Source organism: Salmo salar, chromosome 17 (genome assembly GCF_965601325.2).
Source record: "Salmo salar chromosome 17, fSalSal1, whole genome shotgun sequence".
Taxonomy (NCBI): domain Eukaryota; kingdom Metazoa; phylum Chordata; class Actinopteri; order Salmoniformes; family Salmonidae; genus Salmo; species Salmo salar.
Genome location: NC_138307.1, coordinates 2,056,419 through 2,200,597, shown reverse-complemented (window position 1 = coordinate 2,200,597; position 144,179 = coordinate 2,056,419). Strand labels below are relative to the sequence as shown.

Sequence of the window (144,179 nt, the reverse complement as noted above, 5' to 3'; positions counted from 1 at the left end):
TAAAAAGAGCCAAGATGAGCAACAACTTGTCAGACAGGCCACTTCCTGCATGGAATCTTCTCAGGTTTTGGCCTGCCATATGAGTTCTGTTATACTCACAGACACCATTCAAACCGTTTTAGAAACTTTAGGGTGTTTTCTATCCAAAGCCAGTAATTATATGCATATTCTAGTTACTGGGCAGGAGTAGTAACCAGATTAAATCGGGTACGTTTTTTATCCGGCTGTGTCAATACTGCCCCCTAGCCCTAACAGGTTAACCTGTTGGGTCTAGGGGGCAGCATTTGCACGTCTGGATAAAAAAAATGTACCCGATTTAATCTGGTTACTAATCCTACCCAGTAACTAGAATATGCATATACTTATTATATATGGATAGAAAACACTCTAAAGTTTCCAAAACTGTTTGAATGGTGTCTGTGAGTATAACAGAACTCATTTGGCAGGCAAAACCCTGAGACATTTTCTGACAGGAAGTGGATACCTGATGTGTTGTATTGACTTTAAACCTATCCCATTGAAAAACACAGGGGTTTAGGAATATTTTGGCACTTCCTATTGCTTCCACTAGATGTCACCAGCCTTTACAAAGTGTTTTGAGTCTTCTGGAGGGAGATCTGACCGAACAAGAGCCATGGAACGATGATGGCCCATTAGACACCTTGCGCGCGAGTTGATGTTGGGTACCCTCGTTCCAATACGTTATAAAAGAGTATGCATTCGTCCACCTTGAATATTATTCATGTTCTGGTTAAAAAAGGCCCTAATGATTTATGCTATACAACGTTTGACATGTTTGAACGAACGGAAATATATTTTTTCCCCTCGTTCATGACGAGAAGTCCGGCTGGCTTACATCATGTGCTAACGAGACGGAGATTTTTGGACATAAATGATGAGCTTTTTTGAACAAAACTACATTCGTTATGGACCTGTGATACCTGGAAGTGACATCTGATGAAGAGAATCAAAGGTAATGGATTATTTACATAGTATTTTCGATTTTAGATCTCCCCAACATGACGTCTAGTCTGTATCGCAACGCGTATTTTTCTGGGCGCAGTGCTCAGATTATTGCAAAGTGTGATTTCCCAGTAAGGTTATTTTTAAATCTGGCATATTGATTGCGTTCAAGAGATGTAAATCTATAATTCTTTAAATGACAATATAATATTTTACCAATGTTTTCTAATTTTAATTATTTAATTTGTGACACTGTCTTGACTGCCGGTTATTGGAGGGAAACGATTTCCTCAACATCAATGCCATAGTAAAACGCTGTTTTTGGATATAAATATGAACTTGATAGAACTAAAAATGCATGCATTGTCTAACATAATGTCCTAGGAGTGTCATCTGATGGAGATTGTAAAAGGTTAGTGCATCATTTTAGCTGGTTTTATGGTTTTGGTGACCCTGTCTTTGACTTGACAAAACATTACACACAACTCTTGTAAATGTACTGTCCTAACATACTCTAAATTTATGCTTTCGCCGTAAAACCTTTTTGAAATCGTAAAACGTGGTTAGATTAACCTCTTGGGGCTAGGTGGGACGCTAGCGTGCCACCCGTGGTGCACTCCATCAACAGCAGGTGCATTTCAAGAGCGGCAAATTTGAATCCAAATAAATGTCAAAATTCAAATTTTTCAAAAATACAACTATGTTACACCATTTGAAAGATAAACATCTCCTTAATCTAACCACGTTTTACGATTTCAAAAAGGTTTTACGGCGAAAGCATAAATTTAGAGTATGTTAGGACAGTACATTTACAAGAGTTGTGTGTAATGTTTTGTCAAGTCAAAGACAGGGTCACCAAAACCATAAAACCAGCTAAAATGATGCACTAACCTTTTACAATCTCCATCAGATGACACTCCTAGGACATTATGTTAGACAATGCATGCATTTTTAGTTCTATCAAGTTGATATTTATATCCAAAAACAGCGTTTTACTATGGCATTGATGTTGAGGAAATCGTTTCCCTCCAATAACCGGCAGTCAAGTCAGCGTCACAAATTAAATAATTAAAATTAGAAAACATTGGTAAAATATTATATTGTCATTTAAAGAATTATAGATTTACATCTTTTGAACGCAATCAACTTGCCAGATTTAAAAATAACCTTACTGGGAAATCACACTTTGCAATAATCTGAGCACTGCGCCCAGAAAAATACGCGTTGCGATACAGACTAGACGTCATGTTGGGGAGATCTAAAATCGAAAATACTATGTAAATAATCCATTACCTTTGATTCTCTTCATCAGATGTCACTTCCAGGTATCACAGGTCCATAACGAATGTAGTTTTGTTCAAAAAAGCTTATCATTTATGTCCAAAAATCTCCGTCTCGTTAGCACATGATGTAAGCCAGCCGGACTTCTCGTCATGAACGAGGGGAAAAAATATATTTCCGTTCGTTCAAACATGTCAAACGTTGTATAGCATAAATCATTAGGGCCTTTTTTAACCAGAACATGAATAATATTCAAGGTGGACGAATGCATACTCTTTTATAACGTATTGGAACGAGGGTACCCAACATCAACTCGCGCGCAAGGTGTCTAATGGGCCATCATCGTTCCATGGCTCTTGTTCGGTCAGATCTCCCTCCAGAAGACTCAAAACACTTTGTAAAGGCTGGTGACATCTAGTGGAAGCAATAGGAAGTGCCAAAATATTCCTAAACCCCTGTGTTTTTCAATGGGATAGGTTTAAAGTCAATACAACACATCAGGTATCCACTTCCTGTCAGAAAATGTCTCAGGGTTTTGCCTGCCAAATGAGTTCTGTTATACTCACAGACACCATTCAAACAGTTTTGGAAACTTTAGAGTGTTTTCTATCCATATATAATAAGTATATGCATATTCTAGTTACTGGGTAGGATTAGTAACCAGATTAAATCGGGTACATTTTTTTTATCCAGACGTGCAAATGCTGCCCCCTAGACCCAACAGGTTAAGGAGATGTTTATCTTTCAAATGGTGTAACATAGTTGTATTTTTGAAAAATTTGAATTTTGACATTTATTTGGATTCAAATTTGCCGCTCTTGAAATGCACCTGCTGTTGATGGAGTGCACCACGGGTGGCACGCTAGCGTCCCACCTAGCCCCAAGAGGTTAACAAAATGTTCTTTAAAATGACCCACATAAAGGTTATGTGGGTTATAGCTTGGAGCGAACGTGGAGCCCATCGATGTTCCATTCATTTGGAGGTAGTATTCATCATCAAACCTGGAATAATTATATGTCAAAACATACTCAGCCAACTCTAGAATAAAGTTTGTTGGTGGTTTTTCGTTATTATCTCTGTCTCTCAAATAGTCAGCTAGGGCTGCCACATATCCTTATAACGAAGGCAAGCACCCCACACTAAATACACAAAATGTTCAGTTGTGTACCTGTACCAAAACCTTTCCTGCGTACCCCTTTACAAAAATATCTGCTAAGCCCTTCGCTATTATTCATAGATTTTGAGGGTACTAAGTTGGACTAAATTGTACATCAATTGTATTAAATAAAACCCCAATAAACTTGGGTTTTTATTGATACCATACAGATTTGCACACTGTGAGAAAAACAGGTGTGTTACAAGGCATTTTTTTTATACTAAAAAACTTCCTAAAAAAAGATTACTGTCTTTATAAGTACGCCCTGGAGCACCTCCAGTAGTAAATCATGAGAACAGGGACATTTAAAATGTTTGATGCCAAATAGGACACTAAAATGAAGAAATTACAAATAAATACATAATAAATAATTGAAGTTATTGTTGAGTGTTGCCTAATCAAAACATGGAAACAAAAGTGATTATAGTAGCAATTACCAATGAGTGTACATGTCCACACACATGAATATCTCAGTTAAAAGTAGTCTTTATAATATAGCTGATGTCCAAACTGAGTCCAATTCTTTCTGTCATTGCCTTTTGATTGTTTTTATATGAGCAAGAATAGGGAGCCAGTGACACAGTGTAACGCCCTGGCCATAGAGAGTTTTTTTTTGTTATCTATTTTGGTTAGGCCAGGGTGTTACATGGGTGGGCGTTCTATGTTCATTTTTCTATGTTGGTTTGTTTCTTTGGTTGGCCATGTGTGGCTCCCAATCAGGAACAGCTGTAGTTCGTTGTTGCTGATTGGGAGTCATACATAGGCAGCTTGTTTTTCCTTTGGGGTTTGTGGGTGATTGTTTTCTGTTGAGAGTTTTTCCTGACAGGACTGTTTTGCTGTCGTCTTTGGTTTATTTTTGTATAGTGTTCTCCTTTTTTCATTAAATATCTAAGATGAACATACATCCTCCACTGCACCTTGGTCTCATTACAACGACACCCGTTACAGAATCACCCACCAAGAAACGGACCAAGCAGCAGAGGAAGGAGAAGCACCAGGAGAGGGGCAGTATGGACTCGTGGAGATAGGAGGAATTATTGGACGGTAAAGGACCATGGGCTCAAGCTGGGGAGTATCGCCGCCCGCAGTAGAAGATCGAGGCGGCGATAGCTGAGAGGCGCTGGTATGAGGCAATGGAGCGCAACAGGCACGAGAGGCAGCCCCAAAAAATGTTTTGGGGGGGCACACGGGGAGTGTGGCAGAGTCAGGTTGGAGACCTGAGCCAACTCCCCGTGCTTACAGGAGGCAGCGCAGTACTGGTCAGGCACCGTGTTATGCGGTAAAGTGCACAGTGTCCCCAGTATGCGTTGATAGCCCAGAGTGCTTTTTTTTTCATTAAATATCTAAGATGAACACACATCCTCCGCTGCACCTTGGTCTCATTACGACGACACCCGTTACACACAGTGCAAGTTCTAGAATAAAGACCACTGTGTTCAGACTACTTTAATTTCAGTTCATTCTCATATTTGTTTCCAGGACAAGATTAAGACTGTTATCCAGAGGTTAAACTGAAACAGAACACTGTGTGGAAGGCTTCACCGGGATCACCTGAAGATATATTGTGTTGTTTCCACCCGCATAGTTAAAGTAGATTATCCGAGATTCTGAAAACTTTTAAGAGTCAGCATTAAAGGGACATTTCACTTTTAGATAACATTTGAATGTTTCTTGACCTCAAAAGTAGACAAGTAGACTAGTGTTGAGATACAGTATTTCCACATCCCATCAGTTGTGCAGATCTGATGATACAGTTCCTAGTGAAAGTCTACACACCCCTTGCACAGTCTTCATATTTTGTTACCTTAAAAATGTAATCTAAAAAGAATAACATGTAATTTTTACCTATCCATCTACACAACCTTGTCAACATTTTCAAAGTGAAAGAAAATTAGAAAATGTCTTGAATGAATATGCCTTGATTGCTTATGTTTTTATGCAGTAAAGACCTGGTGGATGCACCTTTGGCAGCCATTATAGCTGTGAATCATTTTGATTAAGGTTTGATTAAGCTGTATCCCATCCCATTGGATGTTGTGATAACAATATAGTAGCTATATCTAGAAGGGCCCAAGCTCCAAAATCTGGGTCTAAAAGAGATCATGCAAAAGATTTTCTGTGACTCTTAAATGAATGATGTTAAAAATATTTGATGGTCTGATGTCATTAATAAAGAGCAACCAGACCCTGCACTTGATGAATTTATGAAATTGCTTCTTCCAATTATTGATACACATGCATCTGTTAAGAAACTGACTGTTAGGGCTCTATGGATTGATGAGGAATTGAAAAACTGTATGATTGAAAGAGATGGGGCAAAAAGAGTGGCTAATAAGTCTGGCTTCACATCTGACTGACTGACTTACTGCAAATTGAGAAATGATGAGACGAAACAACAAAAAGACAAATAAACTGTATTATTAAGCCAAGATCAATGATATAAAGGATGATGTAAAAAATACTTTGGAGTTTTTTAAATTAAACTATGGGCAGAAAGACAATTCAACTCCATCTTTCATCAAATCAGATTGTTTATTAATCACAAAACCATTTAATCTTGTCAATTATTTGAATGGCAAAGTGGGCAAATTTAGGCAGGAAATGTCAACAATGAGCAGTGAGCCATCGTATTCATGCAAAAAAATTATTATTATACTTCTCCAGCAATGTGAGCATGACAAAGGAGCTGATCGTGGACTACAGGAAAAGGCGGGCCGAACACGCACCCATTCACATCGACGGGGCTGTAGTGGAGCGTGTCGAGAGCTTCAAGTTCCATGGTGTCCACATCACCAACAAACTATCACGGTCCAAACACATCAAGACAAGTGGTGAAGAGGGCACAACAATGTCTATTCCCCCCCAGGAGACTGAGAAGATTTGGCATGGGTTCTCAGATCCTCAAAAAGTTTTACAGCTGCACCATTGAGAGCATCCTGACTGGTTCCATCACTGCCTGGTATGGGCCAAAAAATTGTGAAAGACTCCAGCCACCCAAGTTATAGACTGTTCTCTCTGCTACCGCACGGCAAGCGGTACCGGAGCACCAAGTCTAGGTCCAAAGGTTCCTTAACAGCTTCTACCCCAAAGCCATAACACTGCTGAACAATTAATAAAATGTCTACCCAGACTATTTGCGTTGAGCCCCCGCTGTTTATTATCTATGAAAAGTCACTTTACCCCTCCCTACATGTACACTAGCGTTCAAAAGTTTGAGGTCAGTTAGAAATGTCCATGTTTTTGGAACAAAATAACATTTTTTTTCCATTAAAATAACATTAAATTGATCAGAAATACAGTGTAGACATTGTTAATGTTGTAAATGACTACTGTAGCTGGAAATTGTGATTTTTATTGGAATATCTACATAGGCGTACAGAGGCCCATTATCAGCAACCATCACTCCTGTGTTCCGAAGTCCATTTTTGGTTCCAACCGCTGTGTCTTTGTGAGACGTAGTGTGGGTGAACGGATGATCTCCACATGTGTATTTCCTACCATAAAGCATGGAGGAGGAGGTGTTATGGTGTGGGGGTGCTTTGCCGGTGACACTGTCTAATTTATTTAGAATTCAAGGCACACAACTAGCATGGCAACAACAGCATTCTGCAGCAATACGCCATCCCATCTGGTGTGACTATCATTTGTTTTTCAACAGGACACTGACCCAACACACCTGTTTAACCTCTCTGGGGTAGGGGGCAGTATTTTGAAGTTTGGATGAAAAACTTGCCCAAAGTAAACTGCCTGTTATTCAGGCCCAGAAGGTAGGATATGCATATGCATGTTAGTATTGGATAGCAAACACTCTAAAGTTTCCAAAACTGTTAAAATAATGTCTGTGAGTATAACAGAACTGATATGGCAGGTGAAAACCTGAGGAAAATCCATCCAGGAAGTGGGATTCTTTTGATGTGGGTGGTTTTCAATTGAAAACCTATAGAGATTCTAATGTGTTAGGACCCAGATTGCAGTTCCTATGGCTTCCACTAGATGTCAACAGTCTTTAGACATTGTTTCAGGCTTGTTTTCTGAAAAATGAAGAAGAATGAGACCTTTCTGTATCTGGACTGTAGAATCAAACAGAGCTGGTTTGAGCGGGTGACCGAGTGCGCATCCTTTGTTGTTTTTCCTTTCTATTGAAGACGCTATTGTCCGTTTGAAAGATTATCGATTATTTAGACAATTGACAACCTGAGGATTAATTATAAACATCGTTTGACATGTTTCGACGAACTTTACCGGTACTATTAGGATGTAATCGTCTGCATGTTTTGACCGCCATTGAGCCAGTGGATTACTGATCAAAACCTGCCAACAAAACAGAGTTTTTGGGATATAAAGAGGGACTTTATTGAACAAAACGAACGTTTATTTTGTAGCTGGGACTCTTGTGACTGCAACCAGAAGATGATCTTCAAAGGTAAGTGATTCATTTTATCGCTATTTCTGACTTTCGTGACTCCTCTACTTGGTTGGAAAATGTTTGTATTCTTTTTCTGTCCTCAGATAATCACATGGTATGCTTTCGCCGCAAAGCCTTTTTAAAATCTGACAAAGCGGCTGGATTAACAAGAAGTTAATCTTTAAACCGATGTATAACACTTGTATTTTTATGAATGTTTACTATTACTATTTCTGTATTTTGAATTTGGCGCTCTGCAATTTCACCGGATGTTGGCCAGGTGGGACGCTAGCGTACCACCTACCCCAAAGGTTTAAGGGCTATTTTACCAAGAAGGAGAGTGATGGAGTGCTGCATCAGATGACCTGGCCTCCACAATCCCCCAACCGCAACCAAACTGAGATGGTTTGGGATGAGTTGGACCGCAGAGTGAAGGAAAAGCAGCCAACAACTGCTCAGCATATGTGGGAACTCATATGCTGGTTGAGAGAATGCCAAGAGTGTGCTAAGCTGTCATCAAGGCAAAGGGTGTCTATTTGAAGAACATCAAATATAAATATATTTTGATTTGTTTAAACACTTTTTTGGGTACTACATGATTCCATATTATTTAATAGTTTTGATGTCTTCACTATTATTCTACAATGTAAAAAATAGTACAAATAAAGAAAAACCCGTAGGTGTTCTAAAAGTTTTGACCGGTACTGTATGGGACCAATAAACATTTGATTTGACACACTGATCCAATAAAAATGTCATTCTGCAACATGTTTTGCTTTAAATGTGACTTGCCCAATCAGATAATACAGATCTTCTTCTGACAGCTAGCTTGATTGACAGCTAACTATGCAGATGTGTTCTGCAGGCAAGTCAGTAAAGAACAAATTCTTATTTACAATGACAGCCCACACCAGCCAAACCCGTACGACACTGGGCCTATTGTGCACCGCCCTATGGGACTCCCAATCACAGCCAATTGTGATACAGCCTGAATTCGAACCAAGGTGTCTGTAGTGACATATCTAGCACTGAGACGCAGTGCCTTAGACCACTGCGCCACTAGGGAGCCCATGTAGGCTAGCTGTCAGAGTAAAATCATGGACAAGTTTTTAAAAAGTGCAGGTCCCTCTTCATCTACTGCTGCTTCCAATGTCAACACCAAGGCAGACAACCCGGTCCCTTTCAAGAAGATAAAATATGACCCGAACTTCATCAAATATGGTTTCACATATACTATAGAAGACAGTCAGGGTGAGTGTAAACTGCAGTGGGTCCTATGCAACGAGCTGTTATCTAATGAGAGCATGAAACCCTCCAAAATGAAAAGGCTTCTGGGCTCCAAGCATCCAAGCCACAAAGATACGACAGCTGACTAAAAATAAAATATGGCAGGGGGGTGGAGCATCACAAGATTAATGCCATGTTTAGCCATTGTTCTCTCTCTTACGTCTGGTCTTCATAAGACATGGCCACGGTTGTTTTGTACGGGTATCCTTCATTTATTTGTCTTGGGCTATAGCCAAACAGTAGCCTGTGTGGAGTTGGGTTAATAAATCGTGAATTTGTAAACTCCCTCCTCTGTCTGGACAATTGTCCCTTTATGATCTAGTCAGGTCATTACATTGGTGTCAGAAGTAGCGGCCCCTGGATAGCCCTCCTGTTCCCTCGGAGCCGGAGTATGCCTGGAGACACCAGGACCACCTGGAGACAGTCCACAACTTCGCCAGAGAGCAGCTGGTGAATGCAGATGTGAGGCCGAAGAGGAACTATGACGTGCACACCCGGGGAAGGCACTTGTGGCTGGTGAGCTGGACTGGGTCTACAGCCCCCTGAGAAAGAAAGTTCCTTTTTAGTGCTGATATGCCAACCACCACCACCACCACTGCAGAGGCTGTCTTTAACACAATGGATATGTACCTAGTGGAACTGGCATAAGATGGGTGCATCGGTGTGACCACTGATGGGTTAGCACTCTGGGGTAATAAAGCAGATCCTGGAGAGAGCACCGAGTGTGACGTGTGAACCATTGCTTTCTACATAGGGAGGCTTTGGCAGCATAGGACATCGTGCCTGAGCTCAACGCCCCTCTCCAGAATGTGATCAAGCATGTCAACTATATCAAAAAGAGTTCCACGAAAAGCAGGTGTTTTGCTCAGTTTGTCAATGCAAGGCGAGGGGACACAATCGATTTGACCCGAGGGACAAAGCGGATGCCTTCAAGATCAACCTTACCGTTTGGGCAAATCATGTTTCTAACAGGAGGATTTACATGTTTCCCAATACTGATTTTGAGATTCAGAATCTGATCAACATAGCGCAACTGTTACATCTGCCCCTGCCACGCCCTCTAGTTCTCATGTGTCTCCCTAACCTGCTGCCACTCCCCCAGGGCTCTTTCCCGCTCTCTGTGTGGGTGTATCTGATTGTGTGAGTGAAGACAGGTGTGCTGGAGTCAGAGCAGATCCCCACCAGCTGCAAACTGTTCCATAATCAAGACCTCTACAAATACTCAACCCTGCCTCTTCCACGCTGCCAGATCATAGCCTCTGCTCAGTCTGTCTGCATTTCAAGCCGTTTGTTCCTGCATAGACCTTGTTATCCTGTGGTGCCTGTTTTCCCTAGCCTGACGCTGCTTTCTCTCCACTACAGTTACGTCCTCTCCGACTCTGGTCCCTGTTTCCAGTCCATCGTCTCATCAGTCCTGCTTCCCAGCCCTGGACCCCCGCTCTACTGCTTCCTTGGATTCTGCTTACCATGCCCCTACTCCCCTTGCTCCGGCCACAGCCTCAGTTCCCAGCTACCCGTCCGAGCTACCCCTGGCCTGCACCACATCTCCCCCTGCTTTGGTTACCTTATCCCTGTCTCCTCGTCTGAGTCTGCACTTGGGTTCACCTGCTCTCCACCCCACGTAACAGCAACATAGCGCACACACTGAAAAAAAAAGTTCAACAGCATCTTGTCAAGCTGCAGGGAAAGTTTTGTGACTACTTCCCGGAGGAGAATAGGAGACTAGACAACTGGACATGGGACCCTTTTGAGTAGAGATGGGAAGCATCGTGTTCCAAGCAATGAAAAGGATCTGCTGGTGGAGCTGTCATTTGATCGCGGACTGAGCATGCACTTCCCGGAAATGGCACCGCCACAGTTCTGGTGCAGTGTAATGGGATAGTATCATGCTCTCACCTGTCATGAATCATGCTACCTTTCAGCACTTCCTATCTGTGTGAAAGTGGCTTCTCTGCTATGGCATGCTGAAAACTAAAAGCAGAAACAAACTGGACAGCCAGCATGACCTCCGAGATGCCCTATCAACCATCACCCCAGACTTCAGTGAACTTATCAAACTAAAGAAACCCCCCCCACCCAGCTTTCCTACTGATAGGCCACACACGCGCATGTGCACACACAATAAATAAACAGGTTAATGAGTTATTGTTTACTATGCTAATTGTTATTGTTATGAAGCTATTCACATGGTAATTCATGCTTAAGAATTCCTAATGATAGAAAAACAACTATTTTAAACACTGGTATGTGTTACTGTTCATTAACATTATTGGGCTGGTTTTGATGTCATGTTCTGAGTCTGATAATTTATTGCACCCCACTCCTGAACTGGTCACCTAACTTAATGGCTTATTCTCTTGAATTGATAAATGTTTTCGCAATTAATATGACTACGTAATGACTCTTTAATACCATAATTGATACCACAAGTGAAGCCTGCCCAAGAAGGCAGCTGCAATACGACATTGTAAAATGTAATCAACAGTCCATAATATTGGGTCGCGACGTAATTGTCATTGTCAAATTTGGGTGCCCAGGCAAAACCAGTTGAGAACCACTGTTGTAGACGATTCTGTGCTTCCAACAGTTTGGGGAAGTCCCATACCTGTTTCAGCATGATAATGCCCCTGTGCACAAAACGAGGTCAATACAGAAATGGTTTGTCGAGATCGGGGTGGAAGAACTTGACTGGACTGCACGAGCCCTAACCTCAACCCCATTGAAAACCTTTGGGATGAATTGGAACGCAGATTGCGAGCCAGGCCTAATCACCAAACATCAGTGCCTGACATCACAAATTCTCTTGTGGCTGAATGGAAGCAAGTCCCCGCAGCAATGTTCCAGCATCTAGTGGAAAGCCTTCCCAGAAGAGTGTAGGCTGTTATAGCAGCAAAGCGGGGACCAACTTCGACCAATGTTCGAAGATCAGTTGTCCACATCAAACAAGCACAGTCATTTTTTATTTGTTGTTTATAATCTTCTCCACAAGCTTTTTCCGCATGTCAGCGGACATGTGCTGAATTATTTCCCCACACACGGTCTTCTGTATAGCAGCCGCCCTATATCTTTGCTGCAGGAGGGACTGGTGCACTTCACAAAATAGATGCCATCATGAGAAAGGAAAATTATGTGGATATATTGAAGCAACATCTCAAGACATCAGTGAGGAAGTTGAAGCTTGGTTGCAAATGGGTCTTCCAAATGGACATTGACCCCAAGCATACTTCCAAAGTTGTGGCAAAATGGCTTAAGGACAACAAAGTCAAGGTATTGGAGTGGCCATCACAAAGCCCTGACCTCAATCCTATAGAAAATATGTGGGCAGAACTGAAAAAGCTTGTGCAAGCAAAGAGGCCTACAAACCTGACTCGGTTACACCAGCTCTGTCAGAAGAAATGGGCCAAGATTCACCCAACTTATTGTGAGAAGCTTGTGGGAAGCTACACGAAACGTTTGACCCAAGTTAAACAATTTAAAGGCAACAATGCTACCAATACTAATTGAGTGTATGTAAACTTCTGACCCACTGGGAATGTGATGAAAGAAATAAAAGCTGAAATAAATCATTCTCTCTACTATTATTCTGACATTTCACATTCATAAAAAAAGTGGTGATTCTTATTGATCTGAAACAGGGATTTTTTTACTAGGATTAAATGTCAGGATTTACATTTACATTTTAGTCATTTAGCAGACACTCTTATCCTGAGCAACTTACAGTATTGAATGCATACATTTCATACATTATTATTATTTATTTTTTCTTCTGTGCTGGCCCTCCGTGGGAAACGAACCCACAACCCTGGCGTTGCAAACACCATGCTCTACCAACTGAGCTACAGGGAAGGCTTGTATGCACATTTACAGTAGTGAATGCATACATTTCATGTGTTGTTTTTTTTTGTACTGGCCCCCCGTGGGAATCGAACCCACAACCCTGGCGTTGCACACACCATGCTCTACCAACTGAGCCACAGGGAAGACTGAGATTTGAGATTTGTGAGAGACTGAGTTTAAATATATTTGGCTAAGGTGTATGTAAACTTCCGACCACAACGGTGTGTGTGTGTGTGTGTGTGTGTATGGGAGGCAGGCATATACCTTTCACTGAGCTGGGTAATGACAAACTGACAGGGGAGAGACAATTGTAATTGCACTATCCTGCACTATCCTTCTGACCCTATGCAGCCAGTTCCCATCAGTTTGAGAAGATCAGGGAGTTTTGCGACAGAGGCTATGGACATTTCACTGTAAGGTCTACACCTGTTGTATTTGGAGCATGTGACTAATAATTTAATTTGATCACATGCTCTGCACCAAAGTCAAGGGCAGGACAGAAACAGGCTCCCCGAATGTAGATTCCTTTGTTCATGCGTGGTTCTGACGGACCAGTCATCAGCACTATTTGCAGTGCATCTATTCAAATGACTCTCTCCTAACACTCACGCCATACGTTGCTGCTACTATTTATTTTTTTATCCTGCTGCTCAGCCACTTTACCCCGGATTGTATGCATAACTACCTCATCTATCACTGACATTGCTATTGTTCTTGTACATACTGTGTATTTTATTTACATTGACACTATTTCTGATATTGTAAGTAACCATTTGGCTGTACCATTTACACGACCCATCCACTTAGCAACATTTTGAAATGTAAAATGAATATTGATATGTGTGGTCGTAACATGATTTTGTGACATACCGCAACAATATCATGTGACCGTATCAAGTGACTACTATTATATATATATATATATATATACACATACACTGCTCAAAAAATAAAGGGAACACTTAAACAACACAATGTAACTCCAAGTCAATCCCACTTCTGTGAAATCAAACTGTCTACTTAGGAAGCAACACTGATTGACAATAAATTTCACATGCTGTTGTGCAAATGGAATAGACAACAGGTGGAAATTATAGGCAATTAGCAAGACACCCCCAATAAAGGAGTGGTTCTGCAGGTGGGGACCACAGACCACTTCTCAGTTCCTATGCTTCCTGGCTGATGTTTTGGTCACTTTTACATTTACATTTAAGTCATTTAGCAGACGCTCTTATCCAGAGCGACTTACAAAATGGTGCATTCACCTTATCATATCCAGTGGAACAACCACTTTACAATAGTGCATCTAAATCTTTTAAGGGGGGGGGGGGGGGGGGGGTTAGAAGGATTACTTTATCCTATCCTAGGTATTCCTTAAAGAGGTGGTGTTTCAGGTGTCTCCGGAAGGTGGTGATTGACTCCGCTGTCCTGGCGTCGTGAGGGAGCTTGTTCCACCATTGGGGTGCCAGAGCAGCGAACAGTTTTGACTGGGCTGAGCGGGAACTGTGCTTCCTCAGAGGTAGGGGGGCCAGCAGGCCAGTGGTGGATGAACGCAGTGCCCTTGTTTGGGTGTAGGGCCTGATCAGAGCCTGAAGGTATGGAGGTGCCGTTCCCTTCACAGCTCCGTAGGCAATCACCATGGTCTTGTAGCGGATGCGAGCTTCAACTGGAAGCCAGTGGAGAGAGCGGAGGAGCGAGGTGACGTGAGAGAACTTGGGAAGGTTGAACACCAGACGGGCTGCGGCGTTCTTTTGAATGCTGGCGGTGCTTTCACTCTAGTGGTAGCATGAGACGGAGTCTACAACCCACACAAGTGGCTCAGGTAGTGCAGCTCATCCAGGATGGCACATCAATGCGAGCTGTGGCAAGAAGGTTTGCTGTGTCTGTCAGCGTAGTGTCCAGAGCATGGAGGCGCTACCAGGAGACAGGGCAGTACATCAGGAGACGTGGAGGAGGCCGTAGGAGGGCAACAACCCAGCAGCAGGACCGCTACCTCCGCCTTTGTGCAAGGAGGAGCAGGAGAAGCACTGCCAGAGCCCTGCAAAATGACCTCCAGCAGGCCACAAATGTGCATGTGTCTGCTCAAATGGTCAGAAACAGACTCCATGAGGGTGGTATGAGGGCCCGACGTCCACAGGTGGGGGTTGTGCTTACAGCCCAACACCGTGCAGGACGTTTGACATTTGCCAGAGAACACCAAGATTGGCAAATTCGCCACTGGCGCCCTGTGCTCTTCACAGATGAAAGCAGGTTCACACTGAGCACGTGACAGACGTGACAGAGTCTAGAGACGCCGTGGAGAACGTTCTGCTGCCTGCAACATCCTCCAGCATGACCGGTTTGGCGGTGGGTCAGTCATGGTGTGGGGTGGCATTTCTTTGGGGTGCCGCACAGCCCTCCATGTGCTCGCAAGAGGTAGCCTGACTGCCATTAGGTACCGAGATGAGATCCTCAGACCCCTTGTGAGACCATATGCTGGTGCGGTTGGCCCTGGGTTCCTCCTAATGCAAGACAATGCTAGACATCATGTGGCTGGAGTGTGTCAGCAGTTCCTGCAAGAGGAAGGCATTGATGCTATGGACTGGCCCGCCCGTTCCCCAGACCTGAATCCAATTGAGCACATCTGGGACATCATGTCTTGCTCCATCCACCAACGCCACGTTGCACCACAGACTGTCCAGGAGTTGCCGGATGCTTTAGTCCAGGTCTGGGAGGAGATCCCTCAGGAGACCATCCGCCACCTCATCAGGAGCATGCCCAGGCATTGTAGGGAGGTCATACAGGCACGTGGAGGCCACACTCACTACTGAGCCTCACTTTGACTTGTTTTAAGGAGATTACATCAAAGTTGGATCAGCCTGTAGTGTGGTTTTGCACTTTAATTTTGAGTGTGACTCCAAATCCAGACCTCCATGGGTTGATAAATTGGATTTCCATTGATTATTTTTTTGTGATTTTGTTGTCAGCACATTCAACTATGTAAAGAAAAAAGTATTTAATAAGATTATTTCTTTCATTCAGATCTAGGATGTGTTGTTTAAGTGTTCCCTTTATTTTTTGAGCAGTATATATAATATATATATATTTGTGAGCGCATGCATCTGTTTATGTACTGTACATGTACACCTCACTCAGGTTGCATGGCAATAACTTATGTATGGAATACTATGTACTATCAGTGCATGTGTGTAATAGTATAAAGTATGGTGTGAAGGCATTTGGGCAGTGGTGTAAAGTACTGTAAAATACTAAGCAAAAAATACTTTGTATTTTAAAGTATCTGTAGATTACTTTAATATTTATATTTTTGGCATCTTTTAATTCACTACACTCCAAAAGAAAATAATGTACTTTTTACTCCATTTTCCTGACACCAAAAGTACTTGTTACATTTTGACAGCAATTGTCTAATTCACACACTTATCAATGGAACATATCTGGTCATCCCTACTGCATTTGATCTGGCAGACTAAGTAAACACAAATGCTTTGTTTGTAAATTATGTTGGAGTGTGCCCCTGGCTATCCATCAATAAAAAAATTACAATTGTGCCGTCTGGTTTAATATAAGGAATTTTTAAATTATTTATACTTAAGTACATTTTAGCAAATTCCATTTACATTTGATACTTAAGTATTTTTAATACCAAATACTTTTACTCAATGTAACGGCCGTCGTTTAAATGAGACCAAGGTGCAGTGGAGGATGTGTTCATCTTACAAGATTTTAATAACCGAATGAACACTATACAAAAAGAACCAAAAAACGACCAGCAACAGTTCTGTCAGGAACAAACTAAACAGAAAACATTCACCCACAAACCCCAAAGGAAAAACAGGCTGCCTATGTATGACTCTCAATCTGCAACAACGATCTACAGCTGTTCCTGATTGAGAGCCATACACGGCCGAAAAAACTTAACACACCAACATAGAAAAAGAAACCTAGAACGCCCACCCATGTCACACCCTGGCCGAACCAAAAATAGAGAACAAAAAACCCTCTCTATGGCCAGGGCGTTACACTCAAGTAATATTTTACTGGGTGACTTTTACTTCAGTCATTTTCTATTAAGGTATCTTTACCTTTACTAAAGTATAACAATGTAGTACTTTTTCCACCACTGGAAGTGGCTGGGGGTTCTAGCATTTTGACCCATCAATTTAGACAAGTGTGTCTGGGTAAACGTCATCTAATATTTATTTTAAAAAAATATCTGGACACTTTCTGTTTACCTGGAATTGTTCCTTATTGTAGGCTACTACCACTTTTAGTCTTAATCTTTACTACACTACTCACTGTTTAGCAGATGACCTCACATGTGAATCCTTAAACCCTGAGACTATCGATCCCTACAGAATAAGAGCAAATTTTAGATACGAATTACTAGTCTGCAGCTAGAAATGATCTTAACCTGAGATGTGCAGACCGACATGGTATCCATTCTAACCACGAAAGACTGATCTTCAGGGAAGCGGAGACGCTGATGAACTGACTCTCCGCAGATGGACCGGATTCCAACAGAAATTATGACTACATACTGGGCGTAAATGTATATTAATTGCAATTATTCTCAAATGAGTGAGCATTCATATGCAAAGGATTAGCATTTAAATTAATATAATTATTGTAGTACTGTGTGTAGTGATCCCTCTGGTCTTTTCCACCTGTTCTGCAAAGGATTAGCATTTAAATTAATATAATTATTGTAGTACTGTGTGTAGTGATCCCTCTGGTCTTTTCCACCTGTTCTCAGTCCACACCCACTTGGAATTGGATAAGTATCAGCCCATCTGAATCCTTAAAGAGATGGGTGGGGCTAAGGCTTAAGAGGGTGTGAACAATGCTCAATGGGTGTAGACAAAGGAGAGCTCTCCAGTAGGTACCAAAACATTCAAATGCACTTTTCTCAAAAGTAAGTTTACCAACTTTCAAAGCAGAATTACTTTCCCATTGTTCCTCAAATGCAGTATATTATATTACATTTTGTAGCTCTGAGTCTCTACTTTTTATCAACGTAATTTTTTTTCTCTCAAATTTTGCGACATAAGACCAAATCCAGGTGACGAGCCACATTTGATTAATTGTTCAGAAGTCATATGGCTTGGGGGTAAAAGCTGTTAAGGAGCCTTTTGGTCCTGGACAAGACGCTCCGGTACCACTTGGACTTGGATGACTGGAGTCTTTGACCATTTTTTGTGGGGGTCTTTTGCTGATACCGCCTAGTATATAAGTCCTGGATGGCAGGAAGCTTGGCCAAAGTGATGTACTGGGCCATACCCATTACCCTCTGTAGCAACTTATGGTCGGATGCCGAGAAGTTACCATACCAGGCGGTGATGAAACCGATCAGGATGCTCTCTGGTGCAACTGTAAAACTTTTTAAGGATCTGGGGACCCATGCCAAATCTTTTCAGTCTCCTGAGGGGGAAAGGCATTGTCGTTTGCTGTTGATGTGTATGCCAAGGAACTTGAAACTCCCGACCCGCTCCACTACAGCCCTGTCGATTTGCACGGGGCATGTTCAGCCCTCCTTTTCCTGTAGTCAGTTATCATCTCCTTTGTCTTGCTCACCTTGAGGGAGAGGTTGTTGTCCTGGCACCATACTGTCCTGACCTCCTCTCTATAGACTGTCTCATCGTTGTCGGTGATCAGGCCTACCACCGTTGTGTCATCAGCAACCTTTATGATGGTGTTGGAGTCGTGCTTGGCCACGCAGTCATGGATGAGCAGGGAATACAGGAGGGGACTAAGCAAGCACCAAGGAGGGGCCCCCGTGTTGTAGATCAGCATGGCAGATGTGTTGTTGACTACCCTTACCACCTGGGGGTGGCCCATCAGGAAGTCCAGCATACAGTTGCAGAGGGAGATGTTTAGTCCCAGGGTTCTTAGCTTAGAGATGAGCTTTGAGGGCACTATGGTGTTGAACGCTGAGCTTTAGTCAATGAAATGCATTCTAAGATAGGTGTTCCTTTTTGTCCAGGTGGGTTTAAGATTTCCGGGATGATGGTGTTGATGTGAGCCATGACCAGCCTTTCAAAACACTTCATGGCTACCGACATGTGCTACTGGGCTGTAGTCATTTCGGCAGGTTACCTTCGCATTCTTGGGTACAGGGACTATGGTGGTCTGCTTGAAACATGTAGGTATTACAGACTCGTTCAGGGAGAGGTTGAAAATGTCACTGAAGACACGTACCAGTTGACCCACACATACTCTTGAGTCCACGTCTAGGTAATCCATCTGGCCCCGCAACCTTGTGAATGTTGCCCTGTTTAAAGGTCTTGCTCACATTGGCTACAGAGAGCGTCATCCGGAACAGCTGGTGCTCTCATTGCATGCTTCAGTGTTGCTTGCCTCGAAGCGAGTATAAAAGGAATTTAGCCCATCTGTAACGGGTGTCGCTGGGTAGAGAGGACCAAGGCGCAGCGGGTTGCATGTTCATCGTTATATTTTATTAACTAAATGTGAACACAGAAAAACAAGAAAACAAAGAACGACAGACCGACAGTTTCACAGGCTAATACTCACAGCAGTGCGAAATACAACTACCCACAAACTACAAACAAAACACATACCTATATATAGGACTCTCAATCAGAAGCAACTAAAAACACCTGCCTCCAATTGAGAGTCCAACACCCATTACCTAGACATAGAAATACAAAGAACTAGAATGAACCTAGAAATACAAAACATAGAACATCAACCAAAACCCGGAAAACATAAATAAAACACCCCTCTACAATACACATAACCCCCGAACCACATGAAACAAATACCCTCTGCCACGTCCTGACCAACCTACAAATACAAATAACCCCTATACTGGTCAGGACGTGACACCATCTGCTGGGCTCGCGTCACTGGGCAGCTCGCAGCTAGGTTTCCTTTGTTGTCCATAATAGTTTGCAAGCCATGCCACATCCAACGAGCATCGGAGCAGGTGTAGTAGGATTCAATATTCGTGCTGTATTGACACTTTGCTTGTTTGATGGTTCGTCTGCGGGCATAGCGGGGTTCTTATGAGCGTCCTGATTAGTGTCCTGCTCCTTGAAAGCGGCAGCACGTTGGGGTATGTGCGTACGGTCACTGTAGTGACGTTGTCAATGCACTTATTGATGAAGTCGGTGACTGATGTGGAGTACTCCTCAGTGCCATTGGATGAATATTCCAGTCTGTGCTAGCAAACAGTCCTGTAGTATACGCTTCATCTGACCACACATTGAGCAAGTCACCGGTACTTCCTGCTTTAGTTTTTGCTTCTAAGAAAGAATCAGGAGGATAGAACTATGGTCAGATTTGACAAATGGAGAGCTTTGTGTAACTCTCTGTATGTGGAGAAAAGGTGGTCTAGAAATGTGGTAAAATGTATTGAAGTTTGCCTGCATTAAAGTCCCCGGCCACTAGGAGTGGCGCTTCTGGATGAGCATTTTTCTTGTTTGCTTAAGGCCTTATACAGCTCGTTGAGTGCGGTCTTAGTGCCAGCATCGGTTTATGTTAGTAAATATACGGCTATGAAAAATATAGATAAACTCTCTTGGTAGATATTGTGGTCTACAGCTTATTATGAGGTACTCTAAATCAGGCAAGCAATACCTCAAGACTTCTTTAATATTAGACGTTGTGCACCAGCTGTTATTGACAAATAGACACACCCCCACCCCTCGTCTTACCGAATTTAGCTGTTCTGTCCTGCCTATGCATGGAAAACCCAGCCAACTGTGTATCATCTGCCGTTGTTTAGCCACAACTCGATGAAACGTAAGATATTACAGTTTTTAATATCCTGTTGTTAGGATAGTATCGAACGGAGCTCATCCAGTTTATCCTCCAGTGATTGCACATTGGCCGAAAGAGCGGATAGTAGAGGTAGGTTACCCACTCGCAGACAAATTCTCACAAGGTACCCTTATCAGCGGCCCTTGTCTTTTCTTCATGTGAATGACAGGGATTTGGACATTGTCCGGGAGCAACATTATATCCTTCGAGTCAGACTCATAAAAATAAAATCTTTGTCCAGTTCGAGGTGAGTAATCGCTGTTCTGATATCCAGAAGCTATTTCGGTCATAAGAGACGGTAGTAGCAACATTATGTACAAAATAAGTTACGAACACATAAAATAGCACAGTTGGTTAGGAGCCTGCCATCCCCTCTGGCACAATTATAATCCCTGTCACTGAACACCACACATTGGCTGCTACTGTCGGCTGAATGATAGAACAGCTATTTCCATGTCAAAATGTTAAGGGATGCAATTTCTCCATTGTTTTTGATGATAGGCCACTGTGGTAGGCCTAGATTACGATCAAGTAGCCACAGTAGCCTACTTGGCCGCTGTTAAAATCTGTAACTTAAAGCAGGTACAGCCTCAGTGTTCACAGTAAATGCACGCTGGAAGTTGCACCGAATTTTCACAATGTTCAAGTTTGAGCTCAGCAGTCCTGACATTTGCTCAGTGCCGAAAAAGATTAGAAGGAACATTGAGCATGTCTCAATACCAACTACTGAGAAGTGCGTAGGAAAGCCGTAATATAGGAAAAGTGTGCATTTCCTAAATTGGAATTAGCACCCAAGACACTTAATAGTCATATTTTGTCACATTTAACAAGAACTTGTTCTTGTGCCTCTGTAATAACACTGTAATTACTTTTGGTGCAACATTTTATTAGCATGTTACATAGTACTTTGGTAATTGCTTTTTAGTTGTATAGAAATTAGTTTCGTAACTACTGTACACAAGGAATAGTGACTGTTCCTTATCCCACTTGTGTAATAACTCCATTATTATGCAATAATAAAGGCATTTCTATACTCCTGTGTTTGAACACTGCTATTGTACTAATCAGTGACTACATATGTTTAAGAACTTGATGTCAAGTGTTACTGTATTATCTTACGTCTCACTCATTATGAAAATGTATTTCTATATAATTTTAAAACTGCATAAGTGTTCTATTCTAATGTTGAGATGAGTCCGTGTCCCTAACGAACTGTTGCCTAGATCTAGCTAAATGCCTGAAAGTGACAGTTCACTCAAATGATGTAACGCATAATGTAAAGAATTTTGAAAAATAAATGTACAACAGTAAAACAAAATCTATGGGCTCTATTCAATCCGTATCGCAGAAGTTCAGCGTTACTGTCACGTCCTGACCATAGAGAGCTCTTATTTTCTATGGTAGTGTAGGTCAGGGCGAAATTGGGGGGTTTATCTAGTTTATTTATTTCTATGTTGTGTTCTAGTTGCTTTTTTCTATGTTGGGGTTTTTGTATGATTCCCAAATTGTTGTTTCTAATTGGGGATCATATTTCAGTAGTTGTTTTTCCCACCTGTGTTTGTGGGATCTTATTTTGAGTTAGTGCATGTTGCACCTCTGTCGTCACGGTTTGTTGTTTTGTTTATAGTTTATTGTATGTCTTGCATAGTTTCACATATTAATAAAGATGTGGAACGATACTCACGCTGCGCCTTGGTCTCTTTCTACAAACGAACGTGACAGTTACAGAGTGATTGAAGTTTAAATGCAATATTTCCGCGTTAGCAGATACTGCATTCACGGTAAATTCAGCCGGCTCAATGTCGGCTCAAATGGAAATTACCTTTACATTTATATCGTGCAATCTGTAGCGCGTCAGCGATACAGATTGAATAGTTCCCTAAATTGATTTACATTTCCAGTTTTACTTTCCATTAATTTAATATAAAATATTTGGCCAAACTGGTGTGCGTGGCCAAAGAGCTCTATTTTCATGTCATCCTACAAATGTAAATGTCACGAGTTTGCTAAATAGCATTGGCACTTGGTTTGGAATTGGTGCTATGGACAGATTACATTAAAATGGAGCTCTTTGGCCAAGCACACCAGTGGTTGGTTTGGCGTAGAATGAAGGTTGCATACGCATAAAAGAAACCCCATACAGTACATACTGTACAATGTGGTGGGGGATCTTTGCTGTTATTATGCTTCCACTGGTCCTGGGGCCCTTGTTAAGGTCAACATTATCGTGAACTTTACACAGTAGCAAGGCATTTTAGCCTAAAACCTGGTTTCCCCTGCCAGGAGGCTGAAACTTCAGGAAGATATGCCCAATCACTAATCAAAATCCACAAAGAATCGGTTAATTGACAAGAAAATCAACATTTTGCAATGGCCATCTGTCTTCAGACTCAAACCCCAATACAACCTGTGTTTTGATTTAAAGAGTGCAGTGCATGAGCACAGACGAAGGATATACAGGATCTGGAAAGATTTTGTATGGAGATGGTCGACAATTCCTCCCAATCTCATAAAACATTTTAGATAAAGGATCAGTGTCATTATCCTCACAAGAGGAGGGTGCTAGTGTATTGAAAACAGCGGTGCAAATGTTGACCCCTATATTTTGTATTTATTTTATTACTTGTGCAACAAAATCTCTCTCTGAGGAATTTTATCAAGGGTGCCAATAATTATGGACCAGTCTATATACACTGAGTTTACAAACCATTAGTAACACCTTCCTAATATTGAGTTGCACCCACTTTTGCCATCAGAACAGCCTCAATGAATCTGGGCATGGACTCCACAAGGTGTCGGAAGTGCACCACAGGGATGCTGGCCCATGTTGACTACAATGGTTCGCTCAGTTGTATCAAGTTGTCTGGATGTCCTTTGGGTGGTGGACCATTCTTGATACACACAGGAAACCCATCAGCGTTGCAGTTCTTGACACACTCAAACCGGTGCCTACTACCATACCCCGTTCTTGCCCATTCACTCTCTGAATGACACACATACAAAATCCATGTCTCAAGGCTTAAAAATCATTTTTTGACTTGTCTCTGCACCTTCATCTACACTGACTGAAGTGGATTTAGCAAGTGACATCAATAGGGAATCATAGCTTTCACTGGACTGACCTGGTCAGTCTTTGTCATGGAAAGAGCATTTGTTTCTAAAGTTATGTGCAGTCACTGTATACAGTACCAGTCAAAAGTTTGGACACCTACTCATTCAAGGGTTTTTCTGTATTTTTACTATTTTCTATATTGTAGAATAATATTGAAGACATCAACTATGGAATCATGTAGTAACCAAAAAAAAGTGTTAACCTGTTATGGCTAGGGGGCAGTATTGTCACAGCCGGATAAAAAAACGTACCCGATTTAATCTGATTATTACTCCTGCCCAGAAACTAGAATATGCATATAATTATTAGCTTTGGATAGAAAACACTCCAAAGTTTCTAAAACTGTTTGAATGGTGTCTGTGAGTATAACAGAACTCATTTGGCAGGCCAAAACCTGAGAAGATTCTTTACAGGAAGTACCCTGTCTGACCATTTCTTGGCCTTGTTGATTATCTCTATCCATTACAGGGGATCTCTGCTGTTACGTGACTCTTCCTACGGCTCCCATGGGCTCTCATAAGGCGACAAAAAGCTGAATCATGGCTTAAAAGGCTCTGGCTGAAAAAAAGTAGCGCGTTTGGATAGTGGCTGGTCACAGTACTATGAAACTCAGTCTCGTGCACGAGGGGATCCCATGCTTTTATTTTCCCTATCTTTGTACGTATACACGCTTTCCCGGTCGGAATATTGTCGCTTTCTTACGAGAAAAATTGCATAAAAATGGATTTTAAACAGCGATTGACATGCTTCGAAGTACGGTAATGGAATATTTAGAATTGTTTTGTCACGAAATGCGTCGTGCGCGTGACCCTTATTTGCACTTCGGATAGTGTCTTGAACGCACGAACAAAACGCAGTTATTTGGATATAACTATGGATTATTTTGAACCAAACCAACATTTGTTATTGAAGTAGCAGTCCTGGGAGTGCATTCTGACGAAGAACACCAAAGGTAATCAAACTTTTCTAATAGTAAATCGGAGTTTGGTCAGGGCTAAACTTGGTGGGTGTCTAAATAGCTAGCCGTGATGGCTGGGCTATCTACTCAGAATATTGCAAAATGTGCTTTCACCGAAAAGCTATTTTAAAATCGGACACCTCGATTGCACAAAGGAGTTCTGTATCTATAATTCTTAAAATAATTGTTATGTTTTTTGTGAACGTTTATCGTGAGTAATTTAGTAAATTCACCGGAAGTGTTCGGTGGGAATGCTAGTTCTGAACGTCACATGCTAATGTAAAAAAGCTGGTTTTTGATATAAATATGAACTTGATTGAACAAAACATGCATGTATTGTATAACTTAACCTGTTATGGCTAGGGGGCAGTATTTTCACGGCTGGATAAAAAACGTACCCGATTTAATCTGATTATTACTCCTGCCCAGAAACTAGAATATGCATATAATTATTAGCTTTGGATAGAAAACACTCCAAAGTTTCTAAAACTGTTTGAATGGTGTCTGTGAGTATAACAGAACGCAAATGGCAGGTCAAAACCTGAGAAGATTCTGTACAGGAAGTACCCTGTCTGACCATTTCTTGGCCTTCTTTGCCATCTCTATCCATTACAAAGGATCTCTGCTGTTACGTGACACTTCCTACGGCTGCCATAGGCTCTCAAAAGGCGGCAAAAAGCTGAATCGTGGCTTTGCAGGCTCTGGCTGAAAAAAAGTAGCGCGTTTGGGTAGTGGCTGGTTACAGTACTGTGAGACTCAGGCTCATGCCCGCGTCGACCGAAAGCTTTGTTTTCTTTCCTCTGTTTACCTAAACGGAGATTCCCGGTCGTAATATTATCGCTTTTTTACGAGAAAAATGGCATAAAAATGGATTTTAAACAGCGGTTGACATGCTTCGAAGTACGGTAATGGAATATTTAGAATTTTTTTGTCACGATTTGCGCCATGCTCGTAACCCTGATTGTACCATTTCGGATAGTGTCTGGAACGCACAAACAAAACGCCGCTATTTGGATATAACGATGGATTATTTTGGACCAAACCAACATTTGTTATTGAAGTAGCAGTCCTGGGAGTGCATTCTGACGAATACAACAAAGGTAATCAAACTTTTGTAATAGTAAATCTGACTTTGGTCAGGGCTAAACTTGGTCGGTGTCTAAATGGCTAGCCGTGATGGCTGGGCTATCTACTGAGAATATTGCAAAATGTGCTTTCACCGAAAAGCTATTTTAAAATCGGAAACCTCGATTGCATAATTCTTAAAATAATTGTTATATTTTTTGTGAACGTTTATCGTGAGTAATTTAGTAAATTGTTAGTAAATTCCCCGGAAGTTTGCGGGGGGTATGCTAGTTCTGAACGTCACATGCTAATGTAAAAAGCTGTTTTTTGATATAAATATGAACTTGATTGAACAAAACATGCATGTATTGTATAACATAATGTCCTAGGTGTGTCATCTGATGAAGATCATCAAAGGTTAGTGCTGCATTTAGCTGTCTTCTGGGTTTATGTGACATTATATGCTAGCTTGAAAAATGGGTGTCTGATTATTTCTGGCTGGGTAGTCTGCTGACATAATCTAATGTTTTGCTTTCGTTGTAAAGCCTTTTTGAAATCGGACAGTGTGGTTAGATTAACCTGTTAGGGCTAGGGGGCAGCATTGACACGGCTGGATAAAAAACATACCCGATTTAATCTGGTTACCACTCCTACTCAGTAACTAGAATATGCATATACTTATTACATATGGATAGAAAACACCCTAAATTTTCTAAAACTGTTTGAATGGTGTCTGTGAGTATAACAGAACTCAAATGGCAGGTCAAAACCTGAGAGATTCCTTTACAGGAAGTGGCCTGTCTGACCATTTGTTGAACTTCTTTTCCATCTCTATCATTTACTAAGGATCTCTGCTCTAACGTGACACTTCCCACGTCTTCCATAGGCTCTCAGAGCCCGGGAAAAAACAGAATGTCGTCATTCCAGCCCCAGGCTGAAACACATTATCGCCTTTCTCAAGTGGCCCATCAAGAGACACTAGCTTATGCGCATGACCCCGACCGCCCCCGCCTTTGGGATTTTTTCCTCTGTTTGCCGAAAAGGAGATTCCCTGTCGGAATATTATCGCTTTTCTACGAGAAAAATGTCGTAAAAATTGATTTTAAACAGCGGTTGACATGCTTCGACGTACGGTAATGGAATACTTAGAATTTTATTGTCACGAATTGCGCCAAGCGCGTGACACTTCTTTACTATTTCGGATAGTGTCTGGAACGCACGAACAAAACGCCGCTATTCGGATATAACGATGGATTATTTTGGACCAAACCAACATTTGTTATTGAAGTAGCTGTCCTGGGTGTGTATTCTGACGAAGACAACAAAAGGTAATGACATTTTTATAATAGTAAATATGATTATGGTGAGTGCTAAACTTGCCGGGTGTCTAAATAGCGAGCCCGTGATGCCTGGGCTATGTACTTAGAATATTGCAAAATGTGCTTTCACCAAAAAGCTATTTTAAAATCGGACATATCGAGTGCATAGAGGAGGTCTGTATCTATAATTCTTAAAATAATTGTTATGCTTTTTGTGAACGTTTATCGTGAGTAATTTAGTCAAATGTTAGCGAATTCCCCGGAAGTTTGCGGGGGGTATGCTAGTTCTGAACGTCACATGCTAATGTAAAAAGCTGGTTTTTGATATAAATATGAACATGATTGAACAAAACATGCATGTATTGTATAACATAATGTCCTAGGGTTGTCATCTGATGAAGATCATCAAAGGTGAGTGCTGCATTTAGCTGTCTTCTGGGTTTTGGTGACATTATATGCTGGCTTGAAAAATGGGTGTCTGATAATTTCTGGCTTGGTACTCTGCTGACATAATCTAATGTTTTGCTTTCGTTGTAAAGCCTTTTTGAAATCGGACAGTGTGGTTAGATTAACGAGAGTCTTATCTTTAAATGGCTGTAAAATAGTCATATGTTTGAGAAATTGAAGTAATAGGATTTTTAAGGTTTTGAAAATCGCGCCACAAGATAGCCGTGGCTGTTACGTAGGTGGGACGAATTCGTCCCGCCTAGCCCAGAGAGGTTAAGAATTATAGATACAGACCTCCCTCCTAGCCCATAGAGGTTAAATGTAAATCTGATAACTGGGACGCACACATTTGTAGAGTTACCGTTATTTGGTTATACAGTCCTTAATTATATCACAAAACACCAACTGATTTGACATGATTATTGTTTAGTGCCCCACCAACCATTTCCCACATTATTTGTGTTAGGAATACTGTGTCATTATCCATTTTGGGATGTTGTAGTTTTGGCAGGAAGAATCTCCTTTTAACCTGTTGGGTCTAGGGGGCAGCATTTGCACGTCTGGATAAAAAAAATGTACCCGATTTAATCTGGTTACTAATCCTACCCAGTAACTAGAATATGCATATACTTATTATATATGGATAGAAAACACTCTAAAGTTTCCAAAACTGTTTGAATGGTGTCTGTGAGTATAACAGAACTCATTTGGCAGGCAAAACCCTGAGACATTTTCTGACAGGAAGTGGATACCTGATGTGTTGTATTGACTTTAAACCTATCCCATTGAAAAACACAGGGGTTTAGGAATATTTTGGCACTTCCTATTGCTTCCACTAGATGTCACCAGCCTTTACAAAGTGTTTTGAGTCTTCTGGAGGGAGATCTGACCGAACAAGAGCCATGGAACGGTGATGTCCCATTAGACACCTGGCGCGCTAGTTCATGTTGGGTACCCTCGTTCCAATACGTTATAAAAGAGTATGCATTCGTCCACCTTGAATATTATTCATGTTCTGGTTAAAAAAGGCCCTAATGATTTATGCTATACAACGTTTGACATGTTTGAACGAACGGAAATATATTTTTTCCCCTCGTTCATGACGAGAAGTCCGGCTGGCTTACATCATGTGCTAACGAGACGGAGATTTTTGGACATAAATGATGAGCTTTTTTGAACAAAACTACATTCGTTATGGACCTGTGATACCTGGAAGTGACATCTGATGAAGAGAATCAAAGGTAATGGATTATTTACATAGTATTTTCGATTTTAGATCTCCCCAACATGACGTCTAGTCTGTATCGCAACGCGTATTTTTCTGGGCGCAGTGCTCAGATTATTGCAAAGTGTGATTTCCCAGTAAGGTTATTTTTAAATCTGGCAAGTTGATTGCGTTCAAGAGATGTAAATCTATAATTCTTTAAATGACAATATAATATTTTACCAATGTTTTCTAATTTTAATTATTTAATTTCTGACGCTGACTTGACTGCCGGTTATTGGAGGGAAACGATTTCCTCAACATCAATGCCATAGTAAAACGCTGTTTTTGTATATAAATATGAACTTGATAGAACTAAAAATGCATGCATTGTCTAACATAATGTCCTAGGAGTGTCATCTGATGGAGATTGTAAAAGGTTAGTGCATCATTTTAGCTGGTTTTATGGTTTTGGTGACCCTGTCTTTGACTTGACAAAACATTACACACAACTCTTGTAAATGTACTGTCCTAACATACTCTAAATTTATGCTTTCGCCGTAAAACCTTTTTGAAATCGTAAAACGTGGTTAGATTAAGGAGATGTTTATCTTTCAAATGGTGTAACATAGTTGTATTTTTGAAAAATTTGAATTTTGACATTTATTTGGATTCAAATTTGCCGCTCTTGAAATGCACCTGCTGTTGATGGAGTGCACCACGGGTGGCACGCTAGCGTCCCACCTAGCCCCAAGAGGTTAACGAAAGGGTTCTTTACCCTCAAGCCTGCATGCCAAATGAGAGACAGTTCCTGCAAGGTATTTATGACCATCATAAAACTGGCCAACTTCTTCCCTCTCCCCCTCTGTGGGAGAGAGAGGGTGCTGTAGAGCTGACCCACTGTAACCTGATCCTTCGGATCCTCACAGGAGAGTCATGACATTTCAGTATGAACAAATCACCTTTACGTACAGTTATTCATCAAAAAAATTCTGCGCTTTTTCAATCTCACTCACACACTGCTGGGGAGATGTTTTAACCTATTATCATCACATTTACATTTCTGTTTATATTGTAATTATTTTAGAAATGCATAACAATGTAGACATCCAACAGATTACCTAACACTTTTTTTGTATTTTTTGCCTTTTCTAAAGACAAGCTCAGTGTCATCGGGAACATCATGCGCATCGTCTTGTTCGTGTCTCTCACTTTGGTTGTCATGGGGTTGTGTGGGCGTTGGGTTATGAAAGATAAAGGTATGGTACCAATCTTCCTACTCCAGCCAAAATAATCTAAACAAACAGAGGACAATATCCATGTTTTACATTTCCTTTTATGTTTTGTTATGAAATCGTTGTTGGGAGACTTTGGACCAATCCCAAATGGATAGCTAAACCTTTTGGGATTATTTGATCGCTATAAGCAAAATGAAAAAACGTCCACCTAGCCTTTCCGAGGGCAAGGTGGAGTTGTTATCATATTGATTGCACCTGTCAAATCCTCTCAGATCTCCACAAGTGTATAGCGTGTAGGGTCTAGTGGTCCACTTGGGCCCCTTATGTTACTGAATGTCACCGAATGTCACCCCTGTGACCTGCAGGAAAATGCTGTCCTGTGTGGATCCCAGCACCAGAGGGCAGTATAATGCAGTGTTCCAATGAAGAATCCCCACAGGCTGGCTCGTCTAATGTGGAGATGACCACTATGGCTGCAGCAGCAGGGGCTGACTCCCCAGAAGACTCCTGTGAAGAAGATTATGATGACTGTGTGTGATGCTGATCTGAGAAATACTATACAATAATACTATAAGGCTAATATTGTGTCGCTTCCACCAGTATAGTTTAACTGTAGATTAAGCACTCCTTGGGCATTTCACTTTTAGATGAAAGTTTCATTTTTCCAGACCACAAAAGGAGACTGGTAGACTATTTTTGAGATATGTCAACAAACCCATCAATTGTGTAGATCCAGCTATAGGCCTCAATCACCAATGAATTGGAAAGATAAGCAACATCTAAATACCTAGGTTAATTTGGTGCTTATCTTTTCCATTTTTTGGGGGGGGGGGGGGGTTGAGGAATATAGCTGGATCTACACAACCAACGGTCTGGGAATAGGATACACTGTCCCTTAACACTAGTTACCCTCTTGCAATCTATTGACTTTGATAAATATCTTCATTCTACATGGAGCTGTATTTCCATATTAATACTGTCAACAGGACATCAGTTCGCTCATTCAGGTCTAAGGTCAAGTGTATGAAACTGACCAGGGGGTCCCTGCTTATATGTGCCTGCTTTACTCATGTGCTTTTATTAATTTTAAAGAAGTTTATCTAGATACATTGCCAGTTAAAATCATATTGTTAAAGTGATGCAGCAGAGTTTTTGTATAATTTCAGCTAGTAGTTTTGAAAGTAGTGCTCACGAGCCAAAACGGGTTGACGGAAATTATACACAATTGTGTACAACGTCAACCATTTCGTATGATGTGTTACATCCCAGATTTTTTGTTGTTGTTGTAAATCCTGCAATTTGTATATATTATGAATTTGTAAGTGCTTAACCTCTTGACGTTACCCTAGGATAGGGGGCGCCACAGCGCATTTTGGAAAAAATTCGTGCCCATTTCAACGGCCTACTAATCAGACTCAGAAGCTAGGATATGCATATAATTAATACCTGTGGATAGAAAACACCCTAAAGTTTCTAAAACTGTTTGAATGGTGTCTGTGAGTATAACAGAACTCATATGGCAGTCAAAACCCCGAGACCGATTGAAACAGGAAGTGGAATTCTGAATTGTGGACTCAACTTCACGTCGTTGCCTATTATTCACACCGTGAACTATCGTTATTTGAGCACTTCCTATTGCTTCCACAAGATGTCGCCAGTCTTTACAAAGTGTTTTGAGCCTTCTACTGTCGAAACTCAGTCAATGAGACGCGTTGGAAATTGGTCACAGCGGGAGGGCCATCACCATTATGACGCCGGCGGCCCTGTCTACCCCCACCTTTGGAAACGTTTTGAAACACATTGAAATCGTCCCCCTCGAATCTTATTGGCTCTCTTGTTGAAACAGGCCCTGAAGATTTATGTTATACAACGTTTGACATGTTTGAACGAACCTAAATGGGAAAAAATAGCTTTTTTCCGACACGGCTGTCCCGCAGCCGGCAGAGCTTTTGGATACTACCTTGAGACGCGCTAACAACAGCATGCTAATGGAACATAAAGGATGGACTTTTTCGACCGAAAATACATCTGTTGTGGACCTGGGATTCCTGGAAGTGCTTTCTGATGAAGACAACTAAAGGTAAGGGATTATTGACAATATTATACAACATTAGATGTGATCTGCGATTGTTCCAAGATGGCGCCGAGCTGTATTTACTAGGTCATTTTCTGAGTATCGCATCCCCTTTTATCGCTAAGTGTGATTACCCAGTAAAGTTATTTTTAAATCTGGTATGACAGGTGCTTTCAAGAGATATTCATCTATAAATCTTAGAATGACAATATTACATTTTAAACATGTTTTTGAATATTAATTCAGTAAAATGTAGCACTGTTTCATCGGATGCTTTTGACGGGAAAATAGTTAGTCAACGTCAGACGCCGATGTAAAATGCTGTTTTCATATATAAATATGAACTTTATTGAACAAAAGAATGCATGCATTGTGTAACATGATGTCCTAGGTGTGTCATCTGATGAAGTTTGTAAAAGGTTAGTGCTGCATTTAGCTGTTTTTTGGTTATTTGTGATGCAAGTGGTTGGTCGGAAAATGGCCATGTTGCTGCTTTTTACGATGGACTCCTCTAACATAATCTAATGATTTGCTTTTCCTGTAAAACTTTTTTGAAATCGGACGACGTGGGTCGATTCAGGAGAGGTGTATCTATAAAACGAAAATATTTTTATTTATTTTTATTTTTCAAATTATTAAATTTTGTTATGCTAATGGCGATATGATTTTTCGCTGGATTTTGATCCCGCTGACGGGATGAGACGCTGAAGAGGTTGATCCCGTTCAATCACTTTAATGAATAACAAGGCAACAGTAAAGATGTCATCCCCAACGAATGATGCAGCGCCTCCCCTTTCGTCAATTAGTGACAACAATTCAAGCTCAAATGGGACAGGAGATATGCTTGTTCAAATTTTGGAATTACTAACGTACGAACGGACTAAGACAGAGCCATGGTCTCCCCTCCGATTTCTTTGTGGGGGAGAATAAAGTGCCAATTACACGCAAGCGAAGAGCAAGACCAATGTGTGAGTTAAATCTACTCCCTTTTAACTTTTAGTATTTGTCCAAATTTGAACCTACTAGGTAAGACAGAACCTACTAGAGAAGATACCAACTAGGGAAGAAAGAGAATAAGCAAATAGCCTAATACACAAACTCTGAACCTCTATCTATTGAAGGGGAAATCTGGGATTGGTACATCAATTTGGGAATTTGACCAGGGTGAACGCTTTGTTGTTGTTTGAATCGCAGACTGCCCCTTTAATTCTGTGCTAATTTTCAAACATTAATAGGTAGCTCTTTATTCATAAAATTATGATTATTCAATTACATCAGAGGGATTCAATCACTTTTGCTCAGACATCAGGCTGCTTTTGCCTCCAGCAGAGAATACGTACTCAGATAGAAAGGATCAAAGAAGATGACATATCCCTTCATCCAAATAATAGATGGATGAAAGACCTAATGATGAAGGTAAATTCTTAGCATAAGGGTGCACTCTCCTGTGCTCATGCATCACACACATGCAGGCGCACACACACACAGATGCATGTCTGTGCACACACACTGCTGTGATTTTACAAGGCTTCTCCGTCAGACTCCCACTCAGATTGGTCCTAAAAATGATCCAATTAAATGGCTTTCTCCTTTCATCACTGTCACTCCCCATCATTACCCATGATGCTTAGCTCCCTCTCTGATTGGTCACTGACTCAACACAAAGTAGTACACAATAGGACAGGCAGCGGAGTCTGTACATTCCAAATGGCACCCTATTCCCTAGTCTAGTGCACTACTTTTGACCAGAGCCGTATAGGCCCTGGTCACAAGTAGTGCAATAAATATCCATAAATCAATCAAATGTATTTATAAAGCCTTTTTTACATCAGCAAATGTCAAAGTGCTTATACAGAAACACAGTCTAAAACACCAAACAGCAAGCAATGCAGATGTAGAAGCATAGTGGCTAGGAAAAACTCCCTAGAAATGCAGGAACATAGAGAGGAACAAGGCTTTAATGGCTGGCCAGTCCTCTTCTGTCTGTGCTGGGTGGAGATTACAAGAGTACATGGCCATTAAGGTCTGATTGTTCTTCAAGATGTTCAAACATTCATAGATGACCAGCAGGTCAAACAATAATCACAGTGGTTGTAGAGGGTGCAGTAGGTCAGCACCTCAGGAGTAAATGTCAGTTGGCTTTTCATAGCCGAGCATTCAGAGGTCGAGACAGCAGGTGCGGTAGAGAGAGAGAGAGGGAGAGAGAGAGATGGTCGAAAACAGCAGGGCCAGGGCAAGGTAGTATGTCCTGTGAACTGGTCAGGGTTCTTAGCCCCCCGGCACATAGACTATTGCAGCACAGATACTGGAGGCTGAGACAGGGGGGGTCAGGGATAGTGTGGCCCTGTCCGAGACAGCAAGGGTGCTTCGTCAGTCAAGTGCCTTGCTGTTCACCTTCACACCCCTGGGCCAGACTACACTCAATCATAGGACCCACTGAAGAGATGAGTCTTCAGGAAAGACTTAAAAGTCGAGACTGAGTCTACGTCTCTCACATGGATAGGCAGACCATTCCATAAAAATAGAGATAAATAGGAGAAAGCCATGCCTCCAGCTGTTTGCCTACAAAGTCTAGGGAGAATAGGGAGGCCTACGTCTTCTGACCATAGCGTATGTGTAGGTACAGTATGTACGGCAGGACCAAATCAGAGAACAAAGTTGGAGCAAGTCCATGTGTGTCACAATTGTCGTAGTGATGAGACCAAAATGCAGCAGGGAAGTGTATACTCATCTTCTTTATTGACAGGAAAAGAAGGAAAAACCAAACAAACACGTATACAAAAATAACAACACGATGAACGACGAACAACAGTCTTGAAGGCAACACAGCAATCCAAGAACAATCTCCCACAAACACTAAACCAAACACATACCCATATATAGGACTCTCAATCAGAGGCAACTAGAAAACACCTGCCTCCAATTGAGAGTCCAACCCCAATAAACTAGACATAGAAATACAAAAGACTAGAGCCCACATAGAAATACAAACATAGAACATAACCCCAAAAACCCAGAACTAACTAAACAAACACCCTACTAAATAAATCACCACCCCGAACCACATAAACAAAATACCCTCTGCCACATCCTGACCAAAATACAATAACAAATAACCCTTATACTGGTCAGGACGTGACAATGTGATGCTTTATAGGTTAGCAAAAAAACATTGAAATCAGCCCTTGCCTCAACTGGAAGCCAGTGTAGAGAGGCTAGCACTGGAGTAATATGCTAGATTTTTGAGGTTCTAGTCAATATTCTAGCAGCCAAATTTAGTGTATTTATTGCTTTATCCGGGTAGCCGGAGAGTAGAGCATTGCGGTAGACTAATCTTAAAGTGAAAAGGCATGGATTAGTTTTTCTACATAATTTTTGGACAAAACATTTTAGATTTTTTGCATTGTTATGAAAATGGAAAAAAGCTGCCCTAGAAATATTCTTGATACTGTATGTTCATCTAAAGAGAGATCAGGGTCCAGAAAAATGCCGAGGTCCTTCCCTGTGTAATTTGCGATGACTGTACAACCATCAAGATTAATTGTCAGATTGTTTCTTGTGACCTAGAACTAGCATCTCTGTTTTGTTGAAATTTAAAAGTGAAAAATGTGCCTCCATCCACATCCTTATGTCTGAAACACAGGCTTCCAGGGTAGGTAATTTTGGGGCATCACCATGTTTCATCTAAATGTACATCTGTTTGTTGTCCACATAGCAGTGAAAGTTGACATTGTGTTTCCTCTTTACCAAGAGGTAAAATATATAGTGAAAACAATAGTGGTCCTAAAACGGAACATTGAGGAACACGAACTTACCATTAATTTGTCAGAGAACAAACCATCCCCAAATGGTGTCAAAATCGGAATTGATGGTGTCAGAAATGGTGCTAAAGTCTAAGAGCACAAGGACAGACGCAGAGCCTTGGTCTGACACCATTAACCTGTTTGGGATAGGGGGCAGTATTTTCACAGCCGGATAAAAAACGTATCCGATATAATCTGGTTACTACTCCTGCCCAGAAACTAGAATATGCATAAAATTAGTAGATTTGGATAGAAAACACACAGTTTCTATAACTGTTTGAATGGTGTCTGTGAGTATAACAGAACTCATATGGCAGGCCAAAATCTGAGAAGATTCCATACAGGAAGCGCCCTGTCTGACAATATTTTGTCCTTCTATTGCATCTCTATCAAAAATACAGCATCTGTCCTGTAACGTGACATTTTCTAAGGCTTCCATTGGCTCTCAGAAGGCGCCAGAAAGTGTCATGGGGTGTCTGCAGTCTCTGGGCGAAGAACAGCAGGAGAATTTGTGAGTGGTCAGGCTGGGAACAGTGACACTGGAGATGCGCATCCACGAGACTACTCCATTTTTTTCTTTCAGCCTTTGAATGAATACAACGTCGCCCAGTTGGAATATTATTGCTATTTTACACGAAAAATAGCATAACATTTGATTTTAAACAGCGTTTGACATGCTTTGAAGTACGGTAATGGAATATTTAGAATTTTTTTGTCACGAAATGCGCTCGCGCATCACCCTTCGGATAGTGACCAAACGGAGCAATTTCAATATAACTATGGATTATTTGGAACCAAAACAACATTTGTTGTTGAAGTAGAAGTCCTGGGAGTGCATTCTGACGAAGAACAGCAAAGGTAATCCCATTTTTTATAGTAATTCTGAGTTTGGTGAGGGCCAAACTTGGTGGGTGTCAAATTAGCTAGCCATGATGGCCGGGCTATGTACTCAGAATATTGCAAAATGTGCTTTTGCCGAAAATCTATTTTAAAATCTGACACCACGATTGCATAAAGGAGATCTGTATCTATAATTCTTCAAATAATTGTTATGTTTTTTGTGAACGTTTATCATGAGTAATTTAGTAAATTCACCAGAAGTTTGCAGTGGTTATGCTAGTTCTGAACATCACATGCTAATGTAAAAAGCTGGTTTTTGAGATAAATATGAACTTGATTGAACAAAATGCATGTATTGTATAACATAATGTCCTAGGAGTGTCATCTGATGAAGATCATCAAAGGTTAGTGCTGCATTTAGCTGTGGTTTTGGTTTTTGTGACATATATGCTTGCTTTGAAAATGGCTGTGTGATTATTTTTGGCAGAGTACTCTCCTGACATAATCTAATGTTTTGCTTTCGCTGTAAAGCCTTTTTGAAATCGGACAATGTGGTTAGATTAACGAGAGTCTTGTCTTTAAAATGGTGTAAAATAGTCATATGTTTGAGAAATTGAAGTTATAGCATTTCTGAGGTATTTGTATTTCGCGCCACGCTCTACCATTGGATATTGGTGAGGCGTTCCGCTAGCGGAACATCTAGAACGTCTGTCCCTAAAAAGTTAAAAGGTAATTTAGCACCTTCACGGATGTAGTCTCAGTATTTTGATGGTGTCTAACACCGACTGGAGTGTTTGTATAGATTATTTGTCTTCAGGAAGACAGTGAGTTGCTACACAACAGCTTTTTTTTTAATTGAGAGGAATGGGAGATTCGATATAGGCCGGTAGTTTTTTTACATTTCAGGAGAGGCTTTATTACTGCCAATTTTAGTGAGCACAGGAAATAGCTCTTTCAGTAGTTTTGTTGGAATATGGTTGTCACGTCCTGACCAGTAAAGGGGTCATTTGTCATTGTAGTATGGTCAGGGCGTGGCAGGGGATGTTGTTTCTGTGTGTTTTGGGGTTTGTTTGTTTCCAGGGGATATATTCTAGTTTTCTTTTTCTATGTTCATTTTCTATGTGTGGCCGAGTATGGTTTCCAATCAGAGGCAGGTGTCTTTCGTTGCCTCTGATTGGAAGCCTTACTTAGGCAGCCTGTTTTTTCCTTTGGGTTTGTGAGTGGTTGCTTTCTGTATAGTCTGTGAACCTTACAGAACTGTTGATTGTCGGTTTGTTATTTTTGTTTAAGTGTTCACTCTCTTTAATAAATATACGAGGATGAGCACTATGCCCGCTGCGTTTTGGTCCCCTTTCATCGACGCTTGTGACAATGGTCTAGTATGCAGTTGGGCAGTTTAGAGGTACAGGGTTAAAAAACTTGAGTGTCTCTATTGATCCTAGGTCCTGGTAGTTCTGTGCAGACTCAGGACAACTGAGTTTTGGAGAAATACAAATATTCAAAGAGTCCATCATTTTATTTCTAATGATCATTATCTTTTTGTCAAAGTAGTTCATGAATTCATCACTGCTGAAGCGAAAGCCATCCTCACTAGGAGAATGTCGTTTTTTTTTATTTCTTTTTTTTGCTTTGCAACAGTATAAAATCAACATTTTTGATTGTTTTTAATTCTCCTCAATCAGGTTGGAAAAGTAGGCTGATTCAGCAGCAGTAAGGGCTCTTCGATATTGTACGGTACTGTCTTTCCAAACTAGTCAGAAGACTTCCAGTATGCTGGAACACCATTTTTGTTCCAATTTTCTGGAAGCTTGCTTCAGGGTTCTGGTATTTTCTGTATACCAGGGAGCTAAAGTTTTTGTTTTGTTTTTTGCAGTTCGACTGCATCAAGGTTATTATGCAAGGTTAAGTTTAGATCCTCGGTTAGGTAGTACATATTTTTGTACTCCAATGTCCTTGGATAGGTGGAGTGAGTCTGGAAGGGCATCTAGGAAACTTTGGGTTGTCTGAGATCCAGGGTATGATTGTGGCAATAAGTAGGTCCGGAGACAGGTTGGACAAAACCCAGTCGATAATGGCTCCAAAAGCCTTTTGGAGTGGGTCTATGGACTTTTCCATGTGAATATTGAAGTCACCAAAAAGTTGGATATTATCTGCCATGACTACGAGGTCCAATAGGAATTCAAGGAACTCAGTAAGGAACGCTGTATATGGCCTAGGAGGCCTGTAAACAGAAGCAATAAAAAGTGATTGAGCAGGCTGTATAGACGTTATGACTAGATGCTCAAAAGACAAAAACGCAGTCATTTGCTGTCATAAATGTTAGCAACACCTCCATCTTTGCGGGATGCGAGGGAGATATGGTCACTAGTAAACCAGGAAAAGAGGCTTCATTTAACCTTTCTAGGCAAAAACGCTCAAAAGACAAAAACGCAGTCATTTGCTGTCATAAATGTTAGCAACACCTCCATCTTTGCGGGATGCGAGGGAGATATGGTCACTAGTAAACCAGGAAAAGAGGCTTCATTTAACCTTTCTAGGGTCGGCGGGACGAAATCGTCCCACCTACGTAACAGCCAGTGGAATCCTGTGGCGCGTTATTCAAATACCTTAGAAATGCTATTACTTCAATTTCTCAAACATATGACTATTTTACACCATTTTAAAGACAAGACTCTCGTTAATCTAACCACACTGTCCGATTTCAAAAAGGCTTTACAACGAAAGCAAAACATTAGATTATGTCAGCAGAGTACCCAGACAGAAATAATCAGACACCCATTTTTCAAGCTAGCATATAATGTCACATAAACCCAGAAGACAGCTAAATGCAGCACTAACCTTTGATGATCTTCATCAGATGACAACCCTAGGACATTATGTTATACAATACATGCATGTTTTGTTCAATCAAGTTCATATTTATATCAAAAACCAGCTTTTTACATTAGCATGTGACGTTCAGAACTAGCAAACTTCAGGTGAATTTACAAAAAAATTTACTAAATTACTCACGATAAACGTTCACAAAAAGCATAACAATTATTTTAAGAATTATAGATACAGAACTCCTCTATGCACTCGATATGTCCGATTTTAAAATAGCTTTTCGGTGAAAGCACATTTTGCAATATTCTCAGTAGATAGCCCGGCACACAGGGTAGCTATTTAGACACCCAGCAAGTTTAGCACTCACCAAAGTCCGATTTACTATAAGAAAAATATTATTACCTTTGGTTTTCTTCGTCAGAATGCACTCCCAGGACTTCTACTTCAATAAGAAATGTTGGTTTGGTTCAAAATAATCCATAGTTATATCCAAATAGCGGCGTTTTGTTCGTGCGTTCAAGACACTATCCGAATGGTAAAGAAGGGTCACGAGCACGACGCATTTCGTGACAAAAAAATTCTAAATATTCCATTATCGTACTTCGAAGCATGTCAACCGCTGTTTAAAATAAATTTTTATGCCATTTTTCTTGTAAAAAAGCGATAATATTCTGACCGGGAATCTGCGTTTAGGTAAAAAGACGAAAGAAAATAAAGCATGGGGTCGACTCGTGCACGCGCCTAAGCCCATTATCCACTGATCGGCCACTTGCCAAAAGCGCAAATGTGTTTCAGCCTGGGGCTGCCTCGATATCATTCAGCTTTTTCCCGGGCTCTGAGAGCCTATGGGAGCCGTAGGAAGTGTCACGTTACAGCAAAGATCCTCAGTCTTCAATAAACAGAGACAAGAAGCTCAAGGAATGGTCAGAGATGGCACTTCCTGTAAGGAATCTTCTCAGGTTTTTGCCTGCCATATGAGTTCTGTTATACTCACAGACACCATTCAAACAGTTTTAGAAACTTTAGGGTGTTTTCTATCCAAAGCCAATAATTATATGCATATTCTAGTTTCTGGGCAGATTAAATCGGGTACGTTTTTTATCCGGCCGTGTAAATACTGCCCCCTACCCCCAACAGGTTAACACAGTAAATTGATCAGGCTATGATCAGTGATTAGTTCATTGACTCTGACTGTCTTGGAAGTGAGGGATCTAACATTAAGTGGTCCTCTTTTGAGATGTGAGATATTATCAAAATCTCTTTCAATAATGACAGGAAGGGAGGTCTTTATTCCAGTGACGAGTAGAGAAGAGAACCGAGAAGATCAGGTTCTGACTCCAACTCATTGCTTAGAGGGGACAACTGGTTGAACGTTTTTATTGGCTGAATGAACGTCACCAGTTAAGCATGCCTACAGCATTTCTTTCCAGAAGCCATGAGAAAATTGTTCATCTGTGGGGACTGTGGAGGGGTTTTAACACCAATACCTGTATTTACTTGTGACACAGAAACTTTACCATCCTTTCCTAGACTTAAATTGCACTTGCCTAATGATTTCGTCTTAAACCAAGCTTGCAACTCGGCTCTCCTCTCCATAAGGCAATAGTTCTCCTGTATATTAAGAGTACAGCGACTGCAATGAGAAGGCATAATGTTACTTAGCTTTTTTTTTCGGCCAGGGAGATCCCACAGATCTATGTCCAAAAGCGTCCGGGGTGAAAAAGTTTCATGAAAAATGCTGTGTGAGGACAAAACTAAGAACTTGGTAGACTTGTTAAATACAGAGTTTTATCAAATAGTTATTAAGAGTAAAAAGTGAAAAAGTTTGGCAGGTTGCGAAGTAGCAATAAACAGTGTAGCGGTACGGAGACAACGCAGAAGTGTGTTGCATCACCAGCCACCAGTCAATAGGGAATAAGGTGGCATTTGGGATACATCCACTGACACATTAGGCTTTCTTCTTTGGATACATGCAGAAGGAAATTAGGAATCCTCTTGATGTCAAGGAGAAGATAATAGGATGAAAGTATGTTTGAGTCATTGCCTTTCTTCTAGGGGATTGTGGATTGTATGCTTTCACACTGTAGTCTGTCAGTGATCTCCAAGGCATTTGTAGTCAATCACCAAACACTTCTGTAAAAGCAACAATGATAAAGCCTTGCTTTTCTTTTTTTCTTTGTTTAGCACTTTTGGCGGTAGGTGCACTTGATTCAGCAGCCCATCGCCAGGAAAGCAATGTGTTCCCATTTTGAATCATTTCATGTGTCTGAAGGTAGAACTCTGCATACCCAGCAGGCCCAGAGAGCAAATGAAGTGCACCGATAGGCCTACCGCTGGCCAATCACCGTGTCTGCACAGCTTAGAAAGAAGCCTCGATACTGTAAGATTTCAAAACGTTTAAAATCATGACTAGAGAGATAATCAATGAATACAGCAAATAGCTTCTGTTTATATAAGTAAGTTAATGTTTAGGTTGTTATTCAGCACTGTCAACACTTTTATAAGCCATAAAATGCGCGTTCTCCCTCACGCTAGAACCAGCACTGCAGCTGCAATGAATGAGTATAGAAAAGTGCTTTGATTATTTGTGGCTTGTGTCTTTTTAATATCAAGGAATATTTCCCTGTCTCTGTTTATAGGAGGAACAATATGAATTGGTGCATGAGGCAGAATTAACGCAGTGCAACTTCAATTTCACCTTTTCTCAGCGGAGGGAGGGAGAGCAGAGGGACGGGGAGGTGGATGAGAGGCAGCCTCACTGCTGTCCCTCCCTCCCTCCCTCCCTCTATTGCTCACTCAGTGTGATCATATACCGACAATTTTGAAAGATCATTTTGCAGGGCAATTTAATCATAGACAATATGCTTTAAAAAAAATCGTAATGGTAGAATCTCGACTTGCTTTTGGACTCAAAAAGTGATCTTGACTCAGAAAAGGTTGGTGACCACTGGGCTAAAGTGTTGTAACTTCCACTGGGAGGCAGTATCAAGCTACATTATATAAGTAACTGCATGGCCCCTCATCCCAAACACCCCTCTCCAACGCGTGTTTATATGGTGACACAGAGAGAGAGGGGAGAGAGAGCGAGAGAGAGAGATATCCCTCAGTATAAAAACACACACCCTCTCTCTATATGCCAGAAAATCTCTCAGGTCTCCACGCAACAGTAATGCCAGTGTGCTCTCGGTGACTCTACTCACGGATCTGCATCTTTCTGCAGACTGTCAGTGGATTGACATATATGACAGCTCGCCTACAGAACACAGGAGTAAATTGGAAATAATCCTGTGGACCAGATTTGCTACCATGGGCATTTTTGTGATGCACTTCGCAACTTTATAATTCTTTCATAGAGATAAAACTGATAAGGATGAAAAGTTATTTATTTGATTAATTTTAATAGTTTGAAGAACAGAGAAAAAAAACATGGCTTTACAAACTTCGAATGACACTTCTTTGTCAACATTCCTTGACTGTCTGCCACGCCTGCAGAGCAAATCATCCATGAATGCATCTGGAAATATGAGCAAGGAAGTTACCAATACCACCTGTACCAATGCGTCTGTCATCACAAAACCTCCATCCACACGACAAAAAGGTAATACTGGAAGATTCCTAAAGATTCTCTATAACTATCTCTGTTGTTTTGAGGTTCTTGAATAATTTCCTATCATTAAATTAATTACATGAGATTAATTCCTCCATTAAATGATATGATGGGTTGCGAAGAAAATTATTTTCTATATTTGGCATTGTTTGTCACAGCAGCAGGTTGTTCCCACCACATTGAACAATAGGGTAACTTGGGGGAAAATGTCCACCTTATTAAGGGAAATGTATATTTTCTGACAGAAAAAAAGTAAAGTTTGGTAAGATTTAGATATGTGCATGCTGGCTATCCTTAGGCAAACACATTTTGAAGGGAAATAAGTGGGCAGATTTTTTTTGTTGTAAAATGACCCCTGAAGCTTTGTGTGTTAAAATTCATTTTAGTTTGTCATTTTTGAGTAATTGTTTCTTAAAAACCAATAAATAAATCACATTTTGGAACAAAATGACATTGCACATGTAAAGGACATCACATGCTGCTTGCTTAGAGAATACTACTTCCTCCCGATTTGGCCCATACCTGGTGCAAACTCTGCCTTGCTGGCACAGGTGACACCTTCCTGAAGGGTCTTACCAGTCAATGCCACACAAAAGCTAGTTATTCGGTGATGCAAGTGGGGACACTTTAGATAAAACAGATTAAATCTTTAGTTGAACAAGACTAGTGGCATCCAGGGAAAGTGTTGAAAATAAAATTGGTGACCACTCATTCAGTGTGCACGTAAGGTAATGGTTCTTTATCAAGGCACAAAAAAAGTTAATATACAGTACCAGCTAAAAGGTTTGGACACACCTACACATTCAAGTGTTTTTCTTTATTTTTACTATTTTCTACATTGTAGAATGATAATGAATACATCAAAACTATTAAATAACACATATGGAATCATGTAGTAACCAAAAGTGTTATATAAAAATATATTTACATTTTGGAGATTATTCAAAGTAGCCACCCTTTGCCTTGATGACAGCTTTGCACACTCTTGGCATTCTCTCAACCAGCTTCCCCTGGAATGCTTTTCCAACAGTCTTGAAGTTCCCACATATTCTGAGCTCTTGGTGGCTGCTTTTCCTTCACTCTGCCGTCCAACTCATCCCAAACCATCCCAGTAGGGTTGAGGTTGGTTGATTGTGGAGGCCAGGTCATCTGATGTAGCACTCCATCACTCTTGGTCAAAGAGCCTTACACAGCCTGGAGGTGTGTTGGGTAATTGTCCTGTTGAAAATCAAATTATAGTCCCTCTAAGCGCAAACCAGATGGGATGACGTATCGCTACAGAATGCTGTGGTAGCCATGCTGGTTAAGTGTGCCTTGAATTCTAAATAAATCGTAGACAGTGTCACCAGCAAAGCACCACTACACCATCACACCTCCTCCTCCATGCTTCAAGGTGGGAATCACACATGCAGAGATCATTCGTTCACCTACTCTGCGTCTCACAAAAACACACGGTCGGAACCAAAAATCTCAAATTTGGACTTTCCGCTGGTCTAACGCCCATTGGTCGTGTTTCTTGGCCCAAGCAAGTCTCTTCATCTTATTGGTGTCCTATAGTAGTTGTTTCTTTGCAGTAATTCAACCATGAAGGTCTGATTCACGGACTCTCTGAACAATTGATGTTGAGATGTGTCTATTACTTGAAGTCTGTGAAGCGTTTGGGCTGCAATTTCTGAGGCTGGTAACTCTAATGAACTTATCCTCTTCAGCGGTGGTAACTCTGGGTCTTCCTTTCCTGTGGCGGTCCTCATGAGAGCCAGTTTCATCATAGCGCTTGATGGTTTTTGCAACCGCAATTGAAATTCTTGGAAATTTTCCGCATTGACTGACCTTCATGTCTTAAAGTAATGATGGACTGTCGTTTCTTTTTGCTTATTTGAGCTGTTCTTACCATAATATGGACTTGGTCTTTTACCAAATAGGACTATCTTCTGTATACAAATAGGGCTATCGTCTGCCTGTCACAACTGGCTTAAACGCATTAAGAAGGAAAGAAATTCCACAAATTAACTTTTAACAAGGCACACCTGTTTATTTGAAATGCATTTCAGATGACTACCTCATGAATTTGGTTGAGAGAATGCAAAGAGTGTGCAAAGCTGTCATCAAGGCAAAGGGTGGCTACTTTGGAGAATCTCAAACTGTTTTCGCGTCACCTGGCTGGAGTGATTTCTATTGATACCCCAACCGCATCGATCTCAACACATTCAAATTATATTATTCAATTAAATGTGATATCCTTCAATTTTATATTTGGTAATATTTCATTTAAATTAGGCATCTTTAATTCATATTCAAGCTTATTATGATCTACAAGAATAAAAAACAAGCAGTTGTTATATGCTCGACTCTCTTTGAGTGACAATAAGAACAAATCCGTTTTTGCCGCTGCTTGTCACGCACCACTGAACATTACAATAGTTGAGAAACACCTCACGGCTGGCTGTGTCTGGTGCATACCTAGTAGACTAGGGGTCTATTATCAGACTGAAACAGACCTTGTGGTTTCAGGCTATTCGCTGTTCTCTCATAATTTCTTACTATAGTAGAGGAGGAAATTAAATCAAAGTCCTCTAAATAATTCTATATATTTCACACTCCACTGGTGCATCACTTTTATGGCCCAAAATGCTGAAATTGCATTTTCCACAGAGCATCACTATTAAAGTTAATATATTTTGAACTTAACTATCACCAGACAAAGTTGTGTAATTAATTAAATATGGAAAAAATGTAAAACTTGTGGAGATACCTTTCCTCAAACTAGGAGAGGTATGGACCAAAATTATGGGGAAAAGGTATAGAACTGCACCCATAGATATGACATAAGCCCCCCTTACATACAAGCATATGCACACATGCACACACATGCACGCAGACAAGCACACACACACACACATACAGCCCTGACATACCTTTCTTATAATGTAGACTTCATCTGCAGACTCCATGGCTAAAAGGTTTTTAGCTGACTCGGCTGTCTCGTAGACAGAACAATTTATGGCCTGACAGTAGCTGTGTCACAGCTGTCTGAAGAATGGGACCAAGGCGCAGCGTGTGTATCGTTCCACATTTTATTATAACTGTGAAACTATGCAAGACATACAAATAAACTAATAAACAAAACAACAAACCGTGACGAAGAGGTGCAACATACACTTACTCAAAATAATCTCCCACAAAACCTTGTGGGAAAAACAACAACTTAAATATGATCTCCAATTAGAGACAATGATGACCAGCTGCCTCTAATTGGAGATCATCCCCCTCAAAAAACATAGAAATACATAAAGTAGACAAAACCCCCAACATAGAAAAAAGAAACTAGAACCAACATAGACATAAATAAACTAGACAAAACCCCCTGTCATGCCCTGACCTACTCTACCATAGTACCCCCCCCAAAGGTGCGGACTCCGAACGCACAACCTAAACAACAACAAAAAAACAGGGAGTGTTAGGGTGGGTGTCTAATGTCGGTGGGGACTCTGGTGCAGGACAAAGAACCTTCACATCCCGCGGATCCTCCTGCATCGGAGGCGGTTCTGGTGCAGGACGAAGAAGCTGGCACCACCCTTCCTGGCTGAACGCTCACTCTAGCCTGCCTCGTGATGCCATCTATTTTGTGAACTGCACCAGTCCCTCCTGCAGCAAAGCACCCCCACAACATGATGCTGCCACCCCCGTGCTTCACGGTTGGGATGGTGTTCTTCGGCTTGCAAGCTTCCCTCTTTTTCCTCCAAACATAACAATGGTCATTATGGCCAAATAGTTATATTTTTGTTTCATCAGAAGAGAGGACATTTCTCCAAAAAGTACAATCTTTGTCCCCATGTGCAGTTGCAAACTGTAGTCTGGCTTTTTTATGGTGGTTTTGGAGCAGTGGCTTCTTCCTTGATGAGCAGCCTTTCAGATTATGTCATTATGTCACGTTTGTCGTAAGAAGGAGCGGACCAAGTGCATTGTGATTATCGTTCCACATTTTTATTGAACTGTGAAACTATGAAGTACATACACAATAAACTGAATGAACAAAAACAACAAACCGTGATGCAGAGTTGAAATATACACTACTCAAAAACAATCTCCCACAAACCAAGATGGAAAAAACAACTACTTAAGTATGATCTCCAGTTAGAGACAACGAGGACCAGCTGCCTCTAATTGGAGATCATCCCAAACAAAACCCAACATAGAAATACAAAACTAGAACATAACAACATAGAAAAACTCAACTAGAAAACCCCCCTGTCTTGCCCTGACCTCCTCTACCATAGAAAACAACAGATTTCTATGGTCAGGACGTGACAGTACCCCCCACCCCAAAGGTGCGTACTCCTAACGCACCAACACAAAAAAAAACAAAGGGAGGGTTAGGGAGGGTGACAAATGTCTATGGCGGCTCTGGTGCAGTACACAGAACCTTCTCATCGCGCGGATCCTTCAGCAGAGGAGGCGGCTCCGGTTCAGGGCGTAACCCCCGCTCCGGCCGCTGATCCGCCGCTTTTGTGTCACCGGAACGTGGATGATCATCACCGGAGGTTCTGGACTGCCGACCGCCGCTGGAGGTTCTGGGCTGGAGGCTCTGGACTGCAGACCGCCGCTGGAGGTTCTGGACTGCCGACCGCCGCTGGAGGTTCTGGACTGCCGACCGCCGCTGGAGGCTCTAGACTGCAGACCGCCCCTGGAGGCTCTGGACTGCAGATCGCCGCTGGAGACTCTGGACTGCAAACCGCCGCTGGAGACTCTGGACTGCAAACCGCCGCTGGAGACTCTGGACTGCAAACCGCCGCTGGAGACTCTGGACTGCAAACCGCCGCTGGAGACTCTGGACTGCAGACCACCGCTGAAAGCTCTGGACTTGGAACTGTCGCCGGAAGCTCTGGACTGGGAAGTGTTGCCGGAAGTTCTGGACTGGGAATGCGCACTGGAGGCACAGTGCGCAGAGCTGGCGCAGGATATCCTGGACCGAGAAGGCAAACTGGAGACCAGGAGCGCTGAGCTGGCACCACCCTTCCTGGCTGAATGCTCAACCTAGCTCGACAAATGTGCGGGCACAGATCGCACCGGGCTGTGAATGCGCACTGGCGACACAGCTTTCTATGGTCAGGACATAACACATTATAAGACTCGTTTTACTGTGGATATAGATACTTTTGTACCTGTTTTCTCCAGCATCTTGGTCCTTTGCTGTTGTTCTGGGATTAATATGCACTTTTCGCACCACAGTACGTTCATCTCTAGGAGACAGAACACGTCTCCTTCCAGAGCGGTATGATGGCTGCGTGGTCCCATGGTGTTTATACTTGCGTACTATTGTTTGTACAGATGAACGTGGTACCTTCAGGCGTTTGGAAATTGCTCCCAAGGATGAACCAGACTTGTGGAGGTCTACAATTTTTTTCTGAGGTCTTCACTGATTTCTTTTGATTTTCTCATTATGTCAAGCAAAGAGGCACTGAGTTTGAAGGTAGGTCTTGAAATACATCCACAGGTACACCTCCAATTGACTAAAATGATCAATTAGTCTATCAGAAGCTTCTCAAGCCATGACATAATTTTCTGGAATTTTCCAAGCTATCAACTTAGTGTATGTAAACTTTTGACCCACTGGAATTGTGATACAGTGACTTATAAGTGAAGTAATCTGTCTGTAAACAATTGTTGGAAAAATTACTTGTGTCATGCACAAAGTAGATGTCCTAACCGACTTTCCAAAACGGTAGTTTGTTAGCAATACATTTGTGGAGTGGTTGAAAAACAAGTTGTATTGACTCCAACATAAGTCTATGTAAACGTCCAACTTTAACTGTAATACTGATGTTTTAATATGTGATCATTATCATCTGTCTCTCTCTCTCTCTCTCTCAGAGATGGACTCGGTGCGCATCCTGCTCTACTCTCTCATCTTCCTGCTCAGTGTCTTTGGCAACCTTCTGATCATTGTGGTCCTGACGGTCAACAAGCGCATGCGCACGGTCACCAACTCTTTCTTGCTGTCGCTGGCAGTCAGTGACCTGATGATGGCTGTCTTCTGCATGCCCTTCACGCTCATCCCCAACATGCTGGAGGACTTCATCTTCGGAGCCGCCATGTGTAAAACGGTCACCTACTTCATGGGTAAGATTGTGGCCACATTCCAGACCGTCTGCAAAGCAGTCGAACTGCACAAATTCACCAATTATCTAATACCATGTTGTCGTGTCTGGACTATCATTAAGTGTGAAGACGTGTTTATATCAAATCCGTACTATAGGTTTATTACGTGATTGAACTAATCATATAAACATTAATTAACTAGGAAGTCGGGGCACAACGGAAAATGTTGAGAATTACAGAGTTATAATTTCCCGAATAGAAATCTTCAGATATTTTAATATCTGATCAATTACAGTCTTCTACTAATGAAATATTATTACCTCATCAGTTCCCATTACTGAATGTCGCAAACCCTTGGATATCTGCACGAACCCTAGCCTAAATGATAAATCTGCAAAAAAAATGCTTAATTATTTATTTACTAATTAACTAATAATCACAAAAATACATCCGTAACAAACGAAGAGTAGATATTGGTTACTACACAATATATTGATACGTCCCTAGTGGGCTAAACCGGTATGGCGGCTTGGTAGACAATAGAAAGGGGTGGGGACAGATAAAAGAGCGGGAAAGACTAAATGGATTCACTACACACAGTTGTTAATTATATTCATTGAAATGCTAATCCTTTGCACATGAACGGCCGCTCATTCTGAAAGAAATTGCAATGTACATATTTACGCTTGTATGTCTTGTTGTCACTCTCTGATGAAATCGCTGGTCCGTCTGCTGAAGAGTCAATCGACAGAAAGTCTTGGGTTGTGTTCATAATGGATACGTCAGGCATACCATGTTCTTAGAATAGATGTTTCGGCAGATGTCAGTATTCTCGTCCTAGGTTTATATAATTTCTAGCTACAGACTAGTAATTCTACGTTTAGGATTTGCTCTTATTTTGTAGTGATTGATAGTCTCAGAGTTTAACCATTTCTAGCCGTGTAGCCAACACCGCACACGGTCTGGTTTTCTGGACTTGTAGTTTTAACCTGTTAGGGCTAGGGGGCAGCATTTGCACGTCTGGATAAAAAAAATGTACCCGATTTAATCTGGTTACTAATCCTACCCAGTAACTAGAATATGCATATACTTATTATATATGGATAGAAAACACTCTAAAGTTTCTAAAACTGTTTGAATGGTGTCTGTGAGTATAACAGAACTCATTTGGCAGGCAAAACCCTGAGACATTTTCTGACAGGAAGTGGATACCTGATGTGTTGTATTGACTTTAAACCTATCCCATTGAAAAACACAGGGGCTGAGGAATATTTTGGCACTTCCTATTGCTTCCACTAGATGTCACCAGCCTTTACAAAGTGTTTTGAGTCTTCTGGAGGGAGATCTGACCGAACAAGAGCCATGGAACGATGATGTCCCATTAGACACCTGGCGCGCGAGTTCATGTTGGGTACCCTCGTTCCAATACGTTATAAAAGAGTATGCATTCGTCCACCTTGAATATTATTCATGTTCTGGTTAAAAAAGGCCCTAATGATTTATGCTATACAACGTTTGACATGTTTGAACGAACGGAAATATATTTCTTCCCCTCGTTCATGACGAGAAGTCCGGCTGGCTTAGATCATGTGCTAACAAGACGGAGATTTTTGGACATAAATGATGAGCTTTTTTGAAGAAAACTACATTCGTTATTGACCTGTGATACCTGGAAGTGACATCTGATGAAGAGAATCAAAGGTAATGGATTATTTACATAGTATTTTCGATTTTAGATCTCCCCAACATGACGTCTAGTCTGTATCGCAACGCGTATTTTTCTGGGCGCAGTGCTCAGATTATTGCAAAGTGTGATTTCCCAGTAAGGTTATTTTTAAATCTGGCAAGTTGATTGCGTTCAAGAGATGTAAATCTATAATTCTTTAAATGACAATATAATATTTTACCAATGTTTTCTAATTTTAATTATTTAATTTGTGACGCTGACTTGACTGCCGGTTATTGGAGGGAAACGATTTCCTCAACATCAATGCCATAGTAAAACGCTGTTTTTGGATATAAATATGAACTTGATAGAACTAAAAATGCATGCATTGTCTAACATAATGTCCTAGGAGTGTCATCTGATGGAGATTGTAAAAGGTTAGTGCATCATTTTAGCTGGTTTTATGGTTTTGGTGACCCTGTCTTTGACTTGACAAAACATTACACACAACTCTTGTAAATGTACTGTCCTAACATACTCTAAATTTATGCTTTCGCCGTAAAACCTTTTTGAAATCGTAAAACGTGGTTAGATTAAGGAGATGTTTATCTTTCAAAGGGTGTAAAATAGTTGTATGTTTGAAAAATTTGAATTTTGACATTTATTTGGATTCAAATTTGCCGCTCTTGAAATGCACCTGCTGTTGATGGAGTGCACCACGGGTGGCACGCTAGCGTCCCACCTAGCCCATAGAGGTTAAACCATTTGTCAGCCATGTAGCCACCGCTGCACGCGGACTGGTCTAATGTAAGTTTCGTCAGGAGTGGGTTTTATACACTTCTGAGAAAAGGGCGGTCCATGACGCCGATGTAATGTCTGGGCTCACGGGGGTGTGGCCACTGACTAGTTAAAACTTTATAGCTAAACAAGTATCTCATTTTGAAGGCCAACATGACATTACATCTTCTCACAAAAGGTTTAATATTCAATGATATATTTTAAACATTCAAGGTAGGTAACTAATAACTGAGAAATGTTCACTTCCAAATCTACCGTTATTCTGTGCTACTGTCCTTCCTGATGTCACAAAATAAACAACTTCAACAGGATTGTTCTTTAAATACCCACGGACCATTCCCACATTCTCAAAAAGATAAATATTGTTTAATCCTCCAATTGTGTGGATTAGGAGTTTATTTCCCATCTCTTTCTACATGACCAGGGGGAGAGAGTCTCTGCCAGAAATGTATGATCTGTCATAAAGTCATAAAACTTGTGGTGGGAGAGAGAGAGTGAGAGGGGAGGGGCACGATATGCTGAGGTCAGGGTGGACACAACCCATCATGCCAGAGCCAGTTGGACTGTCATACGTCTGCAGGAGTGTGATTTACTGATGAGCTGGCCATTCATCAGGCTGGGCCCAATGGACCTCAATACATCCCTGAGTCAGAGAGAGAGAGAGAAAAAGAGGAGAGAGGGGGTAAGAGAGAGAGTGAGAGGGAGAGAGAGTGAGAGAGAAGGGGAGAGGGGCAGACAGAGAATGAAGGAGCGAGAGAGAGAGAGAGAGAATGCGAGAGAGAGACTTTTGACTTTTTGTCTTTCTTTAATGAAACGTTCTCATTTCATTAAAACCTGACCACCCCCCTTAAAATAAAACACCAAAATATATCCTGTACTGAAGTACTGCATACATGTACCATACTCACCTTGCCCAATGATGAAGACAGCCCGTTTCCTGCTTGGTGGTTGGTGACGCAACAGTGACTGTAACTGTAACTCATTTCCATTTCTATTTTCTGCATTTTTGGGGGGTATTGTTTCCACTTATGGTCTCATAATTGGTCAATGAATAGACGTTTTTAGAGCTGGGATGCTTGGAGGAAAACATACACAGTGGCATGTTACATCAGCATAGCATCTAGCAGTCGCTAGGCCCCGCAGTTGTGGCTGAACAATTTGTTTGTGTGTTTACCTCTGCCTGTATACACGCTGGATGATTCAGAATCCATTGAAGAGCTTGAATTATTCATTGACGAGAGATACTTACGAACTCTTAGAAACATGTCGCTGGCTTCGGAGGATTCAAGCATTGTTAACCTCTTAGGGCTAGGGGGCAGTATTTACACCGCCGGATAAAAAACGTACCCGATTTAATCTGGTTACTACTCCTACCCAGTAACTAGAATATGCATATACTTATTAGATATGGATAGAAAACACCCTAAAGTTTTTAAAACTGTTTGAATGGTGTCTGTGAGTATAACATAACTCATATGGCAGGCAAAAACCTGAGAGATTCCTTTACAGGAAGTGGCCTGTCTGACCATTTATTGGCTTTCTTTGACATCTCTTTCCAAAACAAAGGATCTCTGCGGTAACGTGACACTTCCCACGGCTCCAATAGGCTCTCAGAGCCCGGGAAAAATCTGAATGTCGTCATTCCAGCCCCAGGCTGAAACACATTATCGCCTTTCTCAAGTGGCCGATCAGGGGACAGTGGGCTTAGGCGCGTGCACTGGTCACCCCCGTCTTTGTGTTTTTTCCTCTGTTTACCGAAACGCAGATTCCCGGTTGGAATATTATCGCTTTTTTACGAGATAAATTGCATAAAAATTGATTTTAAACAGCGGTTGACATGCTTCGAAGTACGGTAATGGAATATTTAGAATTTTTTTGTCACGAATTGCGCCATGCTCGTAACCCTGATTTATCATTTCGGATAGTGTCTAGAATGCACGAACAAAACGCCGCTATTTGGATATAACGATGGATTATTTGGGACCAAACCAACATTTGTTATTGAAGTAGAAGTCCTGGGAGTGCATTCTGACGAAGAACACCAAAGGTAATAACATTTTTGTTATAGTAAATCTGATTTTGGTGAAGGCTAAACTTGCTGGGTGTCTAAATAGCCATCCCTTGATGGCTGGGCTATGTACTTAGAATATTGCAAAATGTGCTTTCACCAAAAAGCTATTTTAAAATCGGACATATCGAGTGCATAGAGGAGTTCTGTATCTATAATTCTTAAAATAATTGTTATGCTTTTTGTGAACGTTTATCGTGAGTAATTTAGTAAATTGTTAGTAAATTCCCCGGAAGTTTGTTCTGCTAGTTCTGAACGTCACATGCTAATGTAAAAAGCTGTTTTTTGATATAAATATGAACTTGATTGAACAAAACATGCATGTATTGTATAACCTAATGTCCTAGGGTTGTCATCTGATGAAGATCATCAAAGGTTAGTGCTACATTTAGCTGTGGTTTGGGTTTATGTGACATTATATGCTAGCTTGAAAAATGGGTGTCTGATTATTTCTGGCTGGGTACTCTGCTGACATAATCTAATGTTTTGCTTTCGTTGTAAAGCCTTTTTGAAATCGGACAGTGTGGTTAGATTAACGAGAGTCTTATCTTTAAAATGGTGTAAAATAGTCATATTTTTTGAAAAATTGAAGTAATATTTCAACCAGACAATAGTGTCTTCAATAGAAAGGAAAAACAACAAATGGCGCACAATCGGTCACACACTAAAAACAGCACTGGTTCATGCTAGAGTCCACTGAAAGAATGGTCTCATTCTTCCTCATTTTTCAGAATACAAGCTTGAAACAATGTCTAAAGACTGTTGACATCTAGTGGAAGCCATAGGATCTGCAATTTGGGTCCTATCCAAATACATACTGTATAGGCATTCAATATAAAAGTACACACATCAAAAATATCCCACTTCCTGGATGGATTTTCCTCAGGTCTTTGGCCATATCAGTTCTGTTATACTCACAGACATTATTTTAACAGTTTTGGAAACTTTAGAGTGCTTTCTATCCAATACTACCATGCATATGCATATCCTAGCTTCTGGGCCTGAGTAACAGGCAGTTTACATTGGTCACCTCATTCATCCAAAATTCAAAATACTGCCCCCTACCCAAGAGAGGTTTACATCTGGCACATAATAACGACACAAATTATAATCAAAACTAACATAATAACTTCTCATCACAGGGAGGCCACTTTAATTACTATGTTATCTCCTGTTTCGCTGGTTGTACTTTGCCATATGATGCCTTGTGACCCTGCTCTACCAAACATGTTACTAACGTGGCGATGTTTGGCATATGAGTTTCTTCCATCTTTTTACGCCAATAACAAATTCACTACATATTGTATCAACACAGAACACTCACATTTACACCATTTAGTGATCGTTTCAAATGTGGCATGATACAAAGTGAGACTATTCGTAAACATCATTCTTGCTCTCGTTCATACATACTGCCAATTTGAATATGTTACCTAATCCACTGATGATTCCCATAAGGAATATTCAACCCCAAAATCTGCCAAGGAGCAGGGTTGATCCAAGCTCTCTGACCTCACAAAGGCAGTCAAGCACCCAAGCTAACTGGCTAAAGTTGGCTAGCTTGCTAGCTACTTCCAGACATAAACAAGAAAACACATCCTCACTCTGACCATTCTACTCACCCTAGCAGAGCTGGTTAGGCTTTTTCCATGTTATTCAAAGCGTTGGTGACTAACTGCGCTGCGCTGCTGGCAAGAATTGAATTGCGTTATTTTCCCTAACGTTTACTGTCACCGGCCATATGAGAAGTGGAAGGCTCTGGTAAAGGAAGCAAAACTGTCACTGACAGGCTGTTGCTCTGAAGACCTACTAGAAGACCTCTTAAACAAGATCAGCCATACCTCTACAGAGCTAAACCTTGTTTATGTAAATTTGCGTCAAATTGACATTCCCGACAACAATATACGCCGCAGAGTTGATACGTGTGAAGAAGTTACAATGTCTATTATCAAGACTGTAAGGTGTCATCTAAAGGCCAGGGAAGAAGGTCAAAGTAACCAGATAGAGCTGCACTGGAAGGAAAGCAATTCCTTGTGCATGTCTGAACTCTCACATAAGTCAAGTCTCAACTATCAGCCATCAAGCATTTCCTCCCAGTCTCAAAGCAACTCGAAGGTCAACTCCAGACACTCAAGCGTGTCATCTGTCAAGAGACAAGAGGCTGCGGCGGAAGTTGCTGCTAACCAAGCAGCTTTAGAAGTAATGGTTGAGCAAGAACGCCAACTAGAAGAGCTTCAGAGACTCGAAGATGAAGATAAGAAGAGGACAGCGGAGCAAGAAGCTGAGGCTGTGAAACGCAGCTTAGAAGAAGCTAGGCTGCGAGTCAAGTTAGAGGTAGAAAATGCTGCCAGACGAAGGACGCTAGAAGACAAGTGTAGAGAGTTAGAGCGCCTAGAAGTGCTCAAGAAACTAAATACTGCCAAGGCGAGGATGCAAGTGTATGAGCAAGATGAAAACTCAGAGAGTAGTTCTCTCTTCTCATCCTCTAACTGCAAATCTGTGAAAGAAGTCATGCACAGAAGTGGCTCATCTCACAGTCTCTCACCACAACATGTTGTGACAAGCACACAACATGAAGATAGCACCAAGACCATGTTCAGGTTACTAGCGGAATCAATCAGTGAAAGCCGCCTCCCCATACCAGAACCAGTAACATTCAATGGAGAACCACTCTCGTTCACTGACTGGAAGGTCTCTTTTCAGACTCTGATAGACAGGAAGAACATACCAGCAACTGAGAAGATATATTACTTAAGAAAATATGTCGGTGGGCCTGCCAAGAAAGCCATCGAAAGTTACTTTATGTTAGGAACAGAGTCAGCCTACCATGCTGCGTGGACCATTCTTGAAGAAAGGTACGGAAACAAATTCCTTATCGCCAAGTCCTTCAGAGATAAGCTCAATGCATGGCCTAAGATAGGATCCAAGGACAGTCTTGAACTTAGAGACCTTGTAGATTTTCTTCGCAGCTGTGAGGCTGCTATGTCTCAGAATAAGGGCCTGGAGGTGCTTAATGACTGTAATGAAAAAGATCCTCGCTAAACTTCCAGATTGGCTAACTTCAAAATGGAATAGAAAGGTCATAGACATCTTAGAAGAAACTGAGACCTTTCCCAGCTTCAGTCAGTTTGTGAAGTTTCTCACTAGAGAAGCCAAGATCGCTTGCAATCCTGTAACATCCCTTCACGCTTTGAAACCAAGCGAAGATGGAAAACCTAAGACGCCAAGGATTCAAAGCCCTGGAGCAAGGGTATTGGCAACTAACTCTGATGAGAAAGATACTGTCACTAGTTGTGTCTTCTGTGAGAAGTCAGGTCATAGTCTCCACAAATGTTGGAAGTTCATGGATAAGCCCACCGCAGAGCGACAGAAGTTTGTTCAAGAGAATAAATTGTGCTTCGGCTGTTTAAGGCCTGGGCATCGTTCAAAAGATTGTGATAACAGGAACACCTGTGACACGTGTCAGAGGAGGCATCCATCCTGCCTGCACGAAGATCGTACTAAAGAAAGGTCAAGGGATAGGAAGACAGAGCCCCCACAAGATAAGGGGACAAGTGCGTCAAGTGAGGCCATATCTAACAGAGTCGTAAGGGACATTAACAACACTCACACCTCCACAATCATTCCAGTATGGGTGTCAACCACAAGCGAGCCCAATCGTGAAGTTCTCGTGTATGCACTTCTTGACACCCAGAGCGACACCACCTTTATCCTTGAAGAGACAACAAAAGCTCTCAATACAAGGAAGGAGCCAGTACACCTGAAACTCTCTACAATGGCTTCAAGGAATACCATCGTGCCCAGCCAGAAGCTGTCTGGTTTGCAGGTTAGAGGGTTTTACTTAGAGAAGAAAATCCCTCTGCCAACGACCTACTCGAGAGAGTTTATTCCTGCAAACAGAGATCATATTCCTACTCCAGAGACGGCAAGAGCATGGTCTCATCTTGAACACATTGCAGAGGAGATTGCTCCTCAACCGAGCTGTGATGTCGGTCTCTAAATTGGCTACAACTGCTCCCAGGCTCTCCTTCCAAGAGAAATTGTGTCTGGTAAGGGAAATCAGCCTTTTGCTCAGAGAACAGACCTTGGCTGGAGCATAGTCGGCTATGGAAACCCATGTATTGACTATGGCGACGCTATTGGAGTGAGTCATCAGGTGATCGTTAGACAGGTGATGCCAAGTCTTCAATCTTCTTCCAACCTCACAAATCAAGTACACTATGTTTGTAGAACACGCGTAAGAGAGGTAATCACAGCACTGGACGTTATCAAGACGCTTGAATCCGACTTCAATGAGAGAGCTACAGAAGAGGACCTCATATCTCAAGAGGATATCCGGTTCCTGACAAAAATGAAAGCGGGCATCAAACGCAAGGACAATGGACATTACGAGATGCCGCTGCCATTTAAGGAAGAAAGACCCAACCTGCCGAACAATAAAACATGTGCAGTTCACCGCCTCAAGTGCCTGGAAAGGAGGCTAAGGAGAGACAAGCAGTACTACAAGGACTACACAGCATTTATGGAAGAGACCATAGCTTGTGGAGATGCTGAGAAGGTCTCCAAGGAAGAAATTAACAAACATCCAGCATGGTACATCCCACATCATGGGGTTTATCACCCACAAAAGCCTGGGAAGATACGAGTCGTCTTTGACTGCTCAGCTAAGTTTCGAGAGACGTCCTTGAATGACCATCTCCTCACCGGTCCAGAGTTGACAAACACATTGCTGGGTGTCCTTTGTCGTTTTCGTAAGGGTCCAGTTGCAATCATGTGTGATGTAGAGCGCATGTTCCACCAGTTTCATGTGAAAGCAGAAGACCAAGATTATCTGCGGTTCCTTTGGTGGGAGAACGGAAATCTAGAGTCTCAACCCTCAGTGTATCGTATGAAGGTCCACTTGTTCGGCGCAGCTTCATCTTCTGGTTGTGCCAACTATGGTCTCAAACATCTCGCTGCCGAAGGACGAGGAAGCTTCAGCGAGAAGTCTATCCAGTTCATAGAAAGGAACTTTTATGTTGATGATGGGTTGACGAGCGTATCGTCTGAAGCTGAAGCGGCCCAGCTGGTGAAAGAAGCAAGAGAGCTTTGCAGCATCGGCAAACTTCGGTTGCACAAGTTTATCTCTAACAGCAAGGAAGTTATAGCCACAATTCCCAAGGAAGAATGTGCTGAGGGTGCCAAAGACATGGATATGGCTCTGGGTGAACCACACATGGAGCGGGCGCTTGGTGTACTGTGGTGTGTCGCATCAGACGAGTTCCAGTTTAGGGTAGTTGTCAAGGAACGCCCACTCACAAGAAGAGGAGTGTTGTCTACAGTAGCCTCTGTATATGATCCGCTTGGGTTTGTGGCACCCTTTGTCCTGGCAGGGAAGCAGATCTTACAGCAGATGTGTCGTGACAAGATCGACTGGGATGACCCCATTCCAGATGACCTACGTTTCCAGTGGGAATTCTGGCTCCAAGGTCTACAAAACTTGTCGGAAGTAAGGATCCAACGAGGCTACTTGCCATCAAGTTTCAAGGAAGTGCAGAGTTATGAGCTCCATCACTTATCCGACGCTAGTACCTCAGGTTATGGAGAGTGCTCATATCTCAGAACAATCAGCACAGCAGGAGAAGTTCATTGCTCCCTAGTTATGGGAAAGTCAAGAGTCGCCCCTTCCAAGATTACGACCATACCACGACTGGAACTTTCAGCAGCGGTGGTAGCTGTTCGAACAAGTGACATGCTCAAAAGGAACCTAGAGATACAAGGTCTACAGGAATACTTCTGGACAGACTCGAAGGTAGTTCTTGGCTACATCAACAATGAAGCCAGAAGATTCCATGTCTTTGTAGCTAACCGTATCCAACGCATTAAGCAAAGCACAGATCCCGAACAATGGAGATATGTGACCTCTGAAGAGAATCCTGCGGATCATGCTTCCAGAGGTCTCACATCAGAACAGCTCATGGCTTCCAACTGGTTCACAGGTCCAGACTTTCTTTGGCAAGAAGAACGTCCCAAAGGACAAGTCAAGGGGGGAGAGTTCTCAGACAATGACCCAGAGCTGCAGAAATCCCTGGTCCATGATACCCAGGCAAAGGAAGAAAGACCGTTACTAGATCACCTTCACAAGTTCTCAGACTGGGCAAGAGTGGTAAAAGCTATGCCAGGCTCAAACGACATGTCAAGGAAGCCATAGGCTTAAAATTGAGGTCCAGTGAAGCTACAAGCATAGAACAAAGGAGAGAGACAGAGCTCACCATTATAAGGATGGTTCAAGAAGCAGCCTTCTCCCATGAGATACACAACCTTAGGCACCAGAAAGACATCAAGACCAAAGATAAAGCAAGCAAGTTGCATAAATTGAGTCCATTCCTGGATGAGAGAGGTAAACGCATCACCAAACCCACCTATCTGGAGAGGCCCATCCATAAGACAGTCACCCTCCTGGAAGCCGATCAAAAAACCCTGCAGACCCCTTTCACAGAAATCACAGGTGATTGGTGGGAGTGTAACTGACAGTTAATCTGTAAGTCTATGTCGTTGTTTTTTTGTTTGAATTGTTTACGTGTTCGCTATGCGGAGGAAATGATAAGACAGGTGGAACTACGTGGCTAATAACTGTTGTAACGGGGATCATTATCGTAGCAACACATCTTTGGGGGTGAAGGCTTTCCCGCGCGATGTTAGCTAAGTTTTCATGTTACCGGGTCTAGTTCGTAAAGGTTGATATGTGTATGTTAGGATGAAGTGTGAATTCATGCCAGGAATAATAAGTGTGAAGTTTGATTTCCTCCCTTCTGTAATAAGCAGCCAATGAGGTATTTTTTCCTTTATTTGTGTGTTCAATCTGATACTGTTATAGCTCCGGCTAAACTGTTTATGTATGTAATTACTTCAGAGTTATACCAAGCTAATAAGTCACTCATAAGACAAGAAGGTGTAAGAGTGTGCTTAAACTGTATTTTCATTTACTTTATAGTTCTCATGGAAGGTGATAATTCTGACTAAACTACAGAATAAAGCCGCCAGTTAAAATCAAGGAACGGTTGTGCTCGTGGTTACTGGAGGGAGTTACAGTCTTAACATTCTGTATACTCCCCTTGTCCTAAGGGTAAAAGATGACCCGCCTTCACTAAACCCCTAAAATAAAGCAGCTTAATTCAATTTTAAACCCCAAATCTATTTTGCATGAAGAAAGAACATGTCATTCATCACAAACTTTGTGAATATCTGGGTTTTCCCTCCTCACAATGCAGAAAGACAGCATTCAATCAGTGGACACCACTAGTTTTTATTACAACACACCTGTCATAATTGTTCATTATTATTATTATTATTGCTAAAGGTACTACATAGGTGTAAACGTTATTTTTTGCAAGAGATAGCACTTGTATAGCATAGGAAAGTAGCAGAAATGTGCAAAGTAGTTTTGAATGCATTTTATTGAAGGGAAACAATAAGTCTTGAACTTTTTTGGCAAGATAGTGATATATTCTTATACTGTACAATGAGGAATTCAACTACAAAATACTAGTCTTCTCCCACTTTTAACCATTGCCCCCACCTTCAAGGTGTACAAACAACAACAATAAATAAGAATAAAATAAGATAAATGTTACAAAACAAAAACGTGAAGAATTCAAATCAATCAACTCTAATTAGCACATGTAGGACAGTATTCAAGCGTGTGTGCATGGACTTTGCAGATGTATTTCTCACATGTGCAAAACATAGTATTTGTTTTACAGTCCTTCTTTGGGGAGCAGAATTGGCATCTCCTCCTCTTGCCCGCCCCAGCTGCAGCCTAGGGTGGATCAAGACAAGTTTAATTGAGCCCCTGAAAAGCTTTCACTAGCGCTGCAGAGGCTGCAGGCACTCCTTTCTTTGAATGTGTGGGGTTACAAGTGCCTTTCCCAGCTGCCCCAGGAACACCCTCCTCTTGTTCCGCTTATCAGGCATCCAGGTAGGGTTGATCTTGTTCCATATCACGAAGGCATTGTATGAGGACACATCAATGATGTTATGGAAGATGACCAGGGGTTAGCAGGCAGTCATCCTCCTGCAGCTGTAAGTTCCAATCACCTTGTCCAGGTTGTCCACGCCTCCTTTGTCGTGGTTGTAGTCCAGGATGATGGCTGGGTTCCTGTCCTCACGATCACTGATCTCAGCCGTTTTGTGCAATGTGCTCAGGAGGACCACATTCTTGTTCCTCTTTGGGAGGTAAGAAACTAAAGTGGTGGTGGAGGTGAATGCAAACTTTGATGAGAAGGCCTCTCTCCCCCTTGTTGCGAGGAGTGGAGGGGTAAGCACAGGCTTGTTCTTTCTAACTGTGACAAATATGGTGATCTTCCTCTTCAGGAGCTGCTGGCTGAGTTCAATCAGTAGCACACAATCTCAATTTCTCATTGTGTGTGTGTGTGTGTGTGTCTTTGTGGTTTTTGTGGTGTATAAATGATTTTATAACTGCAGGGTCAAAAATGACTCTAAGACAATCTTTGTACCCTGGTGATGTACAGCTTTCATGGTAATATGAAAAAAGGCGATGTTTCACTTTTTCTAATGTTGGGTCACTCTAGGAAAAGTCATCAAATTTCAAGTTGAAAATATATGATTTAGGGGGCTTTCTCTGCTGTTAAACATAGTGGCGTACAGTTGAAGTCGGAAGTTTACATACACTTAGGTTGGACTCATTAAACCTCATTTTTAAACCACTCCACAAATTTCTTGTTAACAAACTATTGTTTTGGCAAGTCGGTTAGGACATCTACTTTGTGAATGACATAAGTAATTTTTCCAACAATTGTTTACAGACAGATTATTTCACTTATAATTCACTGTATCACTATTCCAGTGGGTCAGACATTTACATACACTAAGATGACTGTGCCTTTAAACAGCTTGGAAAATTCCATAAAATGATGTCATGCTTTAGAAGCTTCTGATGGATGGATTTCAAAGCCTACCTTCAAACTCAGTGCCTCTTTGCTTGACATCATGGGAAAATCAAAAGAAATCCACCAAGACCTCAGAAAAACTAATTGTAGACCTCCACAAGTGTGGTTCATCCAGGTTCATCCAAATTGTAGACCTCCACAAGTGTGGTTCATGTCTGACGGTAGCACGCAAGTATAAACACCATGGGACCACGCAGCCGTCATACCGCTCAGGAAAGAGACGCATTCTGTCTCCTAGAGATGAACATACTTTGGTGCGAAAAGTTCAAATCAGTCCCAGAACAACAGCAAAGGACCTTGTGAAGATGCTGGAGGAAACAGGTACAAAGTATCTATATCCACAGTAAAACGAGTCCTATATCGACATAATCTGAAAGGCCGCTCAGCAATGAAGAAGCACCTGCTCCAAAACCGCCATAAAAAAGCCAGACTACGGTTTGCAACTGCACATGGGGACAAAGACCATACTTTTTGGAGAAATGTTATCTGGTCTGATGAAAACAAATTGAACTGTTTGGCCATAATGACCATCATTATGTTTGGAGGAAAAACGGGGACGCTTGCAAGCTGAAGAACACCATCCCAACCGTGAAGCACGGGGGTGGCAGCATCGTGTTGTGGGGTGCTTTGCTGCAGGAGGGACTGGTGCACTTCACAAAATAGATGGCATCATGAGAAAGGAAAATTATGTGGATATTTGAAGCAACATCTCAAGACATCAGTCAGGAAGTTAAAGCTTGGTCGTAAATGGGTCTTCCAAATGAACAATGACCCCAAGCACACTTCCAAAGTTGTGGCAAAATGGCTTAAGGACAACAAAGTCAGGATATTGGAGTGGCCATCACAAAGCCCTGACCTCAATCCTATAAGAAAATTTGTGGGCAGAACTTAAAAAGTGTGTGTGCGAGCAGTTACAACATCTTTGTCAGTTACAACAGCTCTGTCAGGAGGAATGGGCCAAATTCACCCAACCTATTGTGGGAAGCTTGTTGAAGGCTACGTGAAACGTTTGACCCAAGTTAAACAATTTAAAGGTAATGCTACCAAATACTAATTGAGTGTATGTAAACTTCTGACCCACTGGGAATGTGATGAAAGAAATAAAAGCTGAAATAAAACATTCTCTCTACTATAATTCTGACATTTCACATTCTTAACCTGTTGGGTCTAGGGGGCAGCATTTGCACGTCTGGATAAAAAAAATTTACCCGATTTAATCTGGTTACTAATCCTACCCAGTAACTAGAATATGCATATACTTATTATATATGGATAGAAAACACTCTAAAGTTTCCAAAACTGTTTGAATGGTGTCTGTGAGTATAACAGAACTCATTTGGCAGGCAAAACCCTGAGACATTTTCTGACAGGAAGTGGATACCTGATGTGTTGTATTGACTTTAAACCTATCCCATTGAAAAACACAGGGGTTTAGGAATATTTTGGCACTTCCTATTGCTTCCACTAGATGTCACCAGCCTTTACAAAGTGTTTTGAGTCTTCTGGAGGGAGATCTGACCGAACAAGAGTCATGGAACGATAATGTCCCATTAGACACCTGGCGCGCGAGTTCATGTTGGGTACCCTCGTTCCAATACGTTATAAAAGAGTATGCATTCGTCCACCTTGAATATTATTCATGTTCTGGTTAAAAAAGGCCCTAATGATTTATGCTATACAACGTTTGACATGTTTGAACGAACGTAAATATATTTTTTCCCCTCGTTCATGACGAGAAGTCCGGCTGGCTTACATCATGTGCTAACGAGACGGAGATTTTTGGACATAAATGATGAGCTTTTTTGAACAAAACTACATTCGTTATGGACCTGTGATACCTGGAAGTGACATCTGATGAAGAGAATCAAAGGTAATGGATTATTTACATAGTATTTTCGATTTTAGATCTCCCCAACATGACGTCTAGTCTGTATCGCAACGCGTATTTTTCTGGGCGCAGTGCTCAGATTATTGCAAAGTGTGATTTCCCAGTAAGGTTATTTTTAAATCTGGCAAGTTGATTGCGTTCAAGAGATGTAAATCTATAATTATTTAAATGACAATATAATATTTTACCAATGTTTTCTAATTTTAATTATTTAATTTGTTACGCTGACTTGACTGCCGGTTATTGGAGGGAAACGATTTCCTCAACATCAATGCCATAGTAAAACGCTGTTTTTGGATATAAATATGAACTTGATAGAACTAAAAATGCATGCATTGTCTAACATAATGTCCTAGGAGTGTCATCTGATGGAGATTGTAAAAGGTTAGTGCATCATTTTAGCTGGTTTTATGGTTTTGGTGACCCTGTCTTTGACTTGACAAAACATTACACACAACTCTTGTAAATGTACTGTCCTAACATACTCTAAATGTATGCTTTCGCCGTAAAACCTTTTTGAAATCGTAAAACGTGGTTAGATTAAGGAGATGTTTATCTTTCAAATGGTGTAAAATAGTTGTATTTTTGAAAAATTTGAATTTTGACATTTATTTGGATTCAAATTTGCCGCTCTTGAAATGCACCTGCTGTTGATGGAGTGCACCACGGGTGGCACGCTAGCGTCCCACCTAGCCCCAAGAGGTTAAAATAGGTGGTGATCCTAACTTACCCAAGATAAGGAATTTTTACTTGGATAAAATGTCAGGAACTGTGACAAACTGAGTTTAAATGTATTTAGCTAAGGTGTATGTAAACATCCACCTTCAACTGTATGTTAATTTCTCTACCGTAAGCCGCCTCCAATGTCATTTTAGAGAATTTGTGACTAGTTTCATGAAACTAGCCGTATGTCGCACGTCACTACTTCACAGGAGAGCCATTTGAACGTAAACCTTTTTGAGCAAGATGCATTTTCTTGCAGAAATATCTTCTGGAACATGTGAACTTTTATGTGCCGTAATAACAAACTTGAATGCCATCTGTAATACGAATACAATTGTTAAATTACGTGCCTAGTTGGTTAAGCCACAGAAAGAGACAGCAACTTTCCCACTAGCCATGATTGGCTGAGATAATGAGTGGGCTGGACATGTCAAGAGATGAGTTCAGATTGGTCTGCCACACTTCTGTCTATTTGAGCTGGTCAGTATGTGTAGCCAATCCTGTCTAACTCGGCTTTTAAAAAATATATATCACATAGTAGAACTGCATAAGTGTTGCTCTACACTTTCTGGAGGACCGAGTTTTGAAATCAGTGGAATTAGAGTACTGTATGATAGCTAAGGAGTTGGATAAAACACCTGTCCCCGGATTACATCTTCAAACTAAGGGCAACCATGGTATCCGTGACAGACAGGGAGTAGCATCCAGCCATGTATATGGGTAAGATAGTCTAGCTAGCTAAATGTTCATATATTACACGTTTCTAATTTTGTCAGAAAGTTGTTTTCATTTCAAGTTAATGTATACGTTAGCTCGCTAGCTAAAGTTATGTGTATGAGGTGTGTAGTAATATTATTCGTATCTCAGAGCATTTGCTTGGCTAGGTATAGCCTAATGTTAGCAAGCAAACGTTGAACCTGGTTGGTTAGCTACCTGCAGATTCATGCAGGGTTGTAAAGTCAGAGTTGGGATTATGGTTCATTTTTTAGCTAGCTAGCTACATGTCGTAACAAAAGACTACACTATGCATGATGTCACTGTGACAGCTGTCGATAGACGTAGCTGGTAAATTCGCTCTGGCCATGTATTCCTATTTCCGAGCACTCTCATCTGAGTGTGCCAGAGCACAGAATAACAGACACATTTATGAACACTCAACACCCGTTGAATATGGCGTCGGTAAACATTGGCAAAAAAGTGTAAATTGTTGCCAGCAGCACAGTGTCAGTAAACGTTCACAAAAAAGCATCCACTGTTGCCAGCAGGACAATTGCAGTCACCAACGCTCTGGATAACATAAAAACTGCCTAACCAGCTCTGCTAGGGTGAGTAAAATAGTCAGAGTGAGCTGTTCTCTCATTTGTGTCTGGAAGTAGCTAGCCAACGTTAGCCAGTTAGATTTGGTGCTTGACTGTTGTTGTTAGGACAGAACGCTCGGATCAACCCTTAAAGAGATGGGTGTGGCTAAAGCTTAAGAGGGTGTGGACAATGCGGAATGGGTGTAGACAAAGAAGTGCTTTCCAGTAGGTACCAAAACATTCAAAGGCTATTTTCTCAAAAGTGAGGTTACAAGTTTATCAACTTCCAAAGCAGAATACCTTTCCCATTGTTCCTCAACTGTAGAGTATTATATACAATTTTGTATATATTTTGTGTGGGCAAGCGGTTTGCTGATTGTGAACAGAGTGCCCAATGGTGGTGGTGGGGTTATGTCATGGGCAGGCATAAACTACGGACAGCGAACATGATTGCATTTTATCAATTGGCAATTTGAATGCACAAAAATACCGCAACGATATTCTGAGGCCCATTGTGAGGCATTGTTTTTTAACCTCTATGGGCTAGGTGGGACGCTAGCGTGCCACCCGTGGTGCACTCCATCAACAGCAGGTGCATTTCAAGAGCGGCAAATTTGAATCCAAATAAATGTCAAAATTCAAATTTTTCAAACATACAACTATTTTACACCCTTTGAAAGATAAACATCTCCTTAATCTAACCACGTTTTACGATTTCAAAAAGGTTTTACGGCGAAAGCATAAATTTAGAGTATGTTAGGACAGTACATTTACAAGAGTTGTGTGTAATGTTTTGTCAAGTCAAAGACAGGGTCACCAAAACCATAAAACCAGCTAAAATGATGCACTAACCTTTTACAATCTCCATCAGATGACACTCCTAGGACATTATGTTAGACAATGCATGCATTTTTAGTTCTATCAAGTTCATATTTATATCCAAAAACAGCGTTTTACTATGGCATTGATGTTGAGGAAATCGTTTCCCTCCAATAACCGGCAGTCAAGTCAGCGTCACAAATTAAATAATTAAAATTAGAAAACATTGGTAAAATATTATATTGTCATTTAAAGAATTATAGATTTACATCTCTTGAACGCAATCAACTTGCCAGATTTAAAAATAACCTTACTGGGAAATCACACTTTGCAATAATCTGAGCACTGCGCCCAGAAAAATACGCGTTGCGATACAGACTAGACGTCATGTTGGGGAGATCTAAAATCGAAAATACTATGTAAATAATCCATTACCTTTGATTCTCTTCATCAGATGTCACTTCCAGGTATCACAGGTCCATAACGAATGTAGTTTTGTTCAAAAAAGCTCATCATTTATGTCCAAAAATCTCCGTCTTGTTAGCACATGATCTAAGCCAGCCGTACTTCTCGTCATGAACGAGGGGAAAAAATATATTTACGTTCGTTCAAACATGTCAAACGTTGTATAGCATAAATAATTAGGGCCTTTTTTAACCAGAACATGAATAATATTCAAGGTGGACGAATGCATACTCTTTTATAACGTATTGGAACGAGGGTACCCAACATGAACTCGCGCGCCAGGTGTCTAATGGGACATCATCGTTCCATGGCTCTTGTTCGGTCAGATCTCCCTCCAGAAGACTCAAAACACTTTGTAAAGGCTGGTGACATCTAGTGGAAGCAATAGGAAGTGCCAAAATATTCCTCAGCCCCTGTGTTTTTCAATGGGATAGGTTTAAAGGTAATACAACACATCAGGTATCCACTTCCTGTCAGAAAATGTCTCAGGGTTTTGCCTGCCAAATGAGTTCTGTTATACTCACAGACACCATTCAAACAGTTTTAGAAACTTTAGAGTGTTTTCTATCCATATATAATAAGTATATGCATATTCTAGTTACTGGGTAGGATTAGTAACCAGATTAAATCGGGTACATTTTTTTATCCAGACGTGCAAATGCTGCCCCCTAGCCCTATTAAGGTATCTGTAACCAACAGATGCCTATCTGTATTCCCAGTCATGTGAAATCTATAGATTTGGGCCTAATGAATTTATTTAAACTGACTGATTTCCACATATGAACTGTAATTGAGTAAAATTGTTGAAATTGTTGCATGTTCCATTTATATTTTTATTCAGTATATATTTATCCTATATATCCCTGCCTTGTTTCGGTCTGAAATGATCAAGAATAACTGTTTGTTTGATTGTAGACCGTCTAATCCCCATTCCCTCTGACTCTGATTCTGTAGCCTATCATATTAGTTCAGAATTTAGCAAAAATCTCCATTAATCTTTCATCCTGTAAACTCATTGCTTTACCCTGGTTATTTCTAAATAAATCTTCTTTGTTTTATAAAATATCTACAGTCCCGAAGAATGCATTGCCTTGTCATTTTAAGAACTTAATTGCTTTCAGAATAATCCATTAACCGTAGTTATAATTGTAACTATTTTATAGTTTCTTGCTGACTTAGAGCAAGTGGTGCCCCGTTAATGATTTCATAGTAATAAGTGTACACCCTTGCTTAGATTCTGGTGGCTCGCCTCCTAAATTGCTGCTGTGATCTCCTGCCGTCTAAAAAGCTGCTGTGTGCATGAAAGTACTCTCATTTACATTCACATTTATGTCATTTAGCAGACGCTCTTATCCAGAGCGACTTACAAATTGGTGCATTCACCTTATGATATCCAGTGGAACAACCACTTTACAATAGTACATCTATATCTTTTTTGGGGGGGAGGGTAGGGGGGAGGGTTAGAAGGATTACTTAATCCTATCCCAGGTATTCCTTAAAGAGGTGGGGTTTCAGGTGTCTCCGGAAGGTGGTGATTGACTCCGCTATCCTGGCGTCGTGAGGGAGCTTGTTCCACCATTGGGGTGCAAGAGCAGCGAATAGTTTTGACTGGGCTGAGCGGGAACTGTGCTTCCGCAGAGGTAGGGAGGCGAGCAGGCCAGAGGTGGATGAACGCAGTGCCCTTCTTTGGGTGTAGGGACTGATCAGAGCCTGAAGGTAAGGAGGTGTTGTTCCCCTCATAGCTCCGTAGGCAAGCACCGTGGTCTTGTAGCAGATGCGAGCTTCAACTGGAAGCCAGTGGAGTGTGCGGAGGAGCGGGGTGACGTGAGAGAACTTGGGAAGGTTGAACACCAGACGGGCTGCGGCGTTCTGCATGAGTTGAAGGGGTTTAATGGCACAGGCAGGGAGCCCCGCCAACAGCGAGTTGCAGTAATCCAGACAGGAGATGACAAGTGCCTGGATTAGGACCTGTGCCGCTTCCTGTGTGAGGCAGCGTCGTACTCTGCGAATGTTGTAGAGCATGAACCTACAGGATCGGGTCACCGCCTTGATGTTAGCGGAGAACGACAGGGTGTTGTCCAGGGTCACGCCAAGGCTCTTAGCACTCTGGGAGGAGGACACAATGGAGTTGTCAACCGTGATGGCGAGATCATGGAACGGGCAGTCCATCCCCGGGAGGAAGAGCAGCTCCATCTTGCCGAGGTTCAGCTTGAGGTGGTGATCCGTCATCCACACTGATATGTCTGCCAGACATGCAGAGATGCGATTCGCCACCTGGTTATCAGAAGGGTGAAAGGAGAAGATTAATTGTGTGTCGTCTGCATAGCAGTGATAGGAGAGCCCATGTGAGGATATGACAGAGCCAAGTGAGTTGGTGTATAGCGAGAATAGGAGAGGGCCTAGAACTGAGCCCTGGGGGACACCAGTGGTGAGAGCACGTGGTGCGGAGACGGATTCTCGAAACGCCACCAGGTAGGAGTGACCTGTCAGGTAAGACGCGATCCAAGAGTGAGCCGCGCCGGAGATGCCCAACTCGGCGAGGGTGGAGAGGAGGATCTGATGGTTCACAGTATAAAAGGCAGGAGATAGGTCTAGAAGAATGAGAGCAGAGGAGAGAGAGTTAGCTTTTGCAGTGCGGAGAGCCTCCGTGACACAGAGAAGAGCAGTCTCAGTTGAATGACCAGTCTTGAAACCTGACTGATTTGGATCAAGAATGTCATTCTGAGAGAGATAGCAAGAGAGCTGGCCAAGGGCGGCACGCTCAAGAGTTTTGGAGAGAAAAGAAAGAAGGGATACTGGTCTGTAGTTGTTGACATCGGAGGGATCGAGTGTAGGTTTTTTGAGAAGGGGTGCAACTCACGCTCTCTTGAAGACCCGAAGGGATGTAGCCAGCGGTCAAGGATGAGTTGATGAGCGAGGTGAGGTAAGGGAGAAGATCTTCGGAAATGGTCTGGAGAAGAGAGGAGGGGATAGGGTCAAGCGGGCAGGTTGTTGGGCGGCCGGCCGTCACAAGTCGCAAGATTTCATCTGGAGAGAGGGGAGAAAGAGGTCAAAGCATAGGGTAGGGCAATGTGAGCAGGACCAGCGGTGTCGTTTGACTTAACAAACGAGGATCGGATGTCGTCAACCTTCTTTTCAAAATGGTTGACAAAGTAATCTGCAGAGAGGGAGGAGGGGGGTGAGGGGGAGGAGGATTCAGGAGGGAGGAGAAGGTGGCAAAGAGCTTCCTAGGGTTAGAGGCAGATGCTTGGAATTTAGAGTGGTAGAAAGTGGCTTTAGCAGCAGAAACAGAGGAAGAAAATGTGGAGGGGGGAAGTGAAAAGATTCCAGGTCCGCAGGGAGGCTAGTTTTCCTCCATTTCCGCTCGGCTGCCCGGAGCCCTGTTCTGTGAGCTCACAATGAGTCGTCAAGCCACGGAGCAGGAGGGGAGAACCGAGCCGGCCGGCCCGGGAGGATAGGGGACATAGAGAGTCAAAGGATGCAGAAAGGGAGGAGAGGAGGGTTGAGGAGGCAGAATCAGGAGATTGGTTGGAGAAGGATTGAGCAGAGGGAAGAGATGATGAGATGGAAGAGGAGAGAGTAGCAGGAGAGAGAGAGTGAAGATTGTGATGGCGCAATACCATCTGAGTACGGAGAAAAAAAATAAAAAAAATAATGAAATGTATGCATTCACTACTCTAAGTCGCTCTGGATAAGAGTGTCTGCTAAATGACTTAACCTCTCTGGGCTAGGCGGGACGAATTCGTCCCACCTACGTAACAGCCAGTTGAATCCTGTGGCGCGATTTTCAAAACCTTTGAAATGCTTTTACTTCAATTTCTCAAACATATGACTATTTTACAGCTATTTAAAGACAAGACTCTCGTTAATCTAACCACACTGTCCGATTTCAAAAAGGCTTTACAACGAAAGCAAAACATTAGATTATGTCAGCAGAGTACCAAGCCAGAAATAATCAGACACCCATTTTTCAAGTTGGCATATAATGTCACAAAAACCCAGAAGACAGCTAAATGCAGCACTAACCTTTGATGATCTTCATCAGATGACAACCCTAGGACATTATGTTATACAATACATGCATGTTTTGTTCAATCAAGTTCATATTTATATCAAAAACCAGCTTTTTACATTAGCATGTGACGTTCAGAACTAGCATACCCCCCCGCAAACTTCCGGGGAATTCGCTAACAATTTACTAAATTACTCACGATAAACATTCACAAAAAGCATAACAATTATTTTAAGAATTATAGATACAGAACTCCTCTATGCACTCGATATGTCCGATTTTAAAATAACTTTTCGGATGAAGCACATTTTGCAATATTCTAAGTACATAGCCCGGCATCACAGGGCTAGCTATTTAGACACCCAGCAAGTTTAGCATTCACCATAATCAGATTTACTATAAGAAAAATGGTCTTACCTTTCCTGTTCTTCGTCAGAATGCACTCTACTTCAATAACAAATGTTGGTTTGGTCCCAAATAATCCATCGTTATATCCGAATAGCGGCGTTTTGTTCGTGCGTTCTAGAAACTATCCGAAATGGTAAATAACGGTCGCTCGCATGGCGCATTTCGTGACAAAAAAATTCTAAATATTCCTTTACCGTACTTCGAAGCATGTCAACCGCTGTTTAAAATCAATTTTTATGCCATTTTTCTCGTAGAAAAGTGATAATATTCCGACCGGGAATCTCCTTTTCGGCAAACAGAGGAAAAAATCACAAAGACGGGGGCGGCTAGGTCACGCGCCTAAGCCCACAGTCCCTTGATCGGCCACTTGAGAAAGGCGATAATGTGTTTCAGCCTGGGGCTGGGATGACGACATTCTGTTTTTTCCCGGGCTCTGAGCGCCCATGGACGACGTAGGAAGTGTCACGTTAGAGCAGAAATCCTTTGTAAAAGATAGAGTTGGCAAAGAAGTTCCAGAAATGGTCAGACAGGCCACTTCCTGTAAAGGAATCTCTCAGGTTTTGACCTGCCATTTGAGTTCTGTTATACTCACAGACACCATTCAAAACAGTTTTAGAAACTTTAGGGTGTTTTCTATCCATATATAATAAGTATATGCATATTCTAGTTAGTGGGTAGGATTAGTAACCAGATTAAATCGGGTACGTTTTTTATCCAGCCGTGAAAATACTGCCCCCTAGCCCCAACAGGTTAACCTCTTGACGGTCGCCTAGGATAGGGGGTGCCACAGCGCATTTTGAAAAAAATGTGTGCACATTTTAAACGGCCTACTACTCAAACTCGGAAGCTAGGATATGCATATAATTAATACTTGTGGATAGAAAACACCCTAACGTTTCTAAAACTGTTTGAATGGTGTCTGTGAGTATAACAGAACTCATATGGCAGTCAAAACTATTGCACTATTGTAAAGTGGTTGTTCCACTGGATATCATAAGGTGAATGCAGCATTTTGTAAGTCGCTCTGGATAAGAGCGTCTGCTAAATGACTTAAATGTAAATGTAAATGTAAAACCCAGAGACAGATCGAAACAGGAAGTGGAATTTTGAATTGCGGACTCAACTTCATCACGTTGCCTATTAATCACACTGTGAGCTATGGTTCATTGAGCACTTCCTATTGCTTCCACTAGATGTCCCCAGTCTTTACAAAGTGATTTGAGTCTCCTACTGTGAAAACTGACAGAATGACACGCTGTGGAACGTGGTCACACGGAGAGGGCCATCACCATTATGACGCCGGCGCCCCTGGCTACCCTCCCCTTTCGAAACATTTATAAAGACAATGCAATCGTCCCCCTTGAATCTTATTGGAGCTCTGGTTGAAAAGGGCCCTAAAGATTTATGTTAAACAACGTTTGACATGTTTGAACAAACCTAAATAAGAAAAAAATGCATTTTGTTGAAAAAGTAGCCCCGCGCACGTCGGAACTTTTGGTGCAGCCTTCAGAATGCGCTAACAACAACAAGCTAATGGAACATAAAGGATTAACTTTTTCGATCGAAAATACATTTGTTGTGGACCTGGGATTCCTGGAAGTGCCTAAGGATGAAGATAATCAAAGGTAAGGGATTATTGACAATAGTATACAAGACTAGATTTGATATGCGATTGTTCCAAGATGGCGCTGACCTGTATTGCTAGCCTATTGTTCTGAGTATCGCAAAGTGTGATTACCCAGTAAAGTTATTTTTAAATCTGGCATTACAGGTGCTTTCAAGAGATATTCATCTATAAATCTTAGAATGACAATATTACATTTAAAAAATGTTTTCGAATAGTAATTTAGTAAATTGTAGCGCTGTTTCATCGGATGCATTTGAGGGAAAATAGTTAGTCAACGTTAGGCACCGACGTAAAATGCTGTTTTTATATATAAATATGAACTTTATCGAACAAAAGAATGCATGTATTGTGTAACATGATGTCCTAGGTGTTTCATCTGATGAAGATTGTCAAAGGTTAGTGCTGCATTTAGCTGTTTTTTGGTTATTTGTGATGCATGTGGTTGGTCGGAAAATGGCTATGTGGCTACTTTTACGATATACTCCTCTAACATAATCTAATGTTTTGCTTTTGCTGTAAAGCCTTTTTGAAATCGGACAACGTGGTTCGATTCAGGAGAGGTGTATCTATAAAACGATATAATTTGGAGAAAAAAATTGAAGAAAAAAAAAATTATTACATTTTATTATGCTAATGGCGATAGGATTTTTCGCTGGATGTCCGTCCCGAGGCCGCACAGGGGTTAAAATGTAAAATTGGTAGGGGTAGAGTGAGTAGTGTTGGAGGAGAGCGAGAGGGAAAAGGATACAAGGTAGTGGTCGGAGACTTGGAGGGGAGTTGCAGTGAGATTAGTAGAAGAACAGCATCTAGTAAAGATGAGGTCAAGCATATTGCCTGCCTTGTGAGTAGGGGAGGACGGTGAGAGGGTGAGATCAAAAGAGGAGAGGAGTGGTGTTGATGATTAGTTATTTGAGAAGGAGACCAAGTCAAGACGTTGGACCGGGTGGATTCAGTTTATAGTAAGGCAGTTTATTATGAGACAAAGATATTTGGCAAAGCGTGCACGGACTCCTTCGTTTAGCTCATAGGGAACTAGCAGAAGAGAGCCCCGAAACATAGTGTACATCCAATTTATACAATGAAATAACAGTGTGTTGACGTTGAGTCTAGTAGGTCCGCTCTCCTGACTGGTCGATGAGTGGAGGGACGGTCCACTCTCCAGGTGGTGTCGACTTCCCATTGGCCCTTGGCAGTGTCCTTTGTCCTCGGAGTCCAACACACCTAAGTGTGTGTGTGTGTGTGTGTGTGTGTATTTCTGGTAATTCGTGTCTGGGTGCTTGCGATATTCATGGAATGTTGTTCTTTACACCAGTGGTCAGTTCGTGTGGCTAGGGTGCTTTCATGTCTTGACATTTTTGTGTGAGTGCTTAGTCCGCCATCAGTCTCTGGGTGTGGTCGTGATTGGTATCAGTTGGTTGCTCAATATGTCTCTGGAGTTTTGTTGTGTGCTGTTGTGAAACATGTTGTGCAAATGCCCTCCTTATATATCATTAGATAAAACGTTAGATTATCTTTATTACAGTGGAAAGAAGGAGGCAGAGAGAAATGAGTCAAAGGTAGACGTAGGGAGGTTAAAGTCACCCAGAACTGTGAGGGGTGAGCCATCCTCAGGAAAGGAACTTATCAAGGTGTCAAGCTCATTGATGAACTCTCCAAGGGAACCTGGAGGGCAATAAATGATAAGGATGTTAAGTTGAATGGGCTAGTGACTGTGACAGCATGGAATTCAAAGGAGGAGATAGACAGATGGGTCAGGGGAGAAAGAGAGAATGTCCACTTGGGAGAGATGAGGATTCCAGTGCCACCACCCTGCTGACCAGATGCTCTCGGGGTATGCGAGAACACGTGGTCAGACGAGGAGAGAGCAGTAGGAGTAGCAGTGTTTTCTGTGGTAATCCATGTTTCCGTCAGCGCCAAGAAGTCGCGGGACTGGAGGGTAGCATTGGCTGAGATGAACTCTGCCTTGTTGGCCGCAGACCGGCAGTTCCAGAGGCTGCCGGAGACCTGGAACTCCACGTGGGTCGTGTGCGCTGGGACCACCAGGTTAGAGTGGCAGCGGCTATGCGGTGTGAAGCGTTTGTGTGGCCTGTGCAGAGAGGAGAGAACAGGGATAGACAGACACATAGTTGTCAGGCTACAGGAGAGGCTACGCTAATGCAAAGGAGATTGGAATGAAAATTAACTAAACAACTGGGGAAGCGAGAGAGCAGGGCATCCCTCACTAACCATTCACTGAAACACTCAGATATAACTTTTCCAACTTCCACTTAGAAATTATAATTGATGTAAACAACAGTGGTTCAATGTTTCCAGGAAAAGGCTCAAACTTAGTTTATTCAGCTAGATAACTTGGTACAGTATTCTTCCGTGAAACCCACCCAGTACACCGTGTCCTATGACGCCGTAGCTAACTAGCATGCTAGCTTCCAATAACACACAGTTAGCACCAATACTTGGTTACAACAAACTACCAATGGATCATTCGTGTCCGTGTCTAGTTCCTTTCATAACGCAGAAGTAATTAAACGTTGGCTAGCTAACACAAAGTCAGTCCTACTAGCTACACAAGTGGACTACACAACTCGAAAGTTCAGAAAGTTAAGCAAAAATCTTATTGACTAAAGATGATACAGTACTGCTAGCTGGTAGAGTTGGCTAGCTAGCAGTGGCTGCATTTACCTTTATCTTTTATCTTTGATACAAAGACAACTATGTAGCTAGCTAACATTACACTAATCAAATCGTTCCGTTGTAATGTATTTAGTTTCTACAGTACTGCTAGTTGGTAAAGTTGGCTAGCTAGCAGTGGCTGTGGTGTTGTGGTGTTGACGCTGTTTGGAAAACGGCGCAAACGAACGAATACAGCTGGCTTGCTAACCTTGTTAGTTTCTCAAAGCTACACCTACACCTTTAGCTACACCTTTATCCTTGATGCAAAGACAACTATGTAGCTAGCTAGCTAACATTACACTAATCAAATCGTTCCGTTGTAATGTAATGTAATGAAATGTAATATTACCCGTGGAGCGAAGTACAGCACGACTACTCACTCCAGCATCTGGTCCAGGATACTCTCCTCCCTATCCCCTGTAATTCATAGGCCATTGCAATTCTATTGTATTGGAATGGCAACCTCTGTATTTGGGCATAATATACACTGCTCAAAAAAATAAAGGGAACACTTAAACAACACAATGTAACTCCAAGTCAATCACACTTCTGTGAAATCAAACTGTCCACTTAGGAAGCAACACTGATTGACAATACATTTCACATGCTGTTGTGCAAATGGAATAGACAACAGGTGGAAATTATAGGCAATTAGCAAGACACCCCCAATAAAGGAGTGGTTCTGCAGGTGGTGACCACAGACCACTTCTCAGTTCCTATGCTTCCTGGCTGATGTTTTGGTCACTTTTGAATGCTGGCGGTGCTTTTACTCTAGTGGTAGCATGAGACGGAGTCTACAACCCACACAAGTGGTTCAGGTAGTGCAGCTCATCCAGGATGGCACATCAATGCGAGCTGTGGCAAGAAGGTTTGCTGTGTCTGTCAGCGTAGTGTCCAGAGCATGGAGGCGCTACCAGCAGACAGGCCAGTACATCAGGAGACGTGTAGGAGGAGGCCGTAGGCTGGCAACAACTCAGCAGCAGGACCGCTACCTCTGCCTTTGTGCAAGGAGGAGCAGGAGGAGCACTGCCAGAGCCCTGCAAAATGACCTCCAGCAGGCCACAAATGTGCATGTGTCTGCTCAAATGGTCAGAAACAGACTTCATGAGGGTGGTATGAGGGCCCAACGTCCACAGGTGGGGGTTGTGCTTACAGCCCAACACCGTGCAGGACGTTTGGCATTTGCCAGAGAACACCAAGATTGGCAAATTCGCCACTGGCGCCCTGTGCTCTTCACAGATGAAAGCAGGTTCACACTGAGCACATGTGACAGACGTGACAGAGTCTGGAGACGCCGTGGAGAACGTTCTGCTGCCTGCAACATCCTCCAGCATGACCGGTTTGGCAGTGGGTCAGTCATGGTGTGGGGTGGCATTTCTTTGGGGGGGCCGCACAGCCCTCCATGTGCTTGCCAGAGGTAGCCTGACTGCCATTAGGTACCGAGATGAGATCCTCAGACCCCTTGTGAGACCATATGCTGGTGCGGTTGGCCCTGGGTTCCTCCTAATGCAAGACAATGCTAGACTTCATGTGGCTGGAGTGGGTCAGCAGTTCCTGCAAGAGGAAGGCATTGATGCTATGAACTGGCCCACCCGTTCCCCAGACCTGAATCCAATTGAGCACATCTGGGACATCATGTCTCGCTCCATCCACCAACGCCACGTTGCACCACAGACTGTCCAGGAGTTGGCGGATGCTTTAGTCCAGGTCTGGGAGGAGATCCCTCAGGAGACCATCCGACACCTCATCAGGAGCATGCCCAGGCATTGTAGGGAGGTCATACAGGCACGTGGAGACCACACACACTACTGAGCCTCATTTTTACTTGTTTTAAGGACATTACATCAAAGTTGGATCAGCCTGTAGTGTGGTTTTCCACTTTAATTTTGAGTGTGACTCCAAATCCAGACCTCCATGGGTTGATAAATTGGATTTCCATTGATTATTTTTGTGTCATTTTGTTGTCAGCACATTCAACTATGTAAAGAAAAAAGTATTTAATAAGATTATTTCTTTCATTCAGATCTAGGATGTGTTGTTTAAGTGTTCCCTTTATTTTTTTGAGCAGTATATAATTGTCACATTACGAGCCTTGTTGGTAAACCACCGAAAAAACTAGCAACCTTCCCACCAGCCATGATTGGCTGAGATAATGAGTGGGCTGGACATGCCGAGAAAGGAGTTTGGATCGGTCTGCAAATAGAAGGCTTCTGTCTATTTGAGGTCAGTCTGTGTTGGTAATCCTGTCGATTACCAACACAGTTGGTTAATGTAGCTGCATAGGTGTTGCATAAGTGTTGCTCTCCACTTTCTGGAAGATCGAGTTTTGAAATCAGTGGAATTAGAGTATGATGGCTAAAGAGATGGCAAACCACCTATTTCCGGATTATGTCTTCAAACTAAGGCCATTTCTGACATGGATCCGTGACAGGGAGATGTGTCCAGCATGCATGATGATGTATACAGGTAAAACAGTCTAGCGTCAGCTAGCTACATGCTACATTTTCAGACATTACATGTTTCTAATTTTGACAGAAAGTAGTTTCATTTCAAGCTAAAGTGTACTGTTAGCTAGCTAACATTAGCTGGTTGGCTCATTAGCTAACACTACGTGTATTATGTTATTATTAATTTTTGTTTAACTAGCTAACGTTAGCTGGCTGGCTCGTGATGTGTAAATATTGCACGTTGTTTACCTAGCTAGGTTCATTGTTTACCTAGCTAGCTCGCTACATGTCTTAAGCTAATGTGTACTGTTAGCTAGCGTCAGCTGGCGTGCTCCCTAGCTAATGTTAGGTGGCTAGCTCGTTAGCTAACGTGACGTGATGTGTGTGATCTTACATGTTATGTATCTAGCTAGGTTCATTGTTTACCTAGGTACCTAGCTACATGTTTTAAGCTAAAGTGTACAACACTCGTTGAATATGGCCGGCGTCAGTAAACGTTGGCAAAAAAACATAATGAAATTGTTGACAGCAGGGCTGGTTAGGCTGTTTTCATGTTATCCAGAGATAAGCAAATCATCGGCCAGATTGTCACGTGTGCGCTCTGAACGCTCCGAGAATGAAACGAGATGGGTGGGGCTAAAGCTTAAGAGGGTGTGAACAATGCTGAATGGGTTTAGACAAAGAAGAGCTCTCTCACTGAAATACTAAAATGCCATTTTCTCAAAAGTGAGTTTACAGGTTTTAAACTTTCAAAGCAGAATTACTTTTCCATTGTTCCTCAAATCCATGTATGATATACCGTTTTGTAGCTCTTTACCTTTATCAAATGTAAAAAGAAATTCAAATTTTGCTACATAAGACTGAATCCAGGTGGTGAGTCACATTTACATAAGTATTCAGACCCTTCACTCAGTACTTTATTGAAGCACCTTTGGCAGCGATTACATCCTTGAGTCTTCTTGGGTTTGAAGCTACAAGCTTGGCACACCTGTATTTGGAGAGTTTTCCCCATTCTTCTCTGCAGATCCTCTCACACTCTGTCAGGTTGGATGGGGAATGTCGCTAAACATTTTCAGGTCTCTCCAGAGATGTTAGATCGGGTTCATGTCCGGGCTCTGGTTGGGCCACTCAAGGACATTCAGAGATTTGTCCCGAAGCCACTCCTCCATTGTCCTGTTGGAAGGTGAACCTTCGTCCCAGTCTGAGGTCCTAAGTACTTTGGAGCAGGTTTTTATCAAGGATCTCTCTGTACTTTTCTCCGTTCATCTTTCCCTCAATCCTGACTAGAGTCTCCCAGAGTGACCATCGGTTCTTGGTCACCTGCCTGACCAAGGCCCTTCTCCCCCTATTGCTCAGTAGTTTTTTTTTACCCCGTTTTCTCCCCAATTTCATAGTATCTAATTGGTAGTTACAGCCTTGTCTCATCACTGCAACACCCGTATGGACTAGGGTGAGGCGAAGGTCGAGAGCTGTGCGTCCTCTGAAACACAACCCAACCAAGCCACACTGCTTCTCGACACAATGCCCACTTAACCCGGAAGCCAGCCACACCAATGTGTCGAAGGAAACACTGTACACCTGGTGACCGTGTCAGCGTGCACTGCGCCCGGTCAGCCACAGGAGTCGCTAGTGCGCGATGGGACAAAGACATCCCTGCCGCCCAAACCTTCCCGTAACCAGGACAACTCTGGGCCAATTGTGCACCGCCCCATGGGTCTCCCGGTCATGGCCAACTGCGACAGAGCCTGCACTCGAACCCAGAATCTCTAGTGGCACAAATAGCACTGTGATGCAGCCCACTGCGCCACTCAGGAGGCCCACCAATTGCTCAGTCTTGGTGGTATAGTGGTGTCCTCATTCATCTGTGTAGCCAATATCAGGTTGACAGTCACAGTAAGCACACACGTACAACACATAAAAGCAACAGTTCACCCATCATCAATACTTGAATTGAAAATAAACAATCGGCAATGTTATTAACTAAAAATGTACAATTATTTTGTTTAAAACTAACAGTGAAATACAACTTAGTGTCAAGGATATCCTTGGTAGCAGGAAAGGGGCAGAGTCAAGTGCAGGAGACTTGAGGTCCACAGATGTTTATTAAACACCGTATAAATAAGGTAGCCACAAGGCAGGGTGCGCAAAACATACGACAGGAGAACAGCTCCAAAATTCAAATTGCACGGGGCGCAGCCCGGCAATCTCAGTGTCTGATCCAAAAGTATGCTGCGTAGTAAAAGCAGCGCAAAATACCAACTGCCACTCATACATGACATGAAATAATCCCGCACGAATTCCCAAACAAAAAAGACAAACTAAATACCCCCCCACTAATGACTAACAAGGAACAGGTGCTGACCTAGACAGACAAAACCAAAAGACACAGAAACATAGATCGGTGGCAGCTAGTAGGCCGGCGACGACGACCACCGAGCACCGCCCGACCGGGGAGGGGTGCCACCTTCTGTGGACTCTGTGACACTTAGACTCATCATCTGGCTTCAAAACGTCCAACACTCGTGGTAGTTCAATTGTAAATGTTGTCTGGAGCTGTATTCCATCTAGTCACAAAGGCGATTTCTGTCTATTAAAACTTCTTATGGATCAAATCCCGTTAGCGGGATGGATTTGACAACATCTTGTGAAATGGCAGAGCGCCAAATTCAAATTAAATTATTACAAATATTTAACTTTCATACAATCACAAGTGCAATACACCAAAATAAAGCTTAACTTCTTGTTAATCCAGCCACTGTGTCAGATTTCAAAAAGGCTTTACGGCGAAAGCAAACCATGCTATTGTCTGAGGACAGCACCCCATCAAACAAACACATGACAATCATATTTCAACCCACCAGGCGCGACACAAAACTCAGAAATAACGATATAATTCATGCCTTACCTTTGAAGATCTTCTTCTGTTGGCACTCCAATATGTCCCATAAACATCACAATGGTCCTTTTGTTCGATTAATTCCGTCATTATATCCCCAAAATGTCTATTTATTTGACACGTTTGATTCAGAAAAACACTGGTTCCAACTCGCCCAACATGACTACAAATGATCTAATAAGTTACCTGTAATCTTGGTCCAAACATTTCAAACAACTTTCCTAATCCAACTTTAGGTATTTTAAAACGTAAATAATCGATAAAATTTAAGACGGGATAAACTGTGTTCAATAGCAGATAAAATCAAATTGGAGCGAGCTTCAGGTCGTGCGCCCCAAACAAAAAAGTACACTTGGCTCTACTCTCAGAAAGGAAAGGGCTACTTTTTCATTACTCAAAGGAAAAACATCAACCAATATCTAAAGACTGTTGACATCTAGTGGAAGCCATAGGAACTGCAAGCATATTTCTATTAAAACGGGCTTGCCATAGAAACCTAATGGAAAACAGATTGACCTCAAAAAATAATTTCCCTGGATGGATTGTGCTCGGGGTTTCACCTGCCAAAACAGTTCTGTTATACTCACCGACATTATTCAAACAGTTTTAGAAACTTCAGAGTGTTTTCTACCCACATCTACTAATAATGTGCATATCCTAGCTTCTGGACCTGAGTAGCAGGCAGTTTACTTTGGGCACGCTTTTCATCCAGACGTGAAAATACTGCCGCCTATCCCAGAGAGGTTAATCTTTCGTGTTTATAAAGTTTGTAATGTGCAAAAGTGCAATGAAATTCTACTACTATTGTTAACTAAATGTTTCATATATTTGATGAAGATTTTGTAATGTTTATTGACCGAGTTGGAAAACGTGCTGAGATTGTGCCAGTGCTTTGCTACCTAGCTACATTAGTGAATGATGGGGAAATGCTAGCTTGCTTTACCACCACCCTGTGTTAGTACATTTTAACATACTTATTGCTTTGAGTCTGAAATGGGGAATTGAATTTGAATGGTTTGAATATGAATCTTTGTCAAATCCATTAAATAAAAGTTAAACTGAAAAATGTTCTCCTGTCTCCTTATTTCTGTTGGTCAGCCTATTGTCTGCAAAGGTTGTTACATTGTAAATGCAAAGTAATTTAAATTTCACTTAAATTGCTTGCTCCTGTGTAAGTACATTTTAAATACATGTATATCATTGTAACAACATTGTAATTACAGAATTGGTGGTTAAAGATTATTACATTGTAAGAACATTTTACTAGAAGGGTTAAGCCTAATGTTCTTCTGTCTCCTAATTTCTGCTAGTTAGCCTATTGTCTCTAAAGGTTGTTACTTTGTAACTACATTTTACATATAAAGGTTATACCCTACCCTGATTGAGAACCAAAACATAGAAAATAAAGAACATAGAAAAAGGAACATAGAATGCTCACCCTAGTCACACCCTGGCCTACCCAAAATAGAGAATAAAAAACCTCTCTATGGCCAGGGCGTGACAGTACCCCCCCCCCCCCAAAGGTGCGGACTCCGGCCTCAAAATCTGAACCTATAGGGGAGGTTCTGGGTGGGCTTTTCTCTGTGGTGGTGGCTCCGGTGAGGGACGCAGACCCCGCTCCACCTCTGGCACGGCCCACTTAGGTGGCGCCTCTGGAGCGGGGACCCTCGCCGCCGACCCAGGACTGGGCACCGACTCTGGTGGCTCCGGACTGGAGGGCGACTCTGGCAGCTCCGGACTGGAGGGCGACTCTGGCGGCTCCGGACTGGAGGGTGACTCTGGCGGCTCCGGACTGGAGGGCGACTCTGGCGGCTCCGGACTGGAGGGCGACTCTGGCAGCTCCGGACTGTAGGCCGTCTCTGTCGGCTCCGGACTGTAGGCCGTCTCTGTCGGCTCCGGACTGTAGGCCGTCTCTGTCGGCTCCGGACTGTAAACTGTCGCCGGAAGCTCTGGACGGGGAACTGTCGCCAGAAGCTCTGGACGGGGGACTGTTGCCGGAAGCTCTGGATGGGGGACTGTCGCCGGAACCTCTGGACGGGGGACTGTCGCCAGAACCTCTGGACGGGGGACTGTCGCCGGAAGCTCTGGATGGGGGACTGTCGCCGGAAGCTCTGGACGGGGAATGCGCACTGGAGGCCTGATGCGTGGGGCTGGCTTTGGAGGCGCCAGACTAGTGACACGCACCACAGGGCTAGTGCGAGGAGCAGGAACAGGACGTACTGGACTGGGCAGGCGCACTGGAGGCCTGATGCGTGGGACTGGCTTTGGAGGCGCCAGACTAGTAACACGCACCACAGCCTTCCCTGTAGCTCAGTTGGTAGAGCATGGTGTTTGCAACGCCAGGGTTGTGGGTTCGATTCCCACGGGGGGCCAGCACAGAAAAAAATGTATGAAATTGTATGAAATGTATGCATTCACTACTGTAAGTCACTCTGGATAAGAGCGTCTGCTAAATGACTAAAATGTAAAAATGTAAATGTAGTGCGAGGAGCAGGAACAGGACTCACCAGGCTGGGGAGACATGCAGGAGGCCTGGCTCTGGGAGCAGGCACAGGACTCCCCAGGCTGGGGAGACCTACTGGAGGCCTGGTCTGTGGAGGAGCCACAGGATAGACCGGGCTGTGGGGGAGCACTGGTGATCTGGTGCGTAGGCTTGACACTACTCTTCCAGGCTCAATGCCCACTTTCGCCCGGCACGGGCGCAGCGCAGCCATAGGACGAACTGAGCCTTCCCAGCACCCCGGAGACACAGTACGCAGAGCCGGCGCAGGATACCCTGGGCCGAAACGTCACACTGGAGACCAGACGCGCTGCGCTGGCACAATCCGCCCTGGCTGGATGCCCACTCTCGCCTGGCACTTGCGGGGGAATGGCATATAGCGCTCCGGGCTATGAGCATGTACTGGAGACACCTTGCCCTTCCCCGCATAACACGGTGCCTGACCAGTACCACGCTGCTTCCGGTAAGCACGGGGAGTTGGCTCAGGTCTATCGTCTGACTCCGCCAATCTCCCCGTGTGCCCCCCCCAATTGGGGGCTGCCTCCTCACCTCCTGAAATGGAGGATATAATGCCTCATACCTTCGTCGTTCCCTCTTAGCTTCCTCCAGCTCCTCCTTCGGGAGCTGGTACTCCCCAGCCTGGCTCCATGGACCCTTACAATCAAGGATCTCCTCCCATGTCCATGACTCCAAATAGCTCTCCTTCTGCTCCTTCCTCTGCTGCTTGGTCCTTCTTTGGTGGGAGATTCTGTCACGTCGGTTGAAAGGAGAGGACCAAGGTGCAGTGTGGTGAGCGTACATATTATTTTTATTAGAAAAGACGCCCCCGAACAAAACAATAAACACTACCCAACAAACCGTGAAGCTAAAGGCTAATTGCCATAAACAAAGTCAACCTCCCACAACACAAGGAGGGAAAAGGGCTACCTAAGTATGGTTCCCAATCAGAGACAACGATAGACAGCTGTCCCTGATTGAGAACCATACCCGGCCAAAACATAGAAAATAAACAACATAGAAAAAGGAACATAGAATGCCCACACTAGTCACACCCTGGCCTACCCAAAATAGAGAATAAAAAAACATCTCTATGGCCAGGGTGTGACATCCTGTCCCCGCAGGAGGCCTTTTGCCTTTTAGTAGGCCATCATTGTAAATAAAAATGTGTTCCTCTATGGGCTAGGTGGGACGTCCCACCTACTCAACAGCCAGTTGAATCCTGTGGCGCGTTATTCAAATCCTTAGATATTACTATTACTTCAATTTTTCAAAAATATGACTATTTTACACCATTTTAAAGATAAGACTCACTTTAATCTAACCACACTGTCCAATTTCAAAAAGGCTTTACAACGAAAGCAAAACATTAGATTATGTCAGCAGAGTACCGAGCCAGAAATAATCAGACACCCATTTTTCAAGCTAGCATATAATGTCACATAAACCCAAACCACAGCTAAATGTAGCACTAACCTTTGATGATCTTCATCAGATGACAACCCTAGGACATTATGTTATACAATACATGCATGTTTTGTTCAATCAAGTTCATATTTATAACTAAAACCAGCTTTTACATTAGCATGTGACTAGCATTCCCACCGAACACTGCCGGTGAATTTATTAAATTACTCACGATAAACGTTCACAAAAAGCATAGCAATTATTTTAAGAATTATAGATACAGAACTCCTCTATGCACTCGATATGTCCGATTTTAAAATAGCTTTTCGGTGAAAGCACATTTTGCAATATTCTGAGTAGATAGCCCGGCATCACAGGGCTAGCTATTTAGACACCCAGCAGGTTTAGCACTCATCAAAGTCAGATTTACTATAAGAAAAATGTTATTACCTTTGTCGTCTTCGTCAGAATGCACTCCCAGGACTTCTACTTCAATAACAAATGTTGGTTTGGTCCAAAATAATCCATCGTTATATCCAAACAGCGGCGTTTTGTTCGTGCGTTCTAGACACTATCCTAAAGGCTAAATAAGGGTGACGAGCATGGCGCAATTCGTGACAAAAGAATTCTAAATATTCCATTACCGTACTTCGAAGCATGTCAACCGCTGTTTAAAATCAATTTTTATGCCATTTTTCTCATAAAAAAGCGATAATATTCCGACCGGGAATCTGCGTTTAGATAAACAGACAAAGGAAAACAAAGCATTCAGTCGAAGCGGGCACGCGCCTAAGCCCATAGTACTCTGAGTGGCCACTTGCCAAAAGCGATAAAGTGTTTCAGCCAGAGCCTGCCTCGATATCGTTCAACGTTTTCCCGGGCTCTGAGACCCTATGGAAGACGTAGGAAGTGTCACGTTATTGCACAGATCCTGAGTCTTCAATAAAAAGAGCCAAGATGAAACACTACTTCTCAGACAGGCCACTTCCCTTAAACTTTAGGGTGTTTTCTATCCAAAGCCAATAATTATATGCATATTCTAGTTACTGGGCAGGAGTAGTAACCAGATTAAATCGGGTACGTTTTTTATCCAGCCGTGTCAATACTGCCCCCTAGCCCTAACAGGTTAATAACTGACTTACCTAGTTTAATAAAGGTTAATAAATAAAAAATAAAAACATTCAGACGTGTAAATGAATTCCCTGTAAGAGATTAAAGCGATACTATTGTACTGTATGCTGACTTAAAATGTAATTTGAGCACAGAGCACATAGCTTTACAATCTTCACTTCAGAGGGATAGAGTAGAATTCTATAATCTTAGCATGGAGCCCACGTTGCATATAGTGCTTAGGAAAATATACTGCCGAGTGCTCACTATAAAGCTGGGGTTTCCAAATCTCAAGAGGGTCAAATTGTCTTTCTGTGTGTGTTATTGTCTGTCTGTCTGTCTGTCTGTCTGTCTGTCTGTCTGTCTGTCTGTCTGTCTGTCTGTCTGTCTGTCTGTCTGTCTGTCTGTCTGTCTGTCTGTCTGTCTGTCTGTCTGTCTGTCTGTCTGTCTGTCTGTCTGTCTGTCCATGCCAAAAAAAACAATAAACAGGTAGTCTATGAAACGAATGCCTCTGTGGATGCAGCCTTCTGCTGATCAGAGAAATGTAGTGCGAAAACAAAGCATTTCTGTGATTGTGAAATAGAGTATGAGTTGTCATTACTCTCGCTCCTGGGTGAGAATCAAAGATAGCCCCCCCCTCTCCCACCAGAGAGGAAGAGGGGTAGTGAAGCCGGTTGTATGACTTTAACGACCGGTTGTAAACTTTCTCTCTCTGGACCTGCAGTATGGAGAAGTCAAAAATTGAGAAAGACTCTTGTTAAAAACTTTAGCATCAAAAGATTGGACATTGGAACATTAGTTTTGAAATCCAAACTTTTGGGAAGGTTGGTGGAGATCCAAACAATAATCATGTCAGATAATGTATTATTTAGTGATATCATTAAAGACGTTATAATGGAAACATTGTAACTTTATGTCACGACTTCCGCCGAAGTCGTCTCCTCTCCTTGTTCGGGCGGCATTCGGCGGTCGACGTCACCGGCTTTCTAGCCATCGCTGCTCCATTTTTCCATTGTTCCATTTGTTTTGTCTTGTTCCCTGCACACCTGGTTTTCATTCCCTAATCACACTGCATGTATTTATTCCTCTGTTCCCCTCCATGTCTTTGTGTGAAATTATACTTGTTTCGTGTGTACGCGCCAGGCTGGGTTTTTCCCGTTATTTCCGTGGTAGTTTCACAAAGTTTGTTTATTGTAACATTTACTAATTTTTTGAGACTGTTTCGCGCCTTGCACTTTTCCTTTGGCTGGAGGTTTTGACGCAGTGGTGTCCGTCTGTTTTATTGCCTCTGCCCAAGTAAAGTGTGCACTTGTTCACAACTCTCTGCTCTCCTGCACCTGACTTCTGCACCAGTAGCGCTCACCGTGACACTTTAAGAGCTTTCACAATGTATATGTCAGAGTTACATCTAAATGTTGTAAAACATATATGATTCAATAAAAAACTATTTGTGAGAAGATTACGTTTGATTTTAGCCTTCTAAATTAGATCATTGTTTTTCATGTAAAGTTTTACCCAGTCAGTAATCACGCTGACGTGAGCACAGACATTATGCCAAAAAGATCGCATGCCCCTTTTGCCAGAGTACTTTCGAAGGACTTCTAACAAAATTTACATCAGACCAGTACATTGCCGGGTTGCCTGTGGCGTGTAAAATGGTCGGGAGCTGAACCCTGAATAATCAACCATTGAAACAAAGCAAGCGGACGGTGTTCAGTTGAACGTCACGAATGGCTAGACTCTACCAGACCAGTATACGTGCAGTGCGAGCTGAATACGTGGAAATGGTTTAAAACTACAAAACTAGAAAATGGTTAGAAACCCTTAAACTTTCAACAGAGAAGAAAAGGACATGCACCGCTTGCAGCTCTAATTTAAAGTAGTCTAGAACTCTGACCAAAAACATGAGGAAGATCTCAGCAAACGACCATTGGAATGTCTGATGTATCCATTCTAACGAACACTCAGAGACAAAGAAGCCTACAACTAAGGACATTGTGACCTCTGGTGGACAACCAGAGACTTACACAACCAGAGACTTCAGTCGAACTACTCCCCATATAGACAGACCGGGTGATATCAACAGAGAGACGACCAAGACATACAATCGTAAATATATACATTGCAATTGTTTTGAATGAGCGGCCGTTCATGTGCAAAGTATTCATTCTCATGAGCATAGCGTCCACATGTATGCACCAGCCCACTCACTTAGTCTCTCCCGCTCTCTTTATCTTGCCCTTCCCTTTCATTATGTAACAAGCCCTCATACCGGGTTAGTCCACTAGGGCCTTTTCATTGCATTATGTTACTAATCAACCTATAATCTATCCTGTGTGTGTGTGTTTATGTAATTCTGTATGATTATTTAGTTAGTAAGTAAATAAATAATTAAGCCAATTTGTGTATCGCTGAATGATCATTTAGACTAGAGTTCACGCAGATTTGAAGTCAACAACGTTTAGAATGAGACTGATATAAGGTAATAATTCATGGATGACTGGTATGACAATGGTATATTCTGATATATTCTTGAGTTAATTCGGGAAACGATAACTCATTAACCCCTGTGCGGCCTCGGGACGGACATCCAGCGAAAAATCATATCGCCATTAGCATAAGAAAATTTAATAATTCAAAAAATATATATATATCAAATTGTATCGTTTTATAGATACACCTCTCCCGAATCGAACCACGTTGTCCGATTTCAAAAAGGCTTTACAGCAAAAGCAAAATATTAGATTATGTTAGAGGAGTATATCGTAAAAGTAGCCACATAGCCATTTTCCGACCAACCACATGCATCACAAATAACTAAAAAACAGCTAAATGCAGCACTAACCTTTGACAATCTTCATCAGATGACACACCTAGGACATCATGTTACACAATACATGCATTCTTTTGTTCGATAAAGTTCATATTTATATATAAAAACAGCATTTTACATCGGTGCGTAACGTTGACTAACTATTTTCCCTCAAATGCATCCGATGAAACAGAGCTACAATTTACTAAATTACTATTTGAAAACATTTTTAAAATGTAATATTGTCATTCTAAGATTTATAGATGAATATCTCTTGAAAGCACCTGTAATGCCAGATTTAAAATTAACTTTACTGGGTAATCATACTTTGCGATGAAAGGGGATGCGATACTCTGAAAAATAGGCTAACGTTACAGGTCAGCGCCATCTTGGAACAATCGCATATCACATCTAGTCTTGTATACTATTGTCAATAATCCCTTACCTTTGGTTGTCTTCATCAGAAAGCACTTCCAGGAATCCCAGGTCCACAACAAATGTATTTTTGTTCGAAAAAAATACTCCTTTATGTTCCAAGAGCTTGTTCTTGTTAGCGCGTCTGAAGGCTGCTCCAAAACTTCCGTCGGCCACGGGACAGCCATTTCGAGAAAATGCATTTTTTCCCCATTTAGGTTCGTTCAAACATGTCAAACGTTGTATAACATAAATCTTCAGGGCGTTTTTCAACAAGAGAACCAATAAGATCCGAGGGGGACGATTGCATTGTGTTTCAAAACGTTTTGAAAGGGGAGGGTAACCAGGGGCGTCGGCGTCATAATGGTGATGGCCCTCTCCGTGTGACCACGTTCCACTGCGTCTCATTCATTCAGTTTTCACAGTAGGAGTCTCAAATCACTTTGTAAAGACTGGGGACATCTAGTGGAAGCAATAGGAAGTGCTCAATGAACCATAGCTCACGGTGTGATTAATAGGCAACGTGATGAAGTTGAGTTCGCAATTCAGAATTCCACTTCCTGTTTCGATCTGTCTCGGGGTTTTGACTGCCATGTGAGTTCTGTTATACTCACAGACACCATTCAAACAGTTTTAGAAACTTTAGGGTGTTTTCTATCCACAAGTATTAATTATATGCATATCCTAGCTTCTGAGTTTGAGTAGGAGGCCGTTTAAAATGGGCACGAATTTTTTTCAAAAATCACTTTAGCGCCCCCTATCCTAGGGGAACGCCAAGAGGTTAAACAAACTTTTTCCGTAGTGCCCCAAGTTACAATTGAGTTAATTGTTACATCATTCATTTAATCACGTAATTATTAAACATAGTTCATTGATTTGATAAAATAGATGTCATCACATTAATGATAGTCACGTCACGACAGAGTGCTAATGGTGGGTCTGGTGTTGAAGTTGTGGATCTTTCTAAGGAGGGAGGATTAGTGGGTGGAATATATTAGAGGGAGTCTCAGGTGGTGGGTAATGGCTGCCGGTTTAGTGCAGGTACAGTATGCCTTTATTAATGCTATTTATCTTCACTGCTGACTCCTTGTCTGACTGCAGACCGATTGAGCGCACTCCCTCAGTGCAGCTTCATACATATTCATGTAGGCAAACACAGTTTGGGTTGAAGATTTTCACTAAAGGTTTTTCACTCAAGTTTGAAACCAATTACAAGGGTGTCCTTGGGTATTATAATGCACTTTACAGATCTAACATTGAGCAGGACAAAACGAAAATGGTGTGATTCCATAAGTTCTTCATGTCTTTACTTAATGATAAGCTAAAGAGGCTTCACCATTTGTCTTCACTTTTTTGGTGGCATACTGGCATCTCTCTGATGTCAAGCCTGCTCAAATATATAGGTGTGTATCACTATCAGACCTGGTAATATAGTATTTGTTTTCATTCAAATATGTTTTCTGCTTAATTGAACTTGCCTTGCTCAATAGAGACAATGGAATTGTCCCAAAAGTTTAAACCCCGTACATCTGGCACTCCAGACAGAAAGAAAATAAAACAAGTACTATTTGAACCCAGGTCTGATCACTGTTGATACTGTCATTTTAATCTCTCTCTTATTGACCTCTCCGCCTTCCATGCGTTCCCATAGGGCTCTCCGTCAGCATCTCCACCTTCAGCCTGGTTGCCATAGCGACTGAGAGGTACAGCGCCATCTGCAACCCACTGAAGTCGCGGGCGTGGCAGACTCGTTCCCACGCCTACCGTGTCATTGCTGCCATCTGGGTGTTGTCGTTGGTCATGATGTTGCCCTATCCAGTGTTCAGCCACCTCAAGTCCTTCCCCAAACCCGACCGAACTACGGGGCACATGTGCCGCCTGGAATGGCCAAGCGGTGGGGTGGAACAGACGTGGTGAGTGAGTTTCTGACTGGAGACCTCTAGTGCAGTGGTCAGAACGGGCTTCTGACCGGTCCCTTAGATAATTTCCTGACACTAATTGTCAGTTCTTGTGTGGTAGTTTCAAAGTAAGCAGGCATCAAAGGAACATAGATTGCCAGTCCCTTGTACAAAAAAGTATCTTGGGTTTGTTTGGTTTGTTTTTATGTTTGATTGCTTTTATTGAATAGATTTGTTTCAAAATAAATGTTTTCTCATCAGGGAAGCAATCAAGCATTTTATGCTATTTTCAATATATTTCCACTGACATTACATTTGCCCAAAAGTAAAGTCTTCCCTTTTCCACCTGCAAGACTAAACTGAATTGTCATAGCCAGACATTTAGGAGCACCACAGCAACATCTAAGGCAAAGCAATTATATTTTAGGACAGATGAGTTCGCATTGACTCAGGGCTAGGGAAGCAGTTTTAGAAGGTAATTCCACTCTAAAGATCAGCAGTTTATTAAACAATGGTCTAAGATTAGTAATATAGCTAGAATAAAGTTCCACTGCCCGAGTTTCTGCATCTGCAGTTCAAGCCCAGGCTTTTTCTGTAGAAACTGTTGCTGTTAAGTTTGGGCACAGAGGACTATTAATCAATTTGCCCATAAACAAACAGAGAGGCTGTGGAGCAGAGCAATTAAAGGAAAATTGACATTCTCCAGGGGTTCTCCCCGGCCTAATACAGCTCTCTCGTCTCCAGACCATACTTATATTTTACACAAAATAAGCTCTCTCTCTGCAGACCTTACTACTTTGATTGTAAACTCAGCAAAAAAAAGAAACGTCCCTTTTTCAGGACCCTGTCTTTCAAAGATAATTAGTAAAAATCCAAATAACTTCCCAGATCTTCATTGTAAAGGGTTTAAACACTGTTTCCCATGCTTGTTTAATGAACCATAAATAATTAATGAACATGCACCTGTGGAACGGTCGTTAAGACACTAACAGCTTACAAACGATAGGCAATTAAGGTCACAGTTATGAAATCTTAGGACACTAAAGAGGCCTTTCTACTGACTCTGAAAAACACAAAAAAAGATGCCCAGGGTCCCTGCTCATCTGTGTGAATGTGCCTTAGGCATGCTGAAAGGAGGCAGATGTGGCCAGGGCAATAAATTGCAATGTCCGTACTGTGAGACGCCTAAGACAGCGCTACAGGGAGACAAGACGGACAACTGATCGTCCTCGCAGTGGCAGACCACATGTAACAACAGCTGCACAGGATCGGTACATCCGATGTGGGACAGGTACAGGATGGCAACAACTGCCCGAGTTACACCAGGAACGCACAATCCCTCCATCAGTGCTCAGACTGTCCGCAATAGGCTGAGAGAGGCTGGAGGGCTTGTAGGCCTGTTGTAAGGCAGGTCCTCACCAGACATCACCGGCAACATTGTCGCCTGTGGGCACAAACCCACTGTCGCTGGACCAGACAGGACTGGCAAAAAGTGCTCTTCACTGACGAATCGCAGTTTTGTCTCACCATTGGTGATGGTCGGATTCGCGTTTATCATCGAAGGAATGAGCGTTACACTGAGGCCTGTACTCTGGAGCGGGATCGATTTGGAGGTGGAGGGTCTGTCAGGGTCTGGGGCTGTGTGTCATAGCATCATCGGACTGAGCTTGTTGTCATTGCAGGCAATCTCAACACTGTGCGTTACAGGGAAGACATCCTCCTCCCTCATGTTGTTCCCGTCCTGCAGGCTCATCCTGACATGACCCTCCAGCATGACAATGCCACCAGCCATACTGCTCATTTTGGGCGTGATTTCCTGCAAGACAGGAATGTCAGTGTTCTTCCATGGCCAGCGAAGAGCCCGGATCGCAATCCCATTGAGCACGTCTGGGACCTGTTGGATCGGAGAGTGAGGGCTAGGTCAATTACAGCCAGAAATGTCTGGGAACTTGAAGGTGCCTTGGTGGAAGAGTGGGGTAACATTTCACAGCAAGAACTGGCAAATCTGGTGCAGTCCACGAGGAGGAGATGCACTCCAGTCCCTAATGCAGCTGGTGGCCACACCAGATACTGACTTACTTTTGATTTTGACTCCCCCTTTGTTCAGGGACACATTATTCAATTTCTGTTAGTCACATGTCTGTGGAACTTGTTTAGTTTATGTCTCAGTTGTTGAATGCTGTTACGTTCATACAACTATTTACACATGTTAAGTTTGCTGAAAATAAACGCAGTTGACAGTGAGAGGACGTTTCTTTTTTTTCTGAGTTTAGTTGTTCACTGATTGCGGCCTGTCAAAACCTCCCACCCCATCCCCATGCTATACTTATTTTTCTTTTACACTACAACCGCAAGAGTCCTTTGGGGATATACAGTGTATTTGGAAAGTATTCAGACCTCTTGACCTTTTCCACATTTTGATACATTACAACCTTATTCTAAAATGTATTAAATAGTTTTTCTTCCCCTCATCAAGCTACACAATACCCCATAATAACAAAGCACTGTATGAAAGCAAAACCCACATTTTTTCAAATGTATAAATAAATAAAAAACATAACTAATTTACATAAGTTTTCAGACCCTTTACTCAGTACTTTGTTGAAGCCTTTGGCAGCGATTTCAGCCTCGTCTTTTGGGTATGATGCTACAAATTTTGCACACCTGTATGAGGAGTTTCTCCCATTCTTCTCTGGAGATCCTGTTGGATGGGGAGAGTCGCTACGCAGCTATTTTCAGTTCTCTCCAGAGAATGTTCGATCGGGTTCAAGTCCGGGCTCTGGTTGGGCCACTCAAGGACATGCCAAGACTTGTCCCGAAGCCACTTCTTCTGTCTTGGCTGTATGCTTAGGGTCCTTGTCCTGTTGGAAGGCAAACCGTCACCCCAGTCTGAGGTCCTAAGCACTCTGGAGCCGATTTTATCAAGGATCTCTCTGTACTTTGCTCTTTTCATCTTTCCCTCGATCCTGACTAGTCTCCCAATCCCTGCCAATGAAAAACATCCCCACAGCATGATGCTGCCACCACCATGCTTCACCATAGGGATGGTGCCAGGTTTCCTTCAGATGTGGCATTCAGGCAAAAGAGTTGGTTTCATCAGCCCAGAGAATCTTGTTTCTCATGGTCTGAGAGTCCTTTAGGTGCCTTTTGGCAAACTCCATGCGGGCTGTCATGTGCCTTTTACTGAGGAGTGGCTTCCATCTAGCCACTCTACCATAAAGCCTCATTGGTGGAGTGCTGCGAAGATAGTTATCCTTCTGGATGGTTCTCCCATCTCCACAGAGGAACTCTGGAGATGTGTCAGAGTGACCATCGGGTTCTTGGTCACCTCCCTGACCAAGGCCCTACTCCCCGTTTCTTCAATTTGGCCAGGTGGCCAAACTTTTTAAATTTCTTGGTGGTTCCAAACTTCTTCCATTTCAGAATGATGGAGGCCACTGAGTTCTTGGGGATCTTCAATGCTGCAGAAATGTTTTGGTATCATTCTCCAGATCTGTGCCTCGACACAATCCTGTCTCGGGGCTCTACGGGCAATTCCTTTGACCTCATAGCTTGGTTTTTGCTCTAACATAAACTGTCAACTGTGGGACCTTATATAGACAGGTGTGTGCCTTTCCAAATCATGTCCAGTCAATTTAATTTACCACAGGTGGACTCTACTCAAGTTGTAGAAACATCTTAAGGATGATGAATGGAAACAGGATGCATCTGAGCTCAATTTTGAGTCTCTGAATACTTTTTTTATATACATTTGCAAAATCTTCAAAACCTTTTTTCTCTTTGTCATTGTGGATTATTGTGTGTAGATTGATGAGTTTTTTGTTGTTGTTATTTAATCCATTTTAAAATAAGGCTGTAACCTAACAAAATGTAGAAAAAGGGAAGGGGTCTGAATACTTTCCGAATGCACCGTATCTCTTAACAGTGGCAGGTACACTCATTTTTATCAGATTTATATTATAATGTGTATTGATATTCAAAAATGTATAAAAGCAGCGGTGACAGTAGATGTTATCAACAAGCACACAAAATATAATACCTATCATTTTTGAGTTACTACAATATACTTCAGAGAAGATGCTATTGAAACACAACTTGTGACCTTAGTACTTTTGGTGACCTCTTTGAGGCTGAGCATCTTGGTGTAATGGCTAAGGTGTTGGACTGACAGTCACAGGGACTGTTTGAGTCCATTACGGGCTACTCCCCAAATTGGCTATTAAATCAGTGTGTAATTATGATTATGCTTACTAATGATGCCAGCCATGAAGAATCCTCAAATAATGTGAAACAGAAATATTAGTGTAGCACCTGTTCCTCGCTCCCTTCCATGTTCCTCTCTGATGATAGAGAATCAGGATCAAAGACTAAACAAAAGACAAACCGAAACCTCTAACCTCCATTTACTTCCTCTCTGTATGTACCTCCTTCCTGTCACCTTTTGTCCCCCCCACCCCTGATATGTGACCCACTATCAAACAGAGTACTGATGAAAAGCTTTGAGTATCAGAGGCTGCATTAATGAATGAATGAGAGCCTAACCTGCTGCAAAGGCTGATGGGAGATGAAAAAGGAACCATCCATGGAGGATGTTCAGAGGAAAACACCCACGCACCCATTCGAATTTCACACAACACAAAATAAGGGCTTCCTCTCTACTAATTCTCAAAGTGTGTGGAAGGAACAATAGTGGATTTGTACTTTTTTTGTATACGGCCAAGTTGATAGCATCCGGATGATGTAAAGATAATTGGTAAAATGTTAATGACCACCATAGAAATATTATACAATTGTAGGACCACAATGATCAAAGTCACTTTTTTCTGTTCCTGTCTGGCTTCCTGTCCTTCTTTCCCTCCGTCTTTCTCTCCCTCTTTTTTCCCTCCCTCTTTCTCTATGTTTCCCTCTCTCTTTCTCTCCTTTTTTCTCAGGTACATGCTGTTGCTTTTAATCTTGTTCTTCATCCCTGGGGTGGTGATGATCGTTGCCTATGGACTCATCTCCAGAGAGCTATGCCGGGGGATGAAGTTTGAGCTGGACCAAAACAGAGAGCGCAGTGGTGAGACTCCTACACCACATGTATCTCCTGCCGTGGATTTGATTGAACATGTCATTTGTTTCATACAAATGGAAAGTTACATAAGTGAAGTTGAGGTTTTGGGTTAGGGATTGGGGTTTTGAAATAGGGTTGTGCTGGGTAGAAGCAATGAGGGCAAGGACTAGGATTAGTGTTTTTAAAACAGGAAATTATAAGGCTGGGGCCAGGGTAAGGGTTTTGCATTCATACAGTAACAATTTTTTCATAAGGCCTATTTGTTTGTGAATGCATGTTCCCCACAATGCAGGCTTATGTCATCAACTCTTTGCTCATGCTATTATTAGTCATGTACTCTGTATTCAACCTACACACATACACTCACCTACACACTTACACCCAATTTAGACCCACTTACACACTTCCATGTACATTCCACAGCACTGAAGAACGGCGTAAACACCACCGTGACCACCAGCAACAACAACACAGACGATGATGGCTGCTACATCCAGATCCCGAAAAAGCCACCGTCCATGGAGCTGTCCACCCTCACCACCTCTACTCCGGCCCCTCCCAAACCCAGAGTGTCCGCTGAGCACCCTCGAAGCAATACCTCGGAGGCTAAACTCTTGGCCAAGAAGCGCGTGATCCGCATGCTCATCGTCACTGCCGTCCTCTTCTTCCTCTGCTGGATGCCCCTGTACACGGCCAACACGTGGAAGGCTTTCCACATCAGCTCAGCCCACCGGCTCCTCTCGGGGGCACCCATCTCGTTCATCCACCTGTTGAGCTACACATCGGCGTGCGTTAACCCCGTTATCTATTGTTTTATGAATACACGCTTCCGCAAGGCATTGCTCACCACCTTTGCCCACTGCCGTCCGCCCTGCTATCGGCGCCGCCGGGGGAGGCGGGACGGCAGGGATGATGAGATGACAGTGACAGGGACTATTGGTCGTTCGTCCATGTCCAAGATCAGCTATACCACAGTGAGCACCGCGGGGACCTACTGATTATTTGTGAAGGGGGCTAGGGGTACAGTGTCCACATTAGGACAGCCTCAGTCTCAGCAGGACTTCTTCCTAATATGGACCCTGTATAGGGTGAACACAGGGGGCTGTAGCATTGGGTACACAGGTAGTTGTGACCAAGGATGGCAACCGACAGAATGCTTGTGCATTTCTTTGCTTGTTTGCTACTATCTGATTAGCTGCAGGTGTTTATGCTCTTTGTGGAATACTATATTGACTGTCAAGTGTCTGTGGTCTACAGTGGGCATCATAAATATTCAACCCCCTTGGATTTCTTCATATTTTATTGTGATACATACTGGGATTAAAATTGATTTAATTGACATTTTTGCCTACGATCTACACAAAACACTCTGTAATGTCAAAGTGGAAGAACATGTCTAACATTTTTTACAGATTAATGAAAATAAAAAAAGGATTCACCCCCCTGAGTCAATAGATGTTATAAACACCTTTGGCAGTGATTACAGCTATGAGTAATCTTGGGTAAGTCTCTAAGAGCTTTGTACACCGGGATTGTACAATATTTTCCCATTATTCTTTTCAGAATTCTTCAAGCTCTGTTAAGGTTTTGGGGACCATGACTAGACAGCAATTTAAAGTTTTCCCATATATTTTCAAGCAGATTTAAATCAAAATTGTAACTTTGCCACTCAGGGACATTCACTGTCTTCATGGTAAGCAACTCCAGTGTAGATTTGGCCTTGTGTTGTAGGTTATTGTCCTGCTGAAAGGTGAATTCCTCTCCCAGTGTCTGGTGTAAAGCAGACTTAAGAAGGTTTTCCTCTAGGATTTTGCCTGTGCTCAGCTCCATCCCATTTATTTTTGTCTTTGCCAATATCAAGCATACGTATACCATGATGCAGCCAACACCATCATTGAAAAAAAGGCAGCAGTTAGTCAATGATGTGTTGTGTTAGATGTACCCCAAACATAAGGCTTTGCATTTAGGCCAAAAAGGTTATTCCTTTGCCGTGTTTTTTTGCAGTATTACTTTAGTGCCTTGTTGCAAACATATGCATGTTTTATTCTGTATATTTGTATTATTCTTTTCCCGCTGTCATTTAGGTCATTATTGTGGAGTCACTACGATGTTGTTGATCCATCCTCAGTTTTCTCCCATCACAGCTATTTAACTCTGTAGCTGTTTTAAAATCACCTATGTCCCCATGGTGACATCCTTGAGCAGTTTTCTTCCTGTTATGCAGCTCAGTTCAGAAGGACGACTGTATCTTTGATATTTCTGGGTGGTTTAATACATCATCAACAGCATAATTATACACTTTTTTTTATTTAATTGTATTTATTTAATCTTTATTTAACTAGGCAAGTCAGCTAAGAACAAATTCTTATTTACAATGACGGCCTACCAAAAGGCAAAAGGCCTCCTGCGGGGATGGGGAATTAAAATAAAAAAATTCAATATAATATAGGACAAAATACACGTCACGACAAGAGAGACAACACAACACTACATACAGAGAGACCTAAGACAACAACATAGTATGGCAGCAACACATGACAACACAGCATTGTAGCAACACAACATGGTAGCAACACAACATGGCAGCAGCACAACATGGTGGCAGCACAAAACATGATACAAACATTATTGGGCACAGACAACACAGGGCAAGAAGGTAGAGACAACAAAACATCACGTAAAGGAGCCACAACTCTCAGTAAGTGTCCATGATTGAGTCTTTGAATGAAGAGATTGAGATGAAACTGTTTGTTGCAGCTCGTCCCAGTCGCAAGCTGCAGCGAACTGAAAAGACGAGCGACCCAGGGATGTGTGTGCTTTGGGGACCTTTAACAGAATGTGACTGGCAGAACGGTGTTGTATGTGGAGGATGAGGGCTGCAGTAGATATCTTAGATAGGGGGGAGTGAGGCCTAAGAGTGTTATATAAATAAGCATCAACCAGTGGGTCTTGCGACAGGTATACAGAGACGACCAATTTACAGAGGAGTATAGAGTGCAGTGATGTGTCCTATAAGGAGCATTGGTGGCAAATCTGATGGCCGAATGGTAAAGAACATCTAGCCACTCTAGAGCACCCTTACCTGCAGATCAATAAATTACGTTTCCGTAATCTAGCATGGGTAGGATGGTCATCTGAAACAGGGTTAGTTTGGCAGCTGGGGTGAAAGAGGAAAGATTACGATAGAGGAAACCATGTCTTGATTTAACTTTAGCCTGTAGCTTTGAGAGAAGGACAATGTACCATCTAGCCGTACTCCCAAGTACTTGTATGAGGTGACTACCTCAAGCTCTAAACCCTCAGAGGTAGTAATCACACCTGTGGGGAGAGGGGCATTCTTCTTACCAAACCACATGACCTTTGTTTTAGTGGTGTTCAGAACAAGGTTAAGGGCAGAGAAAGCTTGTTGGACACTAAGAAAGCTTTGTTGTCGAGCGTTTAACACAAAATCCGAAGAGGGGCCAGCTGAGACTAAGACTGTATCATCTGCATATAAAAGGATGAGAGAGCTTCCTACTGCCTGAGCTATGTTGTTGATGTAAATTGAGAAGAGTGTGGGGCCTAGAATCAAGCCTTGGGGTACTCCCTTGGTGACAGGCAGTGGCTGAGACAACAGATATTCTGACTTTATACACTACACTCTTTGAGAGAACTTGATTAAGTTTAACACATATGTCAGATTTGTTTTTGTTACCCATCTATCAATCACTGCCCTTCTTTATCCTCTTGACGGGCTCGTCCAGTATGCGGGACGGACATCCAGCGAAAAAATCCTATCCTATATTTTTTCAAATATAGGACATTGTTATATCATTTAATAGATACACCTCTCCTGAATCGAACCACGTTGTCTGATTTCAAAAAGGCTTTACAGCAAAAGCAAAACATTAGATTATGTTAGAGGAGTATATCGTAAAATTTGTCACATACCCATTTTCCGACCAACCACATGCATCACAAATAACCAAAAAACAGCTAAATGCAGCACTAACCTTTTACAAACTTCATCAGATGACACCCCTAGGACATCATGTTACACAATACATGCATTCTTTTGTTCGATAAAGTTCATATTTATATATAAAAACAGCATTTTACATCGGCGCATAACGTTGACGAACTATTTTCCCTCAAATGCATCCGGTGAAACAGCGCTACAATTTACTAAATTACTATTCGAAAACATTTTTAAAATGTAATATTGTAATTCTAAGATTTATAGATGAATATCTCTTGAAAGCACCTGTAATGCCAGATTTAAAAATAACTTTACTGAGTAATCACACTTTGCGATAAAAGGGGATGCGATACTCAGAAAATAGGCTAGCAATACAGGTCAGCGCCATCTTGGAACAATCGCATATCAAATCTAGTCTTGTATACTATTGTCAATAATCCCTTACCTTTGATTGTCTTCATCAGAAAGCACTTCTAGGAATCCCAGGTCCACAACAAATGTATTTTCGTTCGAAAAAGTTAATCCTTTATGTTCCAATAGCTTGTTCTTGTTAGCGCGTTCTGAAGGCTGCACCAAAAGTTCCGTCGTGCACGGGACACCTCTTTCGAAAAAATGCATTTTTTTTTTAAATTTAGGTTCGTTCAAACATGTCAAACGTTGTATAACATAAATCTTTAGGGCCTTTTTCAACCAGAGCTCCAATAAGATTCAAGGGGCACAATTGCATTGTCTTTCAAAACGTTTCGAAAGGGGAGGGTAGCCAGGGGCGCCGGCGTCATAATGGTGATGGCCCTCCTCATGTGACCACTTTCCACAGCGTCTCATTCAGTCAGTTTTCACAGTAGAAGGCTCAAATCACTTTGTAAAGACTGGGGACATCTAGTGGAAGCAATGAACCATTGCTCACTGTGTGATTTACAGGCAAAGTGGTGAAGTTGAGTCAGCAATTCAGAATTCCACATCCTGTTACGATCTGTCTCGGGGTTTTGACTGCCATATGAGTTCTGTTATACTCACAGACACCATTCAAACAGTTTTAGAAACTGTAGGGTGTTTTCTATCCACAAGTATTAATTATATGCATATCCTAGCTTCTGAGTTTGAGTAGGAGGCCGTTTAAAATGGGCACAAATTTTTTTCAAAAATCGCTGTAGCGTCCCCTATCCTAGGCGAACGACAAGAGGCTATGTGACTTTCAAAAAGCTCCCTGGTCTTTGTAGTTGAATCTGTGCTAAATTCAATACTTGAATGAGTGACCTTACATATGTTGTATGTATGGGAGCCAGAGGAAAGGGTAGTCATAAAAAAATGTCAACCTCCATTATTTCATACAGAGTTAGTCCATATATTTTACTGCTTAACTAATTTAGGTTTGCCGAAACAAAGGGGGTGAAAACGTATGCAACAATTATATCTTAGTTATTTAGTTGTATTACTTTGTACACATCTGAAGATGTATCTTTTCACTTTGACATTATGGAGTATTTTGTGTAGATGGAAAACAAACAAATTACAATTAATGCCACAAAATGTGAAAAAATCCAAGGGGAGAGAATACTTATGATACACACTGTATGTGTGGTTTATTTATAGGACTGATTACCTGAACATATATTACCTGAACAAGAACAGTGAGGGAAAAAAGTATTTGATCCCCTACTGATTTTGTACGTTTGCCCACTGACAAAGAAATGATCAGTCTATCATTTTAATGGTAGGTTTATTTGAACAGTGAGAGACAGAATAACAACAAAAATATCCAGAAAAACGCATGTCAAAAATGTTATAAAATGATTTGCATTTTAATGAGGGAAATAAGTATTTGACCCCCTCTCAATCAGAAAGATTTCTGGCTCCCAGGTGTCTTTTATAAAGGTAACGAGCTGAGATTAGCAGCATACTCTTAAAGGGAGTGCTCCTAATCTCAGTTTGTTACCTGTATAAAAGACACCTGTCCATAGAAGCAATCAATCAATCAGATTCCAAACTCCCCACCATGGCCAAGACCAAAGAGCTCTCCAAGGATGTCAGGGACAAGATTGTAGACCTACACAAGGCTGGAATGGTCTACAAGACCATCGCCAAGCAGCTTGGTGAGAAGGTGACAACATTTGGTGCGATTATTCGCAAATGGAAGAAACACAAAAGAACTGTCAATCTCCCTCGGCCTGGGGCTCCATGCAAGATCTCACCTCGTATAGTTGCAATGATCATGAGAACGGGGAGGAATCAGCCCAGAACTACATGGGGGGATCTTGTCAATGATCTCAAGGCAGCTGGGACCATAGTCACCAAGAAAACAATTGGTAACACACTACGCCATGATGGACTGAAATCCTGCAGCGCTCGCAAGGTCCTCCTGCTCAAGAAAGCACATATACATGCCCGTCTGAAGTTTGCCAATGAACATCTGAATGATTCAGAGGACAATTGGGTGAAAGTGTTGTGGTCAGATGAGACCAAAATGGAGCTCTTTGGCATCAACTCAACTCGCTGTGTTTGGAGGAGGAGAAAGTCAAATATGGAGGTGGAAACATTATGCTTTGGGGGTGTTTCTCTGCTAAGGGGACAGGACAACTTCACCGCATCAAAGGGACGATGGATGGGGCCATGTACCGTCAAATCTTGGGTGAGAACCTCCTTCCCTCAGCGAAGGCGTTGAAAATGGGTCTTGGATGGGTATTCCAGCATGATAGTGACCCAAAACACACGGCCAAGGCAACAAAGGAGTAGCTCAAGAAGAAGCACATTAACCTGTTAAGGCTAGGGGGCAGTATTTTCACGGCTGGATAAAAAACGTACCCGATTTAATCTGGTTACTACTCCTGCCCAGTAAATAGAATATGCATATAATTATTGGCTTTGGATAGAAAACACTCAAAAGTTTCTAAAACTGTTTGAATGGTGTCTGTGAGTATAACAGAAGTGGCCTGTCTGACCATTTCTTGAACTTCTTTGCCATCTCTATCTTTTACAAAGGATCTCTGCTCTAACGTGACACTTCCTACGTCTTCCATGGGCGCTCAGAGCCCGGGAAAAACCTGAATGTCGTCATCCCAGCCCCAGGCTGAAACACATTATCGCCTTTCTCAAGTGGCCGATCAAGGGACTGTGGGCTTAGGCACGTGCCCTGGCCGCCCCCGTCTTTGTGATTTTTCCTCTGTTTGCCGAAAAGAAGATTCCCGGTCGGAATATTATCGCTTTTTTATGAGATAAATTGCATAAAAATTGATTTTAAACAGCGGTTGGCATGCTTCGAAGTACGGTAATGGAATATTTAGATTTTTTGTCACGAATTGCGCCATGCGCACGACCCTGATTTACCATTTCGGATAGTGTCTGGGACGCACGAACAAAACGCCGCTATTCGGATATAACGATGGATTATTTTGGACCAAACCAACATTTGTTATTGAAGTAGCAGTCCTGGGAGTGCATTCTGACGAAGACAACAAAAGGTAATCAAACTTTTATAATAGTAAATCTGATTTTGGTGAAGGCTAAACTTGCCGGGTGTCTAAATAGCTAGCCCGTGATGGCTGGGCTATGTACTTAGAATATTGCAAAATGTGCTTTCACCAAAAAGCTATTTTAAAATCGGACATATCGAGTGCATAGAGGAGTTCTGAATCTATAATTCTTAAAATAATTGTTGTGCTTTTTGTGAACGTTTATCGTGAGTAATTTAGTAAATTGTTAGCAAATTCCCCGGAAGTTTGCGGGGGGTATGCTAGTTCTGAACGTCACATGCTAATGTAAAAAGCTGTTTTTTTATATAAATATGAACTTGATTGAACAAAACATGCATGTATTGTATAACATAATGTCCTAGGTGTGTCATCTGATGAAGATCATCAAAGGTTAGTGCTGCATTTAGCTGTCTTCTGGGTTTTTGTGACATTATATGCTAGCTTGAAAAATGGGTGTCTGATTATTTCTGGCTTGGTACTCTGCTGACATAATCTAATGTTTTGCTTTCGCTGTAAAGCCTTTTTGAAATCGGACAGTGTGGTTAGATAAAGGAGAGTCTTGTTTTTAAAATGCTGTGAAATAGTCATATGTTTGAAAAATTGAAGTTTTTGAATTTTTGAGGAATTTGTAATTCGCGCCACCCCTATCATTGGATATTGGAGCAGGTGTTCCGCTAGCGGAACGTCTAGATGTCCTGGAGTGGCCTAGCCAGTCTCCAGACCTTAATCCCATAGAAAATCTGTGGAGGGAGCTGAAGGTTTGAGTTGCCAAATGTCAGCCTCGAAACCTTAATGACTTGGAGATCGGCAAAGAGGAGTGGGACAAAATCCCTCCTGAGATGTGTGCAAACCTGGTGGCCAACTACAAGAAACGTCTGACCTCTGTGATTGCCAACAAGGGTTTTGCCACCAAGTACTAAGTCATGTTTTGCAGAGGGGTCAAATACTTATTTCCCTCATTAAAATGCAAATCATTTTATAACATTTTCGACATGTGTTTTCTGGATTTTTTTGTTGTTATTCTGTCTCTCACTGTTCAAATAAACCTACCATTAAAATTATAAACTGATAATTTCTTTGTCAGTGGGCAAACGTACAAAATCAGCAGGGGATCAAATACTTTTTTCCCCTCAGTGTATTTTAAATACAAAATGTAATGTTGATATCTTATGTAGTGCTGTATATGTAATGTAAATGTTTTTGTGTTACTGTATCACACAATGAGGAAAAGATAGCATAAGGCCGCATACACTGAGTATACAAAACATTGTGTATGTGTGCCATTCAGAATGTGAATGGGCGAGACAAAAGATTTAAGTGCCTTTCAATTGAGTGCGTCAAGAACTGCAACGCTGCTGGGTTTTTCACGCTCAACAGTTTCACATGGGTATCAAGAATGGTCCACCACCCAAAGGACATCTAGCCAACTTGACACAACTGTGGGAAACATTGGAGTCAACATGGACCAGCATCCCTGTGGAATGCTTTCAACACTTTGTAGAGTCCATGCCCCGAAGAGTTGAGGGTGTTCTGAGGGCAAAAGGAGTTGCGACTAAATATTAGGAAGTTATCCTCAATATTATATACTTTCAGTGTTGAAGTTGCCTGATGACTCATCCTGAATTTAATTTAGCTGCTCGATCGCTGAACCTACTACCCAAGAAGTTGTTTGTGCTGAAGATATGTGTAGGCCCAACCCATCGGTTTTTGGGGCCAACCAGAATGGATTGAATGTGTTCGCATTCAAGAAGGCAAAATCCAGACTCATCGTTGAGAAGAAACTTTAGTGGGTGTGGCATTTGGCCAGAGATGTGGATGGGTAGCCAGGCAAAGCCTACCGGAAATGTACAGCCTTCCTGAAATGTACAGTACATGTTAAAAACTAGTTGGAAATACAATAATTACACAATAGCACATTTTATTTTAACACAAATTGAATTGTAAAAAAACATTGTTTGTATTTTACCCCCTTTTTCTCCCAATTACGATCTTGTCTCATCGCTGCAACTCCCCAACGGGCTTGGGAGAGGCGAAGGTCGAGTCATACATGCTCCAAAACATGACCCGCCAAAGCACGCTCCTTACCACCCACCTGCTTAACCTGGAAGGTAGCTGCATCAATGTGTCGGAGGAAACACTGTTCAACTGACGACTGAAGTCAGCCTGCAGGCGCTCAGCCCACCACAAGGAGTCATGAGAGCGTGATGAGCCAAGTAAAGGCACCTTGGCCAAACCCTCCCCTAACCTGGACAACCCCGGTTGCGCCACTCGGGGGGCCCCGAATTGTAAAACGCTTGTTTGGAGTGCAGTTTTTTTCTCCCTAAATAATCTTAAAATGTATTGGAAAGACGTTATCAGGTCCTTTCAAATACATGGAACATGTTACAATTGCAAACGTGTAAATCTTGTGTAGAATTTCCTGTATGGCTGTTTCCCACAGACAGTTATTACCTCCTCTGAAATGCTGTTGAAGCTTTTTATTGAGGGAAGGTACCACAGCCACATATGAACATATGAAAAACTATGTTGTACCTGCTGTAGCAAGTATTTGCCTTGTTATTTTTTGTTCAGGAGGTAAACTACTGCTAAAAATATGTAGCAATGTACCTGTTCGCGCATTACAATATTTCCGATCCATCCATGCATTATGTGATTGACCTGTAGCAAGTAGAAGGTGAACTTGCTCTTTGCTCAACGGTGTTCTGGCTACAAATGGTACTATAAGGGCACAAGACGAGACCCAGATGCAGACACAGGAGGCAGATGGTTAGAGTCCAAGATGTTTATTAACAATCCAAAAGAGGTAGGCAAGAGAATGGTTGTGGATAGGCAAAAGGTCAAAACCAGTTCAGAGTTCCCGAGGTACAGAATGGCAGGCAGGCTCGAGGTCAGGGCAGGCAGAATGGTCATCAGGTGGGAATGGAGTCCAGAAAAACAGGCAAAGGTCATAACTGGGAGGACTAGAAAAGAGAATAGAAAAGCAGGGAGCATGGGAAAAACACGCTAGTTGACTTGAACAACACAGGGATAAATACACTGGGGAAAATAAGCGACACCTGGAGGGGGTGGAGACAATTACAAGGACAGCTGAAAGAGATCAGGGCGTGACAGGTATAGAATAGTTGTTTAAGTCCAAGTCACCCTTCATGCTTGAGTTTCTCTGCCGTGTACTCTGCATGCCTTTTGCGCCATGTCCGCACCCACCAGCCGTAGCAGAGCCAAATTGTTCGCGCTCAGCTTTAAACATGCACTAAACTTCCATTTTATGGTTATAGATGACTAGCTGTATTTTGGAGAGCTCCTACAATGCGTATCTCATTGCTTCCTCATCTTAAAATGGTTTACAAATAGCTGTATACTGATCTATCTCTGTATTATTGACTGTGCCATGGTAAAGACTAAATCCTCCTTTTAATGTATGGTAATACACTGAACTATCCAACAATCCACAATGTAGCAAAGAACTGACACCATTTGAATTATGCTGTTTTACGGTGTCCATATTAGGACAGCCTCAGTCTCATCAGAACTGCTTAGAATAATCATAACACAGTCAAATGAAGTAATGAACTGATGAAACCCAAAATGTGCAGAAATCCCATGAAATCAGAAATGCACAGAAACTGTCTACAGAAGGCCACACACATTGCATGCTTATTTATTTCCACACACACACACACAGACACGCATGCACACGCGCACACACACACACAAAGGATCAGAGCTAAATCCTATGCAGGATTATACAATTATACAATTTCAATGCTCTCGCTGTTTCACCTTTACTTTTTCTCCGTTTAAAGGAAATTAAAATAGGCCTCTCTCTGCGTCCTAACCTTACCCCCCACCACCGGACCTTTTCTCTCTCAGCAGAGAGGCGTTGAATATATGAAAAGCAATAGAGACACTGCTGTGATATGCTTATGGTCCGTGTTCGTTAACGGGATGTCACAGAGACCTTAGGGATTATTTGACACCAATGGGCACATGCATAAACTCGCACATAGCTTGTAAAAGACGTTGTTCATTCGTAGGTGTCTCTTAATCTTGGTATGACAAATGCCTGGAAGGGAATTCAGTAAGGCTCCACCTAAAGCCAGTAGGTGTAATGCTTTATAAGTATTATGAGCCCTACAATGCATTATAATGTATTATAACTGCAGGCTTTAAGTAAAGTGTTACTGGGAATTCATCACTTGGCTGTCTCTCTCTCTCATTTTCTGCTCTCCCTGGCCTCAATTTTACCTTGTTTATCCACAATCTGTTCATTTTGTTATGATCCTCTGTTCCGGTTACACAAAGCCAATATCCATTTTAATAGTTCTGTTTAGTTTGTGTTAATCTAAACTTCGTCCCTACGCACAATATGAATAGCAAATATAGCATTGTGCGGCGTGCCTCTCACTTGTCGTGTCAGCTTCACGAATGCTGTACATATGAGGACCATAAAGAAGAGGAACAACCATTCACAACAACGTTATGTCTACAAATCTGTCTTTCTTTTGAAAACATTTATATTTCTTTATTTTGTTTATTTTTTCCCCCCGAATTACAAACTTTCCTCTGCCTTTGTAAGAACAATTTTTTATTAGTAGATATGGTTGGAGCTAAGATGGCAAAGTCAACAATAACTACAAACAGCATTTTGATGATAATATGTTCTTATCCTCCAAGATATAAAAACACGAACACAATTCTCCAATGTAATTGAGGGAAATGACACCTGGTAATCGAAAATAGGACCAAGAATAAGACCCTGGTGTTAAAATGTCTGCGGCTGATTCCAAAAATTCTAAAGTAAACATGGCACCCTTAATGAAAATGTACAATTTAAATGGACCTAGCCAAGGTGAACATGTCACTTGTTCCTGTGAGAACATTTATTCAGGATAAACTCCATGTCTCTTTTCTTATATGTGTTAAAATAAGAAAAATGCAGGCACCATGGACAAACAACCTTGGTCTCGCCTAGTTTTTCAATAATTGTCTTGTGCGTTTCGAGGCACCACATGTGGCACTAACTAAATTACATTGGGGACTTCATTAATTTACAATACATGATTAAACTGCCTTGATGTCTTTGTCTATCATTTGTTCTTAGTCTGGTGATGCATGCTTCTTATTTAGTTAAGGATCTATTGCTGTTTTTCTTTGTTCTGTTCCTTCTTGTTATTCGCATTGACAGAGTAATGCATGTAATGTAGTCTAAATAAGAACTTGATTTAAGGCGGTATTGAATGATAGTGGCTTTCCTGATAGTTCATTCAGAGGTGGCTTAGTTTTGCACAGAAATGCCAGTGTCTCGGACAGAGGGAGAAGATATAGAAACTGTCTGTCATGTGGTGTGACCCGTTCAATTCTGATGGAAAACCTGACTGAAAATTAATCCTGCATACAAAACCAGACTGACAATTTATACATCAAGTGACAACTCCATTCTTCATCCAGGACATGCTGCTGTACAAACCAAAGGGACAAGACAGACCAACACAAATGTCAGACGTGCGCAGTTGATCACCTCCTGGGTGATATATGTAGAATCGTCTGGAAATGAACGGAAAAAGATGGCTGATGTTCTGTGGTCAGAGGCGATAGGATGGCCACTCACTGTGCACGACGGCCACCCACCTAAACACACTTCTGAAAGTGTTATCTGAAATCGAATTAACTGCAATTGATTGAATACTTGATAAATGGGAATCTAAATGTGATTTGATGTATAATTTCTGCCAAATAATAGTAAGCCAATAGCATATTTTCAAAGGATGCTGCCATTATATGGTTCATTCTATGGTTCTGTTTACTGTATAAAAATATCTGTGCTTAATCTTTGAAGTCATTTTTACATTATATCAAATGGGTGTTATAGAGAGTCATTTTTCAAAGACAATATTCACACCATCTTCCCATATTTCTGAGGATTTTGAGTTATTGAGATAGGCGTTATTGAGATAGGTGTAAGGGCAGATGACTGTTTGTATTTGGGGTCTTTTGAATCATCCATCATCTTGCTCTCTGATGAGTAGAGAAAAGCATGATAAATGTTTCAGCCCAAGCTTTAGTGGATTACACACTGTCAACATGTTTTTGGAATGGTGAAGGTATGTTAAAGCAAGCCAAATTATACTAGGAAAAAAACAAACTCAGCATGTAAACTGTTGGTCCCATGTTTCATGAGATTAAATAAAAGATCCCATCATTTTCCCATATGCATTAAAAGCTTATTTCTCTAAAATATTGTGCACAAATAGGTTGACATCCCTGTTAGTGAACATTTCTCCTTTGCCAAGATAATCCATCCAACTGACAGATGTGGCATATTAAGAAGCTGATGAAACAGCATAATCATTACACAGGTGCAACTTGTGCTGGGGACAATAAAAGTCCACTCTAAAAATGTTTTGAGGGAGCGTGCAATTGGCATGCTGACTGCAGGAAAAACCCCAGAGCTGTTGCCAGATAATTGAATGTTCATTTATCTACCATAAGCCACCCCCAAGGTCATTTTAATGAATTTGGCAGTACTTCCAACCTGCCTCACAACTGCAGACCATGTGTAACCATGCCAGCTCAGGACCTCGACATCCAGCTTCTTCACCTGTCGGATGGTCTGAGACCAGCTGCCTGGACTGCTGATGAAACTGAGGAGTATTTCTGTCTATAATAAAGCCATTTTTGGGGCAAAAACTAATTCTGATTGGCTGGGCCTGGCTCCCCAGTGGGTGTGCCAGGCCCACCCATGGCTGTGCCCCTGCCCAATCATGTGAAATCCATAGATTAGGGCCTAATGCATTTATTTCAATTGACTGATTTCCTTATATGAACTATAACTCAGTAAAATTGTTGAAATTGTTGGATATTGTGTTTATATTTTTGTTCAGTATATTTTCATGGCATTTTCCAACCATCGACTAGGGGCAACGCGAGTGCCTGTTCATTTGGTCGGATCGCAACGATGTAGATGAGGATAAGCTAAAACTTTGCACTATGGCGCCAAGCATCACGGGTTCAATCCTAGTGTTAGGCATTTATTTTGTGTTTTAACCCTTTCCCAAACCTTAACCTTAATAACTCAGAAGTAATGCCTAAGCTTAACCCTAATGCCTAAACTTAACCCAAACCTTAACACTTACTCGGTTAATGCCAAAACATAGGTTTCTCATTTGCGCAGTTTGACAGACAGCTAACAGATGTGGAAAAATAAGATACTTTTGTACATGGTTCAGTTCTTACTTGGTTGAGTTTTGAAGTCCTTTTCAGACAGAATTACTGTCTGTGTCTGTGTAGTAAACTGCAACCGTCAAATCTGGACAACTGACTCCGCCATTCATTTTTGACAACCTTATACTGTATTTGTTTTCTGTGTCAATCTTATTTGTCCATGCCAGGCCAGCTTTTGGTGTAAATTATTATCTGTAAAATATTAGTGTTCCCACTTTGTAATGTTTTCAGATTTCTGGTTAGTGTCCCCACTTTGTAATGTTTTCAGGTTTCTGTGTTTATTTGTGTTTCATGTAAAATTATATTTAAAAGAAAAAGCAATAAATGCTTGGGCAACTCAGACACGCGGTCTGTCATTAAATGTACACTGTGTGTTTTGTGTGTGTTTGTCTGTGTGTGGCTCTGTCTGTGTCTGTGTGTACGGGTGTGTACTAGTTCATGGGAATTTGAATTCCACCAGCACTGAACAGTATTTCCTCATTTGATGTAACTTCTCTGGATGCTGCTGATACCATAAAACAGGTTCTCTCTTGGGTCCGTTTATACGACTGTGTGAAGTCAGGCCAGGCCTGTGAAAGCTTTTGCGTGTGGTCAACACTAAATAAAGCTCTATAGAGGCCAGTCTTTCATGCTAACATCAGGGTCAGGTCTCAAAGCTCCCTTTGATGTGGCACCCCCTCAGGCGAAGGGCATTTAAAGTGAGGCAGTTGATCCGTACACACTCAGTTTTTACAACTGATGTACAACTCATTTGACAAAACAGACAACACACAATGATTGTGTAAAAAAAAATTGTGAAGACAAACTCTGTTGCATCACCAAAATATCAGTTGTATCACAACCATTGTATCAAATGTGTTTTACGGGGCCAGTGTGGCTGGATACGTTTTTGTCAGTTTGTGTGGGTGTGCGGGAGAGCGCTTTTGGAAATGTTTGTGTGTGTGTGTTTTTGCATAAATGCATGAGATTCCACTTGCTCATCCACACATTACTCTGACAATGGGAGTCTTCAAAAAACTGTTTCTCGGTCCTCAATGGACCCCATTTTGGTCAATGTTGGAAATATGTGTCGATTTTCTCTTTCTACTACTTTCTCTTACTCTTTCTCAACCCTGACTGGGGAAAAGCTCATTGTTGAATGGAACAGGACTTTCAGATAGGTACAGTATAGGAGACGATGGTATAACAAAACAGAAAAATGAGAAAAAAACCTAACCTTTTTAGAATGTATTGCCATAGTAACATAGTTTTTTCCTCAGACTTCTTTACTCATAAAACTGGAGCAATACATTTCTAACAGTTATCTATCAAAGACACTGGTCCTGTCACAGTGAAAGCAATTTCTAAGAGAGTGCCAGAGATGACATTGGGATGCAACTAGTCAAAACTTCTCTTTCAGCAGGTGTCTGAAATTGTGTTTTGTTATTTGAGCAGAGTATGTTAACACTTCTTCAGGATTGGTGGGTTCTGCGGGATGGTTGAGCTAACATAGGCTAATGTGATTAGCATGAGGTTGTAAGTAACAAGAACATTTTCCAGGACATAGACATATCTGATATTTTCAGAAAGCTTAAATTCTTGTTAATATAACTGCACTGTCCAATTTACAGTAGCTATTACAGTGAAAGAATACCATGCTATTGTTTGAGGAGAGTGCACAGTTTTGAACATGAAAAGTTATTAATAAACACATTAGGCACATTTGGGCAGTCTTGATACAACATTTTGAACCGAAATGCAATGGTTCATTAGATCAGATTAAATTGTTGCACATACACTGCTGCCATCTAGTGGCCAATATCTAAATTGCACCTGGGCTGGAATAATACATTATGGCCTTTCTATTGCGTTTCAAAGATGATTGTACAAAAAAAATCATTTGTTTTTTCTTTGTATTATCTTTTACCTTATCTAATGTGTTATATTCTCCTACATTCCTTTCACATTTCCACAAACTTCAATGCGTTTCCTTTCAAATGGTACCAAGACAATGCATATCCTTGTTTCAAGGCCTAAGCTGCAGGCAGTTATATTTGGATATGTCATTTTATGCGAAAATGAAAAAGGTTTAAGGTGTTGACTTGTTTCTTCAACATAAAGTTTAACCTCTCTAGGGTTGGGGGCAGTATTTGCACGGCCGGATAAAAAACGTACCCGATTTAATGTGGTTATTACTACTGCCCAGAAACGAGAATATGCATATAATTATTAGCTTTGGATAGAAAACACCCTAAAGTTTCTAAAACTGTTTGAATGGTGTCTGTGAGTATAACAGAACTCATATGGCAGGCGAAAACCTGAGAAGATTCCTTACAGGAAGTGCCCTCTCTGACCAATTCTTGGCCTTCTACACTCTCTTTATTGAAAACTGAGGATCTCTGCTGTAACGTGACACTTCCTACGGCTCCCATAGGCTCTCAGAAGGCGGAAAAATGCTGAATGATGCCTTTGGAGCCCCTGGCTGAAAAACAGTAGCGCATTTGGATAGTGGTCGATCAGAGGACAATGAGACTGAGGCGCGTGCACGAGGCGACACCATGTTTTTATTTTCTCGTCTTTGAACGAAAACAGGGTTTCCCGGTCGGAATATTATCGCTTTTTTACGAGAAAAATCGCATAAAAATTGATTTTAAACAGCGGTTGACATGCTTCGAAGTACGGTAATGGAATATTTAGAATTTTTTTGTCACGAAACGCATCGGGCGCGTCACCCTTCGTCACCCTTCGGATAGTGTCTTGAACGCACGAACAAAACAGAGGATATTTGAACATAACTATGGATTATTTTGAACCAAACCAACATTTGTTATTGAAGTAGAAGTCCTGGGAGTGCATTCTGACGAAGAACAGCAAAGGTAATTACATTTTTCTAATAGTAAATCGGAGTTTGGTGAGGGCCAAACTTGGTGGGGTTCAAAATAGCTAGCCATGATGGCTGGGCTATCTACTCAGAATATTGCAAAATGTGCTTTTGCCGAAAAGCTATTTTAAGATCGGACATAGCGATTGCATAAAGGCGTTCTGTATCTATAATGCTTAAAATAATTGTTATGTTTTTTGTGAACGTTTATCGTGAGTAATTTAGTAAATTCACCGGAAGTTTGCGGGGGGTATGCTAGTTCTGAACGTCACATGCTAATGTATAAAGCTGGTTTTTGATATAAATATGAACTTGATTGAACAAAACATGCATGTATTGTATAACATAATGTCCTAGGGTTGTCATCTGATGAAGATCATCAAAGGTGAGTGCTGCATTTAGCTGTCTTCTGGGTTTTGGTGACATTATATGCTGGCTTGAAAAATGGGTGTCTGATTATTTCTGGCTTGGTACTCTGCTGACATAATCTAATGTTTTGCTTTCGTTGTAAAGCCTTTTTGAAATCGGACAGTGTGGTTAGATTAACGAGAGTCTTATCTTTAAATGGCTGTAAAATAGTCATATGTTTGAGAAATTGAAGTAATAGGATTTTTAAGGTTTTGAAAATCGCGCCACAGGATAGCCGTGGCTGTTACGTAGGTGGGACGAATTCGTCCCGCCTAGCCTAGAGAGGTTAACGAGAGTCTTGTCTTTAAAATGGTGTAAAATAGTCATATGTTTGAGAAATTGAAGTAATAGCATTTCTAAGGTATTTGAATAACGCGCCACGGGATTCCACTGGCTGTTGAGTAGGTGGGACGATTTCGTCCCACATACCCTAGAGAGGTTAAGGAATAAATACGTTCTGTCAGAGCACATGGCATCTTATCATTAGGCTTATATTTGCCATACTCTTAAACCTGTCAAATCTTCCAGAGTAGATGCAGGTGTAATCCACATAAGGATTTCAATATCTACAGTATATGACATGATGTCAAAAATGAAAGTCTTAATTAAGTATGAACCTTTTTTCCCCATTATCTTTACAAACAGTAAATAGTATGTATTTTTCTATAATGATACACAAACAAAACACGTTTGGAATAGATGCATAGTGTCCATTAGTCCCCTGCCTCCATCCCCCTGCCTCCATCCCCATGTGTTATGTCTGTGGGCCGCTCCAGGGTGCATTACTAACGTCAGATCCAGCACTCCAAGCAAATGGACTCTCACTCTCCCAATCAGCCTAATGAGACAGACATTCATCTCTCTCCTGGCCCTGATGCACTCTCAGGTGTACCCCACTCTCCTTTTCTATATAAATTGTTCTCTCCTCCCTTCTTCTCTCTCTCCCTCTCTTCTGTATATATTCCTACATTTCTCTCTCTCTCTCTCTTCTGTATATATTCCTACCTTTATCTCTCTCTCTCTCTCTCTCTCTCGCTATCTCTCTTCTGTATATATTCCTACCTCTCTCTCTTCTTTATATATTCCTACCTCTCTCTTCTTTATATATTCCTACCTCTCTCTCTTCTGTATATATTCCTACCTCTCTCTCTTCTGTATATATTCCTACCTCTCTCTCTTCTGTATATATTCCTCTCTCTCTCTCTTCTGTATATATTCCTACCTCTCTCTCTCTCTCTCTTCTGTATATATTCCTCTCTCTCTCTCTTCTGTATATATCCCCCTCTCGCTCTCTTCTGTATATATTCCTATCTCTCTCTCTCTCTTCTGTATATATTCCTCTCTCTCTCTTCTGTATATATTCCTCTCTCTCTCTCTTCTGTATATATTCCTCTCTCTCTCTCTCAATTTTTAAAAGCTGGATTTTATGGCAGTAATGTCGTGTAATAGTTGTAAAAGGCTGACGATGTCATAATCTTCTCCTTCATCTGAAGATATCTCGAAGTCAGAGTCAGACCAAAATGCAAGCGGGATGTGGATACTCATCTTTTAATGTAAAGAATACACGAAAAAACAATAAACACGAATGACTTCAGACAGGCCAACAGGCTATACATACAAAAAGACTAGCAGTGTTAGCACAACCACCCACAAATCCAAGTGACAAACATACTCCTAATTATATGACTCCCAATCAGGAACAATGATCACCAGCTGTCCCTGATCGGGAGCCACACAGACCCACATAGAAATACAACACCCAGAACACACATACACAGACATACTCTGCCACGTCCTGACCAAAACTACACAACAACACCCTCTGCTGGTCAGGACGTGACAGTACCCCCCCCCCCCCCCCCCCCCCTAAAGGTGCATACCCCGAATGCACCTAAAAAAAGAAACCACAAAATCCCCCAAAACCACAACAAAAACAAATACAAATACCCCCTAAACAATAAGGGAGGGAAGGGAGGGTGGTTGCCGTCAATGATGGCACTGTGCTACACTCTCCCTCCCCAACCCACCTATCCTGGAGGTGGCTCTGGTTCCGGCCTCCTGCCCTCCGGGTTGTAGGCAGACTCATTGGGGTCCGGGTGATAGACAGACTCAATCCGTTGTGGATCGTGGGCAGGTTCCCTCATTTCCACGCTGTAGGCAGACTCATTCAATATACAGTTAGTCACATTCAGTTCTGAGTCGTAGGTAGACTCCTTCGGTTCCAGGTCGCAGACAGACTCACCCGGTTCTGGGTCATAGGCAGACTCCCTCGGTTCCGGGTCGCAGGCAGGCCCCTTCGGTTCCGGGTCGCAGGCAGGCCCCTTCGGTTCCGGGTCGCAGGCAGACCCCTTCGGTTCCGGGTCGCAGGCAGACCCCTTCGGTTCCGGGTCGCAGGCAGACTCCCCCGGTTCCGGGTCGCAGGCAGACTCCCTCGGTTCCGGGTCGCAGGCAGACCCCTTCGGTTCCGGGTCGCAGGCAGACCCCTTCGGTTCCGGGTCGCAGGCAGACTCCCTCGGTTCCGGGTCGCAGGCAGACCCCTTCGGTTCCGGGTCGCAGGCAGACTCCTTCGGTTCCGGGTCACAAGCAGACTCCTTCGGTTCCGAGTCGCAGGCAGACTCCCTCGGTTCCAGGTCGCAGGCAGACTCCTTTGGTTCCGGGTCACAAGCAGACCCCCTCGGTTCCGGGTTACAGGCAGGCTCCCTCGGTTCCGGGTCACAGGCAGACCCCTTTGGTTCCGGGTCGCAGGCAGTCTCCCTCGGTTCCGAACTAGACACTGTTGCCGGATACTCTAGACTGCACACTGTTGCCGGATACTCTGGACTGCACACTGTTGCCGGATACTATGGACTGCACACTGTTGCCGGATACTATGGACTGCACACTGTTGCCGGATACTCTGGACTGCACACTGTTGCCGGATACTCTGGACTGCACACTGTTGCCGGATACTCTGGACTGCACACTGTTGCCGGATACTCTGGACTGCACACTGTTGCCGAATACTCTGGACTGCACACTGGTGCCGGGCTCTTGAGGCTGGGCCGACGCACTGGAAGCCTGGTGCGTGGGTCTGGTAGAGGTGGTACCAGGCTGAAGACACGCACCCTAGGGCTAGTGCGAGGAGCGGGAACAGGCTGAATAGGACTAGGCCGACTCATGGGAAGCTTGGTTCGGGTTGCTGGTACTGGTCGTGCCATACTGGAGGTACTCACTTCCGGGATAGCACGAGAGGCGGGAACCGGAAAGACTGGGCCACGGAGGCACACAGGTGGCCTTGACCGCACCGCCTGCACAACCTGTCCTGGCTGGATGGAACTAGCAGCCCTGCACGAGCGGGGTGCTGGTACAGGGCGAACTGGGCTGTGCAGGGGCCTGATGGTTGCCGTGCATAGAGCGGGAGTAGGGTAGCCTGGTCCTAGGAGGCGTACCGGCGACCAGATGCGCTGCGCAGGCATCCTCCTACCAGGCTGGATGCCCACTCTAGTACGGCATCTGCGAGGGGCTGGAATGGCGCGCACCGGACTGTGCGTGCGTATGGGTGAGAGAGTGCGCACCTCAGCAAAACACAGCACCCTCCACTCCATACGCTCCTCCACATAATCACAGGTAGCTGGCTTATGGCTCTTCCTTGGCCTAGCCAAACTACCCGTGTGCCCCCCCCAAAAAAAAAATTATTGGGGGTGCCTCTCCGGCTTCCTCGCCAGTCGTGTACCCCGGTAGCGTTCCCGGTCCTCACCAGCCTTTCGCCGTTCCTCCCTCTCTCTTTCCACCTGTCCCCATGGAAGGCGATCCTTTCCAGCCTGGATCTCATCCCAAGTGTAGGAGCCTTTTCCCTCCAAGATCTCCTCCCAGGTCCATTTCTCACCATAGTCCATGTACTCAGCGTTCCTCTCCTTTTTATGCTGCTTGGTCTTGTTTAGGTGGGTGGTTCTGTCATAATCTTCTCCTTCATCTGAAGATATCTCGAAGTCAGAGTCAGACCAAAATGCAAGCGGATGTGGATACTCATCTTTTAATGTAAAGAATAAAGAATACACAAAAAAACAATAAACACGAACGACTTCAGACAGGCCAACAGGCTATACATACAAAAAGACTAGCAGTGTTAGCACAACCACCCACAAACCCGTGACAAACATACTCCTAATTATATGACTCCCAATCAGGAACAACAATCACCAGCTGTCCCTGATCGGGAGCCACACAGACCCACATAGAAATACAACACCCAGAGCACACATACACAGACATACTGCCACGTCCTGACCAAAACTACACAACAACACCCTCTGCTGGTCAGGACGTTACAGACGAGGACACACACACTTTAACAATGTTCCAATTTGGAGAGACTGAAACAGTTGGCTATTTTCATGCTTCAGGGAAATAAAAGTATGTTACACTGAGCTAATGGCTAGAACACACCTCTAGAGTAATGTACAGTATATCTCAATATACATACCTGTCAGCTCGGTGAAGTTGCATGGTTTGGAGAAAAGAAAGCAGGAGAACAAGAGGTACTGTACATTAGATGCTAAGAAGGTTTGTTATAGTGTTTGTGGAGTTGAATTCAAACAGATTTGATTTATTATTTAGGCTGAGTATATGTAAAGCATTTTGTGATAACTGCTGATTTAAGGGCTACATCAGTGATGTGCGCTTCCCCCGTGAAAATATATGAAAAAAGAACTGTACATAAATAAATATACATTTTATCAATAATAATTTTGCCATCTTCATGTTTTTTCTGCCTGAAAAAATCGATTTCTGAACTAGTACTTCCAAGGTCAGGGGAAAGACAGCCTCGCAATGTGCCTTTCTCCCACCATTCAAACTCTAAACTCAATGTAAGGCATTGACATGACTTGTGCATGTGTGTGTCTTCTTATACTGCCAGCTAACAGATGGCGAAAGGCAGGCAGAGAGCTTCGCAGCCTTTCATTTGTCAGCATGTCCCATACATTTTTCTTGCACTCAAATAATAAATGTGCAGGTATATATTGGTGTGAAAAAAATAATGGGATAGACAGGAGGACAGGCAGAGCTCGCTATTCCCTATGGACAGCACAGGTCAACTGCCGCCTTTTGGCCTTTACGTTTGTTTTACTGCTATCTAAAGTAAGCTGATCAGGATGGCTAACGTATTGCATCTGAAACAGTTTTCAAAGTTGGATTTTCTAGCGAAATAGGGCCAGGGGTGATAAGGGATGGAAGAACAACAACTGAGCTTAGGGACCTACATCAAAGGAAGGGCCAGAAAATACACTATTATTTCAAACTGAGTGGTATCAACAAAAACACTGGCTCTGTGGCTGCGGTGCTAGCAGCCGACTCTACTGCTTCCCCTGTCTGCTGTTCCCCATCAGCGACAGTGTGTGGACAATAACCTGTTACTGCGATTTGAACAACTTGCCTATAGCACTCAAAAAGCATGAGAAATCTGTGTCTCACATCCAAAGGCACATAACGCTTAAGATATTTGGCAGCTCACAGATAGATCTGGCATTGAATGAACATCTTGCAAAATGCAAAGGTAAAAGAGAACCATGAGATTTTAAAACACCTAGTTAATTAATGCTACATGCTACCGAGGTAAACATGAGTTGGCATTTCGTGGCAACGATGCGAGTGCCAGCTCATCAAACAGGCCCAGGTGCAACTACAGTGAGTGTACAAAACATTATGAACACCTGCTCTTTCCATGACAAAAACTGACCAGGTGAATCCAGGTGAAAGCTATTGATCAATGTAGATGAAGGGGAGGAGACCGGTTAAAGAAGCATTTTTAAGCTTTAACCTGTTGTGGCTCGGGGGCAGTATTGAGACATTTTGAAAAAAATATGTGCCCATTTTTAACTGCCTCCTACACCAACTCAGAAGCTAGGATATGCATATTATTAACACATTCGGATAGAAAACACTCTGAATTTTCTAAAACAGTTTGAATGGTGTCTGTAAGTATAACAAAACTCATATTGCAGGCAAAAACCTGTGAAAAATAGATCAAAAAAAATGTGAATTTTGTGACTGTACTATTTAGTGTCATTGTTTTATAGATACCATAGTGAGAAAGGATTCATTTCGCAACACCTACGGCTTCCACTAGATGTCAACGATCTTTATAAAGTTGTTTGAAGCGTCTATGATAAACAGAGAGCAAATTAGAATCCAAGGAAGTTGACATGTCATCACTTCATTTTTTTGCGCCTGCGCATAAATCTGAGAAACGTGAGTTTGTCATCATTTTTTATCTAGACATAGGATAGGTTGTGTGAAAATATTACTGATGTTTAACGTTAAAAATGGACCAAAAGATTAATGCTAAACAACATTTGACATGTTTGAACGAACATAAATAGATTATTTACTAGGTTTTTTTAGCTTTTCGGCGTGATTTTACCAGCCCCCCACCACGTTTTGTGGGAGCATAATGAACGCTAAGTACTTGGTGTTATTTGGACATAAATTATGAACTTTGTCAAAAGAAACCACATTTGTTCCGGACCTGGGATGCCTTCCGGACCTGGGATGCCTGCCTTCTGATGGAGATAATCAAAGGTAAGGGGATATTTACAATGTTATTATCGATTTTAGATGATGCTAACTGTATAGCATAGCCTGTTGTTCTTAGCATAGCACCCCGTTTATTGCAAAATGTGATTTCCCAGTAAAGTTATTTTGAGATCTGGCCATTCGGTAGCAATTACGAGATGATAATATATTATTCTTTGAATGACAATATTATAATTTACCAATGTTTTCGAATAGTAATTTTGTTATGTTCACCGGAAGCATTTCAGAGAAGAAAAAAATCTGAATTTCACGCTACTGTAAAATGCTGTTTTTGGATATAAATATGAACTTGATGGAACAAAAAATGCATGTATTGTATAACATAATGTCCTAGGAGTGTCATCTGATGGAGATTGACAAAAGTTAGTGCATAATTCAAGCTGGTTTCTGCTTTTGGTGACGCCTGACCTTGAATTGAAAATGGATGTTTGTACTTTTGTGGCTATGTACTGTCCTAACATAATCTAACTTTATGCTTTTGCCGTAAAGCCTCTTTGAAAATCGAACAATGTGGTTAGATTAAGGAGATGTTTATCATTTAAATTGTGTAAAATAGTTGATTGTTTGAGAAATTGAAATTATTAGATTTTTGATGTTTTGAATTTCTAGCCAGAGTACCCAGCCAGAAATAATCAGACACCCATTTTTCAAGCTAGCATATAATGTCACAAAAACCCAGAAGACAGCTAAATGCAGCACTAACCTTTGATGATCTTCATCAGATGACACACCTAGGACATTATGTTATACAATACATGCATGTTTTGTTCAATCAAGTTCATATTTATATCAAAAACCAGCTTTTTACATTAGCATGTGACGTTCAGAACTAGCATACCCCCCCGCAAACTTCCGGGGAATTTACTAACAATTTACTAAATTACTCACGATAAACGTTCACAAAAAACATAACAATTATTTTAAGAATTATAGATACAGAACTCCTTTGTGCAATCGAGGTGTCCGATTTTAAAATAGCTTTTTGGTGAAAGCACATTTTGCAATATTCTCAGTAGATAGCCCAGCCATCACGGCTAGCTATTTAGACACCGACCAAGTTTAGCCCTGACCAAAGTCAGATTTACTATTACAAAAGTTTGATTACCTTTGTTGTCTTCATCAGAATGCACTCCCAGGACTTCTACTTCAATAACAAATGTTGGTTTGGTCCAAAATAATCCATCGTTATATCCGAATAGCGGCGTTTTGTTCGTGCGTTCCAGACACTATCCGAAATGGTAAATCAGGGTTACGAGCATGGCGCAATTCGTGACAAAAAATGTCTAAATATTCCATTACCGTACTTCGAAGCATGTCAACCGCTGTTTAAAATCCATTTTTATGCCATTTTTCGCGTAAAAAAGCGATAATATTCTGACCGGGAATCTCCTTTTAGGTAAACAGAGGAAAGAAAACAAAGCTTTCGGTCGGCGCGGGCACGCGCGTGAGTATCACAGTACTGTAACCAGCCACTACCCAAACGCGCTACTTTTTTTCAGCCAGAGCCTGCAAAGCCATGATTCAACTTTTTGACGCCTTCTGAGAGCCTATGGCAGCCGTAGGAAGTGTCATGTAACAGCAGAGATCCTTTGTAATGGATAGAGATGGCAAAGAAGGCCAAGAAATGGTCAGACAGGGTACTTCCTGTACAGAATCTTCTCAGGTTTTGACCTGCCATTTGAGTTCTGTTATACTCACAGACACCATTCAAACAGTTTTAGAAACGTTGGAGTGTTTTCTATCCAAAGCCAATAATTATATGCATATTCTAGTTACTGGGCAGGAGTAGTAACCAGATTAAATCGGGTACGTTTTTTATCCAGCCGTGTCAATACTGCCCCCTAGCCCTAACAGGTTAAACAAATCAAAATATATTATTTATTTGAGATTCTTCAAAGTAGCCACCCTTTGCCTTGATGATAGCTTCGCACACTATTGGCATTCTCTCAAAAAGCTTCATGAGGCAGTCACCTGGAATGCATATCAATTAACAGGTGTGTCTGTTTAAAGTTAAATAGTGTAATTTCTTTCCTTCTTGATGCGTTTGAGCCAATCAGTTTTGTTGCAACAAGGTAGGGGTGGTATACAGAAGATAGCCTTATTTGGTAAAAGACTAAGTCCATATTTTGGCAAGAACAGCTCAAACAAGCAAAGACAGTCCATCATTACTTTAACCTGTTATGGCTAGGGGGCAGGGTTGTCATCTGATGAAGATCATAAAAGGTTAGTGCTGCTTTTAGCTGTGGTTTTGTTTTTTGTGACATTATATGCTAGCGTGAAAAATGGGTGTCTGATTATTTCTGGCTGGGTACTCTGTTGACATAATCTAATGTTTTGCTTTCGTTGTAAAGCCTTTTTGAAATGGGACAGTGTGGGTAGATTAACGAGAGTCGTATCTTTAAAATGGTGTAAAATAGTAAGCGTCCCACCTAGCCCATAGAGGTTAAAGCTTAGGGTTCAAAACCTTTTTATAATTTTGTTTCATTCATTCATTTTTAATGCTTTACCATAATCTCGGTTAACACAGAACTAAAGTCTTGCAATATTGGTCAGAGTGTCACGATCGGCGTAATAACATTCAGACCAAAGCGCAGCGGGATATGGGTTCCACGTGTTTATTGAATGAAACGCACAAAAACAATAAAGAACGAACGAAACGTGAAGCAAATGAAGTGCTCACAGGCAACTACACATAAACAAGATCCCACAAAACACAGTGGGGAAATGGCTGCCAAAATATGATCCCCAATCAGAGACAACGACAAAACAGCTGCCTCTGATTGGGAACCATGCCAGGCCAACATAGAAATAAACAACCTAGATTACCCACCCTAGTCACACCCGGACCTAACCAACATAGAGAATAAAAAGGCTCTCTATGGTCAGGGCATGACACAGAGGCTCAACAAAGTTCTGGGTCCATACAGTACGAGTTAACCTGTTGAGGACCCCTTCGCTATATCAATCCCGGTAACGGGATTCTTTGACAACATCCGGCGAAATATGACATTAAACATTCTTGAAAATACAAGTGTCTTACACCCTTCAAAAGATTTGAATCTTGATAATCAAACTCCTTTGTCCGTTTTAAAATAGCTAATACAGAGAAAAAATGGCATGCTTTTCTTTGAGAAGAGCGATCAACAACAACAAACTTTTTCCGCCATGACAGGTATGACACATTCACATCCGACGGTAAAAATACGACTTACATTCTGATATCTTGCTCTTATTTCTCATCCTGGTGGTCCCAGTGATCAAATGAAGTGCCGTTTTCTTTGATAAAATCCATTTTTATAGCCTAACACGAAACATTTTGTTAACCGCTTGTGTCGTGAATTCTGTGTCTATCAACTTTTGACGAAGAATTCGATGTAATTACACACACAAAACATACATTTATCTAGTCACGGTTGGTTTCATTGCAATCCTCTGGATGTTTGTAACACAGCCAAACGTGATGGTTTTTTTTGTGGGGCATATTGACCGAAATAATCTGATTTGAAGACAACGAGCAATGACATCATTGCGCACCAATAATATTAGCGATGTTTCGTTGATTGACAGTATTTTTGTCCAATGGTCATTGATTTTCTTGAAATCTAGCTTGGTAGATAGCCAATGAGCTGAGGTAAAAGCCAGTATGTGATGGTTATGGGTTGGAACACCAGCCCTTGTCAGTAAACGCACGCGTAACGAACTTCATTCGCCATTGAAGATCAGACTTGTTGCAGGCATACACCGTTACGCACAGTTGTGTTTTGTGAAGAGTAGTTTCAGCGATTTTAGCGATTCTATAGAAAACATCATGGCGAATAAATCTGGAAAAGCGAAGTCGAAGGCTAACTATACAGATTTGCAAAAAATGTTAGAAGAAATAGATAGGGAAAGTGAGACCGAATATTTGCTTGACGATGAATCGTCAACTACCCATAGCTTTGATTCGGAGGCTGAAGAATGTTTCTACAAGGAGAGGACATTCTTCTGGATCGGTAAGTGCTAATGTCGTTGTTTGAAATATAAATAATTTGATATTTTTGGGCAAAATAGTTTTTTGGGGGGAATTTGTTGGGGGGAGGGCAGGCAGGCCCACAATGGCCGTAGTTGAATGAAACAGCACTTGACCATAGTGACTGCTCTATATAATACATATGACCCATAACCTGTGTGTTTGTTTGGGTGGATGTGTATGTGTATGTATGTATTACATTTTTTATAAAAATGGAATGGAGTAGAACAGAAAACACGCACATGGCCACTGTTGGGGGGAGGGCAGGCAGGCCCATAATGGCCGTAGTTGAATGAAACAGCACTTGACCATAGTGACTGCTCTATATAATACATATGACCCATAACCTGTGTGTTTGTTTGGGTGGATGTGTGTATGTATGTATTACATTTTTTATAAAAATGGAATGGGGTAGAACAGCAAACACACACATGACCACTGTTGGGGGGTGGGCAGGCAGGCCCACAATGGCCGTAGTTGAATGAAACAGCACTTCACCATAGTGACTGTGACATAGTGACTCTGCTCTATATAATACATATCTGTTTATTTTACGTGACGATACAAGGCTCATACATAACAAATATTTTTTGAAATGTTTTCTTTCACAGTGGTAGCGACTCCGACTGGGAGCCCCCGGTGCCAAGGTGCCCATCCCCCGATGAAGCTGGTTCATCCAGCCAGACACCTGCTGTCTCCGGCGCCACACATACCCCCGCCCGGCCATCTAGAGGTGGGAAGACGTCAAATAAGCGGAGGAAGGGAAGCGTGGAACCTGCTGGCAGAGAGGTAGATGGGCGTTGGCACACTGTGCTAGAGGAGGATGAAGATCAAATTCCACCAGTATTTTGGCCGAAAAGGCAGCCAGGGCCGCAACTAGACATGACAGCGAAGTATAGCCCCCTTCAACTATTTCAGCTGTTTTTCACCCCGTCAGTTATTGATTCACTTGTATCTAACACCAACAAGTATGGAGCAAAAAAGCAAGCAGGCAAGAAAGATGCATGGAAGCCCATTTTCATGCAAGACCTTTTCTGCTTCCTTTCGATTGTCATTTACATGGGGCTGGTGAAGCTAAAATCCCTCAAGGCTTACTGGAAAACATCCCCGCTCTATCAACTGCCTTTCCCACCCACTGTGATGTCCTGTAAAAGGTTTTTATCTATCTTATGGGCGCTTCACATCAGTAACCCTAAAGTTGATGAGGCCAATGACAAGAGGAGAGGCAACGCAAGGTTTTATAGGCTCTGTAAATTTAAACCTCTCTACCCCATTATGGTTGAGGCCTGCAATACTTATTTTCAGCCCGCCCAGAACTTGTCAATAGATGAGAGGATTTCTAGCCTCAAAGGCCCGAATCAGTCTAAAACAATACATGCGGAACAAACCAACAAAATGGGGATACAAGCTGTTTGTTTTGGCCGATTCTGTGTGTGCGTACACCTGCAATTTTTTTGTTTATGAGGGGATGTTAACCTGTTATGGATAGGGGGCAGTATTTTCAAAGCCGGATAAAAAACGTACCCGATTTAATCTGATTATTACTCCTGCCCAGAAACTAGAATATGCATATAATTATTAGCTTTGGATAGAAAACACTCCAAAGTTTCTAAAACTGTTTGAATGGTGTCTGTGAGTATAACAGAACTCATATGGCAGTCAAAACCCCGAGACAGATCGTAACAGGATGTGGAATTCTGAATTGCGGACTCAACTTCATCAGTTTGCCTGTAAATCACACAGTGAGCAATGGTTCATTGAGCACTTCCTATTGCTTCCACTAGATGTCCCCAGTCTTTACAAAGTGATTTGAGCCTTCTACTGTGAAAACTGAATGAATGAGACGCAGTGGAACGTGGTCACACGGAGAGGGCCATCACCATTATGACGCCGGCGCCCCTAGCTACCCTCCCCTTTCGAAACGTTTTGAAACACAATGCAATTGTCCCCCTTGAATCTTATTGGAGCTCTGGTTGAAAAAGGCCCAAAGATTTATGTTATGCAACGTTTGACATGTTTGAACGAACCTAAATTTTAAAAAAATGCATTTTTTCGAAAGTGGAGTCCCGCGCACGATGGAACTTTTGGTGCAGCCTTCAAAACGCGCTAACAAGAACAAGCTATTGGAACATAAAGGATTAACTTTTTCGAACAAAAATACATTTGTTGTGGACCTGGGATTCCTAGAAGTGCTTTCTGATGAAGATAATCAAAGGTAAGGGATTATTGACAATAGTATACAAGACTAGATTTGATATGCGATTGTTCCAAGATGGCGCTGACCTGTAACGGTAGCCTATTTTCTGAGTATCGCATCCCCTTTTATCACAAAGTGTGATTACCCAGTAAAGTTATTTTTAAATCTGGCATGACAGGTGTTTTCAAGAGATATTCATCTATAAATCTTAGAATGACAATATTACATTTTAAAAATGTTTTCGAATAGTAATTTAGTAAATTGTAGCGTTGTTTCACCGGATGCATTTGAGGGAAAATAGTTAGTCAACGTTACGCGCCGATGTAAAATGCTGTTTTTATATATAAATATGAACTTTATCGAACAAAAGAATGCATGTATTGTGTAACATGATGTCCTAGGGGTGTCATCTGATGAAGATTGTCAAAGGTTAGTGCTGCATTTAGCTGTTTTTGGGTTATTTGTGATGCATGTGGTTGGTCGGAAAATGGCTATGTGGCTACTTTTACGATATACTCCTCTAACATAATCTAATGTTTTGCTTTTGCTGTAAAGCCTTTTTGAAATCGGACAATGTGGTTCGATTCAGGAGAGGTGTATCTATAAAACGATATAACATAGTCCTATATTTGAAAATAAAAAATATTACATTTCGTTATGCTAATGGGGATAGGATTTTTCGCTGGATGTGACGGAGCCCGACCAGGGGTTAAAATACCCTTATTCAAAAAAAGTATGTTTGTTTTTAAAAAAGTACTGTCATTAGTCATAGAATTAGACAATACATGTTAAGTTGTGATATTGACAGATATCGTTTGGCGATGTGATAAAGTGCTATATGCTGTACTCGCTAATTGAATGATTGTCTTTTGAAATAATAATCTAAATTATCTTCCTGAAAATGTATTACTATCGTATTGCCAGGTGTATGGAGAAAAAACTGTTTATAGAAAACGAACTCCAGCACACTGGCAATATTGATGTTCCACAGATTAACTTGATATTGTTAACCTCTTTGTAAAACCCTGATGAAGGTCTATCGACTGAAACTTTGGTGAAAAAGAGCCATTTAATATGTGGAGCATTCAAACACCAGTGTGCCTGAGTGTTATTTTCTATTCAATTATCTTCCAACATGGAATAAAAAGGAATAAAATGTGAAAATGTTACTGAGCAGTATAGGCACAATGGCACTTACCTTAAAGCAATGTTGGTATTATTTCAAAACCTTCTTCAGTTCTCCAATAAACTATGCAAAAATATATTTTTCCTGCAATCAGGAGAGATCACATTAAACCAACTTACTCTACGGAGATGACTTAATAAGTCCCAGACTGAATGAATTACCATGATTGTGTCCCTAATGGCAGCCTATTCTCTATGTGGTGCACTACTTTTGACAATGTTCATGAGTAGTGCACTACATAGGGAAAAGGGTGATATTTTGGACGTACACCATGTCTTCTCAAAGCCTGCAAATGCCCAAATGACCTTTGTCTTGTTGCCATTCGGTTCCATTCGTTTGAGTGTAAAGGTGCTTTTCTCTGGAAACACATATTTTATCACTGTCACTGTTTGACCTATACTGGCCATTGTGGCCAATAATAAAGCAATCATTTACTATGCATCTTCTGCTTCACCTTCTGGAGAAATGACCCATTTGTTGTTATTTGTCCGTCCTCTGAATATGTAACAATTCAGGTGTCTCAGCTCATTGTTTCACATCAATGGGATTTCAAAATGACAAATAAGGCATTCAATTTAAAGGGACAATCTGGGGTTGGTACATTCTTCTATGGACCTTTAAGTTAATGGTGACAAGTGGAAACTTTGTATTTGTTTGAATACCAGATTGCTCTTTTAATGGCTTCTATGACCTGAATCAATGAAACCACGTGAACAAGGCGAGCTTTGAGAAAAACAAGAGCACCTTGCTATGGCTCTGATTCACAACATTCTGGTGTACAATTATAATTATACCTGTGTCCATTTGTGTCTGTGTCCTTTTTGCCCCTGTGTATAATAATGCTTTGTTTATTCGTCACTCTAGGATGGCATGTCAGTTACAATGGAAGAACTTATCATTGAAAATAAGATGACAAGAAAGTTTTTGCTTCTGATGTGAAATGAACAAGCGCAATGCTGTCAAAAACATAGTTTAGTAAAAAGGACTATAACTATAACAACAAAGTCTTTAGTGTGTAAATTATAATTTTAAGGTTGTTTTCTTCTGTTTCGTACCTACTGAACATACTCATCTAAAGCATGGGCTATTTATGCTTTATTAATACTTTATAAATGTTTTGAGTGACCAGTGTAATTCCTCACAAAAAGAAGAACACGCCATTGGTAGACATTCCAGCAGTACCCGATGCTCCTTAAGGTTTCAAAATGGTCTAGAACATATGAATGGTAAAATAATAAGCACACAACACAGGATGTTAAAATAAACATATCAAACATATCAAACTTTTGTAAATAAAATGTTTTGCTCATGTCGTCAACCTCACAAAAACAAACTAATCATAAAACATGCAACTAGTTACATTACTACGTACTGATATTGGATTGAAGTAGAAATCTTCCATGTATGATTTGCAGTTAGAAATGTTACATGTATAGCCTTTATTTGCTTCCAGTGCATCAGTCTTTTAACCTGTTAGGGTTAGGGGGCAGTATTGACACGGCTGGATAAAAAACGTACCCAATTTAATCTGGTTACTACTCCTGCCCAGTAACTAGAATATGGATATAATTATTGGCTTTGGATAGAAAACACTCCAAAGTTTCTAAAACTGTTTGAATGGTGTCTGTGAGTATAACAGAACTCATTTGGCAGGTCAAAACCTGAGAAGATTCTGTACAGGAAGTACCCTGTCTGACCATTTCTTGGCCTTCTTTGCCATCTCTATCCAAAACAAAGGATCTCTGCTGTTACGTGACACTTCCTACGGCTCACATGGGCTCTCAGAAGGCGGAAAAAAGCTGAATCGTGGCTTTGCAGGCTCTGGCTGAAAAAAGTAGCGCGTTTGGGTAGTGGCTGGTTACAGTACTGTGAGACTCAGGCGCGTGCCCGCGTCGACCAAATGCTTTGTTTTCTTTCCTCTGTTTACCGAAACGCAGATTCCCGGTCGGAATATTATCGCTTTTTTACGAGAAAAATGGCATAAAAATGGATTTTAAACAGCGGTTGACATGCTTCGAAGTACGGTAATGGAATATTTAGAATTTTTTTGTCATGAATTGTGCCATGCTCGTGACCCTGATTTACCATTTCGGATAGTGTCTAGAACGCACGAACAAATCGCCGCTGTTTGGATATAACGATGGATTATTTGGGACCAAACCAACATTTGTTATTGAAGTAGCAGTCCTGGGTGTGCATTCTGACGAAGACAACAAAGGTAATCAAACTTTTGTAATAGTAAATCTGACTTTGGTCAGGGCTAAACTTGGTGGGTGTCTAAACGGCTAGCCGTGATGGCTGGGCTATCTACTGAGAATATTGCAAAATGTGCTTTCACCGAAAAGCTATTTTAAAATCGGACACCTCGATTGCACAAAGGAGTTCTGTATCTATAATTCTTAAAATAATTGTTATGTTTTTTGTGAACGTTTATCGTGAGTAATTTAGTAAATTCACCGGAGGTTTGCGGGGGGTATGCTAGTTCTGAACGTCACATGCTAATGTAAAAAGCTGTTTTTTGATATAAATATGAACTTGATTGAACAAAACATGCATGTATTGTATAACATAATGTCCTAGGTGTGTCATATGATGAAGATCATCAAAGGTTAGTGCTGCATTTAGCTGTCTTCTGGGTTTTTGTGACATTATATGCTAGCTTGAAAAATGGGTGTCTGATTATTTCTGGCTGGGTACTCTGCTGACATAATCTAATGTTTTGCTTTCGTTGTAAAGCCTTTTTGAAATCGGACAGTGTGGTTAGATTAACCTCTCTTGGCTAGGTGGGACGAATTCGTCCCACCTACGTAACAGCCAGTTGAATCCTGTGGCGCGATTTTCAAAACGTTTGAAATGCTATTACTTCAATTTCTCAAACATATGACTATTTTACAGCTATTTAAAGACAAGACTCTCGTTAATCTAACCACACTGTCCGATTTCAAAAAGGCTTTACAACGATGTTATACAATACATGGATGTTTTGTTCAATCAAGTTCATATTTATATAAAAAAACAGCTTTTTACATTAGCATGTGACGTTCAGAACTAGCATACCCCCGGCAAACTTCCGGGGAATTCGCTAACAATTTACTAAATTACTCACGATAAACGTTCACAAAAAGCATAACAATTATTTTAAGAATTATAGATACAGAACTCCTCTATGCACTCGATATGTCCGATTTTAAAATAGCTTTTCGGATTAAGCACATTTTGCAATATTCTAAGTACATAGCCCGGCATCACAGGGCTAGCTACTTAGACACCCAGCAAGTTTAGCATTCACCATAATCAGATTTACTATAACAAAAATGTTCTTACCTTTCCTGTTCTTCGTCAGAATGCACTCCCAGGACTTCTACTTCAATAACAAATGTTGGTTTGGTCCCAAATAATCCATCGTTATATCCGAATAGCGTCGTTTTGTCCGTGTGTTCCAGAAACTATACGAAATGGTAAATAACGGTCGTGCGCATGGCGCATTTCGTGACAAAAAAATTCTAAATATTCCTCTACCGTACTTCGAAGCATGTCAACCGCTGTTTAAAATCAATTTTTATGCCATTTTTCTCGTAGAAAAGCGATAATATTCCGACCGGGAATCTCCTTTTCGGCAAACAGAGGAAAAAATCACAAAGACGGGGGCGGCCAGGTCACGCGCCTAAGCCCACAGTCCCTTGATCGGCCACTTGAGAAAGGCGATAATGTGTTTCAGCCTGGGGCTGGGATGACGACATTCTGTTTTTTCCCGGGCTCTGAGCGCCCATGGACGACGTAGGAAGTGTCACGTTAGAGCAGAGATCCTTTGTAAAAGATAGAGATGGCAAAGAAGTTCCAGAAATGGTCAGACAGGCCACTTCCTGTAAAGGAATCTCTCAGGTTTTGACCTGCCATTTGAGTTCTGTTATACTCACAGACACCATTCAAACAGTTTTAGAAACTTTAGGGTGTTTTCTATCCATATATAATAAGTATATGCATATTCTAGTTACTGGGTAGGATTAGTAACCAGATTAAATCGGGTACGTTTTTTATCCAGCCGTGAAAATACTGCCCCCTAGCCCCAACAGGTTAACGAGAGTCTTGTCTTTAAAATGCTGTAAAATAGTCATATGTTTGAGAAATTGAAGTAATAGCATTTCTAAGGTATTTGAAAATCGCGCCACGGGATTCAACTGGCTGTTGCGTAGGTGGGACGAATTCGTCCCGCCTAGCCCAGAGAGGTTAACCAGTGCCTCCACTCCTCCAATGCCATCTTCACCGCAAGTAGTTTTCAGTTACCCATGTCGTAATTCCTTTCCGTTTTGTTGAGATGATGGGAGAGGAAAGCACAGGGATGCAGCTTTTGGTCTTGGGCTGAACACTGGGTTCAGACCCCACTCCGACATGCACTCTGACTCTTTTCCCAAGCCCGCAGGAAGACCACCCAGGGCAAGTTGCGCCGACTTCAGGCAATGAGCATGGCAGAACGGGCTCCAACCCTTGATCGAACCCAGAGTCCAGTCAACAAGGGGATTGTGTCTCTGGAGCCATGAAAACCCCAACACCACAGGTATCTGTGGTAGAAACTGGATCGATCTGCTGTGGTTGCCTGACACTCGCAGGTTGATTGGAACCGTGTTGTGGGTGACTCTGTCAATCAAACGCCCATCCAGTGCTCTGACGTCCATGGGAATGGAGAGGGGTTGAGTGGGGATTTCCAGCTCAGTCACCAGGGTATCGTCCATAAACCACTCGTCGGCCCCAGAGTCAATGAGTCCCCGGAGAGATTTGGACTGGTCAACCCACAGCAGGATGGCATTGAGAGGGGTTTGAGTAAGGGGAGACTGGACATTCTCCGTAATGCCCATTAGCGTACTCACACCTCCCACTGAGTTGGGTCTTTTTAAAGGACAGGTAGAAATGTAATGTCCTGTAGTCCCACAATACAGACAGCTGTTGGTGTTCAGTCTGTGTAACCGTTTGTCAGGAGACAATCTAGCTCTGCCAAGTTGCATAGGCTCCGGAGGAGGCGAGTCATCAGACCTCAGTGATTCCCGGGGTAACTCGGGTAACCTCGGATTCTCTCGGCAATGTAGATGCTGAGTATTTCCAGGATTCCTCAGAGGCAAGGTGGGATCCATGGATGAGCGAGGGGGAGTGGGAACAGACCTCCTCTCCCTCCTATGTTCCTGTAGTTGCCCATCGATCTGGATGGTCAAGGCAATGAGAGAGTCGAGATCGATGGGCAGCTCTCGGGCTGAGAGCTCATCTTTCACCTCCTCCGATAACCCGTGAAGGAATGTGCCGAACATGGCTTCGGGGTTCCAGGCACTCTCGGTGGCCAATGTGCGGAAATCGACAGCATAGTCTGCCACACTACGGGAGTCTTGGCGTAGCAGCTTCCGAGCAGCCTCTCTTTCTGACAATGGAGATTTCAAACACTTTCTTCACCTCCACCATAAAGTCCTCTAGACTGAAATACATGGTGGCTTGTTGCTCCCACACCACTGTAGCCCAGGCGAGAGCCCTCCCGGACATCAATGTTATAAGGTACGCTACCTTCGAGCGGTCTCAATCTGGAAAAGAAGAGGTCTGTAGCTCAAAGATGAGGGAGCACTGGAAGAGATATGCCTGACAGGTCCCTGAATCTCCTGCGAAGCGTTCCGAAGGAGGTAAGCGGGGTTCTCGGGAAGCTGGGGTGGGCTGGGGGGACGCGCTGCTGACAGCAGGGTTACTGAGAGGCTGGGAGGTTACTGAGAGGCTAATTGTCTAATAGATTGATTGTCTAATAGACAATCCGCGGACTTGCTCCAGCAATGTATGGAAAGCACGGTTGTGGCTTTCCACCAAGGTCTGGCATCCTTTCATAAGACCTCCAAGTAACTCCTCGTGTCTACCAATGGTGGCTCCTTGGGAGGAGACGGTGTTGCGGAGCTGGTCCGAGTCTGCTGGGACAGTCTTGGCCAGTTCGTACTATCATGACTCGGAATAAGACCCAGATGCAGACAGTTCGAATCAGGGATGTTTATTGACCAAACAAGGGGCAGGCAAAAGACAGGTCAAGGGCAAGCAGAGGTCCGTTATCCAGGGCAGAGTCAGTAAAGTACAGAACGGCAGGCCGAGGTCGGTAATCCAGGGTAGTGTCAGACATTTACAGAAAGGCAGGCAGGCTCAGGGTTAGGGCAGACAGAGGTGTCAAAACTGGTAAAAAATAGAAAAACAAGGGATAGAGAGAAACAGGAATACGGGAAAATCACGCTGGTACACTTGACGAGACAAGACAAACTGGCAACAGACAAAGAGAAAACACAGGTGTAAATGCACATGGGATAATGAGGAAAATGGGTACACCTGGTGGGGGTTGGAGACAAGCACAAGACGTGAAACAGATCAGGGTGTGACAGTAGTAAATACTGTAGCATTGTAATAGAAGATAATAAGAAGTGTGCCTCTGCATACATTGAAAGGATTCCTCAGTTAACAGTAATGCTGGAAGGAGAGAATAATATGTTTACCTTTCTCAAGGATGTGACATCCTGCATAGACAACGATTAGTGTTGACACACGCCCTAGGTCTTAGAAACTGACTGTTTCAATCATTGCCCCAAGGCCTATAGCTATAGCTTATAACGAGAATTGTCAATGCCAAAACACACTTGTGGATTCAGAGCTTACTTCAGTGGTAAAGACAGACAAATAAGTGGTACTTTATGGTAATATAAGTTGTTTGACACCTGGCATTGTTTAAATATCTCTCTTACATTTGGATGTCTACAAGGGCGTCTTCTAAGGTGGCCCTAAAGTGGCTTTTACAAATTTTGCGACTTCACACGTACAGTTCCTGCAAAGACTTTTATATGCATGTGATATACAGGAATCATTTGACCACAGGGTACATGTGAAACAACATGGTGGTGAAAATGTTCTTCAAATTCATGTATGATAGTGTCGAATTGTATATTTAGCAATCTGTAGTCTTTGTACCATGTTTCGATGTTGTATCGTGTTTCGATGCACCTGCTGTTGCCGAATCCTCCTTCATTCAGTAGAAAAACATTGCTTTCAGGCAGTAAAGATCTTTCGTTCCGTTCAAATAGGCTGCCTGTTTTCTTAAAAGATCTAACTTAATTCTTCCATCCAGAAACTATGCACACATCAGTTCATCTCGCAGTCTCCTCATGACTCCTTTTGTGTACTCTAGAGGAATTTGACTTGGAGTCAGCAAACAGCACAATCTCTGCCACAGGCTTTGCATATGTGTCTTCTTGCTCTGCCTTAGCCAAGAAATAGGTTTCAGTAAACATACCTGAATGTCATGTTCAAATGTTGAACAGGGATCATCATTGTCAGTCTCATCACATTGTAGATGGATAGTACGGACAAATACCTGTATACACAGTCATGCACATGTGCATATATGAAGAAGATAACATTTAGTTTAATTCCGCTTTTTACTTAGATTCTATCTTAATTTTCGTCTTCAATCAGATTAAATAAATGTTTCATTACAGACCCAGAGGGCACTATAAAATATTTACAGACTGTATTAATTCATGTTTCTTTGCTCAGGGAAGCTTCTTATGGAATTCTTTTTTCAGAAATTGGCTTACTGTTTGCTTCATATGTGTACACATAAAGAGTTTCAAAAGGTATTGCAAAAATAAAAATAAAGAGTGCATGAAAGCATGTGAGCTTTTCATAGAAATGAAATTGCTGCGAGCAGATCACCCACTCAATAATAAACCAAGGATATGCACGTCTTCAGCAGCTCCTGTGTAGCACACAGTAGCAGCATCATAGCCTATGATGTCAGAGAAGTGAACTTATTACTTAGTCAAAGATAGCTGCCTAGTGAGTTTATTTTTGCTGTTTTGGGACAGGTCCTTCTTATAAAGGGAGTTGTTTAATTTCAATGGGATCACTTATGAATAAAATGGTGCTTTATAAATAAATACAAATGTAAAATTACCTGTGTAAGTGCCTTTCTTATCCTCCAATCTCAGACAAGGAAAGAAAAGCTTAATTGTCTGAGCTTTCTTGATCACAAAGCTCTGGTCCTCTGAGAAGAATAAGAGTGGAATAGGGTGCAGTCATAGAGTATCTCTGGCCCTCTCACTACATTCTTTTTCATGGAAATACTCCTTTTGTATAAAAGATTTCCCAGAAGTGCCATTACTGTACTTGTGCTTATCCATAAAAATAAAAAAATACTTCAACAATGGTGTTTTTTTCCATTCATCTCTGCACCACTTCACATCCCTTACTTTTCCCAATTCAGGAAGTGTTTGGTTTGTATTTGATTGTCCTCCTTTTATTCCAATCCTCTACTTTTCTAAAGAATATAAGTTTCACAAGGAGCGACAGTCTACATTTTTCAGTCATTTTTGCACCAGAGCGTGAAAGCCTATGGTCTGTGAACCAAACGGGTAGAATGAATTAAACATTTTTGTGGGGAAAATGCTTTTCACTAACACTTCCCTAAACCTTCTTCCCTCTCTGAACATTGTCAATGTATGTGCAGTTTGAGGTATCGGTGGCTATTTTTACTTAATTTGCATCAGCCTGCAATACACAAACCAAACCTCATATTCACAGGCAATTTCACAGTTGGAGTATTTCTCAGATGTTTAATCATTTTGGTAGCATTATTTGCAGCCTTTCATATACTTTAATTATCTAATGCAAGTATTTGTCTCCAGTTCCAGCAATCCTGTACCTGCACCCTTGCTTCTTTGTATTTGAATACCTAAGACATTACATCTCAGTCAATATATCACAATATGACATGGTTTTGCTATAATAGGGGCAGACAATAAAAGCTGTAACACTTGTGGATAGCAAACAGTACAGTGCTTCCGCAGTGACGTCTAGGTTGCTATGAGAACTGCAAATGTGTTTTTACCTGCATTCTCAGTGGGGCATCATTAAGCCATTTCCTGTGCATGCCTTCATGTTGTGCTGAAAATAGGTGTCATTATGGGTGTCGTCAAAAAATAATTAGCTATTTTCAAGAGAGACTGCCCCTAAAAGCCAACTAATCCCTTTAAAACAGAAAAATGTATTCTAATGTCAAAATGGCTGTAGAGTGAAATATAAGTATGCCCCCAATGCAATTCTGAAGTCTAACACATCCACAGTGTGATTTAGACATTCATTAATTTTTTTTCCAAATATGGTATGATTCCACTATTTGTATCCATTTACCTGTACTCCTTGTTTATCCATGACTGCATGGCCAGGCACGACTCCAACACCATCATTAAGTTTCTAGATGACACAACAGTGGTATGCCTGATTACCGATGACGATGAGACAGCCTATAGGGAGGTCAGTGACCTGGCATTGTGGTACCAGGACAACAAGCTCTCCCTCAACGTAAGCAAGACGAAGGAGCTGATCGTGGACTACAAGAAACGGAAGGCCGAGCATGCCCTCATTCACATCGATGGGGCTGTAGTGGAGCAAGTCGAGCGCTTCAAGTTCCTCAGTGTCCACATCACTAAGGATGTATCATGGTCCAAACACACCAACACAGGCGTAAAGAGGACATGACAACGCCTCGTCCCCCTTCATTCGCTGTTCACTTGCTATTTTCACAGCTTGTCAGGCAAGACCTCAGAATAAAAGTGTGTCATGTGACACAAGTACCCATATGACACCTCCTCTGTTGTTGCCAGTCTTCCTCGACAAGTATGAAAAGGACACGGCATAACAAGGCCTCTAATAGTGACCCTAGTTAGTGCCCTGATGACACAGACAGCTTCATCAACATGACAGGTAATGTGAAAAGTTGTATAAAAAAATACCCGGCTTGATAAACTAGTGGGCTAATACTCCAGCAAAGCAGATACAACTAGTAGAGTCATTTTGGTTGTGAAGTGCATTAATAAAAAGCTTTTTCCATTCTTTGGAACAAAACACAATTTACAACTTGGCTGTCTATTATATCACCCTGTCACAGGCCCTCCCAGTCAACAACCACCTCATAAGATTGCCTGCTGCAGTTGTTCGAGAGTTTGCAGCCGAACATGCAACATAGACCAGCAAGGGGGCCTTCACCAGCGGCATGTAGACATGGCCTTGCTATGAGCATTCCTATGAATGGAACAGTCAGACACATGTTAGCAAGTATCCAGCCAGCAACCTTCACCTGTCAGTGGCAACAGCTTTCATAGGCTCATCATTTGTACAAATACAGAAGGTAACCCACTTCATTGCTTTGATATATTTGATAACCCAATTGTGAAACATTAGTTATGTAAACTGACATTTGTTGCTTATTTTCTACTTCTTAGATGTATATCAGTGGAGGCTCCTCAGAGGAGGAAGGGGAGGACAATCCTCCTCAGTGAATTTCATAAAAATATATATTTTTAAACATTTTAAAAGTTACCCTTTTTAGATAAAACTATACTAAATATAATCACGTCACCAAATAACTGCTTAAAACACACTATTTTGCAAAGAACGTGTACAGTAGCCTCAACAGCACTCTGTAAGGTAGCACCATGGTGTAGCCGGAGGACAGCTAGCTTTCGTCCTCCTTTGGGTACATTGACACATGGTTCTCACCCCCTTCCATAGACTTACGAAGTAATTCTGACAACTTCCGTAGGACGTCCTCCAGCCTATCAGAGCTCTTGCAGCATGAACTGCAACAGTATTAGGATCAGAGTTTTAATCTAGTACTGAAAGTATATAAACTACAGATAGATAGCACTGCAGTATATAAAATGTGGTGAGTAGTTGACTCAAAGTGAATGAAGGAGAAGTAAGAGAGAAATAGAGAAAGAGAGAGATTTTAAAAAAAATTCACTTTCAGTTCACTTACTTAGCTAGCAAATGCAGCTGTCTAGTTTAGCCTACTGAAACTCCCTGCTCAAACAGAGGGATGCTATGTTAGCTAGCTGGCTATGACTTTCCAACTCAGCACTGGAACTCTTCCAAGTCAAGTTAAGCTTTTTGATACTACTAATTTATTGCCACTGAGGCCCGCCGGTGTAAGTGCTTATGACTGTACACTAACGTTACTGCATGGTTGTAGCGGGTTTACTAACACGTTAGTTCTATTAGCAATGCTGACTATGATGTTACTTTAGATAATATGTTGACAATGATGTAGGCTGTTTGTAGAGGTTTGGCTTGGAAAGGTTTTTTGCCTGGTCACATACAGCTGATTTGTTGTGCATTGAAGTCCACAAGCGAAGGGAAGAGAAGGAATACAACATGGCTCTTATGAGAGTGAACTCTGCTTACGTGTGATCAGGGGTGTACTCATTCCGCCGATTCTGTTCAAAAAGTTTCTTAAATGGAAGCAAACGCAACAAAACATGGATAAACATACCTGCAGTTGTCCAAGAGAAACTTTCTTTTACAACTGTTGGACTAAGGATTACACCCAATATCAGCTAGATGCAGGCTCGATTGTGCAAGGCGATATTGAATGTCACTGTCTGTCACCTCAAATTTCTCTCTCGACCTGTGTACACCAGCATTGTAAACTTTCATTCATAGGCTAGGTTGTAGCAACCTCATGACATGTATAGGGAACATTAGAGTGTCATGTAGTAGCCTATAACTATAACTGTTACATTGAACTGGGTGAATTGAATATGAATGACAGTCATCAGATATGCTGGAACAGAAATAAGGCCATGCTCATGATTTTTTTTTGGTCCTACCTCATCTTAAATGGCACTGACCACCATTGAGGCATCTTATGTCCAGGGCATAACCTAGCCTGATGTAACCAGCCTGATCACTGTGTTCATCATTATTTTTCACTTCACATTTTATGATATCTGAAGCAAAATAGAAAGGTGAACGCAGCGAATGGAGAGAATGTCTCTGAATAGAGAGAGACCTGGCACTCAGCACAACAATTTTACTAGAAACAACATTTACTTGTATTGTCTTATTTAAAATTATTTAATTGAATGGCATCGGTCAGTATGGGGAGGGAGAAACAATGTGTATTCTGCACCAGGATCAGGGAACTCCTGTTGTATACTGGGTAGAGCTGCTGCTTTCAAGGAGCGGAACTCTAACCTGGACACTTATAAGAAATGCCCCCTATGCCCTCTGACGAACCATCAAACAGCAAAAGTGTCAATACAGGACTAAGATTCAATCGTACTACACCGGCTCCTACGTTCGTCGGATGTGGCAGGGCTTGCAAACTATTATAGACGGATTACCTGGACGTGTACTCCGAGCATGTGCTGACCAACTGGCAAGTGTCTTCACTGACATTTTCAACCTGTTCCTGACTGAGTCTGTAACACCAACATGTTTCAAGCAGACCACCATAGTCCTTGTGCCCAAGAACACTAAGGTAACCTGCCTAAATGACATCCGACCCGTAGCACACACGTCTGTACCAATGAAGTGCTTTGAAAGGCAGGTCACGGCTCACATCTTAAATAAGCACGCCCCTTTCAAAAAATGTAGAACTAAGAACAGATATAGCCCTTGGTTCACTCCAGACTTAACTGCTCTTGACCAGCACAAAAACACCCTGTGGCATACCGCACTAGCATCGAATAGTCCCTGCGATATGAAACTTTTCAGGGAAGTCAGGAACCAATACACACAATCAGTTAGGACTGCAAAGGATAGCTTTTTCAAACAGAAATTTGCATCCTGCAGCACTAATTCCAAAAAGTTTTGAGACACTGTAAAGTACATGGAGAATAAGAGTAATGTGCAGCCGTCTTCATTGACCTGGCCAATGCCTTCGACTCTGTCAATCATCGTATTCTTATCAGCAGACTCAACAGCCTTGGTTTCTCTAATGACTGCCTCGCCTGGTTCTCTAACTAATTCTCAGATAGAGTTCAGTGTGTCAAATCGAGTTGTTGTCCGGACCTCTGGCAGTCTCTATGAGGGTGCCACAAGGTTCAATTCTCGGGCAGACTCTTTTCTTTGTATATATCAATGATGTCGCTCTAGCTGTGGGTGATTCTTTGATCCACCTCTAAGCAGACGACACCATTCTGTATACATCTGGCCCTTCTTTGGACACTGTGTTATCAGACCTCCAAACGAGCTTCAATGCTGTACAACACTCCTTCCGTGGCCTCCAACTGTTCTTAACCTGTTGGGTCTAGGGGGCAGCATTTGCACGTCTGGATAAAAAAAATGTACCCGATTTAATCTGGTTACTAATCCTACCCAGTAACTAGAATATGCATATACTTATTATATATGGATAGAAAACACTCTAAAGTTTCCAAAACTGTTTGAATGGTGTCTGTGAGTATAACAGAACTCATTTGGCAGGCAAAACCCTGAGACATTTTCTGACAGGAAGTGGATACCTGATGTGTTGTATTGACTTTAAACCTATCCCATTGAAAAACACAGGGGTTTAGGAATATTTTGGCACTTCCTATTGCTTCCACTAGATGTCACCAGCCTTTACAAAGTGTTTTGAGTCTTCTGGAGGGAGATCTGACCGAACAAGAGCCATGGAACGGTGATGTCCCATTAGACACCTGGCGCGCTACTTCATGTTGGGTACCCTCGTTCCAATACGTTATAAAAGAGTATGCATTCGTCCACCTTGAATATTATTCATGTTCTGGTTAAAAAAGGCCCTAATGATTTATGCTATACAACGTTTGACATGTTTGAACGAACGGAAATATATTTTTTCCCCTCGTTCATGACGAGAAGTCCGGCTGGCTTACATCATGTGCTAACGAGACAGAGATTTTTGGACATAAATGATGAGCTTTTTTGAACAAAACTACATTCGTTATGGACCTGTGATACCTGGAAGTGACATCTGATGAAGAGAATCAAAGGTAATGGATTATTTACATAGTATTTTCGATTTTAGATCTCCCCAACATGACGTCTAGTCTGTATCGCAACGCGTATTTTTCTGGGCGCAGTGCTCAGATTATTGCAAAGTGTGATTTCCCAGTAAGGTTATTTTTAAATCTGGCAAGTTGATTGCGTTCAAGAGATGTAAATCTATAATTCTTTAAATGACAATATAATATTTTACCAATGTTTTCTAATTTTAATTATTTAATTTCTGACGCTGACTTGACTGCCGGTTATTGGAGGGAAACGATTTCCTCAACATCAATGCCATAGTAAAACGCTGTTTTTGTATATAAATATGAACTTGATAGAACTAAAAATGCATGCATTGTCTAACATAATGTCCTAGGAGTGTCATCTGATGGAGATTGTAAAAGGTTAGTGCATCATTTTAGCTGGTTTTATGGTTTTGGTGACCCTGTCTTTGACTTGACAAAACATTACACACAACTCTTGTAAATGTACTGTCCTAACATACTCTAAATTTATGCTTTCGCCGTAAAACCTTTTTGAAATCGTAAAACGTGGTTAGATTAAGGAGATGTTTATCTTTCAAATGGTGTAACATAGTTGTATTTTTGAAAAATTTGAATTTTGACATTTATTTGGATTCAAATTTGCCGCTCTTGAAATGCACCTGCTGTTGATGGAGTGCACCACGGGTGGCACGCTAGCGTCCCACCTAGCCCCAAGAGGTTAAATGCTAGTAAAACGAAATGCATGCTCTTCATCCGATCGCTGCCCACACCCGCCCACCCGACTAGCCACACTACTCTGGACGGTTCTGACCTAGAATATGTGGACAATTATACATACCTAGGTGTCTGGCTAGACTGTAAACTCTCCTTCCAGACTCACATTATGCATCTCCAATCAAAAGTTAAATCTAGAATCGGCTTCCTATTTCGCAACAAAGCCTCCTTCACTCATGCTGCCAAACATACCCTTGTAAAACTGACTATCCTACTGATCCTTGACTTCAGCGATGTCATTTACAAAATAGCCTCCAACACTCTACTCAGCAAATTGGATGCAGTCTATCACAGTGCCATCCGTTTTGTCACCAAAGCCCCATATACTACCCACCACTGTGACCTGCATGCTCTTTTGGCTGGTCCTCGCTACATATTCGTCGCCAAACCCACTGGCTCCAGGTCATCTATAAGTCTTTGCTAGGTAAAGCTCCGCCTTATCTCAGCTCACTGGTCACCATAGTAACACCCACCCATAGGACGCACTCCAGCAGGTATA

At 41.9% G+C, this 144,179-nt stretch overlaps 1 protein-coding gene across 1 annotated transcript; it reads left to right on the top strand.

Moving 5' to 3' along the window:
• Positions 1–42,861: 42,861 nt before the first annotated feature.
• On the top strand, positions 42,862–98,700 carry cckbra (cholecystokinin B receptor a). Its single transcript, XM_014151341.3, has 5 exons — positions 42,862–43,196; positions 49,077–49,325; positions 91,929–92,190; positions 97,107–97,234; positions 97,652–98,700. The coding sequence occupies exons 1-5, from the start codon at positions 43,025–43,027 to the stop codon at positions 98,224–98,226; spliced, it is 1,386 nt and encodes a 461-aa protein (XP_014006816.1). The 5' UTR covers positions 42,862–43,024; the 3' UTR covers positions 98,227–98,700.
• Positions 98,701–144,179: the final 45,479 nt, after the last annotated feature.

What these genes read in the sequence shown, in the direction of transcription:
- cckbra (XM_014151341.3), top strand. Translation starts at nt 43,025, where the DNA reads ATGGCTTTACAAACTTCGAATGACACTTCTTTGTCAACATTCCTTGAC. An exon ending in GGTGGGGTGGAACAGACGTG is followed by an intron (nt 92,191 to 97,106) that starts GTGAGTGAGTTT and finishes CTTTTTTCTCAG; the next exon opens with GTACATGCTGTTGCTTTTAA. An exon ending in CCAAAACAGAGAGCGCAGTG is followed by an intron (nt 97,235 to 97,651) that starts GTGAGACTCCTA and finishes TACATTCCACAG; the next exon opens with CACTGAAGAACGGCGTAAAC.